We start from the raw sequence: 144,179 nt of genomic DNA, 5'->3' as shown, positions 1-144,179 counted from the left end.
TAAGTTATTAATGCAAATTATGGTAGGCCCCGCTTTTGGCGGTGACGTTACCCTCGACTAAGTAGTCTGAGTCAGCAGGGATACAGTCCTAAATAGCCGGGTTATAGTATTAATAGTAGTTAACTTATGAGGGGGTCAAAGAGTTTGGATCCCCGCCATCCAATACCTATGGGCATTGAAGGAGATCCTACTAAATTTGACCCAGGTCCCAAGCAGGACCTCTAAACGCTGAACAAGGGCAAGACCCTTACCAAACCGTTCCCTTAACCCCCGACCAGGTAGCCAACATACCTCCATATAGACCGTGGAGATATGAATGGTGAAAATCTTTTATTTTATATAGACAGTAAAATAATGTGGCTTAATTGATGTGATTTATATGTTGCATTTTACACACATCAAATACCCCCACACTTGAACTTTTGCTTGTCCTCAAGCAAAACTCTTTAAATGTGGCTTACACTCCCAAATGGAATAGGTAGAAGAGAATGTTTTTGGTTTGTCATAGAGTGTCGGGAATCTAAAGATCTTTGTAGGTTTTATTTTTATTTATTCACAATCCTATTCGTTATGATTTATTGAGAACGTCTCATAGGATAAATTACTTATTTGGGCATAACATGCCTTTTTTAAAATTTTATTTATATACAAGTTCACATACCTCACGGGATAAATCACTCAACACTCGGCCGTAGGTGTATTTTTAGTGAATCACTCGAGAGCGGCATGGAACTCACGCCTTCCATAGGCTTGCCAAGCAATCAATCCTCCTCCTTTTTAACTTTATAAATATCAAGAGGACTTTTTGGGTGAAGGGTTAGGCTTGGGTTAAAGGTGGGTGGTTGGGTTAGTGGTTAGTAAAAGGGCGAAAAGCGTAAAAAGCGTCGGTTTTCGAAAAAAAAAAAAAATTTTAGTGACTTTTTATTTTGAAGTATTTCTCCAAACAAGCTTTTGTTTGTATAGCTTTGTTTGTTTTTAACTTCATCATCACATATATATATATATATATATATATATATATATATATATATATATTAGTCACATAAAAGAACGAGCTTGCAAAAGACCGAGCTTTGTTACTAAAATAAGGGGTGAAAAATAAAAAGGTTTTTGGTGGGTAAAAAGGGATTTAGGGTAATGAAATTAAAGGTTTAGGCTCAAAGGGGTTAACTAGGGGGATTTTGGGTAGGTGGTAAAAAAATTGAAAAATAATGGTGTAGAAAGAAAAATGGTTAGTCCTAATGCCTCCATCATTTACTTACTTGGGTTTAAGTTGGTAAGGACCGGGAATGAATCGTCGTGGCAAGTTCTAGAGTTGTAAGAACCAAGCGGCTATTCACACAAGAAACGAAAAATGAGCATTTAGTCTAAAGATGTAAATTTGTATGCTCAATAAAGGCTCAAAACTCACTTTTGTGGGAATGGGTTTTTAATGTGATCAAGTATATATAATTAAATTTTAACTAGACTTATTATGCCGTTTCATAATTTTCTTATGTTGGTTCTTGTTATCATGACGCTTTCGGTTGTAAATTTTTTTAAAAATATAACCTTATTAATCTTGTGATTCCCAACTTAAACTTCAGACAAGTAAAAATGAAAGGATTTTTGAAAAAATTTGGGGCGTTTAGCGGTTCCAATAGAGTTTTGTGTAAGGCTTGTTGTTAGGACTTGCAAAATTTCAAAGTGTTAGCTTCCCCCCCCCCCCCCACACTTAAATTACACATTGTCCTCAATGTGTCCCAAAAATAAATTTTTAGGTTGATTGGATGTGTGGTGTGGTGTTAAAAAGCAAAGATTTATGTTACTGGCAGTCTGGACACGACCCCGTGGTGACCGGGCACGGCCCCGTGGTCAGGTGCCAGTAACAGAAATTAAAGAAATGAGACAGAAGCCTAGACACGGGGGCGTGTCTGGTGAACACGGCCCGTGTCCAGTTACCTGAACTGGGCGTTTTTCTGCAGGTGGCTCAGCACGGGGCCGTGTTGGTTGGGCACGGCCCGTGTTGAGCCTTCTGTGATGGAGATTTGTGTCGGGTTGCTTTGTTCTTTGTGCATGGGGCCATTTTTCTCATTCCCTTTTTCATCCATTACCACCATGAGTGTGTTTTATTCATCAATAACCATCAATCTTAGAAACCATCATATCATTGCAAACATAGAGAATTACATATAGTTAATCTAAATAACTAGGGGGATACATGAGGTTATCATAAAGGTTCTACTTATTTAGGAAAATTTCAGGAATAGCTTCCCGATGTAGTAAGACCCTTTAGCCGATGGCTCCTCGGTTATTGTTCAAAGCCACTCTTCTATCTCCCTTGGGAGGAAGAAAGCAGCTTCATTCTCTTCAGTGGCTTGAGGAGGAACATTCACCGGGACTCCTTGCACCACCCTTTGCCGAGGCCCTTGGTGCATGGCATACCATTCGGCCAGAATGATGACCCCGGGTACTACATTCCACGCTCTTTGGGTTATTACGGGAACCAAAGGCGGGGAGGCGAGAAGGTTTAACCTTTGGTGCAGGAGGTTCACTTCTTGCAGACAGCCTTCCAACCCCACCGTCAGATGATTAATATGGTCCACTAGCGCTTCTTCTACTCCCGTCATCTCGTCTATGGCTTCCCTTAAGGCGTAAACGTAGTTTACTAGGGAGTCTTCTGCTGTGGACGACCTTCTCCCATTTCGGTTATTTCTTGAAGATGATCCGCTAGTTCTGCTGGCCATTTTCTGTGGAAGAAACCGAAAATAACTGAATTTTTGCAAAACAGCACCTCGAACACGGCCCCGTGTTCACTGAGCACGGCCCGTGTTCAGTTGTCTACAGGATTTTTTGGCTAAGGATTCTTGGGTTTTAAATTATTTTCACATCTTTAACTGTGGTTTAAGCTTAGATAATTCAAAACAAAGTTATAAAATCAACTTTAAACAAGAATCCATAGCAAATAATCTTACAAACTTTTCATAGAAGGTTGGAATCATGGGGTTTCCAAGCTTCCATGGAGGAGATGTTTGAAAAATTTTGAAAGAAGGAGAAATAAACAAAAGTGGAAAGGACAAGATGGTCCTTGGGAACCTTCTTTTAGCACTTACCTAGGATGGTATATGTGAAGATCCCAGGAATCTCTGTCTAGTGAAGTGGTCAAAAATGAGCAGGATTCAGGCTGCATTTAAAGAAAACGACAGCACGCTGGACACGGCCCCGTGTCTGCTGGGCACGGCCCCGTGTGCAGAGAAAATCCTGACACATTTTGTCCGTATTCTGACAAAATCAGCAGAGAATCTTCTGGGTGGGCACGGGGTCGTGTTGACCGGACACGGCCCCGTGTTGTGAGGCTGTTTTATGGAGTTTTGTTGCTCCTAAGGATTTTATTTATATCGGGTGGTTCTTGATTTGTTGGAACAACCCCAAAGTACCTAAGATACCTTAATTGTCCTATACTAAGGCAAGAACGCCAGAGGTTATCGGTGAGGGTAATTCCTATTTTCATTCTAGGTGGACAAGTCCAACCCTTTTCCGGGCTCTCGTTAAAGAAGGTGTATGCCGAATCGCTCAGGTCTATGTATGCATCGAACGAAGTCGATGGAGAGTCCTTCACGGCACAATCGGCACAGGGACGACTATCGTCCAAGTCTTTTCTAGGTATGAAGGTATTTTCGGGAGCAACGAGGTTGTCGGAATGCGGTTCCAACATTTCCTCATGGTCATCGTCTTGGGGCGGATCAATAAAATCCTTCCTAAGTTCCTTTGACCAATTTAGAATTAGTTCTTCTAGTTGAAATAACTCGTCAAGGAGCATTTCCCCTAGAATATCTGGCTGGGCGCATTCGAGGGAGAGAGAGTGCTTATTTTTACTTTCGCCCCTCTTAAGGTTATAAGGAATCGGTGGGTCTATATAGTGGGGCCTATAATTTAGAAAATAACATTTTAATTCTTCATGTTCGCCTCCACATAATCGACACCACGTACCATAAGAGTTCCGAAAGTAAAAAGAATTACTATCACTCATGTTTGTGTCAGAAATTACCAACCGCCAGGATCTAACGGTTCTGTTTTCAGTAAGAGAATCTTGGGCACGGGGGCGTGTTGAGTGGACACGGCCCCGTGTTCAGCTTACTGTCTGACTTAAAACAGGATTGCCAGTTCCAATGATTGAGCACGGGGGCGTGTTCAGCGGGCACGGCCCGTGCTGAGCTCTGCAGAAGCTGAAAAACTAAGAAAAATCCTAAAAATTAAAAAGAAAAATAAAAATATGATTAGGCCGTTGATTCCTAACTTTCTTAAAATCCTTGGGTCCCCGACAGCGGCGCCAAAAACTTGATGTGTGTTGGTGTGTATATAATTTAGATATATAATTAAGCCCTTTTTACACCTTTAGCCAAGTTTTAAATTTATAAAACACGATATTCACTAACACTAAACACACATATGGGCAAGTGCACCCATCGTGGACGTAGTATAGTGTTGGTAAGATACCGAGGTCGTCCAAGGACACAAGAGCTTTTAATACTGGTTTATCCTCAACGTCTAATCAAATCAAAAAGTGAGAAAAATGTTTTTAAACTAAGAAAATAAAAACTAACTAAATGCTGAAAAATAAAATAAAATAAAAACAGATAGACAAGATGAATCACTTGGATCCGACTCGTGTATTAGTATAACCTTTGATTATTTTCGCACTTTTGCACTTGTTTAAGAGATTATCTTAGTTATTGTAGTAGGCCCCTCTTTTGAAGGCGACGTTACCCTCAACCTAGTAGTTTGAGTCAGCAAGGATACAATCCTAAAGGGTCGGATTATTGGAAGATAATGAATTAAGTTATTAATGCAAATTATGGTAGGCCCCGCTTTTGGCGGTGACGTTACCCTCGACTAAGTAGTCTGAGTCAGCAGGGATACAGTCCTAAATAGCCGGGTTATAGTATTAATAGTAGTTAACTTATGAGGGGGTCAGAGAGTTTGGATCCCCGCCATCCAATACCTATGGGCATTGAAGGAGATCCTACTAAATTTGACCCAGGTCCCAAGCAGGACCTCTAAACGCTGAACAAGGGCAAGACCCTTACCAAACCGTTCCCTTAACCCTCGACCAGGTAGCCAACATACCTCCATATAGACCGTGGAGATATGAATGGTGAAAATCTTTTATTTTATATAGACAGTAATATAATGCCAAGACACCACAGACAAACGATAAGGAAAGATCACCTTCAACATAAGCAACTAGTTATTAAAGTCATTAATACAAAACCAAATAAAAAGTGCAAAAGATTAAAAATAAAAAGTATTATACTAAACACTTGTCTTCACCAAGTGATGTAAGAGACTTAGGCAAACATGGCCTTGATTGTCAAGAACTCTTACGATCAATCTTGGATCCCGAGACGACTCACACACTCTATGATGGACAATGGATGATGGTGGTGGATGATGGTGTTATGGTGGTGGTGGGTGGTGGATGAAGTGTGAGAGAGGTGGTGTGCCAAGGGATGAGATGGAATGAAACTAAGCACCCCTATTTATAGGCTGAACAGAAGGCTGGGCACGGCCCCGTGTCCGCTGGACACGCCCCCGTGCCCGTCTGACAGTCTCTCTCCTCATTAATTGTAATTCGCAATTACAATTAATGCGCCTGCTGTACTTTCACCACGCCCCGTGCTCACTGGACACGGCCCCGTTGTGGGCAATGGAAGCTTCTACAAGTTTGTCTTTTATGCTGCTTCTTGGGCACGGCCCCGTGCTGGCTGAGCACGGGGCGTGTTCAGGCTTCTGTTTTCTCTTCTTTGCTTTGGAGGATGCCGTTGAGGGTCCGGGCAGTCTTCTTTTATTCCTTTCCTTGTATTTATGCTAGAATTAGTTGTCTTTTTGCTTCTTTTGTGAATTTGAGCTCATTTCATCCTGAAAATACAAAAGGAAGACAAAAACACTCTTTTTCCAACATTAGTACTTAAAAAGGGTTAGTTTTATGCCTTAATTGATGTGATTTATATGTTGCATTTTACACACATCAAAAATACATAGCACTAAGAAAATGGCGGAGCTTCCTTTGAAAATCTGCCTTAGCTTTTCAGCGGCTACCGTTGCTGCCTTAGCTTTTCAACGGCTACCCTTGCTTTATTGTTTGGGTCGGTCTTGAAACGGTTTGTAAACATGTGGGTGTGCGTATGCCAGGGAAGTTATAAAAATGTGTTTTCATGTCACACGTAACACGTGTTACGTTGTACATGGGTTTCATGTCACATGTAACACATGCATGTCCGAGAAGTTCAAACTATAACACGTGTTAGTTGTGTTGTGTTGTAACATAAACATGGTCATGATCCTTGAGTATCTGATCCACGTTTGACGAAACCAACGGTCCCGAGAATTGGATCTTATATCCCTTGTATCCATCACCGTCCTAATAAACAAAAAGATAAGATAACCTTTAAGTCGTTAACCAGACATAAATATTAACACATTCATAGCCAGAAAATCTTTTTTCTCAAATAACATCACAAAAACAGTTACTATGGTTTAGCTGTGAAACAGGAGTTCAGACTATAACACGTGTTACGTTGGTTGTGCTGTAAGACAAACTTGGCTTATCTGTGAAACAGGAGTTCAGACTATAACACGTGTTACGTTGGTTGTCCTGTAAGACAAACTTGGCTTTTCGTTTCTTAAAATAGATGTGCCGATTATTAGACGTCTAAAAATAAAAAATGACAACCATAGATCTATTCAGATCAAAAGCCCAAAACAAAGCAACCTAACCAACAAAAAACAGTTACTATTCAGATCAAAAAGCACCAAACAAGGCAACCAAACCAACAAAAAAACAGTTACTGTTCAGATCAAAATCCCCAAACCAACAAACACATTTTTTTAACACAAAAATAACTAATCCATGGATCAAAATCAAACGAGTTTGAAACCAAAACAAGTAATCCATGAATCAAAATCAAAATTTATAAACACCAGGAGAATGAAAACCAAACTAAAATCAATAGTATTGAAATTTATTACCTATAAACGTCATTTTTTTTGAAACAATAATCGATGGTATTGAAAAATAATTAATCTTTTGGCAACATTCTTAATTCTGGAAAAAATAAAACCAATTGTGAAGAACGAAAATCAAAGTAAATGACAATTAAAAATCAAAACCAACTTATTATTGACAGGATCATGATTCTTCGACAGTATCTTGGTTCTTCGATTTCTTTTAAGAATTTGACATGTAAAGTTGAATTAGGGGTGTAAAAAAGAAAAAAAAACTCAAACCCATAAAAAAAGGATGAAAAACCTTGATCATTCTTGTCCTCGTCAGTAGGGAACTCGTTGTGAATGACGTTCCCGTCAGTGGGGATCTTTAAATGGAGGTTTTGAAATGGTGGATCTTGAAACCGAAATGAAGTTCATGGAAATGGATCTTGGGTAGAACTTGAAACAGATATGGAGTTAATGGAACATGGAGATTTTGAAAGGGTGGATCTTGAAACACAGAGATGAAGTTAATGAAAAAATGGAGGTTTTGAATGGTGGATCTTGGGTTTTGAAAGTAGATTTGGATGTGATGGGTATTAATTATTGTCAAATCAAATAGGGGAAGATATCTAAGATAGATGTGAAAATACCATAATGCCCTCAAGGACAAAAAGAATATGATATTTACTATGGACACGTGGCAAAATCTAGACCATGTATTGGGTTTGCAAAGTTTTCTAAAATTCAAGGGTTTCTTATAAAGCATTGTCCTATATATATATATATATATATATATATATATATATATATATATATACATATATATATATATATAATTTTCAAATTTATTTTTGCTTATTTAGTAAAATTAATATATAATTAAGATAATGAGGTAAAAAGACTAATTTCCCCTCACAGGGGTTCATTTGGTTAAATTTAACCATGAAAATTAACCAAGTTAGATTTAAGACATAACGTGCAAGAGTTTACAAACATTGGGTATGTTTTTTGTACTTTTTTAAGAAAAAGGACATAGTTTGCTATCTGTTTTTAACATAAATGACGATTTTTGTAATTTACTCTAAACAATTTCATAATTAGTTAAAATCAAACTAAAAGAAACAATCACCAAAGATTAAGCAAGGTTATGTATATGTTCCGTTTTTTAAAAATTGTAACACTTAAAAAAATGCACAAGACCAGGACACCTAAAGTTAAGTTATTTTAGAAGAACACAACAAACTTTGAGTGTCTTTAGTGGTACACTTGAAAAACCTGGTTACTATTATAATCTATAAATAAGCAACTACATTTGGCTTGGATGGGTTGTACCATGTCCTTAGGGTGTGTTTCAAAAAAGAAAATTTTGTCCACCGACGTGTCACACTACCTCTCATACACCATCTCTGCTTAAACAATCTGGCCCGTAACTCTCACTAAACCAACGCCGCCGCTTGGAAAACCCCTCCAACAACGTCGCCAATCAAAGCCAAATCGGAGTTTTGGGAGACGAAGTGTAGATCAGGCTCCGTCGACAGAGAGACGGTGGTGTGTCACTCAACCACCGGTGAGGGCGAGCTTTCTAGCAGCGATTAGGTGTCTCGAAGTGGTTCACGACGGCGCTTAGGGTTCCGGCATCCTTGTCTCAATATTAAGGTGCGATTTGGGTTTTAATTAAGTGAAACTGTTGATGGTTTCTTTTTGTTGTTGTTTACCAATTGATTGTTGTTAGATTTGGGAAGTTATGAACAATTGAGAGTGAATCGGATCAACAACCCGTCTCTCTGCAAGTATAATCCTCACCCCTAGCTTGCACTTACACATGTTTTCATTGGTTATACATCTTGATTATTATCTTTGTACATGTTAATTGGGCATTCAGTTTGATTTTGTATTCAATTAACCCTAACATTAATGTTTTCGCTTCATTATGATTTTGTTCTTTTGTTGCGTGATTTGTAACTTTTTCTTTGTTGAATTGATTGGTTTCGTGTCGTCGGTTGTAGTTGTTAATCGGACTTTAAATTATGTTATTTTTTCCTGGAATTCAGGCCCCACTCATGTTTTGGTGGTAGTAAGAGGATTAGATGAATATGCTGATACGGGATAATTCGCTAGACATGCTCCAATTCAGGTACAAATGGTTGCTTTAATTTGTAATAAGTTATGTTGTTTGCTAATAATGCATTTACAGGATGTTCGACTTGTCCGAGACAAATTTACTCATGTTTCAAGGGGATTCTCCTTCATACATTTTCATTCTGTAAGTATATATACCGATAACTAGACACCCCTTCCCCCTTATTCAAGAAATGAACACCCTTTCGCAAACAATATTTTTTTTCTTTTTAAATTTCGTTTAAGAAATGAACACCCTTTAGAAATAGTACCTTTCTACCAACTTGACATTGAAGGCATTATTTGGTGAGGTGGAGGGCCTTTCAGTCAATTTCCTTTACCCTTTAGCCCTCTACCTTATAACGTCGTTCAACGGCTATTTTACAATACCTTTCAGTCAACTTAACATTGAAGGCATTTTTGGATAAGAAGCGGAAGGCCGCAGTAGTTGATCGTGATGTTTGGCAGTCGTTTGCGTTGATGCGGCACAACATAGATAGTGTACCACCCGTGCAGCCTGATGTCAATGGACCAGTTTTCGCCAAATGTGAAGTTCATCCTTGTAGTGACACTCGACCTGGTGAGCGACTTATTATTCCTTTCTTTATGCAATCAACTGATCAAAGGTTTTGAATTTGCATATCTTGTAATTATACCATCAGTTTATATTATGTGAGCTTCCTACCCCTAATCTCTTATTACCTTCTATATTTTACTTGAATTTTTTAGTGATGGCTTGTAGTTATCTCATTTATCATCAATACTGGTGGTGACTCAATCTTGGGTTTTTGTTGCTGCCTGTAACAACTCTCATTAAAATTTATAATTAGAATGATAATTAGTCAATAAGGAAACCCTAATTGAGACACCCAAGTAATTCCGCACTAACCCTAAAATTTTCAGAACAATCAGAATTAGGATCAGGGCCCCTAAAAACTCAGGGGGGTAAACCCTAATTGATAATTATCAATAAAATCCGTTTTCACAATTGAAATTCGAATTTTTGATGATTTATGCAAGCTAGTCCCGTTTCCAGCTAGTCTAGGTAAATAGACTGCACCCTTTACGGACCGTAAAGGAAAATGCCTTACGGACCGTAAGCATATGTGCTTCCCTTACGGACCGTAAGGGTTGAAGCATACGGTCCGTAAGCGGGGCTATTTTCTGGCTATAAATAGCCGACTTCGGGACTTGAAATTGGGAATTAAAACGTTGGCCAAAAGCCTTCTGTACGTCGTCTTACAGTTATTATAGTACAAATTAAACACACACTGCACTCGAATCGCTGCCGCAAAACAGGGTAATTACTCGATCACTATTACGATTCATTTTCCGAGATCAATATATCCAAAGAATGTTTAAGTGCCGCCCACGTTAGGGTTATACTTTGTCGTTCGTCGTTAAATCGATGAATGTTTAAGTATTGCACTTTGTCGTTCATTGTGAGAATTTGATCTCGTGAGTTATCGTGACTGCTGTATTGATCACTAACCCAGTTTTGTGTGCATTATTATTACTATTAGGTTAACGAGGCTAAATCATATTCTGTCCGTATTAAATCTGCAATGTGAGTCATTCTCTTTTTATCAACTGTTTTACCATACTCCAAATTATTTTCAGAATTATAATTACAGTGATTAAGTTGATGTAATCACCAAATTACAGCCAGTATGTGGGGTATTGTGCACATTACTACAGTTTAAATCATTTTAGGTGGGCGAACCTAATATTAATTGATTTACGTCATTCATTGGGGCAGCCAATGGTGATATGACCACTGTAACAGATCCGGTCGAGTGACAAATACTGTGGGTAGTTGGTTGATATCAGAAACATGCGTAAAAGATCTTAACACTGTGAATAATAATAAATGTGTCATTTTCAGTAAAATGAATGATTCACTTAGTATTTCCCCGCTGACAAAACCTTTTTCAAACCTGTTTCAGGTGATCTACTGAAATTCAGGAAAAGTGCCGAGAAGCACTTCAAGCTTACGATAGTGGCTCAATATAAAATAAAGAAATATGTTTTGAATAAAGATTGTCAGAAAAATCTTATTATTGTAAATTATCGGGGTTTTGTCCCGAATTGTGAATATAGAAGTTTCCCAAGAGTTTACTGGATGCTTTGCTGATGTGGACCAACCTGTAGAATTCCATGCTCCACCTTTGACAAAGCCAAAACGAAAGAAAAAGAAGAATTACGAGTGGGGACATCGTATCCGTAGGAAAAAGCCAGTCCCGAAACTTCCTAAAATAAACAATCCTTTAGAAATAGCAAAAGAAACTAGTAAACAGCCAGAAATGGAAACTGAAGTCGAGAAAGATTCTAGGCAAATGGAGATACAGTTTGAGGAATATTCTAAAGATATAGAAATGGAAGTAGGACAAGGTTTTAGACCAACTCAGATAGAAATCGGAGAGAGCTCCAATCAAAACCAAAACCAGGGAATAACTTTTCAGGATGAAATAGATTTTCTATTGGCAAACTGTGAAACTATTCAGCCTGTCAATACAAATGTTTTTCCTATCCTAATGAAAATCCACTCCCTATGAATTTTGCACCAGCAATCCCAGAACCAATAGTCCACGCTCAACCTATAGAAATGGAAGAATGGTGGACAAATGATTGGCAATTTCAAAATATTGTCAACGACCCTTATTCCTTCCTTCCGCAATTCGATCCAGAACCCCTACCTAATCCACCAATGAGCATTGAGAATATGGCTGAACTTCGCCATTTCGGTGAAGAGTTGATGGATACAGGGAATAGAATCAGGGAGATAGGGGGACAGATTGCTTGGAAGTATGATGAAAGGGAAATGCGTTTTTAGAACAACAAATGGTGAGGGATAGGAAGGTGGTAAAACTATAGTTGTGTAATAGTATAGTAAATAGTGAAATCAGTCTGTAACATAACTCCAAATAAAACTTTGTAAAATATCTGTGTGTAGTGATGCATACTATAACGGATATGAAATGAAATCGAGAAAACGATAGTTTTGACTTTATGTGCATTATGAATTATCTGATTGTTTATGTATGATTGCTAGTTATCAAATACTAATAAAAATTTATTATATATTATCAGATGGCTAATAGTGGTAATTTACCGGTAAATGAAGCTAATCAGTCAGAGCAACATCCAGGGGATCAATATATGACTAGACAAGATATTGAAAATATTGTTGCTCAAGGGATAGCTAATGCTATTCCAGCATTTGTTGCTGCTGTGAAAAATCCAGTCGAACCGCAACATATTATTCCTAGTAAACATACTATTGAGGATAACTTCAGTAATAGTATAAACGGGGGTAATAATCATGCTAATCATGATACCCAGCACACGCCGCTCCCTAAGAAACGAAAGGCTGCAGCACTTGGTTGCACTTTCAAGGAATTTCTTGCTTGTAAACCCACTGAATTTGCAGGCAACGAAGGGGCAACTGCATCGCTGCGTTGGTTCGAGAAAACCGAAGCAGTAATTGCAATAAGTAAGTGTGCCAAAGATGATCAGGTCATGTACGCATCGAATCTGTTTAAAGAAGGAGCACTCGAATGGTGGAACACGGTGTTACAAGCTAAAGGAAGAAATAGGGTTTATGCTATGACTTGGGAAGAATTCAAGAATCTGGTAGAAAGAAAATTTTGTCCTGAGTATGAAAAGGAACAAATGGCAAATAAGTTCCTAACTCATCGGATGTTAGGTGTGGATTGTCGTGGTTATACTTCCACATTCTTCGAATATGCTAGAGTGGTACCTAACCTGGCTTCGCCAGAACCGGTACTCATTTCTCGCTATATTTGGGGATTAATTAGCGAAATTCGAAATATCGTTAAGGCTGCGAGACCTCGCACTATTGACGATGCAGTAGAATTAGCTAACACCCTAACTGATGAACTGATACGCACAAGGGATGAAGATAGGAAAAAGGAACTAGCTCAGAAAATTACCCAAGGATTTAGGATGGGTAATAGTAGTAATTTCAAGAAAAGAGGAACAGGGCAATCTTCAACTGTGCCATTCTGCAAAATTTGCCGGAAGAACCATTTTGGAAAATGTAATAGAATTTGCAACTTTTGCAAGACAACAGGACATCGTGAAGAAAACTGTAGAAAAAGATCCATAATTTGTTACAATTGTGGAGAAGCCGGACATTTCAAAACAGAATGTCCTAAGTTAGCCAACCCAGTAGATAACAAACCCAAGGCAACCGAAGGAGCTACTAAGAAGAATGCCAGAGCATTCCAGCTAACTACTCAAGAAGCAGAGCTCATTCCGGATGTCATCGCCGGTACGTTTCTAGTTCACAACGTTTATGCAAAAGTATTATTTGACTCTGGTGCAAACCAAAGTTTTATAAATACCTCATTCTGTCAAGCTCTTAAGTTATCCTTAACTACCGTTAGGCAGATTTTTACAGTCGAAACCGCATATGGGAATGCAGTAAAAATCAATCAGGTTTTGCAAAAAGTAGAAATAGAACTCTCAGGTCATAAGTTTGTTGCAAACCTATTGCCTTTGAAATTAGCTGAGTTCGATGTTGTATTAGGAATGGATTGGTTAATAGCCAACCATGCTCAAATCATTTGTGATAGAAACTCTATAGAAATTCAATCACCTACTGGGAAAGTAATCATGATTACAGGAAATAACCCTCGAAAACCGCTGAAGTTCATATCAGTAATGAAAGTTGCTAATTATGAACGGAAACAAGGAATAGTATATATGATTTCAGTAATCATTTGTACTAAAGGAAAAGAACTTAAGGAAATTCCTGTAGTCTCAGAATACCCAGATGTATTTCCGGAAGATTTACCTGGGTTACCACCAGATAGGGAGGTAGAATTTAGAATTCATCTAATTCCAGGAACTACACCGATAGCCAAGGCACCCTATCGATTAGCTCCTACCGAAATGTTAGAATTAAAGAAGCATTTAGATGAATTACTAAGCAAAGGATTTATACAACCTAGTTCATCCCCTTAGGGTGCACCAGTGTTGTTTGTGAAAAAGAAAGATGGATCGATGAGAATGTGTATCGATTATAGAGAATTGAATAAGGTTACAATTAAGAATCGATACCCATTACTAGGATTGATGATCTTTTCGATCAATTACAAGGCGCTAAATATTTTTCTAAGATAGATTTGCGCTCTGGATATCATCAATTAAAGGTTCAAGAAGAAGACATACCTAAAACTGCTTTTAGAACTAGGTATGGACATTATGAGTTTACAGTCATGCCCTTTGGATTAACAAATGCACCTGCAGCATTTATGGACATGATGAACAGGATTTGTAAACCATATTTGGATACATTTGTAATTGTTTTCATAGACGATATACTTATTTATTCAAAAAGTCAGGTCGAACATTGTCAACACTTGCATGCACTCTTAACTTTGTTAAGAAAAGAAAAGTTGTATGCCAAATTCTCAAAGTGTGAATTTTGGCTACAAGAAGTGCAATTCTTAGGACACATGGTGAATCACGAAGGTATTCACGTAGATCCTGCTAAGATAGAAGCAATTACCAATTGGAAGGTTCCGCAAACTGCAATGGAAATTAGAAGTTTTATAGGTTTAGCCGGGTATTATAGACGGTTTATTAAGGATTTTTCCAAAATAGCTGTACCATTAACTAAGCTAACCTGTAAAGCCACTAAGTTTGAGTGGGGACCTAAATAAGAAGAAGCCTTCAGAATCTTAAAGCAGAAATTAACCAATGCTCCAATCTTAGCCTTACCAGAAGGAACAGAAGATTTTGAGGTATATTGTGATGCTTCAAAATTAGGATACGGATGTGTGTTGATGCAACGCAAAAAGGTAATTGCGTATGCTTCCAGACAATTGAAGAAGCACGAGGAAAACTATACGACTCATGATTTAGAATTAGGAGCTATAGTTTTTGCCCTTAAGATATGGAGACATTATCTGTATGGAAGTAAGTTTACTGTTTATACAGATCATAAGAGTTTAAGGTATATATTTGGGCAAAAAGAGTTAAACATGAGGCAAAGAAGATGGATGGAAATCCTGAGTGATTACGACTGTGATATTCAATATCACGAAGGAAAGGCAAACGTAGTCGCTGACGCCTTAAGTCGTAAGTATCATGAGAAGCAAAGGCTAGTCTGTGCCCTTAGAATAAATCTACAAGTAGATTTAATGGAACAATTAAAGGAAATTCAAGAAACGGCCATCAAGGACGATGCCGAAGGAATGAAAGGTTACCTAAAAGAATTGGAACAAGGAAATGATGGAATTTGGAAATTCCACAAAAGCAGAATTTGGGTACCTAAACAGGGAAATTTAAGATCAAAGATTTTAGACGAAGCTCATAAATCTAGGTATACTGTACATCCAGGAAACAATAAGATGTACCAAGATTTAAGAAAGAGTTTTTGGTGGATAGGAATGAAAAAGGATATAGCCGAATACGTATCTAAGTGTTTAACCTGTTCACAAGTTAAAGCCGAACATCAGAAACCCTCAGGTCTACTACAACAGTTAGAAATGCCTGTATGGAAATGGGAACTCATAACAATGGACTTTGTTACTAAGTTACCCAAAACCAGAAAAGGTAATGATGCCATTTGGGTAATCGTGGACCGATTAACCAAATCCGCTCATTTTCTACCAATAAAGGAAACCTTTAACATGGAAAGGTTAGCCAAGTTGTACGTAGATGAAATAGTATCCTTACATGGAGTTCCACTCTCCAATGTATCGGATAGAGATAGTCGTTTCACTTCCTGTTTCTGGACAAGTTTCCAAGAATCAATGGGAACCCGACTCAATTTAAGTACTGCATATCATCCACAAACAGAAGGACAAAGTGAAAGGACGATCCAAACTCTAGAAGACATGCTCCATTCGAAGCACTGTATGGACGCAAGTACATAACTCCCGTATGTTGGGCAGAAATAGGAGAAAGTCAATTATCAGGTCCAGAAATCGTGCAAGAAACCACTGACAAGATAACACAAATCAAGGAAAGACTAAAAATAGCTCGAGATCGCCAGAAGAGCTATGCAGACAATCGCCGCAAGCCACTCGAATTCCAGATAGGAGACAAAGTACTTTTGAAAGTATCTCCTTGGAAAGGAGTAGTACCATTTGGTAAGAAAGGAAAACTGAGTCCAAGATATGTTGGACCATTCCCAGTGATCCAACGAATCGGACCAGTTGCTTATCGCTTACAACTACCAGAAGAACTAGCTGGAGTACATGATGTATTTCATGTATCCAATCTTAAGAAATGTCTATCAGACGAATCCCTGGTAGTACCTCTTCAAGATGTGGAGGTAAATGAAAAACTGAAATTCATAGAGAAACCTTTACAAATAGAAGATAAGAAAATCAAGTTTCTCAAACACAAGTGACTAGTACTGGTGAAAGTCAAATGGAATTCAAAGAGAGGACCAGAATATACTTGGGAACTGGAGTCAGAAATGAAACGGAAATACCCTCATATATTTCAATAAATCTCGAGGACGAGATTTTTCTTAAGGTAGGGAGGATGTAACAACTCTCATTAAAATTTATAATTAGAATGATAATTAGTCAATAAGGAAACCCTAATTGAGACACCCAAGTAATTCCGCACTAACCCTAAAATTTTCAGAACAATCAGAATTAGGATCAGGGCCCCTAAAAATTCAGGGGGGGGGTAAACCCTAATTGATAATTATCAATAAAATCCGTTGTCACAATTGAAATTCGAATTTTTGATGATTCATGCAAGCTAGTCCCGTTTCCAGCTAGTCTAGGTAAATAGACTGCACCCTTTACGGACCGTAAAGGAAAATGCCTTACGGACCGTAAGCATATGTGCTTCCCTTACGGACCGTAAGGGTTGAAGCATACGGTCCGTAAGCGGGGCTATTTTCTGGCTATAAATAGCCGACTTCGGGACTTGAAATTGGGAATTAAAACGTTGGCCAAAAGCCTTCTGTACGTCATCTTACAGTTATTATAGTACAAATTAAACACACACTGCACTCGAATCGCTGCCGCAAAACAGGGTAATTACTCGATCGCTATTACGATTCATTTTCCGAGATCAATATATCCAAAGAATGTTTAAGTGCCGCCCACATTAGGGTTATACTTTGTCGTTCGTCGTTAAATCGATGAATGTTTAAGTATTGCACTTTGTCGTTCATTGTGAGAATTTGATCTCGTGAGTTATCGTGACTGCTGTATTGATCACTAACCCAGTTTTGTGTGCATTATTATTACTATTAGGTTAACGAGGCTAAATCATATTCTGTCCGTATTAAATCTGCAATGTGAGTCATTCTCTTTTTGTCAACTGTTTTACAATACTCCAAATTATTTTCAGAATTATAATTACAGTGATTAAGTTGATGTAATCAACAAATTACAGCCAGTATGTGGGGTATTGTGCACATTACTACAGTTTAAATCATTTTAGGTGGGCGAACCTAATATTAATTGATTTACGTCATTCATTGGGGCAGCCAGTGGTGATATGACCACTGTCACAGATCCGGTCGAGTGACAAATACTGTGGGTAGTTGGTTGATATCAGAAACATGCGTAAAAGATCTTAACAGTGTGAATAATAATAAATGTGTCATTTTCAGTAAAATGAATGATTCACTCAGTATTTCCCCGCTGACAAAACCTTTTTCAAACCTGTTTCAGGTGATCTACTGTAATTCAGGAAAAGTGCCGAGAAGCATTTCAAGCATACGATAGTGGCTCAATATAAAATAAAGAAATATGTTTTGAAATAAAGATTGTCAGAAAAATCTTATTATTGTAAATTATCGGGGTTTTGTCCCGAATTGTGAAATAAAATAATCGGGAAAAGTTTTTAGCTTTAAAACGATCCTGATGTTAAAATTCCGCTGCTAAACTCAATTAAATAAATATCACGGGATTTCTGTCCCGCGGCTCCTGAAACGGGTTAAACCGGGTCGGGGGCTGTGACACTGCCTCTTCTCAACAACCCTGACTTGATCCTTCAACATGCCTAAATCAGCCAAGAAGTCCGCCTCCAAGGTAACAACCTTATTTCCATTTTTCAATTAGTTAAGTTAATTAGTATATATAGGTTTATGTATCCGACTCAAATGTTGTGTTTCGATTTCGTTTCAGGTTGTTTCAACTCCTGCAGCTGTAGCACAACCGATCAAAAACCGTACCTTATTTTGTTTTCCTTGTATTGTATTACCTTTGTAGGTTCAATTCAATTCTCTGTATATATGTATGTATATGCATTTTTACACTTATTATGTATCGTTTATAGGTAAAAGAGATACAGAGTAGATTGTTCACAAGAAAGTAGTCAACCGTAAAAAAATAGAAGATAGTCAACGGTGGTGTGCCACGTGATGTTGAGAAAAATACCAAGGCCCAAAAGAAAAACACAAAACAAGAAAGCAGTTCAGAATCCAAGGAAGAATAAGAAGAGAAGGTATAAAGTTTTTACATGTATATATACTAATATTAGTTATTAAATGTGAATAAAACCTAAGTAACATTTCTACTCACAAAAGCATAACTTTACTTTACTCTACTGATGGATTTCATTTTTTTTAATATTTTAGAAATATGTCTCTATAACTTCATAGCATAAATACGCACCTATAAGACTCTCACATAAGTTCATAGAATTAATCGATGTATTTATGTTCATTTCGGAAATCATCCTTTTTTAAACAAGAACCATTCGTAATTTCATCAGCTGCTTTTCCATATCAGCCTCCTACAAAAGGCACTTTGGTGTTTTCCGGTTCGCCTTGCGCCTGGTCGCACTTTTTAAAGCCAAATTGTGTTTCAACAATGAAGTGTACTATAACAACCCTCCTGAAATTTTTCCGACACCCTAAAATATACTAAAATATCCCAATATGTCTTAAAATATACCTCGTATGTGAAAACCGAGCCCAAATACCTTTACTTTTATAAAAATTAATTAAAAACAAAATTTTATGGGCGCTCGCGGGCCGCGTAGCCTTTGGCTACTGCCTACGCGAGCCGCGACAGCTACAAGATCAGGTGACACCCGGTGCTGCCACGTGTCATCATCATGGCGGAGCTAGTGCGATGACTAGGCCAGGCTAGGGCCTACCCAGTCTACTACGCGGGCCGCGTATCCCGTGGTCTCACCTTACGCGGGCCGCGTGAAACCCGAAATCAACTCCTATATAATGGGAGCTCGGGCCTTCAGTTTCCGTCGCTCAATTCTTCGATCTCTCTCTCAATTTCTGCATAGATAACATAATTTCCGGGCATTATACCCCCCAAAATAACGAAGTTCTGCTCCGTTGTTAGTATCATAACCCCTGGATACGTATTAGATATGCTGCCTGATTGATCTAGGGTTCCGTAACGGTTGTCGTGGTTCTGCCCGACGTAGTCGTTGGAATGCCGTCTCGGGGAGGGTATTACTAATGTTAAAATGGGTTATTATACTAACGCGTGTGTATTTGTGTAACTTATAGATTACAACCAGGAAACCCTTACAGAAAACCTAAGACAGCAATGTGAGTAATCTCCTTTTTGTAAATCTTTTTACAAATTGTTTTACAAAACCTTTAATTATTTAAAATATAATTAGCAGTGATTGAGTCTTGTAATTCTTCAATTACTGTCGGTATGTTGGGGTTTTATATACAAAATGTGGAACACGTTACCATTGGACAAAGAGTTAGCCAATGAGTAATATGACCCACCAGTCAGGATTGACAGTACTGAATGAGTAATTGTGTAGATGTAAACATGTAATAGCTCTCAATACTGTTCATTAATAAAACTCTTCTTGATTAAACTGGGATTCACTCACCAGTATTTCCCACTGACAAAATGTTTTTAAACGCGTTTCAGGTAACAAAATGTGAAAGCCAACTAGAAGCCAGCTGGACAGCACTGAATGCTTGGAAAAGTGGCTATAAAAGTTACCTAAATAAAGAAGTTGTTTTATTTCAATAAAATGGGATTTATCATTATAAATCAGTTTGTAATGAAAACTTGGGTTTTATCCCAATATGTTTATTTATATAAAATACAGTGTTTTACTCTGATAAAACATTTCCTAACTACGGTCCTGATGAAATTTCCGTTGCCAAATTGATAAATACCGATACCACCGATACTGAGTTCTCGGCCGCCCGTTCCTGGGACAGATAGGGGGCGGGAGTTGCGACAGAAGGTGGTATCAGAGCTAAGCCACTGATTCAGCCACAGAAGTGTTCTGCTGACACCAAAAGTTATTCAAAGTGTTAGGAAATAAATTACGGAAATACGTGCATATTTGTATTTTATTGTTGTATGTTATTTGACTATTTGTTAGTTTACAGTATGAGCGACCAAGGACCATCCGACGTGTATCATCAGTTGTCTGGTTCACCTAGAAGCGAAGGCACATCTTCACAGCCTGCCCTCTCAGGGTATTCAGCTGATACTGAAGAAGGAATATTCGTGTTTAAGGCTCAGTCTGAAGAGCCATTCCCTCCTAAAAAGAGAGGATGGTTCAGTAGGGGAGCACATAAGCGTAGGAAACGAATGAAAAAGTTGCAACAACAGAGAGTCCTAGACGTCGCTAAAAGAGAAACCGATGCCCATGCCCATTCCCAGGATATGTTAAATAGGAGTTTAGCCAATTTCCATATCCTAGCAACCACAACAGCCGACCCTAACCTGGAGCAAATGATAGCACCCCAACCACTACCATTGTTCCCTAACCAGCCGATTGAAATAGAAAACAACCCCGAAAATCAAGTTGAAATGCATGATTTTAACCCAGAAGAGATACCTAGGGTTCCAGCACCCAATCCCTTAGACCCAAACTACGACCCGTGGTGGGACGACAATAGGGACTACGTGCAACGTTACCCGATACCAGAAGAGATGCCCATGTCGAATCTAGGAGCACACCCAGGTTTGGACCCTCTAGATCCCTGCTACGATAGTGATCAGTACATTAGAGAGATTCTAGAGAATCCATACCCGTACCAGGAACCCGCACCCCAGATTCCGAACCCAGTCCCAGAACCTGCACCCCGAATGAGTGCAGAAAATGTGCAAGAACTTAGGATATTCGGTGAGGAAATTTGAGAAAGTAGCGAGAGAATGAGATAGGTTGGAGAGCGACTCGTCTGGAAGTACGACGAGTGCAATATGGATTTCTGGATGAATCCATATCAGTGAAGGTGATAGAGGAGGAAATAATAATAATAATAATAATAATAATAATAATAATAATAATAATAATAATAATAGTAATAATAACATAATAATATATAATATGTGTGTATGAAAAATATATATATATATATATATATATATATGTATATACATCTAGATAATAACTACGGATGCCTACTACTAGTAGTGTAATTTCCATTTCAGTTGTATTATAATTTTAATTTCCAGTGTTGGCTTGTATTAGATGCATATTATATATATAAGAAAGAGTAAGTTGCAATGCTCGACGTTTTTTGATCAACCTGCATGTTATGTGATTGATTGTATTAAATATTATTTTGTGACATTAATAATTGGTAAATGTTAAAAATTCAGATGGACAACGAAGTGAACCAGGAAAACCAGAATGATAATAACCAGAACGACAATAACCCGAATAATGAGAATCCGAACAACAATAACAATGGAAACCAAGTGGATAATAGTGTCGTCCAACACATAGTGGCACAAGGAATCATAGATGCGATGTCATTTATTATCCAAACAGTTAGGGAAGCGGATAATAAAAGTAAACATAGCAGTAAGCGACCAACTGAACCAGAACACAGCATAAACAATGGACCCATACTTCAAGCGCCCATTCCCAAAAGAAGAAGGACCATGCCTTATGGTTGTTCTTACAAAGAATTCTTGTCCTGCAAACCAATGGAATTCTCGGGCAATGAAGGGGCCATTGCAACTCTGCGCTGGTTAGAAAAGACTGAGGTTGTTCTAAAAATAAGCAAATGTGCGGAAGAGGATAAGATAATGTTTGCTTTCAATCTGTTTAAAAACTCAGCCTTAGAATGGTGGAACACTATCCTTCAATCTAGAGGAAGTGATAGGGTTTATAATATAGAATGGGAGGAATTTAAGAATATGGTAGAAAGGAAATTCTGCCCTCCAATGAAAAAGAACAGATAGCAAATAAGTTCTTAAATCTTAGAATGACTGGAATCGATAGTAAGGGTTATACTACTACATTCTTTGAATATGCTAGAATAGTACCAACCCTTGCATCACCAGAACCAGTGTTAATCTCCCGTTACATCTGGGGATTAATTGGGGAAATTAGGCATGTAGTCAAGGCAGCTAGACCCCAAACCATCGAAGAAGCTGTAGAACTAGCAAACACCTTGACTGATGAATTAGTTCGTACGCGAGAAGAGGACCAAAGGAGGAACCTAGCTCAAAGGCTTACACAGGAATTTCGTTCTGGAAATTCCAACTGTGGGAAAAATGTAGGTTCTACCTCTACACCTTACTGCAAGTATTGCAAAAGGAAGCATTCTGGAAGATGCTCTATCTACTGTAACTTTTGCAAAATATCTGGGCACAAGGAAGAAGACTGCAGGAAGAAGCCTAACAACAGGATATGCTATAACTGCGTAGAACAAGGCCAGATCAAGCTAAACTGTCCAAAATTAGCTCCAGCTACAAAGAACAAGAATACTAAAAATGCTAGAGCATTTGTTCTGACTGCAGATGAAGCCAAGATGATTCCGGACGTGATAGCCGGTACGTTTTTAGTTAATGATGTTTTTGCTAAAGTAGATATTTGACTCTGGTGCAAACCAAAGTTTTATTAATACTTCATTTTGCAAACTTCTCAATCAACCATTAACTAAACTCTCACAAGAATGTCTAGTAGAAACAGCAAATGGGGAAACCATTAAGATTTCTGAAATCTTGCAGGAGCAAGAATAGAAATTTTAAATCAAAAGTTTATTGCAAACCTTTACCCCATGAATCTGGTAGGATTTGATATTATATTAGGAATGGATTAGTTAATAGCCAATAAAGCAAGTATTTTATGTGAACAAAAGTCAATTCAGGTAAACTCACCAAGGGGCGAAAAGATCACAATTAAAGGAGATAAACCGTCTAGATCCACGAAATTCACCTCTGTGATGAAAACAACAAGTTATTTAAGAAAAAGGATCTTTAGTGTATTTGATTTCCATAATCACTAACACTAAAGGAAAAGAACTGAAAGATATTCCAGTAGTATCTCAGTTTCCAGATGTGTTTCCAGAAGAATTACCAGGATTACCGCCAGACAGAGAAGTCGAATTCAGGATTGTTGGTGCATGTTTTGTGACAACAACTTAATAGTTTGTTTATTTAGTCTTTGGATATTGTGTATTGGGCTTAGCATATTGGTTAGGGAGTTATTTCTGTGCAATGGACTCAGAGAATGGCCTGGCCCAGACCAAAGCCCATGTGCAAAGCTTGTCCTATATAAACAAGGCTTGGCATTAGGGTTGAGGTTACACACATCTAGAGACATTGGAGACATTTGACACACTGTAGACATTGGAGACATTGAGAGAGAGTTAGAGAAATCTACAGAAAGTGGCTGAGAGATTTCGTGTGGGTCTTGAATTGATTGTAAACTTCATGTTGGATAATCAATAGAAGACCGGATTGAAAGTGCATCGTATTCTTGATTCTTGTTCTACTCGTTTTCTGTGAAATCTGATCTAGGGGATTCCACAGTCTAGGTTGGATCGATGATTCTGTTACGATCCGCACGGCTCACGGGACCTACAATTGGTATCAAAGCGTTGGCTCTTGATTGGCTTGGTTCAGAATCGTTTCTACAGAAAATCGGCGTTTTTGGACGTGTTTGGAGGCTGTTCTTGAGTTCTGCTGCAAATTTTGGATAAAATTCAAGCATTTCGGATCATTTCTGATCAAAAGGCTTGGATTTCGGACAATTTCTGATAAAACTCAAGGATTTCGGATCAATTTCGGATCAGAAATCAATCATTTCGGATTAACAGCTTGGATTTCGGACTAAACAGCATCAATTTCGGTTCCATTTCGGATAGAAAAGTTGCATTTCGGACCAATTAAGCTTGCATTTCGGATTATACATAAGGATTTCAGACCAGACAGTCTCATTTCGGATTAGAAGGAGTTGATTTCGGATCAAAAGGTCTTATTTCAGATCAACTTTGTCCATTTCGGATCTGAGGGTGTTGATTTCGGGCCAGACAACATCATTTCGGACAAAAAGGATTCATTTCGGACAAGGTGGAATTTTTCAAGGCTTGCGTAAGAAAAATTTCACTGTTTCGCGTTTAGAAAATTATCCGTAACTCATCTCAGTAAACCGTTTGAACCGTTGGAATCCTTGGATTTTTAGGACAAAAAAAAAACCTCTGGAAAATCCCGAAATAGGTTTTTGACATTATATATCATTGGAATCGTAATCTCGAGACGAATCTAACGGTATAATTTGGTAAAAGCAGATTTCCGAAAATATTTGTACGGTTTTATCAGGTCGCTTACGGTAAAAGCTTGAAAAGGACCAGTAGAGAAGTTAGATTTGGATTTTGACACAGGTTACCAAAATACATTTAAACTTTTACGCTGCGTGATGGCTAAGATGAATAATGGAAGTGAGGTTGTTAAAAACTGGCCTAAGCTTAAAAACGTCAAAGAATATGCTGACTGGAAAGAGCAGTTTGAGGCATTTATGAAAAGTGAAGATACGAGAATGTGGAGCTGTATGATAGATGGATATGTTGCTCCTACACGTCGTGTTGAAGGAAGAGTTAAGGTGATTTCTTATGAGAAGATGGATGAATCTGAGAGATGGGTGGTTGATGCCGAGAAGAGAGCTTTAGCAGTGATCATGAAATCCTTACCTGAGGGAATTAAGCATACCTTCAAGAACTATGGGAATTCTAGAGATCTGTGGGAAACTTTGGAAAAACGTTATGAGATCTCTTCAAAAGTAACTACTTGTGATCAAGCATTGATAGCTGAGCTTGCAGCTGTGAAGATTGGAGAGGAAGCTGCTGAGGAAGAAGAGAAGAAGGAAGCAGATGATGAGAATGCCGAAAAGAAACATGCAGAGGTATCAAAGAGCTTGAAGGATGTGAACGGACTTACATTAGAGGTGAAGGTATCATCAGAATCTGTAAGTCATTCATGTCTTAATTGCACTGAACTACAGGGTAAAGTTACCAAACTATCGGAGCAAAACAAAATTCTGTTAGCTGATTTGGAAAACCGAAAAGAGTTAAATGTTCTTTTGATTAAGAGAGAGTCAAATTGTTTAGATAAACTCAAATCAAATGAACAGGAAATTAGCAGTCTAACAAGCAAAGTCAATGAACTGTTGCAGGTCATTGATTTGGCTCGTGAAACTGTGAAAGAAAATATTAACGAGCTTTCAGAAAAGTGCACAGAATTGGCTGATGCACAAGCCAAAATTGTAGAACTTCAGGGGAAGTTACACAATTTTGAAAATTCTTCGTCAGTCAGAACTCAAATTCAAAAAGGTTTAAAAAGGAGTAATGATAAAACAGTGGTGGGGTATACTAAAGCTTCATCTTCTGGAAATCAAGATTACTCATTTTTACCAACTGAAGATGAGCTAGCTGATTTTGTAACCACTGCACAAGTAGTAGTGGATCCGATAGCTGTGGACTTACCTAATAGTCCAGTTTCTTTGAAAGAATCAGTTGGGTCTAACAGTACATCTCATAAAGTGGATGAGGATACTGAAAACAAAAAGACCAACACATTTAAAAAAGGATCAAATAAAAAGAAAACTTATAAGAAAAGATCATGTTTTAAATGTCACAACAAAGGGAAAGCGGGGATTGCGTCAAGGGGATCCTATGTCCCCCTATTTATTTACCATGGTCATGGAAGTTTTAACGCTGATTCTCAACAAAGCTGCTGAACTGGGTTCCTCGTTCAGGTTCCATAATAAATGTGAGAAGCAAATGATAATTAAGGTATGTTTTGCTGATGACCTTTTCTTATTTTCTAGAGGGGATGTTGGCTCGATTAAGGTTGTCATGCGTTCCTTGAAACAGTTTGGGGAAGCTTCTGGTTTAGTACCTAACAATGCAAAAAGTACCATTTTCTTTTGTAATGTTCCATTAACTACTAGGTCCAGAATTGCTGGGTTGGTGCCATTCCATGAAGGGAAACTTCCTATTAGATATTTGGGGGTTCCTTTGCTTGCTTCTCATCTCTTGGTTAAAGACTGCAAAGTTTTGGTGGAGCGAATGTCTAATCGTATTAATGACTGGAAAAATAGGTTTCTTTCATTTGCGGGAAGACTTCAGCTGGTTCTCTCGGTCCTCTCCTCTATTCATGTGTATTGGGCTTCCGTTTTCATATTACCAGTTAGCATCATTAAGGAGTTGGAAACCAAGATGAAACATTTTTTATGGGGCCAGGGCATGGGTTCGAAAGGTAGAGCCAAGGTGGCTTGGAGAGATGTATGTCTTCCAAAATTGGAAGGTGGTTTGGGCATAAGACGGATATCGGATGTAAATAAGTCGTTGATGGCCTACCACATCTATAGCATTGTCTCGGGGCAGGAACTCTTTATGGACAAACTGGATATCGTTGCATAGACTGCGTGACCGTAGTCTTTGGGACATTCCGGTCAAGCCAACTCTCTGTGGGGATGGAAAAAACTAATGAAGTGCAGGGATAAATTTCGCAATCATTTGTGGAGTAAGATTGGTAATGGCCGTAGCACTTTTCTGTGGTTTGATAAATGGACGAATGATTGCCCCCTTCGTCAGCTAGTTACTCCGCGACAAATGGCCAGGTATGGATTTACAGTTAAATCTAAAGTAACGGATGCGTGTATTAATGGCCAATGGGTTTGGCCGGAGGATTGGAGGAATGTGTTTCCGTCATTATTCCAACTTCAGCCTCTTATGTTGTCTGACATGCAAGATAGAGTTTTATGGATGAAGTCTGATGGGAAGCTGGTGCCGTTCTCATCAAAGGAAGTATGGAATGTTGTTCGGATACGTGATGAGCCAAAACCTTGGGCGAAAGTGGTGTGGTCGTCGTTCAATATTCCGAAACATTCTTTTATGTGTTGTCTTATCTTCAAGAATAAACTTTGGACTCAAGATCGGATTATGAGATGGAATCACACCGTTACGGGCTCTATGAATCTTATGTGCTGCTTGTTATGCTACTCGGGACTAGAGACGCATGATCATTTGTTCTTTGAATGCCCATACTCGAAATCGGTTTGGCATAAAGTTCGAAAGAAGGTAAACATGGAATCTGTTACAGAATCATGGGGGGATATCTCGAATTGGCTGATTTCTAGAGCTAAGTCGAAGTCAGCTATGTCGGTTGCTAGTAGATTAGTGGTTGCGGCTGCAGCTTATGCCATTTGGAGTGAATGTAACTCGAAATTCTTTAGTAACCGGTTGCGACCTCTAGAACAGGTGGTGGATCTCATTATCAGCACGGTCCGAGCAAAGTTAATCACTTTCAAGTACAAGCAAACGTCAAATGTCAAGAGCTTTTTGGAAGAGTGGAAGATGGATAAGGAAGATTTCTTGGATGAAGATTGAAGACAAATGTTTTATTTGTTTTTAATGTAACTGGTTGTTTATTTTGTTCTTTCTTGTTGAACTCTTTAGTTATGCCACTAAGAGAACTAGAGGGTATTGTCAACCTTCTACTTGTTTGTTTTTTATAAGTTATAAAATCACCGGGGTAACCCTTTACCCAAAAAAACAAAGGGCACGTGGCGAGTTGTTGTCCTTTGAAGAAAGGTAAACAAAAGGTTGATGAGGATAAGGATAGGAATCAAGTTAGGTCAAGCAACAGTGTAAAAACAAGTTGTCTGACAAAGAAACCTGAATCTCAATCTAAACCTTCAAGTTTGAAAAGATTTGATAGACCAAGAAATAAATCTCCACAATTTAGTCATTATAATGGTAAATCAAATCGGTTTCAAAGTCAAAATAGAAATTTTGGATATCAAAATCGATACCAAACTGCTGGTAATCGAAGTTTTCAACAATGAAATGGACATAGGGGTTTTAGTAACTCGAATGTTCAACAACATCCAAAATTCTTTCAAAATTCATGGTATAATAATGGGAGAAGAAGGTATCAAGATAATAATTTCCAAAGGTCAGAAAATCCGAGAGGTTATTGGAACTCTCGCAATCAAAGACCTACTGGAAATTATCAGTCTTGTTCAACAACGGGATCCAAGACACCAGTAAGGCGTGATGGATATTGGATAGAAGCTTCGTATGTGGATTTACATGGTCAACCCAAAACCGGTCAGGTTTGGGTTGTTAAGTCTAACTGAGTTGTTGAGTGATTGCAGGATGACCAAGAAGGACTGTTGATGTGTTCGACAGTGGTTATTCCTGTACAGCATCTGAGGTGAATAGTAGGTTAAAATTGGTAACTAACTATTTACTTCAGTGACTGATTGATGATTTATTGGTGAAAAATCTATTGTCAGATTTAAAGTGGGGAGTCTGTTCGTTTTTAAAATTTGTGTTTTTAAAACTTACTCCATAAAAACAAAAATTTAGGGGGAGAAATTCCTCTAAGCCTAAAAGAGTTTAGATAGTGCGTGAGTTTAGGGGGAGTAAGTTGTAAAATTTTAAAAATGAAAAACATAAAAAAAATTAGAAAATCAAAAATGAGTTCATGGTGTGAAAAAGAAGAAATGATAGTACATCAGCAAGCTAGACTGTCACACTCAAACTGAATTAAATTGCTTAAGTGTGATAGCAGCTTCATCATATGATCTACCAGTAGGCAAAAGCATGAAATAATCAACTTACCAATGTGATATAAATCTAAATGCACTGAGTATGAGTGGGAACAAATCAGTGGTGTATGGTTTAATGACCTTAATTCTTGCGTTGATAGATTGCCAAAATCTGAAGTTTTAGGTCTTTATTCTGTTATTTCATCTGGGGATATCAGGGTTGTCCTTCTGCTGCATCCAGATACATGCTGACCTAGGCACAACCAGGATATCTTAAAAGAGCTAAAAATGCCAATACCCTGAAAATGAAGAAGCTCTCATAGAGAGTCATTCAATAAGTGCAAAATGCATAATTCGTACCAAAAATGGTATTTATCTTAGCCCTCGATAAGATATTTTGGTCTCTCTGTTGTACGCAAGTACTGACCTGTTCACCAATTATCTATCTTTGAAAAAGAAAACGGATGAATTCAGTATACTCACCTACTACGATGAATCTTTGTGCATACCTTGATCGTGGGGGTACATCCTGAAGTGGGACACACTAATATTTCAGTATAATAAAATTACCTTAACGTATCACACGGTAATGGTACTTGAAATGTTCATGCATTTTGTTTAGGTGGACAAACATACTGGTAATCGTCTTGAACTGCTTTTCACGGAAATTTACATAAAGAATTAACTAATAGTGTGAAAACAGTTTGATTTTGCTAATATGATCTTCTTGCACATGATTCTCACAAAAAGAAATATTGTAAATATTTTTGAGTTTAGTTTAGTTAGTTTAGTGTGTGTTGAAAAATATCAAAAATACCAAAAATATTTCCTTTTAAAAGATCTCCCATTTTGAACTGACAGGTAGTTGTTTTTGCAATCTAAGATAAAATATTGGTTTATCTTTAAATGTGAAAAAGGCTAATGGTTTTTCGAGATACTTGCTTGTGTTTCTAAACAGATTGATGTAGTTATCAAAATGAAGTGCAAAATACAAGTAAAGTGCAGATTGAGAGTGAAGTGAAGAATGTGTGAAGATGCATGGTAGGATCCTTCTACTACATTGCAGAAAGAGAAAGAGATATGGAAGATTTGAAGATACTTGCTTAACCAAAGATTGCTAGTTCGCTGATCTACAATGAATGAAAGTTTTGGAGATTGGAAGCATCAGCTAAGGGGGAGTTTGTTGATGTCAGAAACTATGTAGCTGACGCTATCCAAAGACCAAAAGACTGCAAGATGTTTGAAGACAAGGTTACACTATGAAGCTATTGTCAAGGGGGAGTTTGTTGGTGCATGTTTTGTGACAATAGCTTAATAGTTTGTTTATTTAGTCTTTGGATATTTTGTATTGGGCTTAGCATATTGGTTAGGGAGTTATTTCTGTGTAATGGGCTCGGAGAATGGCCTGGCCCAGACCAAAGCCCATGTGCAAAGCTTGTCCTATATAAACAACGCTTGGCATTAGGGTTGAGGTTACACACATCTAGAGACATTGGAGACATTTGACACACTGTAGACATTGGAGACATTGAGAGAGAGTTAGAGAAATCTACAGAAAGTAGCTGAGAGATTTCGTGTGGGTCTTGAATTGATTGTAAACTTCGTGTTGGATAATCAATAGAAGACAGGATTGAAAGTGCATCGTGTTCTTGATTTTTGTTCTACTCGTTTTCAGTGAAATCTGATCTAGGGGATTCCGCACTCTAGGTTGGATCGACGATTCTGTTACGATCCGCACGGATTAGGGGACCTACAAGGATCCATCTGCTACCAGGAACGGCACCGATCGCCAAGGCATCTTACCGTTTGGCACCAGCAGAAATACAGGAACTGAAGAAACGATTAGACGAACTGTTGGAAAAAGGATTTATACAGCCAAGTTCATCACCATGGGGAGCACCGATTTTATTCGTTAAAAAGAAAGACGGATCGATGCGTATGTGCATTGATTACCGTGAATTGAACAAGGTCACAATTAAGAATCGGTATCCATTACCAAGAATCGATGATCTGTTCGACCAGTTGCAAGGAGCTCGATTTTTCTCGAAAATCGATTTAAGGTCAGGATATCATCAATTGAAGGTACAGGAAGAGGACATTCCTAAGACCGCATTCAAAACAAGGTATGGCCATTATGAATTTACTGTCATGCCATTTGGTTTAACCAATGCCCCAGCCGCATTTATGGACATGATGAACCGAATATGTAAGCCATATTTGGATAAATTCATAATTGTCTTTATAGATGATATTCTCATTTACTCTAAGGATAAGGAAGAACATGCAAAGCATTTGCACGCACTTTTAAGTTTATTAAGGAAGGAAAAGATTTATGCCAAATTTTCAAAGTGCGAGTTTTGGTTAGAGCAGGTACAGTTTCTTGGACATCTAGTCAATCATGAAGGAATTTATGTAGATCCCACCAAGATCGAGGCGATTACCAAATGGAAAACCCCTGAGTCACCAACCGAGGTTAGAAGTTTCTTAGGATTAGTCGGTTATTATAGAATATTCATTCGAGATTTTTCTAGAATAGTCATTCCCTTAACTAAGCTAACCTGTAAATCTGTTAAGTTTGAATGGGGACCGAAACAAGAAGAAACTTTTAGAATTCTTAAGACAAGATTAACCCATGCACCCATACTAGCGTTACCAGAAAGAATTGAAGACTTTGTAGTCTATTGTGACGCTTCTATATTAGGTTATGGATGTGTATTAATACAATGTCAAAAGGTTATAGCTTATGCATCTAGACAACTTAAGAATCATGAAGAGAATTATTCAACCCATGATTTGGAATTAGGAGCTATAATTTTTGCTCTTAAGATTTGGAGACATTACCTTTATGGTAGTAAGTTTACCATTTTCACCGATCATAAGAGTTTAAGGTATGTCTTCGGACAAAAAGAGTTAAATATAAGGCAAAGACGCTGGATGGAATTAGCGATTATGATTGTAATATCCAGTATCATGCAGGAAAAGCAAATGTAGTAGCTGATGCTTTAAGCCGAAAGTATCATGAAAAGCCAAAAAGAGTGCGTTCTCTTAAATTAAATCTACAAGTAGATTTAAATGATCAGATTAGAGAAGCACAAGGATCAGTTATCAAGGATGATACTGAAAAACTAAAAGGAATGATTAAGGAATTTAAACAAGGAACCGATGGAATTTGGAGATTCCATAAGAAAAGAATGTAGATACCTAAATTAGGAAACCTGCGTCATCGTATATTAGAAGAAGCCCATAAGTCTAAGTATACGATGCATCCTGGAAGTGATAAGATGTATCAGGATTTAAGAAAGAATTTTTGGTGGATAGGAATGAAAAAGGATATAGCAGCTTATGTTTCTAAGTTTCTAACTTGTTCACAAGTCAAAGCTGAACATCAGAAACCTTCAGGATTGCTGCAACAGTTAGAAATGTCTGTATGGAAATAGGAATTGATAACAATGGATTTTGTTACCAAATTACCCAAAACAAGAAAAGGTAATGATACAATCTGGGTGATTGTAGACAGGCTCACCAAGTCAGCTCATTTCCTACCAATGAAGGAAACTTTCAGTATGGAACAATTAGCCAAATTGTATGTAAATGAAATAGTTTCATTACATGGAATTCCTTTGTCAATTGTTTCTGATAGGGATAGTCGTTTAACTCTCATTTTTGGGAAAGTTTCCAAAAAGCAATGGGAACCAAGTTAAACCTAAGCACAGCTTATCATCCTCAAACCGACGGACAAAGCGAAAGGACAATTCAGATGATGGAGGACATGCTTAGAGCTTATGTAATTGATTTTGGAAGTAGTTGGGATGAGCACTTACCCTTAATAGAATTCTCTTATAATAACAATTATCACACAAGTATCAATGCTGCACCATTCGAAGCACTTTATGGACGAAAGTGCCGAACTCCAGTCTGTTGGGCAGAAATTGGGGAAAAGCAATTATCTGGACCTGAGATAGTACAAGAAACGATCAACAAGATTATTCAAGTCAAGGAACGACTAAAAGCAGCACGTGATCGACAAAAGAGCTACGCTGATAACAGACACAAACCGTTGGAATTTCAAGTAGGAGATAAAGTGTTATTAAAAGTCTCTTCTTGGAAAGGAGTGGTAAGATTCATCAAGAGAGGAAAGCTAAGCCCCAGGTATGTTGGACCTTTTGAAATTATTAGAAGGATAGGACCTGTAGCCTATCAGCTACAACTGCCAGAGGAAATGGCAGGAATACATGATGTATTTCATGTATCTAATCTCAAGAAATGCTTAGCTGATAAATCACTGGTAGTACCTCTCAAGGATATAAAGATAAATGAACAACTTAAATTTGTAGAAAGACCTCTACAAATTGAAGACAGAAAAGTCAGTAACCTCAAGCACAAGAGATTAGTTCTGGTCAAAGTGAAATGAGACTCCAAAAGAGGACCAGAGTATACATGGGAACTTGAATCAGAAATGCAAAGGAAATATCCACACCTATTCCAATAGATCTCGAGGATGAGCTCTAAAATAAGGTGGGGAGGATATAACAACCCTCCTGAAATTTTTTTGACACACTAAAATATATTAAAATATCCCAATAAGTCTTAAAATATACCCCGTATGTGAAAACCGAGCCCAAATACCTTTATTTTTATAAAAATTAATTAAAAACAAAATTTTATGGGCGCTCGCGAGCCGCGTAGCCTTTGGCTACTGCCTACGCGGGCCGCGACAGCTACAAGATCAGGTGACACCCGGTGCTGCCACGTGTCATCATCATGGCGGAGCTAGTGCGATGACTAGGCCAGGCTAGGGCCTACCCAGTCTACTACGCGGGCCGCGTATCCCGTGGTCTCACCTTACGCGGGCCGCGTGAAACCCGAAATCAACTCCTATATAATGGGAGCTCGGGCCTTCAGTTTCCGTCGCTCAATTCTTCGATCTCTCTCTCAATTTCTGCATAGATAACATAATTTCCGGGCATTATACCCCCCAAAATAACGAAGTTCTGCTCCGTTGTTAGTATCATAACCCCTGGATACGTATTAGATATGCTGCCTGATTGATCTAGGGTTCCGTAACGGTTGTCGTGGTTCTGCCTGACGTAGTCGTTGGAATGCCGTCTCGGGGAGGGTATTACTAATGTTAAAATGGGTTATTATACTAACGCGTGTGTATTTGTGTAACTTATAGATTACAACCAGGAAACCCTTACAGAAAACCTAAGACAGCAATGTGAGTAATCTCCTTTTTGTAAATCTTTTTACAAATTGTTTTACAAAACCTTTAATTATTTAAAATATAATTAGCAGTGATTGAGTCTTGTAATTCTTCAATTACTGCCGGTATGTTGGGGTTTTTTATACAAAATGTGGAACACGTTACCATTGGACAAAGAGTTAGCCAATGAGTAATATGACCCACCAGACAGGATTGACAGTACTAAATGAGTAATTGTGTAGATGTAAACATGTAATAGCTCTCAATACTGTTCATTGATAAAACTCTTCTTGGTTAATCTGGGATTCACTTACCAGTATTTCCCACTGACAAAATGTTTTTAAACGCGTTTCAGGTAACAAAATGTGAAAGCCAACTAGAAGTCAGCTGGACAGCACTGAATGCTTGGAAAAGTGGCTATAAAAGTTACCTAAATAAAGAAGATGTTTTATTTCAATAAAATGGGATTTATCATTATAAATCAGTTTGTAATGAAAACTTTGGTTTTATCCCAATATGTTTATTTATATAAAATACGGTGTTTTACTCTGATAAAATATTTCCTAACTACGGTCCTGATGAAATTTCCCCTGCCAAATTGATAAATACCGATACCACCGATACTGAGTTCGCGGCCGCCCGTTCCCGGGACAGATAGGGGGCGGGGGTTGCGACATGTACACACATGTGGATGGCTCAAATTTGGCATTCGTAATATGTAACAAAATATATTTCATAGACTCGAACCAAATGCATAACATCTCTTGAGCTTGCCTATTAAAAAAATGTCTAAAAACCCTTCAATATACGTGATTTTTTTAATTAAAAGTTAAGCTGATGCATGATTGACAGCCACAATATCCGGATTGTGTCAAATCTTTTCCAAAGCCACTGCTTGCATCAATGGTATAAGCAAGAAAGAAGGACGACCTGGAATTACGGAAAATATTTTTGTGCCTTTATTTTATGTACCATGTCTTTCATTGTCACTAACAAAGTAACAAATGAGGATTTTGTTCTTATGTGGTGTCAAATGTCCGTCACTTGTCTGCTAAGGAGCTGTTGCAAGTTGCAACAGCATGTTATGCATGCAAAGAGGGTTCGAGCGAGGTATGTGTATATGCTCACATAGTTGTTACTCTGTCTCTTAGATAGTCGAAAGTCAATAATATATGCTGTTATTTACAGATTAAAAATCATCGGCCTCAAAGAGTTGGAAGGTACAAAGACCGTCTTCCTCTACTCTTGCCCCAGTTTGCGGATCAACAGCCAAAAAAAAGACCCTGCATCTTGAAGCATCCGCATTTCAAAGAATAAACCTGCAAAAAGAAGCTAGCTTTTTATGATCTTGTCAGTTTAATAATTGGATCTTTTTATCTTTAATATTACTTTATAGTTATCTTTTAATCTCCTTTAGAACTTGGACAGCTAATTAGTTTTTAATATATATATATATATATATATATATATGTTATCGAATATGATTACAGTGACTATCCAAGTTTCCTTTTTGATTTGTTAAACTCACTGGAATTGGTGGTGGAAAACATTGGTTAAGAAATTCAAGAATCCTTTCAGAAAGGAATTCATGTAACAAACATGAATTCATATAACAAACCTTTCACTTTCATCTACTATGATAGAGATACGTAAGAACCCCGCCGCATTGCGGCGGGTACTAATACTAGTTGGATAAAATTTTCAATTCTACAGAGTCAATGATTCAGTTGAGAAAAGCTAGTTGGTCCGGATGGTTGATCAAAAAACAAGAACTAACTTTTTTTTTCTAAATCACTAAGAATGACAGAATCATACTTAGTGACTTGAACAATTTGTAAGAACAATATAAACAAGAAAAATTACTTTAAGCTCCAAAATACATTACTCTCAAACTGCAAAATGTTTACAAGTGAAACGAGCACACACACATTACAAATGAGAATTAAGTTATACTTCTAGAACTCACCAACTAACAATGTTGGTAGTGCACTAGCTAGAACTAATCTACACGATTCATTCTACTAAGATCAATACAAACCATTAACAAAATAAACAACTAACACAATCCTATTACATGACTAGCTAGCACAAATAAGACAAAAAGACTCTCTACAGTAATAGTGGCATTACTACAGACTGTTGTCAGTTGTGGAGCATGATCAGCGCACTACCTAAAGTTGTTGTCAACAACTACTAAGATCAATACAAACCATTGATCATAACAAAATAAATAACTAACACAGTCCTATTACATGACTAGCTAGCACAAATAAGACAAAAAGACTCTCTACAGTAATAGTGGCATTACTACAGACTGTTGTCAGTTGTAGAGCATGATCAGCGCACTACCTAAAGTTGTTGTCAACAACACTATAGAGAGTCAGTAGATCTATTATTCAACAGGACTCACAGAACTTGAGCATTAGAGTCTAAGGGGCGTTCCACTAGGGGGAGTAGTCCCTTCTCCATCCCAGTTAGTCCTTCTCTGACATGTCAACTCTCCTATGTACTCCTCATTTTGCACTCAAACATAAGGGTGCTCCACTCGTTGGAATAGTCCATTTCATTTTTTTTTTATTTTTTTATTTCTAAAATTTATGCATAATAATTACATATTACGTTTATTTACATTAAAAATTGCATCAATTTAAACCAACAAAAAATACGTTTATTTAATCTTGAAATTAAAAATTACATAATTAAGATAAAAAAACTAAAACTCAATCTACAAGTCGTCGTCGGTCGCCTCAAGATGGGGTAAATCTAGTCGTCCAAAATGCTCTACGGGATCATGTTTTAGTCTCCAATGCATATATGCATCCATCAACTCGTTAAAAGCAATAGTATCGTAAACGACCTCGATTGGAGGATTCCGAATGTGTACCAGTGTTATCGTATTTCCGTCGTCTTTTAAAATCATGTTATGTAAAATAATTTTTTTCACAGACTTAGCATGCATTGGTCGATTAAGTATACCCCATTTTGACTTTAAAACACCAAAAACCTGTTCCGCGTCTTTTCTTGTCATCTCGTGTTACCTCTTGAACTTCTCTCTGTTCCAAATGTGCGGATATGGAATATTTTCACAAACATACCAAGTAGGGTAGATTCCATTAGTAAGATAATATCCACGTTTGTATACGGGGTCGTTCACGTAAAACAAACATTTTGGCGCAGTTCCATTTTGCTGAGTATGACATAATGGAGATTGTTGGAGCACATTGATGTCATTTTGTGAACCTGGTGGACCACAAAAAAACATGCCAAATCCACAATCTTTAGAAGCCACCACTTCGAGCATAACTGTCAGGTATTGATGATTCGCCTCTCATATATTGGCCTCGCAACTCTATCGGACACCTTCTCCAAATGAAATGCGTACAATCAAGGCAACCTAACAACATCCCAGGAAGATGATGTTTCTCCTCATGAGCTTGGTACAAAAGTGCAACGTCGTGGCTTGTTGGTCTGCGTAAGAACTCGGGAGCGTATATATGACATACTTTTTCGCAGAAAAATTGAAGACATTCACGGGTTGTCCTTTTGGACATATTTAAATACTCGTCATTCTCATCTGGAGTGTTATCGGTCGCAAGCTTTTTAATCGGCAATGTAACTTTTTGCAACGGTGTAAAACTCTTCTTCATTCTCCCATCCATGTCCTCTTCAAACAACAGATTATTTGCTTCCACATCACTCACAATTGTATCATCATTGTATTTTGGCTCCTCGGCAAAATAATCTGCCATAAGGATTTCATGGCCTTTCTCCTGATCACGACGGACATATCTTTTTTTACTATATGTGCCCGTGTCTTCTAGTTCGGCTTGTTCAATGAGAATTTTGACAAAAAACTAAACTACTATTGCTTGAGAATATATCATCATCGCCATTGTCGGGAGGAATAAACAGCGGTATTTGATCCAACATTTTGACAAATTGTAGTATAAAATTTAAAATTTGTGAAGAAATGAGAAGAGAAATATAGAGAGTGGTTGTGAAAAATATAAAATGGAGTGAAGTGGGGTGCATTAGTTATGTATAAATAGGTATTTATTTAAAAGAATAAGTTGAAAGGTAATATTGTTGTTTTGGGGCCACCCAGACGGTCAAAAAAGAGAACAACGCATGCGGTGACTCCTCCCGGGGCTTTTGTGTTTACCACATGAAATGTGGAGTTGGCAGCGATGTTACCACGTGGTGAACGGTCACCGTCCCCGCCTTCCCCGCACTCCACCCCGTACACCCTTAGACAGCTTCAACACCTGTAAGCTTTTAGCAACATTAGGGAACTTTAGCAGTAACACAGTTCTGCACTTTGGTGAGCATTAGCCTTAATAATTTCCAACAGCTAGGTCCCATTTCTATACAATAGTAATAGTAATGAGTATTTCTATAGACAATGAATAAGGGTGTACAAAGATATAAATCAAACCATAATTAGCTTAGAGTGTTACACAAATAGATAATGTGTTGTAACTTGTAAGGCACTCATCTAAAATACGTAAACCTTAATCTACTTGACGAGGACAATCGTTCACCTAAACATGTACACCAAAAACAATTCATTAAGAAAAAGGTACAAATGAAACTCAATGTATGCATATAGTACAAATGAAATTAAATGGATGCCTATATTGATTTTAAATGATCATTTTTAGTTGGTTAAAGATGTCAAAGTTATAATAAATACAAATGATTGTGATTAAACTTGAATTTTTAAGTGGGTTCAGGCATTAATAATGGGTTAAAAGGTCCAAATTCATCTATGGGTGTTTTAATGGAATCAAATAGATAAAGTATGGGTGGTGAAGAAATCGGTTGAATCGACCAACAAGTGTTTTAATGGAATCAAATAGATAAAGTATGGGTGGTGAAGAAATCGGTTGAATCGACCAACAAGTTGACTGGTTAAGCATTGTGCTCAAAACAAGAACAAATGTGAGTACATACTAGTTTTGAACTAAAAGTTTACCTAAGGGGAATAAGAACTTGCAATTAGAAGGCCTAAAAACAAAGGTGAGTAGGGCTTGAAAGTTAATTCCCGACTTAATTGAGTTGCGATTGAGTTGGACCGATAATAATCCTCACAAGTCTGTGAGACTAAAAGATAATAAAAAACAAGTTAGGTATGGGAAATTATGTAATCTAATTATAAGGAATTATAGTCATAGTCTAACGAGTCTAGGTAAGCTATAAATATAAATCGTGTCAGGGTTTATCATTGTAATTCAAGTTTTTGAGCAAGTTTTCTTGAATAAACGAAGTTGGGAGTTATCCAATAGTTTTGTTATCGTTTTGTCTCTACATCGGTTAGTCTTTTAATTGGTATTAGAGCCTAATGGATACATGTGAGCTCTTATAACCTAATGAGGCTCGTGATAAGGGAACAAGCAGCGATCGAACAAATAAGGGATGTTTGTTGTTTTGTGCTTTCAAGTCGAAAACCTCAAAACCAAGGAGATCTGAAGGAATGGATCCCAAGTCTTCTCCATTATTGACTTATAGCAGGGTAGAAAGGCCCAAAGTCGATGACAAAAACTTCAGAAACTCGACATGTAGTAACGATTAAGGAGAACAATACGACATCATTACAATGGCCATTGTTGACCGCACAATGTCTCAATCTTATGAATCAGAAAAATGTTGGGGAATTTTTAGAAAACCGGACAATCAGAGAGGCGTGTAATCACTCTCAGATAAAATTATTTCGGTGGTTCTACCGAATAATTCAATCGGATACAACTCTGATTTCAAGAACTAGAACAAAAGTATGTTTTTTTTGGTGAATTCGTATGAACCAGAGAGAATGATCAAAAACTGATTTCGAATTTTAGGGATATTCTATAGATATTATTAATTTAGATTTTGAATTACATTGCCATAAAACTGTCTGTATTTTTTATCCAACAAATATGACGAATTTTAGCTTGACCCCAGCCAGGGGCTGCCGCCCCTTGGACCCTGCTCCCAGGGGCGATGCCCCCGGATCCCACCAAGGGGGCGTTGCCCCCTTGGAACCCCTTAGAATAGAATACGGGCTCCGCCCATATACTTTGAATTATAATAACTCAAACAAGCGTCCTGCACCTCCTAACTTGCTTGATGTGTATTATAATTCTCTTTGAATACCAAGTCAATCCCGATTACACTAAAATACCTACCAAAAATATAACTCTAAAATCGGTTACAAACTGGTGTGTGTCTGATTTGATTGTTGATTGAGACTTGATTTTGTATCAGAGCATTAAAGAGTTGATAAACCAAAATCAATCAAAAAACGCATGCTTTTTAGGTCATAACTCAATCCTGGAAACTTGCATTAGCTCGAAAGAAAACCACTTACAATGATCAACTCATAACTCGGGTATTTATAAGGCTAAACACTTATGACTCAAGCATCCTAATCTTACTCACTATTACCCCTATAACTCTCGGATAATAGCAATTCGAATTATAGATAATTAAAGTAGCTTGAATGGCCAAACCAACTTATTTGATTAAAACTCAACACTCCACCGACTTGTGGACATGTTAATCAACCCACCCCTAAACCAACTTGTTTAGAGGCAAAATTTAAGCCAAACATGATGAACGGGTAAGGGAAGCAAGGGTTGAACTAGAAGCGGAATTTGCATCTCTTATGATAAAGAAATTTGTTCTTCCAAAGCTTGTTATTAAAGCCGTCAGTCTCAAGATGATGTTTGAAGATAAGTTAATAAAAATTTGCTAGGATGTATACTACTAAGATGCATACCCATTGTAGTTTCGATAGAGCAACTTGTTGACTTGAAATCGATGACTCTACAAGAAGCAATTGATAGGCTAAAGACTTTTCATGATAGAATAAAAGGAGTGGTTAGGTGTCTAGAAAGTCAAAGTAACTTGTTGTTTCATCAATTTGAATCATACTCACAGTTCTAAAACATCATTGAAAGGTGTGATCGGGGATGTGGGTTTACATCTAAGCGTGGTCGTGCAAATTGTCGTGGTAGGGGTTGGAATTCGGGACAAGGCGGTGCAACAGGTGGTGGAGTGTAGGTCCGGCTAGGGGAGGATCTAGTCGCCTAATCCTTGTGTACAAACTAACCCGGTTGTGCGGAATCCAACAAAGATAGCAAACCGAGATCGAACACGACAAAGATATACATGAGATTCAATGATTAACACCAATGTATTAATACTTGAAAAACAGTTACAGCTCAATGTTTACAAATGCTCTCTGTAAACTCTCTCTCTCTAGTTCTCTCGTGTGTGTGTTCTGTGTGCTCTCTACTTAGTTCTGTCTTGTGACTGTCTATATATAGTCACAGAACACATCAGCATCGACAAAACCAAATGAGCATCAACGAAACAAGAGACAGACGACGAATCAGGATCATGGTCGACGAAACAAGTCTGTTTCGTCGACTTCCAAACCATTTCGTCGAAGTGGGCTTTGGCCCAAACAGTTGAAGCCCAAATGTGTTTCGCCGACTTTGTTTGAACCCAAGTGTTTGTTTCGCCGACTTTGTTTTCAGCCCAAGGACTAGTTCAATGTCCTTGATGTCTTGGCCCACCATTGTTGTTGTAGCACACGACGGAGGAATGTCGTGGCTCAATCCGAATCATGTCGAGCCGAATCGCGTCCACAAAGATGTATCAACAAACTCCCCCTTGGACGCTACTCGTGAAATTCGTCTTCCAAGTCTTCTATGTCGGAGGATCTTCAAAGTCTTCACGTGTTGAAAGCAGAAAGTGTATCAACAAACTCCCCTTGTCATGTAGGAAGTGTGTTGACAAACTCCCCCTTAACATAAGCTCCCCCTTGAGTTATGCTCGTGAATTACTTGATCTTCAATGCTTGTGATCCTTGTGGTGTTGATGATGGTCAGCGGCAACTCGATCATCTTTATCTTTTGAGTGCCTTTCACGTCGTGTCTTCATTCCAAAGCTTGTCATCGACCATGTTCTCCTTGCCTTTAGCATCTGCACATGTAAGAAATCTAAACGCGTAATGAGAACAACTGCTTGGAATATAGTTAACATAACAAACAACACACGTATGACCATATCTCAATCAACTACCGTCCGACAGTTTGAAAGTTTAACAAATTTGTCATTTTAGTTTTTAACTTTCAAAACTTGCAAATTTTGACCGTTTATGAAGATTTAGTCGATTTGGTTTTCAATCAGGTTTCTAGTAACGAAGACTCGAGATCCAACATCGTACAATCGAAAATAAGATAGAAATAAAATCTTTTTGGCTTTTAAAAAGTTTATATTAAAACACACCTAAAATCTTTTTGATATTTTTGAATATTTCAAATGTAAAGACAGAAAGCAGTAAATAAATATATACCAAGATGCAGAAACTGAAAGCATTAAATAAATATTTACAGACATTCTTTTTGTGAGTTTCGAGGGTAAGAGAATCATATCAGTGTACGGTCACGCCAAAACGCTCTTGTTGTTCAATTAGTTAACATTAAGATAAGCATCCTATAACAATTATCGGTATTGTTGTCCACATAAGCTCAACTTATCAGATGTAATCATGGCGAGGGGATACGTTAAGGTATGATTTATACTTACCGACCGGTGTTCATCCACATCACGACACATTCCCGTATCAAGGTATGCACGAGAGTTCATCTTACCGGTGAGTATACCGATTATCATCTGTTTGACTGTATATGATGTGAGATTCTCACTTATTTTGATTTGAAAACAAGCCCTTTGTGATAGAATCACTTATTGATGATGAACTTGATTTTCGATGCATGAGGGCACAGGAGAAAGTCCGTGAACAGGTCAGTACTTTCGTACAGCAGAGAGACGAACTTGACTCCCGGATAAATGTGATATTTTATCACTTATTTGTTTGGACATGTGATTGTTGATCACCTATTGAGGTTGTATGCAGTATGTACACGTATGTATAGTATCATGGAAGATCTAGACTTGCGTCCCTGTTATTTTTCGGTAAAAGATACAACCATGATACCCAGATGATAAGCAGCATAAAGACCGAATATCTCAGAACCTCGGCAATCTCTCAAACGAAATTTCGGTACTAAGACCATATGCTAATGAATGGTTCCCACCTGGTCTTCAGTCGATTTAAGTTTATATCACCCTGCACACTTTAAAATGATTGTGAGCCTACCGATACATCTTATATAGAGTTGCTTATCGTTTTTCAGTTTAGGTTTAAAGAGGTTTGGACAGACCACTGATGTACTATCATATTCTCTTTTGCTCGCCAGGAAACTCATTTTTGTTTTTCTATTGTTTTTGTGTTTTTGAAATTTTTCGATGTTTTTGGATTTTCAAATTTTGGATTTACTCCCCCTAAAATCAACAAACTAAGATAAATTTAAAAGACACAAAGATATGTACAAAAATGATTTTCCGATGTTGGTTTTACTCTTGCTTAACCTTAATGTCGTTTACCAATAATAAAAAGTCAAATCTTGATTTGTCAAATGCTTTGGTAAAAAGGTCGGCACGTTGGTCATTCGGTGTGGACCTTAACAACATCGATTAGCCTTTTATCAAAGCAATCACGTATGAAGTGATATTTGATTTCGATGTGTTTGGTCTTTGAATGCTGCACGGGATTTCTAGTGATCTGTAAGGCAGCAGAATTATCAACGTAAATAGGAGTAGTTAGGAATTCAAAACCGTAGTCGCGTAATTGTTGTTGGATCCACAGAACTTGGGAGCAACAACTTGAGGCAGCAATGTATTCAGCTTCGCATGTTGATGTAGCGACACAAGTCTGCTTCTTGCACTGCCATGTGACTAGGAGATTTCCTAAAAACTGACATCCAGCCGTTGTGGATTTGCCGTCGATTTTGCATCCGCCTAAATCAGAATTACTGAAAGCGATCAAATCAAAGTTATTATCCCTAGGGTACCATAGACCGGTGTCAGGGCAACCCTTCAAATAACGAAAAATCCTTTTTACAGCTGCAAGATGTGAGGCCTTCGGGTTGACTTGATATCTGGCAAGCAGGCACGTTGGGTACATTATATCCGGTCTTGATGTTGTGAGGTACATAAGAGATCCGATCATCGCGCGGTAGTATGAGGGGCTAACAGATTCACCCTTCAAGTTTGGAGTAATTCCTTGATTTTGCTGCAGTGGGGTACCGATGGGCGTTGCATCAGACATCTGGAACCAGCTCAAGATGTCACCAACATATTTAGTTTGATGGATGAATATCCCAGACTCAGTTTGTTGCACTTGTAGGCCCAAAAAGAAAGTCATTTCCCCCATAGCACTCATCTCGAATTTATCCTGCATAATACGCTCGAAATTCCTACACAAAACAATTAGTAGAACCAAATATAATATCATCAACGTATACCTGTACCAATAGAAGATCTCCATCTTGTTCTTTGATGAAAAGAGTACAATCGATAAGACCTCTGCGAAATCCATTCTCCAGCAGATAATTAGATAAGGTTGCATACCAAGCTCGTGGTGCTTGATGTAGACCATAGAGAGCTTTGTTGAGCAACCAAACCCGATCGGGATGGATAGGATCTTCAAAACCTGGAGGCTGTTCGACGTACACTTCTTCTTCAACCACACCATGTAAGAAAGCACTCTTGACGTCCATCTGATAAACCTTGAATCCTTTGAAGGACGCATAGGCTAGAAAGATCCGAATTGCTTCAGACGTGCAACAGGTGCATACACTTCGTTGTAGTCGATCCCTTCTATCTGGCGAAAACCTTGAACGACTAAACGTGCTTTGTTTCGGATAACTACTCCACGGTCATCCTTTTTGCATTTGAAAACCCAACGGGTACCAATCTTCTTGTAACCAGCAGGTTTCTCTACGAGTTTCCAGACACCAAGTTTCTGGAATTGTTGCAGTTCTTCCTGCATTGCTTCAACCCAAGAGTTATCTTTCAAAGCTTCTTTCCAAGTTCTTGGCTCTTCCTGTGAGACATAACACGCGAAAGACCAATCGTTTTGTTGACCAGATTCTCGAATAGCTGCATACAAGCCTGCATTGTTGTTGTTTCGCAACATATTTCTTGTTTGAACGCCACTCTGTACATTTCCGATGATGTTTTGTTGAGGATGGGTATTGTGAATCCTTGTTTCTAGATTATCTTAAACTGGAATATTTGTACCCAGATTGTTGAGATTGAGATCAACAACCAATTCAATGCCCGGAATTGACTAAGAGGATGATGTAGTAGCTTCAGCTGTTCTAGGGGCATCCACTGGAGGTGTACCCTCTGAAGTACCATAAACTGCTGTTGTTGGAGCTTCTTGATCTGCATCTAGAAATTCATCATCCTCTGAAGATTCGTTCAATTCTGTAGCATCGTGAAAATCCTCATTGTCGAGAGCATTATTGTTCACTGAAGATGATTCTTGACTGACAATAGTTGGACGAACCAACGGTGAATCTGTTGCGTTGTCACTCTCGAAAAACATCCTTGCCGCAACATTTTCTTCAACTGCTTCAACATTGATCGAATTGAAAAAGTCATCGTACTCAAACATCCATGGCTGACCAGGACATTTGACTGGCAATGTGTGTCTTTGTACTCTGAATTCAGACCATTCCTCGGCCCTTTTTGTCTCTAGATTCCAGACTCTTAAGTTCAGGGTGGCATACCCAAGAAAGTATCCCTCAATTGCTTTTGCCCCAAACTTTCCATTAGGATCGATTATAGTGCACGGAGCTCCAAACGGTTTAAGATATGACAAATCTGGTTTCCGTTTGTGAAGAAGCTCATAGCAGGTCTTGTTGTGCCTTTTGACTGTAAGGACTCGGTTCAACGTGTAACATGCAGAGGCCACAGCTTCACTTTAGAATGGAATGGGCAACTGTGACTCTACCAACATAGTCCTAGCAGTCTCAATCAATGTACGGTTCTTACGTTCAGCGACGCCATTCTGTTGAGGAGTATAAGCCGCACTAAATTCGTGAAGAATACCTTTTGAAGTGCAAAACTCCGCCATGGTATGATTTTTAAATTCAGTACCATTGTCGCTGCGTATTCGTCTAACCTTCAACTTATACAAATTCTCAATCTGAATGATCAAGTTTTTGATAATACCGAAAGTTTCACTCTTGTGTTCCATGAACGCCACCCAAGAAAATCTTGAATAATCATCCGTTATCACGAGGCAATATTGATCATTCCGAATGCTTTTATGCTTGACAGGACCGAACAAATCCATGTGCAAACCTTCTAGCGGAACAGCCACCGTGTTGATCTTCTTAGTCGGGTGTCGCTTCTTCGTTTGTTTTCCTTTCTGGCACGAAACACAGACGTCTTGAAGATGGAAGTTTTTAAGAGGAACACCATTCACCAATTCATTTGACACCAAATGATTCATTTTGCGTAAGTGAATGTGACCCATTCGTCTGTGCCAAGAGATTGAGTCTTTTTCTGTGGCTTTGGAAACGAAACAGGTTGCTTGTGCAGACGTTGTGATAGCTTGGCTCATATCAAGGACATACAAATCATTTATCCTTGGAGCTGATAAGAGAATCCATTCTTTTGGAATTTTGAAGCCGGGTTTCAGCACATAACATCCATTTGCATCAAAGTGTACTGAAAACTGCTTATCACAGATTTGTGAAACGCTGAGAAGATTGTGATCAAGTTGTTGCACAAAGTTGATCTTGTCAAAGCTAACAACCCCGTTGGATATCATTCCTTCACCAGTAATATATCCGCCTTTATCTCCAGCAAAAGCAACATAACCTCCTCTACTAGATTTGACGTCGTAGAGAAGCTTCATGTCGCCTGTCATGTGCCTGGATGCCCCACTATCAACAATCCAATGACTACTGATAGTTCCTCCTGGAGCACCCTGCACATGAACTCACTTGATTAGTTAGAGATGGGGACCCAAGCCATTGTGGTCTTGGGTCTTCCACTTTCATCAACAACAATAACTTCCACTTTTTGATGATTAGGAAATTGTGATGGTCCCCCTGAATTTGTGGTCATTTTAGGTTTCCATGTCTGTTGAGTTTTACCAGTTTGATCGTTTGAAAGTTTAACTTCGTGTTTGTGTGAAGTTTTTGAAAATTTTGAACTTTCTGGTTTAACTGAAACAGATTGTTTTTGAACCACATCAGTTTTAAGCGCTTTCTCAATCACCTTGACTTGTTGGTGTTTCTGTTTCTTTTCCCTTTCTCTTACAAGTCGGGGATCTTGTTTTGAAGAAACGGGTCGCTTTTGGTGATTTCGTTCACGGGGATCATCAACCTTTGCTTTCAACTTATGAAGATATGGACAATTTCGAATTATATGCCCAATTTCACCACATTCAAAACATGATCTTCGTTCAACAAACCCCGAAGCAACATGTGATTGTCTTGTCGATGATGAACTTTGTGATCCCGAGGTACTAGGTTTTGAACTATTTGGTTCATTTCTTTTCAACACTTTTGCTTGTTTAACAAAATCCAAGTTAGATTTGTTCTCAAAAGTTTCAATTTTGTCCGTTCCCTTTGATTTCACAAAGTTCACCTTCTTGTCCTTCTTTTGATTCGGTTTCCTTTGACCTTGAGTCGGTAATTTTCCTTTTGGTTTGATATGATTTTGCTGCTTTTTCACTGTTGGTAATTTATGATTGCCATATTGTTTTCGAACTTCGGCCTTTGGAATAGGAGGGCACTGTGTTACCACAACATGTGAACCCGACTTTCCCAAGAACTTACTTGTCGAGTTTTCAAAGACTTTACTGATTAAAGATTGATTAACATTCTTAATAGGAAAATCATTGTCAGAATAAATTTTATCATCACCAACAAGAGTGTACAGCAAATTCACACTCTCCGACTCTTTTGCAGACGAGGACTTGATTGCAACAGTCTTAGCGGGTTTTGCAGGAGGATCACATAGAATATGATTCTCAAGAGGCATGTCCTCTTCTTTGATTACCGCATCAAACTTTGCTGAGTCGGTATCATCGGATTCATCATCAGAAGAATCAGCATCCTCAATAATAACTGGAGGATCCTGATTTGGTTCAGCAGAAGACACACATGTATCAGCTGATACATCTGAATCTGATGATACTTCTTTCTTGTATCCAAGTCCTGTTGCAAATTCCTTAACGTGTAAAGGAACAGATGGTTCAAAGTAAGTTCTATCCTCCTCATCAGGCATGGCATCATAATTGTGTCTCACAGGTGGTGGACATTTCTTGTATCCAATGCATGTGACATCTCGTTTCTCTTTCTAAACGTCAATGATGTGAACCAACACATAGCTAGAGCTCAAATAACTGTCTAACTTAAGCTGGATCGCCTCACTTTCAGTTTTAACACAAGCCATCTCTTTTTGCATTATCTCAAGACGAGTGATATACAAATTTATGTCAGTTTGTTTTCTGGAAACCATTTTTGTCAGCTCGGTTTTATCTTTCTTTAATTTTTCAATCACCGATTTAAATTCCTTTTCATGGTTTTCATAAAACATGTTGGCTTCTGTGCACTTAGAAAGATCCACGGTCAACTTTTGGTTGTGGATGAATGTCACATCATACTTGTCTTGCAAAGCCTCGTGTTTGCTTTGCAACTCACACCACTTAGCATTCAACGAAACATGTTTGTCTTGCAAGTCAAACAAACTAGCTTTTAAAGCATCATGTTTGCCTTGCAACTTAGACATGTTTGCCTCCAGATCAGCACATTTAACACTTAGTCTAGCACAATTATCACAATTAACAGCAGTAGGTTCTGTGACAACTTGTAATTCAAACCTACTTGTGTAACGTTATGTGCTTATGTGAACCTTATTGATTTGATGAATGTTATGATTTATTTGTACTCGTATGTATACATATATGTAATCGGCCCAAATATACCCCTCTCACCCGAACGCACAAACTATCCGGGCCTCACCTTTGTACTCGGACCAAGGGACGACCCAATAGAGGACTCGGCCCACCCATCTCACGCATAACATTAAGGGGGTTGTAACCATTCTGCATTTTTACCAAAAACACACGTAAGTTTGCAAACCCTAGTGCTCTCATTCCCTCTCTTGAAGCCGGCGACAATCCCCTGTTCAACCGAGACCTTTCTCGTTCATCCTTCAATCCGGTTAGTGTCTTAGTACCGGTTTGTATTATATGTGATGTTGTGATATATGTATGATCTATGAGGTGACTTATGAATGTTATGAGATTGATTATGAATGAATGAAATCGGCTGTGAGTTGTATGCGTGCGTGAGATTATATGTTGAGATGATACATGGTTGATAGATTAATCCTACTATTCGACTTCCGGGTTGTTTGTGATTATTCGGAAATCGTTGGTTGATTATGTGAACCGAATGGTTGATCATTGTTCATGATCATGATTCGATTAGGGTTTATATGGTTTAGGTTGCATGATAGTCTATGTATTTGTTAATCACATGATCCGATCGTATGTTCCGCATGATATTGATTAATCGTTCTTGAATTGATGATGATTTCAATGATTTGAATGTGTTTGAATGTTGTATGATAATTGCTAATTGATCTGATTGGTGAAACTGCCAAAGATGTTTGCTGATATCACGGAAATCATAAACTACAACTAAGGAAATCAGTTACAACATGGATTGCGAGTCGAGAACTCACTGTCTCGACTCGAGACCTCAGCACCGACACAAAACAGCACAACCCGAGACCCGTATTGCAAGTCCTGTTGCGGCTCGAGACCTGACTCGAGACCGTGTAGTCTCGACTTAACCATGACCACTCGAGACCTCCTTGTTGTGACTCGAGACCTCGAAACCAGTACAACTCGAGACCAGCTACACATGCACACTATTGGACCTTTCACTGTTACGAGTCCAATTGATTTGGGCCGGATACTTGGACTCGTTTATGTGTCTGCTATTGGACTGCTATGATATACTTGTGCATGCCATGATCATATTTGATACAATACGTGTACAACATACGTGCTATATACGAACCTGACTTGTATAATAACCATGATAGGACGTGGTTGACCACCTACTAGCTTACCTGTACTTTCTGTGTATCTGCCGAGCAACCCAAGGTGAGTTCACACAGCCAAGGCATGGGGTTCCTAGGGTGGGAATGGGATTGAATGAATTATGCGTACATACTTAGTTATTAAACCTAAAGATATAGTCCTCGGGAGAGGAAGAGAAAGGATAAGATGTGGCTAGACTAGTATACCTACTTGAACTGATCTTCGCACACACGCAAGAGGTTGGCTGCGATATTATGACTGATCTTCGCACACACGCCAGGGGTTGGCTGCGATATTATGACTATCATTCGCACACATGCCTTAGAAAGGCTGCGAACTATACATACTAAACTTCGCACACATGCCAGGGTGGCCAGCGATACAAATATACATAGTCTAGAATACTTGAGAACTTTCCCTAATCTTCGCATACATGCCTAGAGGGCTGCGATACGAACTAATACGATACATGATTAAATGAACGAACGCAATGCTTACTATACCATTACTATTACTGAACTTACTTTCTGTGAACTCGCTCAACTAGTTGTTGACTCTCTGCTACATGCCTTGCAGGACCTTAGGTACTAATGGAGCTTGCACAAGGAGGAGCGGGTCGTTGTGGGCAAATGGATCGTGATTACTTATGTCATTTCAAACGTTAATACTTATGTTGGGTTTTCTACATTAATGCTTCCGCTACACTTACTTACATTGGTTTCGATAAACACCTTTCGTATTGATGGATAACTTTTACTATTTATTTATATGTTCAATATGATTGGTGGCTTGATCCTGGTCACGTCACGCCTCCAAGCGGTGGTACTCCGCGTGTGGGATTTTGGGGGTGTGACAGATTGGTATCAGAGCCATTGGTTATAGAGAACTCGGTTTTAATATGGGAAAACGTTTTTATTAAAACCAGACTATAACCAGAACAGTGCTCTCAACGATCCACAACGACGCTTCGCTCCACGTGCAAGACTCGACATCCTAGGTAATAAGGTTTATGTTTATTACCTGCTTGCTAGAACTATATAGAACTTTGCTCGTATTACGCTTAGATACACATGACTATATTACATGAGAATACCTACGTGCTTACGCTTTTCTGTCATCGCCCTATTCGCGAACCATTCTCACTTACGCTACTTTTACAATGAAGATCATGTCTGGACGAATTAACATGACTCAAGCCCAGCTAGAGGCTCTAGTTCAAGCTCAAGTTGCTGCGGCGCTTGCAGCCGCACAAGCAGGTAGTATACCCTGCAGTATAGACACACACTAGGATCTTTAGATCCTACACTCTTAAACTAGCCCTTGTATTTAAACTTTGTCCTATTCGTACACAATAGGTCAACCAGCGCAGCAGCCTGTCTGCACTTTTAAGAACTTCATGGACTGTCGTCCCAGCACATTTAGTGGCACGGAAGGAGCAGTGGGACTCCTCCACTGGTTTGAAAAGCTCGAGTCTGTATTCGAGATGTGTGAATGCCCTGAGGCTCGCAGGGTAAAATACGCCACTGGCACGCTAGAAGGAATAGCACTAACTTGGTGGAACGCCCAAGTTCAGATCTTAGGGTTGGCAGCTGCTAACGCCACACCCTGGAATGATTTCAAGGAACTCATCAAGAGGGAATACTGCACGCGTGATGACATCCACAAGTTGGAGAACGAGCTTTATCACTTGAAAATGACGGGGTCAGAGATTGAAGCCTATACGAAACGATCAAACGAACTGGCCATTCTGTGTCCAACTATGGTGGACCCTCCAGTGAAGCGCATTGAGTTGTATCTCAAGGGACTTGCGCCAGAGATCCAGAGCCATGTTACATCGGCAAACCTCGACAACATCCAAGACATCCAGCGTCTTGCTCATCGACTCACAGATCAGGCAGTAGAACAGAACAAGCTGCCCAAACGCGTTAGTGCAACTACTACTCCAGCTGCTACTCCTGCTACACTCAGCGACAACAAACGGAAATGGGATGGGGATTCCAGCAGGGGATCAGTTTCCGTTCAGTCTCAAGCACAGCAGCGCCGGACGAATGACTACCAGAATTCGAGTCAGCAATCATCTGGCAGTCAGGGGCAGGGTGGATACCGGGGAGTTCACCCACTATGTAACAAGTGTAACAGACACCACAGTGGAAGGTGTCGCAAGGAACGTTGTTAGAGATGTCTCAAGCTAGGGCACGAAGCCAAAGATTTCAGGAGCTCACGACCTGCGAACCAGAATCAGCAACTTCCGCCACTGGTTCCTCAAAACCCACAGCAGCAGCAACCACAGCATGGAAACCGGGGATGTTTCCAGTGTGGGGCAGAAGGTCATTACAAACGCAATTGTCCTCAGTTGAACCAGAACCAGAACCGCAACAACAACAATAACCAGGGCAACGGGCGAAACAACGGTGGGAACAACAACAACAGTGGCAACGAGGCAAGGGGTCGAGCTTTCGTGCTAGGACGAGGAGACGCAATGAACGATCCCAATGTGGTTATGGGTAAGTTTCTCCTCGACGATATTTATGTTACTGTTTTATTTGATTCGGGGGCGGATACAAGTTATATTTCTGTGAAAGCCAGTAAATTGTTAAAATGTACATCAACACCCCTAAACACCAAACACGTCGTAGAACTAGCTAATGGTAAGAGTTTAGAAGCCACGCAAATAGTCAGGGGTTGTAGTATTGTCTTAGCCGGTCAAGCTTTCTCCATCGACCTTATTCCCATAGTCTTGGGAAGTTTTGATATCGTTATTGGGATGGATTGGTTATCCCAGCATCAGGCTGAAATCTTATGCAGTGAGAAGATCATTCGCATTCCCTGTACTGGTCAAGAACCTCTCGAAGTCCAAGGCGACAAGAGTGGTGCTGTGGTTGGCATCATCTCTTTCTTGAAGGCTCAGAAATGTTTGCGGAAGGGTCACATCGCAATCTTGGCACTCGTCTCAGATGCATCAGTGAAGGAAAAGAAATTGGAGGACATTCCAGTCGTACGTGACTATCCTCAGGTGTTTCCTGAAGACTTACCTGGATTACCGCCTCACCGTCAGGTCGAATTTCAAATCGAGCTCGCTCCAGGAGCAACACCCATAGCTCGCGCACCATATCGTCTAGCTCCATCAGAATTGGAGGAACTGTCAAGGCAGCTACAAGAGCTCTTGGAAAAAGGCTTCATTCGTCCAAGCTCTTCGCCTTGGGGAGCTCCAGTATTGTTCGTGAGAAAGAAGGACGGTACCTTCAGGATGTGCATAGACTACCGGGAACTGAACAAGGTAACGGTGAAGAACCGTTATCCTCTTCCACGCATAGATGACTTATTCGACCAGTTGCAAGGGTCGTGTTATTACTCCAAGATAGACTTGAGGTCTGGTTATCATCAGCTGAGAGTCCGAGAGGAGGACGTCTCCAAGACAGCATTTAGAACTCGCTACGGTCACTACGAGTTTCTTGTCATGTCGTTCGGGTTAACGAACGCACCTGCCGTATTTATGGACCTTATGAACAGGGTGTGCAAACCCTATCTTGACAAGTTCGTCATTGTCTTCATCGACGACATTCTGATCTACTCCAAGAGTCAGGAGGAACATGAGCAGCATCTACGCCTTATTTTGGAACTCCTACGGAAGGAACAGCTGTACGCTAAGTTTTCGAAATGCGACTTCTGGCTTCGTGAAGTCCACTTCTTAGGCCACGTAGTGAACAAGGATGGGATCCATGTCGATCCATCCAAGGTAGACTCGATCAGAAACTGGCCTGCACCGCGTACGCCAACGGAAATACGCCAATTCTTGGGTTTGGCGGGTTACTACAGACGGTTTATTAAAGACTTTTCAAATATTGCTCAGCCGCTTACACTACTGACACAGAAGGGTGTCACCTACCGTTGGGGCAACACGCAGGAAACTGCTTTTCAGCACTTAAAGGATAGACTTTGCAGTGCACCTATCCTCTCATTGCCAGAGGGCACGGACGATGTGGTCTATTGTGATGCATCCATCCAGGGTCTTAGATGTGTATTGATGCAACGGGATAAGGTTATCGATTACGCTTCGCGTCAACTTAAGATTCATGAACGGAACTACACGACGCACGATTTAGAGCTGGGAGCTGTTGTTTTCGCGCTTAAGATATGGCGATACTACCTGTACGGTACCAGGTGCACGATTTACACCGATCACAGGAGTCTCGAGCATATCCTTAAGCAAAAGGATTTGAACATGCGTCAACGAAGATGGGTTGAACTTCTGAACGATTATGAATGCGCCATCAAGTACCATCCAGGCAAAGCCAATGTTGTGGCTGACGCTCTCAGTCGGAAAGACACTTTACCTCGGCGCGTGCGAGCGCTGCAGCTTACGATTCAGTCTAGCCTTCCTGCATAGATACGAGATGCTCAGGCAGAAGCATTGAAACCAGAAAACGTCAGGGCTAAAGCCCTACGCGGCTCACGACAGCGATTAGAACAGAAGGCAGACGGCGTCTACTATGTAACGGGGCGTATTTGGGTCCCACTCTATGGCGGTTTACGAGAGCTTGTGATGGACGAAGCCCACAAGTCTCGCTACTCGGTACATCCAGGGTCGGACAAAATGTACCACGACATCAGAACTACTTATTGGTGGCCTAGCATGAAGGCCCACATCGCTACTTACATTGGCAAGTGCTTGACCTGTGCGAGAGTCAAGGTTGAATACCAGAAACCAGCGGGCCTACTTCAGCAACCCACGATACCGCAATGGAAATGGGAAGAAATTTCCATGGATTTCGTTACAGGCCTACCCAGATCCCAGCGTGGGAATGATACCATATGGGTGATCGTGGATCGACTCACCAAGTCTGCACACTTCCTAGCTATAAAGGAAACGGATAAGTTCTCCACTCTCGCAGACGTCTATCTCAAGGAAGTTGTTTCGAGGCACGGGGTGCCCACCTCCATCATTTCGGATCGGGATGCACGATTCACATCGGAACTATGGCAAGCAATGCACAAATCTTTCGGCTCACGGTTAGATATGAGCACAGCTTATCACCCTCAGACGGATGGGCAGTCTGAGCGAACGATCCAAACTCTTGAAGACATGCTTCGGGCATGTGTTATTGATTTCGGCAACGGCTGGGAAAAACATCTCCCTTTGGTGGAGTTCTCGTACAATAACAGTTATCACACCAGCATACAAGCCGCTCCATTCGAGGCATTGTACGGACGTAAATGCCGGTCACCTCTCTGTTGGGCAGAGGTGGGGGATAGTCAGATCACGGGTCCAGAGATTGTAGTGGACGCCACGGAAAAGATTGCACAAATACGACAACGCATGGCGGCAGCACGCGACCGTCAGAAAGCTTACGCGGACAAGCGTAGAAAGCCATTGGAATTTCAGGTCGGGGACCGGGTTTTACTTAAAGTCTCACCCTGGAAGGGTGTGGTACGTTTTGGCAAACGGGGCAAACTAAATCCGCGGTATGTCGGACCGTTCGAAATCATTGAGAAAATAGGCAAGGTGGCCTACAAGCTAAACTTACCAGCTGAACTCGGCGCAGTTCACAATGTATTTCACGTGTCGAATCTGAAGAAGTGCCTGTCAGATGAGACCCTCATAATTCCTTTTAAGGAACTCACTATCGACGAGCGGTTGCAGTTCGTCGAGGAGCCAGTTGAAATCACGGACCGGGATGTTAAGGTCCTCAAAAACAAGAGAATCCCTCTTGTTCGAGTTCGTTGGAACTCCAAACGTGGCCCAGAGTACACCTGGGAACGCGAAGACAGGATGACAGAAAAGTACCCCCAGTTATTCGGAACCAATGCAACCACTACTGAGGCTGAAGCTACTACTTCGGAATTTCGGGACGAAATTCCAGATCAACGGGGGGAGGATGTGACACCCCAGGAAAACCAGTGAACGATACAACTGTACAACTTACCTAGCTTCCTCAGTGAGTGCATACCAAATTTCGGGACGAAATTTCTTTTAAGTTGGGGATAATGTGACAACTCGTAATTCAAACCTACTTGTGTAACGTTATGTGCTTATGTGAACCTTATTGATTTGATGAATGTTATGATTTATTTGTACTCGTATGTATACATATATGTAATCGGCCCAAATATACCCCTCTCACCCGAACGCACAAACTATCCGGGCCTCACCTTTGTACTCGGACCAAGGGACGACCCAATAGAGGACTCGGCCCACCCATCTCACGCATAACATTAAGGGGGTTGTAACCATTCTGCATTTTTACCAAAAACACACGCAAGTTTGCAAACCCTAGTGCTCTCATTCCCTCTCTTGAAGCCGGCGACAATCCCCTGTTCAACCGAGACCTTTCTCGTTCATCCTTTAATCCGGTTAGTGTCTTAGTACCGGTTTGTATTATATGTGATGTTGTGATATATGTATGATCTATGAGGTGACTTATGAATGTTATGAGATTGATTATGAATGAATGAAATCGGCTGTGAGTTGTATGCGTGCGTGAGATTATATGTTGAGATGATACATGGTTGATAGATTAATCCTACTATTCGACTTCCGGGTTGTTTGTGATTATTCGGAAATCGTTGGTTGATTATGTAAACCGAATGGTTGATCATTGTTCATGATCATGATTCGATTAGGGTTTATATGGTTTAGGTTGCATGATAGTCTATGTATTTGTTAATCACATGATCCGATCGTATGTTCCGCATGATATTGATTAATCGTTCTTGAATTGATGATGATTTCAATGATTTGAATGTGTTTGAATGCTGTATGATAATTGCTAATTGATCTGATTGGTGAAACTGCCAAAGATGTTTGCTGATATCACGGAAATCATAAACTACAACTAAGGAAATCAGTTACAACATGGATTGCGAGTCGAGAACTCACTGTCTCGACTCAAGACCTCAGCACCGACACAAAACAGCACAACCCGAGACCCGTATTGCGAGTCCTGTTGCGACTCGAGACCTGACTCGAGACCGTGTAGTCTCGACTTGACCATGACCACTCGAGACCTCCTTGTTGTGACTCGAGACCTCGAAACCAGTACAACTCGAGACCAGCTACACATGCACACTATTGGACCTTTCACTGTTACGAGTCCAATTGATTTGGGCCAGATACTTGGACTCGTTTATGTGTCTGCTATTGGACTGCTATGATATACTTGTGCATGCCATGATCATATTTGATACAATACGTGTACAACATACGTGCTATATACGAACCTGACTTGTATAATAACCATGATAGGACGTGGTTGACCACCTACTAGCTTACCTGTACTTTCTGTGTATCTGCCGAGCAACCCAAGGTGAGTTCACACAGCCAAGGCATGGGGTTCCCAGGGTGGGAATGGGATTGAATGAATTATGCGTACATACTTAGTTATTAAACCTAAAGATATAGTCCTCGGGAGAGGAAGAGAAAGGATAAGATGTGGCTAGACTAGTATACCTACTTGAACTGATCTTCGCACACACGCCAGAGGTTGGCTGCGATATTATGACTGATCTTCGCACACACGCCAGGGGTTGGCTACGATATTATGACTATCATTCGCACACATGCCTTAGAAAGGCTGCGAACTATACATACTAAACTTCGCACACATGCCAGGGTGGCCAGCGATACAAATATACATAGTCTAGAATACTTGAGAACTTTCCCTAATCTTCGCATACATGCCTAGAGGGCTGCGATACGAACTAATACGATACATGATTAAATGAACGAACGCAATGCTTACTATACCATTACTATTACTGAACTTACTTTCTGTGAACTCGCTCAACTAGTTGTTGACTCTCTGCTGCATGCCTTGCAGGACCTTAGGTACTAATGGAGCTTGCACAAGGAGGAGCGGGTCGTTGTGGGCAAATGGATCGTGATTACTTATGTCATTTCAAACGTTAATACTTATGTTGGGTTTTCTACATTAATGCTTCCGCTACACTTACTTACATTGGTTTCGATAAACACCTTTCGTATTGATGGATAACTTTTACTATTTATTTATATGTTCAGTATGATTGGTGGCTTGATCCTGGTCACGTCACGCCTCCAAGCGGTGGTACTCCGCGTGTGGGATTTTGGGGGTGTGACATCGACACATACCTGACTTGATGAACTGTCGACATTAGCCAAAAAGGCTGAATGGAGAGAAGAAGAAGAATATGCAGCTTGATCCACCAAAATAGATCTCCTATGAGTTCCTGCTGCAGCTTCCTCCAATAGCTCATCAATATCTGCATCGACTGACGCACTTGATGTTTCATCCAAATGATCATCGCCTGAACTCGAGGATTCTTCATCTGAACTTCTACTGTAGCCAGAACTATCTTCATCTTCAGAAGACTCACCACCATTGGCGGAAGATTCTCCACCACTGGCGTGATTTAAATCCTTGACAACCTCAGCAAAACAAGTTGTTCCATCCGGAGCATCATTACTCAACTGAATTGACCAATCACAACCTTCATCTACTTGAACCACAAGAGCCTGGTTGGCATTTGATGGTCCCGCTTGACTTGGGTTGTTGACAGGTATTAACGTACGATCATTGTTCCTGTTCTGATTCTGTTGGTTGCCTTGATTTCTGAACGGATTCTGGTTTCCATGTTGAGCTAGCTTTGTACATTCCCTTTTAAAATGACCCCATTCACCACAGTTGAAGCACTTGACAGCCTGCTTATCAAACCCATACTTGGTGTCTTTCTTGCTTTCCAAGCTGGTTCTGCCCGTTCTCTCCATAAAATCTTTTGCTCGCCTTACAGCACTTGTGAAAGCTCATTTGATGTCCATCAAATCCATCTCCTCCATCAAATCCATCTCCTCCTTATCAATCTGCTGATAGTCTTCTTGTGTCAGATTAATGTTCCCAATCTGACCTTCTACTAACCCACAATACGCGCTCACCAAGGTGTTTAGTAGCTCCATATGTTCCTTTGCTACTTCCACACTTACTTTCGAAAAGCTTGAAGTGTCGAGTCGTACTGTATTTGACTTTGATGGTTGACCAGCAGATGATGTGCTTCCATAACAAGCTTGTTGTTGTTGAACAGGAAGTGGATTCCCATATAGATCAGTTGCTACGGTAGATGGCCGATAGACTTGTTGTTGTGGAGCTGGCTGTAGAGGATTTCCATACAAGTCTGTTGTTGGAGCTGGCTTTACTGGGACTTGTATTGGATTCCCATATAAGTCTGTGCTTGTGACAAAAGCTGTTTGAAGTGGAGCATGAGAGACTGGTCTTGCAGAAAAGGTGCTGGAGGTTCCATAATACATCTCAGGATTCTGTGGTACTGGAACCTTCTTTGCCTTTAGAGTTTCTTCCTGATCTTTGTTCTTCAAGAGCTGCACAAAGTCATTGATGTTTGTTGTAGCCAACACTCCATTGTATTTCAGAATCTCCAAGAAACTATTCCATTGAGGTGGCAACGCATCTGCAAACTTTTTCACTACCTCTACTGGAGTTGTCACTACCCCAAAATTACCTAATTCAGTAAGCAAATGATAGAACCGACTTGTCATATCTCCCAAAGATTCCTTTTCCATACACGTGAAGCCATCAAATTCTTTCTTGAGTAAGTCGTGTCGCAATTGGCGTGTTGCTTCATTTCCTACCCCTCTTGTCTTCAATGCATCCCATAATTTCTTTGTCGTCTTGAAGCTGACAAATTGATGGTAAATATCCTTGCTTAATGCCTGAGTAAGAATGGCATATGCCTTCTTTTCCAAATCATATGTCTTTTTCTGATCTTCTGGAAGATCGGCAAATGTAGTAGCAGTTGAAGCGGCAACCTCTATAGCTTGATCGAAATATGTGGTGAAACGTAACCACAATTCTGTATTTTGCCCAAGGACGTATGTATAGAATCTATCAACCCATCCTGGATATTCATTTAAATGCATCAACTTTGGAGGCCAATTTAAACTTCCGGTTTCGCTCTCGCTTAAGAGAATGCTTTGAATACTTGGGGTTTGATTTGATACGAATGCCCATTGACCGGTAGGAATTGCATTAGCTTGCGAAGATACTGGTACGGGAGACTCGGCCCATGAAGGCGACAAACCCGTACTTCTATACTTTCCTTCATCTACAGACGGAGTACCCCACCAACTCGGATTCATTTTGGATGTCTAATGACGAATACCTGAACAATTCACTCACAACAGACAGTTAAATCACTTATGTAAACCTTCTGTTTAAATTTAACAATAATCCCGATGAAACAAAGTCCCACGAAACCACTTTTGATTCCCGACGAAACAGAAATTGCCTTGGTGTCGACGAAACAGGTAAAGCCCAATGGTGAAGCCCCAATTCACTTTCGACGAAACAGGCCCAATATAATAAAATTGATTTAAGAGGTGACGAAACGGGCCCAAGAACAAAATAAGGCCCAATGTATCGGCGAAACAGACTTAAGCCTATTTTTTGGGCTTTCTATCGACGAAACAGGCCAATTTAGTTTGAGGCCTAATATACCACGAATCAGGCCCAAACTTTGATTGACGAAACAAAAACCCAACCTTAGATTGACGAAACGGAAAATTAAACAATGTTGACGAAACCGGATATCGACGAAACTCAAGATTCTGTTTCGTCGAGGAGGTGTTTAACGAAAGGGATTTGTTTCGTCTGGTGTCTGATTCGTCGAAAAAGGTAACAGGGGTTGGTGAAAAGGTGGGTAAGACTTTCGGCTGAACCTTATCTCTTTACTGACATACATAGACAACTTTTTCAAGTATACATCATGCCCATATCCAACATACCAACCAAAGCATGGCTATACAATTTTTTAATTCATTTTGCAGTTCTCAATACACAAACACTTGACTATTTCTTTGACCAAGATCAAAAGGTTTAAAACTTGAAGAACATTTTGAAGATGAGCCCAGAAACTTTGAATTTTCCGGAAAACTTATGAGTTTTCCGGTGAACCGAAACTTTCCGAACACGAGTTTTTGCACAAAACTTCACTAAAAACCAATCTTTAACTTGTGAAACCGGAAAAAAAAGGTTTTTATATGAACTTCCAGCAAGATATGAAGATTTTGAAGCTTTAAACACAATTTTTCAGGAACAAAGATAAACTTCAAAAACCCGGAGAAACACCCGAAAACACCTCGGTTTTAACAAGGAGAAGAGCCAAGGCTCTGATACCACTTGTAGGTCCGGCTAGGGGAGGATCTAGTCGCCTAATCCTTGTGTACAAACTAACCCGGTTGTGCGGAATCCAACCGAGATAGCAAACCGAGATCGAACACGACAAAGATATACACGAGATTCAACGATTAACACCAATGTATTAATACTTGAAAAACAGTTACAGCTCAATGTTTACAAATGCTCTCTGTAAACTCTCTCTCTAGTTCTCTCGTGTGTGTGTTCTGTGTGCTCTCTACTTAGTTCTGTCTTGTGACTATCTATATATAGTCACAGAACACATCAGCATCGACGAAACCAAATGAGCATCGACGAAACAAGAGACAGACGACGAATCAGGATCATGGTCAACGAAACAAGTCTGTTTCGTCGACTTCCAAACCGTTTCGTCGAAGTGGGCTTTGGCCCAAATAGTTGAAGCCCAAATGTGTTTCGCCGACTTTGTTTGAGCCCAAGTGTTTGTTTCGCCCGACTTTGTTTTCAGCCCAAGGACTAGTTCAATGTCCTTGATGTCTTGGCCCACCATTGTTGTTGTAGCACACGACGGAGGAATGTCGTGGCTCAATCCGAATCATGTCGAGCCGAGTCGCGTCCACAAATATGTATCAACATGGAGGAAGACTGAGGAACATCAAAAATGTAAAGCGAAAGATTGGTCCCAACTCCAATGTGTCCGGTGTGATAAACTTGGGCGCTTTACTTCCCATCCAAAAAGGCGTTCAAAAGCAACCGCAACAAGCCACCTTTGCATAAGTTCACAAACCAAATCTAGCTTTGTTTAAGGCAAGTTGCACCTTCTAAACGAAGAAAACGACATACCGGAACGATTCGAGAAAAAAAAGCCTGATGAAAGGGGCGTTTGGTACTTAGAAGATTGATGACCATCGTTCAAGTCATGCAAAAACCTAATTAACCTAGATAACTATGGTAAGTCAGGTATCATATCCACGATGTGGTCAGTATTACACGAGTTGTTTAATTGTTTGTTTTAGAATTTAATATAAAACTAATTTGTGAATTCGTTTTAGAAAACTAAATTGATTGAATTAATGAAAAAGTTGTGAACGATTATGAGGGGAGAAGTATTCCTCCAGGTTTTGGATTCAAAGTGGATTCAATAAAACATGATTACATAGATTAGTTAGTTGCTTGTGATAAAACAAAAACAGTGTACTTTGATTGCAAAACAATAAAAAGTTATCACACGATTATCAATCGAAGATTACCAAACCAATCCATTATCTACTATATCCCAATTACTTGAACTCTTGGGAATTGAAAGAATCAAAACTAGGTTTCAAGTAAAATCAATCATTTACAATCAAACAAACAAACCAAAAAGCAAAAGGCATCGAATGCTTAGATTGTCAAATACAAATAAAACCTAACAAATATCATCCACTTATAAGAATCCTTCACCTGGAGGAAAACACAAAGAGATTAGTCGCTAATGTTCTTAATTTGCTCTACAGATTCTATGTAGGGTTGCTTGATGAATGATGGTAAAATGATTAGAACAAGTGGAATCTTCAAAAACCATGAACCAAATCACTCGAGGTCGCCTCCCACCTTGTCTCCACGAAAAAGAATGAAAAGGATCCAAAAAACCCAAAATTTTGCGAATTTTAATGAGATTTACGCCAGGCCAGCCGTAGCCTACGCCTAATGTGTGCTAATTTGATTGTGTCTGGGTCAGTCGTAGGCTACGCCAAGTTGGCTGTGCAATTTACTTCTTACGGCCGTAAGCTATGGCCTGGCCAGTAGCTTACAGCCCGGATGCTTCTAAAACTCCCTTTTTTCCTCTTTTTATTTCATTGCTTCATTTCTCCACTCCTTCTTTTCTTCTTAACACTCCCGAATAATCTTTTTAACCTATAAAGACACTCACAACTCGTAGTCACATAATTCCACACGAATAAACACATGACAAACGTAATAATCAACATTTCACCCTATTAAATGACATTCCAACACCCGTTCGTCAACGATGGTGCAAGTATTCACATTACAAGTAACCATGATTATTTTTCTGACCTAAAACTGATAGGGAAAGTAAGATTTGGAGACAATTCCCGGGTCGAGATGAGATTCTGGGAAAGGGTTCTGTCATTCCGGAGGTAAAGGGGGCGAGCAATGTATACTTCCAAAAGTATACTGAACCTGAAGAGTAATATTATCGGTCTAGATTAAGCAACGTAGACCGGTTGCAAGGTTTAACTGAAGACTGAAGTTACTAATCCCTTCACATCCTAAGTTAAAGGGTTGTTCGGTAAATAGTTAATAGATAGTTTGTATTGTAATAAGATTAGAAAGATAAGTTCAGGGACTGAAAGTGGCAAATTGAAAGTCTATAACCTACATCTGAAAGCATACGACGTATCTAGGAGACACATCGATTCAGAAGAGGCGCCAAACATCAGACATGTCGATTCTTCATGAGACGCAACTGTTCGAGACACAACCTTTCGATTAGTATAAATAGCCATTAGATTTCGATTGTAATCATTCATTCATGTATTCAGATATTCAGTTTATATTCAAGTTATTCAATTGTCTAGAGATCAAGATCCGTTTTCGGGCCAACAATTGGTATCAGAGCCAGGTTCTAGGCGTGGGAATCGCAAGGCATCGAAGGGAATTCGCGATCAGGTTTCAATTTCGTTTTTCAATTCGCAAAGTTCAATTCAGAATTTTTTTAAGGGTTTCGGTTCTAGGGTGATCGGTTGAACCGAAGGTTTGGTTAGGAATCTAGGGTTTGTTTGATTCCGGGGTTTAGTGCGAATTAGATTGTTTGATTGTTTGATTGTTACACGATTCGGGTAATCGTGGGTTTGAGATTTATTGAAACCAAGAAAGTAAAAGTTTAATAAAGGTGAAGATTGTTCGGCAAGAAGTCATGTCAGGAACACCCGGACAAAATCCGATAATGATACAGAAGGAAGGAAGTTCTCTTTCCCAGTTTCAGTGTCCAATTCTGAAACCAACAAACTATACGGTTTGGGCTATTCGTATCAAGACGATTCTTGAAGCGAATGGTTTATGGGAAACGATTGAACCGGCAGAAAATGCAACGGTAGACACTAAGAAAGATAAGTCTGCAATTGCATATTTATTTCAAGCAATACCAGAAGATGTTGTATTGCAAGTTGCAAGTTGTAAGACTGCAAAGGAAATTTGGGATAATCTAAAGGTTAGACACGTTGGTGTTGATCGGGTACAAAAGGCGCGTATGCACACGCTATTATCAGAATTTGAATTATTGCAAATGAAGGATGACGACACTATTGATTCATTTACCGCAAAGATTAATAGTATCGTTACCCGGGCAACTGAAGTAGGAACGACATTGAGTCAACCGACTCTAGTACGCAAACTCCTAAATGGCGTACCGGATAAGTTTACTCAAATCGTTGCCTCCATGGAACAATACTCCGATCTAGAAACTATGACGCTAGAAGAAGCGGTCGGAAGATTAAAAACGTATGAAGAAAGGTTAAAGTTGAAGAAAAAGGAAAGTCCCGTGAACAATCTAGAAGAACTCCTGTATGCGGGTCATGGACAACATGTTGGAAATCATGGACGAGGGAGATTTCATTCGTCACGTGGGCGAGGAAGAGGCAATTATCAACATAGAGGTGAAGGATACACCTCTTATGAGTCGAAAGAAACCGACAAATCACAAAGGGATGATAGCAAGCAAGAAACATCGGCTATGAGAAATAAGTCTAAAATCACTTGCTACAGATGTGAGAAACTTGGGCACTATGCCTATGAATGCCCAACCAAGAAAACCAAGAAAAATGAGACACTATTGGTCGAAATAGAAGAAGATGATGATGAACTGGCACTTCTGATGTGCCTAGACGCTGAAGAGAAATAGAAACGTGAAACTTGGTCGTGTGATACGATCAAGGGGAAGAACCGTGTGATGCGGAGATAACCTGTGAAAGGTATGATAAAACAGTCCAGTGAGTGGATCGGATCAAAGCGAAGAATCCGTGAGGGAAGCAATCAATAATGAAGAACTCGTTGTGAGAGACAACCGTGAAGAAGATAGATCAAGGAAAAGACATACGTGCGAAACATACAAATAATCATGTGACTGGATCAGAAGAAGAATTGTTGTGTGATACAACCGCAAGACAAGTCTGAGTGAGTTAGATTGTTTAAATCTATGCGAGATGGATTCCGATCATGTGATATGATGGTGGGAAGTTAATCAAGACCGGTGGAGTTCACGTTGAGACAACTACATAAGAAAAGGTTCGTGTGATACAAATCAAGTACGGTCAAGACAAGTGTGAAGCAAATATTCGTGTGAAGCGAGTTCGAATGAAACAAGGCTCGTGAGGAGCAAGGTTGGTGAATAAGAAGATTCATATGAACTGTTGGACACCGAGAAGATTCGAGAAGATAAAGCTACTCGGAGTTCAAGATCTACAACAACTCAAGGATGTTCGAGATTAGGGGGGTGAATGAAGTTACTAATCCCTTCACATCCTAAGTTAAAGGGTTGTTCGGTAAATAGTTAATAGATAGTTTGTATTGTAATAAGATTAGAAAGATAAGTTCGGGGACTGAAAGTGGCAAATTGAAAGTCTATAACCTACATCTGAAAGCATACGACGTATCTAGGAGACACATCGATTCAGAAGAGGCGCCAAACATCAGACATGTCGATTCTTCATGAGACGCAACTGTTCGAGACACAACCTTTCGATTAGTATAAATAGGCATTAGATTTCGATTGTAATCATTCATTCATGTATTCAGATATTCAGTTTATATTCAAGTTATTCAATTGTCTAGAGATCAAGATCCGTTTTCGGGCCAACAAAGACGACTTACTTGGAATCATATGATTGCTGAAACTTAATTGCTACAATCAAACAACATTGGAAGTGAAAACATATATCAAATCTCTAAACTATAACAATGACGATTTATACATAATGATTAAAGAACATGATCAACTTTTTAAAGTGAAAAAGGTGTTTCCGAACTCGATATACATGTACACTATAGATTATCGCCGCTATTGTCGCCAACCCGAACGATATCAAGATTAACTTCCAAAAATCCTAAGAACACAAAAAAAATGTATATATATGAAATCCAAAAAAAAAAAACTAGGAAGAGAAATCTCACAGTATTTCAATTATAAAACCTAACAATTAAACAAATTTCAACCATACATGGTGCAAGCGACAATAAAGACATGATAACAAGGCTAGGATATTTTACACATTTAAAAAAAGGTCTTGGGTTGACAACGAAAAATTTTATTAATGAGACTATCGGGTTGATTGAGGAATAATCCCCGAAGTTATTTTCTAAATTCTAATGTTTATAACATGACTTAGACCGTGTTTGGGATTGAGTTTCCAAATAACTTATTAACTTATTAGTTTTTTTCAAAAATCTAATAAGTTAAAAAAGTGTTTGTCATTGATAAGAGTCAATTATTAATTGACTTTTTGAGAAGGATTAAAAAGTTGTTTTTCAGAAGCCACAAAAACTTGGTTTTTTAAATGACTTTTGGTTTTTTGAATATAAATTTAACAATCTAACTCCATTCTTAAAAATAGCAACCAAACATGAAAACTTACTTTATCTTTTTTGGTCATTTTACTTTTACTAGTACAAAAGTTAATCCAAACATTTTTTTAAAAAACTCTTTTTGAAAAAGTCATAAGCCAATAAACACTTTTGACAAAAAAAAAAAAAAAAAAAAAAAAAAAAAAAAAAAAAAAAACACTTTAGATTAGATAACTAATAACATTATATCCAATAAAAAATAAGGCGTTATTTATATTAAAAGGGAAGGGAAAAAAGTGTTTGTAGATCAGCCTTACCCAACTTGTCATGTTTCAACCAGCACCATAAAATGACTGTTTCGACCCAAATACGTTATGACTTGTAACCCACTATAAACAAAGATCACCTGAGGGTTGGAGATAATCAGCCCCATGATGTATGTCATCAAGTCCCAGAAAGACTGAATCGAGTTTTGAACGCCACCAACAACAGCTCTATCAGATTCAGAAACTTGATCCTATTTCATAACTAAATCAGACATTAGAAAACAAGAATCTAGAGTCATTTCTACAGATTGTGGGCTTTGTTATGACCTGCATTTGTTGAATGACTGATAGATCAAACATCCATAGCCCCAAACGTGACGCTGCTACTCCCACCATCAACAAGTAAGCCGATGTTGTACTGTTTTGCACCCATATTGAGCCAACACAGACCAAGAGGCAGGTCCACTGCATACGAACAACATAAATCTTCAATAAACCAGACTACATGCACAAACTGTTTCGGGTCAAAATGGCCGGGTCAGGTTGACCATACAACAATTTGTCTCATTTTTTTATAAATAATCAATATATTGATCATATAACTTCTAATAACTTAATTTAGGTGGTTATGAACGCTTGATAATATCTTGGGTAACTGTTCATCTACTGAAATTGTCATACCTGTGACCAGATTGACCAAAGTCCAGTTCGAAGGGTTGAGATTCGAGTCTCCATTAAAGGGTACAAAAATGTGGCGGAAATACCAATTATCGCGCTTATTCCTCTGCCTGTTCCAATTATGTATGCTAGTATTCCGTCCCACTCCAATGTCGCAGTCATCAAAGTCCCAAAACTGTCAATAAAGTTATCAAACGGAGTTTCGTTTTTAACAGCAAATTTTATACACCTATCAACCTGCACACGTATGGATTTGAACCCACACCATGTTGGTTACAGGCCCCAAACACACTCAACACTTATGTATGTAATGGACAAAAGCTTGCTACTGTATGTTCGATTGAAATATGGGGTTCATATTATTGAATAAACTAAAGGCTTTATATAGCCATACAATCTATGAACGTGGGAATAAAAAAGGAATAAAATAAATATTCTATCCTAAATAATGGGTACATGAATTGACCAAATTCATAAAACCCAACGTGCACTTTTTCTCCTCCATGAAACTCGGTCAGCACACATAATTCGGTCAACCTGGATCATATCTTCAACTACTGATGTGCAACCAGCTTACCCGAGTTGCAACATGTGACCCGCGACTCGCGTCACCCGTAAACAATTAACCATTTTAACCGTGACCCGATAACGTGTCAACCCGTGACCCGTAAACGAACCCGATTAACCCAACATCCACTAAGTAGAACCGGAGAAATAAAGGTGACTAGTTCTTCAAAATGCAATCTAACAGTTACTTTTGAAAATTTATAACCACGATAAAAAGTGGTGCAAATTTGACCATTTACTATATGAATGGGCAAATTTAGTGTAAGGTTATCCCTAAAGAGTGAATTAATTGGCAAAGAGGTTAAAAGGTCATTAGATTGTTTTATTTAAAGGGATATTGGATTTTAATAATCCAAATTATGACTTGTTGGCCGATAATAATCCATACAACCAATGTGATCAATGGCAAAATAACTGCCAAAGACAATCTCACTCTAACAAAAAAAAAGTAACTATCTACGACTCTAATGAACAAATGACTGATTATATCTAAATCAGAATGTTGTACAATTTAGGGTAAATAAAGTTACTAGTCCGTTAGAGTGAGATTGTCCTTAACAATGAAAGTGAAGGTAAGAAGTGTCTCTGGGCATATTTGTTGCCCAGAATCTTCTTAACGAACAATGAATATCACAATGAACGAAATAAACACAAACTAACCTTTATTGAATGAATACAAATCTTGAATGTATTTACAAGTGAATTGAATGAGAGAGTGTGTAAGTTACAAATGAATCTAACTATCCCTATTTATAGTTTCCTACGGGTACGAGTGAATAGACGCGTCTCTTCGTGAAAAGTCATGTCTCTTGGATGTGTGGTTGAGATTGGATCTTGAAGAGGTGCGTTGATTCTCGTCCGCATGATCAACAGTCGCGTCCCTTGCTCCTTTCCTTGGTGTCGATTGGGAATGGGTGTGTGTGTAGAGACACACCTATTCGGTTATTGAGGGAAGTTTCAAACTTCCATCTTGCCAACTTTTGTCCTTCAACTTCATAACCGCCACTTAATAATAAATCTAAACTATCTATCTAACTATTAACTAATTACATAATAAACCCTAATACTTATAGGATGTGAAGAGATTATGATTTCATTCACCCCCCTAATCTCGAACATCCTTAAGTTGCACCTTGATCTTTCTCCATGTCTTGCTTGCCATCATGTGCTTGTTGAAGTAGATCATTGCAGTCTTCTTTGATTGCCATTAGGAGAGTTGGTTCATCGTCTTCCTGCACCAGATTTGTTTCTTCTTCTCTTTGGTTTGATTCAGGACAATCTAAGGCATAATGACCAAACTTTTGGCAATTGTAGCATTTAATCTTGCTTAAATCCTTCCCGAACTTCCTTTGGTTGCTTCTACTCTTATAAGCATCATGTGATGAGTCTTCATCATCTTCTTCTTCTTGTTGTTTGAACTTTCCATCACGCCACTTGCCTTGTGATGAACTGAACCTTCCTTGTCCATTGTTCCCAAAACGTCTTCCACGACCATAGTTCTTGTCGCGTCGCGTATACATAAGTTTCTCTTGATTATATACCGGGTTTTCATCCACCAAGCCGGTCCTTTCTTCATAGGCCTTCAATCTTCCAATTGTCTCGTCTAGCGTCGTTGTTTCTAAATCAGCGAATTGTTCAATGGTTGCAACAATTTGAACGAACCTTCTTGGTACAGAACTCAGAAGTTTTCGTACTAAAGTTGGTTGATCAAAAGTTGATCCAAGACCACTTGCCCTCGTGACAATGCTATTTAGTCTTGCAGTGAACGAATCGATAGTGTCTTCCTCCTTCATCTTTAACATCTCAAACTCTGTTTTGAGCGTTTGAAGACGTGCCTTTTGCACTCGATCTGCACCGACGTGTCTAGTCTTTAATGCATCCCAAATTTCTTTTGCACTTTTGCAACTTGCAACTTGTATTATCATATCTTCCGGTAGTGCTTGAAATAAATAAGCGGTCGCCATCATATCCTTCTTTTCATCCGCTTGCGTATTTTCTTTTGGTTCTATCATTTCCCATAATCCGTTTGCCCTCAAAATGGTTTTTATACGGATTGCCCATACCGTATAATTTGTAGACTTTAAAATAGGACACTGAAACTGGGAGAACGAACTACCCTCTCTAATTACTACCGCGTTTGACGGAGAGGCTCCTCCTGAATCCGCCATAATTTCTTTTCCAACAATTTTCACTTTCTAAACTTTGGTTTTCTCCTAAAACCGAAGTCTATGATTCCAAAAAAAAAAAAAAATTCACACTAACTTTCTAACGGAATCAAACCAATTTCTAAATCTTAAATAAATTCCAGAAAAATAGAACGTAGAACCTGGAATTTGCGAACCGACCGACTTCTCTTATCGTGATTCTCCGCACGGTTTCTGACTTTTCTTAACAACCCTCTTGGCTGCGTTTTTTTTCTTTCTGCTTGATTCGCGACTCTCTAAATACAAACCAAAAATCAGCCCCAAACCCGCTTGATTTGCGACTAAACTTCTCAAACGAACACCCTCTTGATGCTTTGATATCACAAAACTTCTCAGATTTTGTGTCTTTTACAAACTTCAAACAACCCAAACTTCTCAGATTTGCGATTGCTTCTTGAAACCGGAATACAAACTTCTCAGATTTGCTTCCGTCTTCTTAACCCGAATCGTGGCCTCTTGCCGTGATTTGAATTAAAAAAAAACTCAGAATCCAAACACCCTCAGTGATGATCAGATCAAAATCGAACACCCTCCTGATGACCGATTAACGAACGAACAACAATCGTACCCGCTTGATGCGATTGATGTTAAAACTTAACAAAGAACAACCCAATCAACGCCTCCTGCGTGATCAGAATTGTCAGGGAATTCAACCACCCGCCTGATGATTATCTTCCCGAAACAAATTTGAGCCCTAGGCTCTGATACCACTGTTGCCCAGAATCTTCTTAACGAACAATGAATATCACAATGAACGAAATAAACACAAACTAACCTTTATTGAATGAATACAAATCTTGAATGTATTTACAAGTGAATTGAATGAGAGAGTGTGTAAGTTACAAATGAATCTAACTATCCCTATTTATAGTTTCCTACGGGTACGAGTGAATAGACGCGTCTCTTCGTGAAAAGTCATGTCTCTTGGATGTGTGGTTGAGATTGGATCTTGAAGAGGTGCGTTGATTCTCGTCCGCATGATCAACAGTCGCGTCCCTTGCTCCTTTCCTTGGTGTCGATTGGGAATGGGTGTGTGTGTAGAGACACACCTATTCGGTTATTGAGGGAAGTTTCAAACTTCCATCTTGCCAACTTTTGTCCTTCAACTTCATAACCGCCACTTAATAATAAATCTAAACTATCTATCTAACTATTAACTAATTACATAATAAACCCTAATACTTATAGGATGTGAAGAGATTATGATTTCAATATTCCCATTACCGGTGAATGGGTCATAGTTTGTATTATTATTATTATTCAATTTATCAATACTCAATCCAGATCTCTGCAGCCCTCCACCTGTTTATTTAGTTGTTAATTAATTAACCAACATGCCTTTTTTAGTTAGTGAATATAAGTAAATCAAAACACATAAAAAGGCAAATTTGTCACCAACTTCTTATAAAACTCATATTTATGGCTACACTTAACTAAAAAGATAAATTTCTACTTTCTTATACATCTGAAAAAATAGGTGTACTTACTTATAAATATCTATGCTTTGTGGTCTAGTGGTATTGGTGATTTTTCCCCATAGATGTGGTGTGGGTTCAAATCCTTATAATTGTAAAATAACTTAAGAGTAAAAATGTTGTTTAAAAAATACTTATAAATATATACAGGAGAAATAAATATTGTATCACTTTTTTAATTTATCAAATTGCATAAAATAAGTAAAATATAAGACATGCATGTGATAGTTTTCTAGAAGAATTAATGACTTTGTTTTACAAAATAGTATAGTTTTAGTGTGTTAATGGCTCTAAGAGCATTCACAACACTGGTCAAAGTTCAAAATCTAAATCGTCACATTACCTGCCACATCATTACAAACATCAACTATTCCGAACCCACTTTTTCCTATAACACTAAACCATTCCAAACCTCCACAACAGACCTCAGTTTTACACTAAAAAAAAGAAAAAAAAAAGGCATGTGTGTATATGGTGTGGTCCCCACTAAACCAAACCGGACCAGTCCGCTACACTAAACCGTACCACCATAGTCAATCTCCTACAACGGGGGTGGTCTGGAATTGGTGGTTTGGTTTTGGACGTGATATTTGGACTCCACATTGTGGATGTGTAAGATTAAATATATTACGTATTAATATTTAATCTATAGCCATCTTAATCATTTACATTATAGAGATCAAAATATATTAGAACCTATTATTTAATTAGTTGGTAATTGTTGATGGACCATATTACCCTTAGTAACTAATTAGGTTTCCTCCTGGGTGCTTATATAAGGAGAGTTATGTGGAGGTTTAAGGGTTACTCAGTTACACAATTCACACACCCCATTAGTCATAACATCATCATGGAACCTCCTCTCCATAACCGATACCCTTTTCGGTTCTCTAAGTCCCCATCATCAGTCAGCACCCTAAGGAGGAACCAGATCAAGATGACAAGCATGTCGAAATCCATTACTGGATTCTCCTCTGCACTATCTGCTGTGACAGGTATGATTTATATTGTTTTCCTTCATGCTCAAACAGAACTGAACCAACATGTGGTATCAGAGCATATGTTGATTAGTCAGTTCTGTTTTCGTATCCATAATTCTGGGATTGAAACTTGGAAAACAGAATTTTTCTTTAAAAACCGTATGACCTTAACAGCCGGTTTCGAGTCATAAGAATCGACTCGAAATCATGATTTCGATGAAAAGATTAATTGTTTTGTTCACCGAATTAACTGGATTATAATTTTAGCCGAAATCTGTTTAGTAAAACTATTAAAATTCAGGTTTCGGGTTCCAGAATTTTATTTTTTATGATTAGGGTTCATCATGTTCATGTGAAAATTCGAAAATTCTGTTATGATTTGGAATGATTTAGGATTAATGGGTGTTTTTTCCATGTTTGATCTAATTTTATCTTTTAATTTTTATTCGAAACTGTTATTAGATAAACAGTTATTATTTTCGAAATATGTTGATAAAATTAGATCACTTTAAAACAGGAAATAATATCCCATAATCCCTTAGATTTCGAATTTTCAGTTATGTCATCACAATTAACAGCTGTAACAGGAAGTTTCGAGAACATGAGGTTGCTACTCGCAACCATGAGGTTGCTACTCGAGACCACGAGGTTGCTACTCGCAACCATGAGGTTGCTACTCGCAACCATGAGGTTGCTACTCGCAACCATGAGGTTGCTACTCGCAACCATAACGTCATTAGTCGAGACCATGAGGTTGCTACTCGCAACCATAACGTCATGACTCGCAACCATGAGGTTGCTACTCGCAACCATAACGTCGCTACTCGCAACCAGAATGTCATCACTCGCAACCATGAGGTTGCGACTCGCAACCATAACGTGAGTAGTCGAAACCGTAGTTGCGACTCGCAACCATAACGTGACTAGTCGAAACCGTAGTTGCGACTCGCAACCATAACGTCATTAGTCGAAATCGTGGTTGCGACTCGAAATCTCATTATTTTAAGCTGTTTAAATGTGAACTAAGGAAAAAAATTTTCGGGGCTCCGCCCCGAACCCCGGGCGGGGGCACGCTGTCCCCCGCACCCCCCAGCGAACTCACCGCGGAGTTCGATCCGCGCTAACGGGTGGTTTGCTATTAAATGATTGGTTTTTGTAATTATTTAGTTAATTAATGAGGATCAAATAATGTTTTACAAAACCAAAGTGGCTTTACTTGAATGAGCTTCTGATGCATCATTTCTGGCCAAAGCTGACTTGATGCATCTACTTATCATCCAAGTATTACGAAAGCTATGTTGTGTGTGCATCATAAGCATGAATGTCTTAATTTCTGGCCAAAGCTGATTTAATTCATTCATAGATGGCATACTCAACAAGTGCATAACTAAAGTGTTTGTCTCAATTTCTGGCCAAAGCTGATTTGTTACAACCACTTTGCACATATGCTTAAATGATTACACTTCTGGCCAAAGCTGTTTTGTCTTCGTTTAAGTAGAACTTTAAGTAGTCTATTATTTTGATGTTAGTAATAGACATATCACAACCTCTTCACATAATGATCCTTATATTAATGATCCTCAATTAATTTTGTGATCATTTTGTCTGCCTTATTCTTAGTACCCATATTTTTACTCACTATAATTTTCTTCTATAAATCTATATCTCATCCACCCTAATTCCTAAACCTAAAATGTTTTGCTTTATTTAAAGTTTCTATAAGAATTAGCTCTTAAATTAAATCCTTGATTATCTCTTAAGACACGATAACCTTATTGCTCTCTTCTGATAAGGCACTACGGAAGAAAAATAGAGCATGATGATTAGGATAAATCGAACATGATGTCTCTTATGATAATCAAGACCTCTCTAATATAATTGCTATCACTAAAGTTATTCCAGATTAATTTTTTCCTAAGACTAATCTATAATTGTGGAATAATTACAAGAACTCCTAAGGTGCATGTCTTCATTTAACTAATTATAAATTATATGGTTAAGTGGTATATGTGAATATATTATAATGTACAATACCATGACCCGTAAAGTTAAGGGCTTACGCATGGAAATAAGTACATTTTCCAGTACATTACATACTAAGTTTTCATTTGCACAATTTGATGCATTATAAATCAGCTATAACACTCAAAAGTACCAAAGTATAACGAGTGTGTTGATAAGCAACATATGTACATCGAAATAAATGTTTGAAACTGGAAAATAAGATGTTATTCACCTTAAAACCACTAAAACCTTAAGAGAGGATTGTTCTAAAGTCCATAGACAAATTACAAGTGCTAATCCCAACGTTAAGGTTCTTCAAGGGAAAATCTCACTGCATAATTATGTCATTAGACTAGGCATAAGCAACGAGACTATCCATTATTCTAAAGAACAGTTGGATAAATTAATTAGATAGTAACTTACTAATGATATTTAAGTCTGATAATTTTAATATTCCAATTAACACATGATTAGTTGACTCTAGTTCCATACGTTTCCTTACCAGAACTCGACAAATAACTAACATGGGAGTTAGTGACAAAATTAAATGTTAAGACTATAAGAACCATAATGAACAGTCTTCCAACAACGCCTTTCGATACCTTATATATTCTGATTAATCAGAATATAGTATCATAATTAAGCAATGTTATGAAGGTTGTGAGATTTGCATAGTCAACATAAAGTCACACTTATCTTAAATTCTCATCTTATTTGTTCTAAATATCTGGATAGAAACATTACTGTGATGAAACTAGATGATACCTTACTTTTTCACAACCTTTGTCATCATGCTAACGAGAATTTGACAAAAGGAAAATGAGACTTATAAATTTCATCCATTAGAACCAAAATTCATGAGAAATCATGACATGGTTAATGAGGATGATTATTCATCTAATCTCATTTTAAGTGATTTTAACTCATGACGTTACAGCCCTAAATATTACTTGGCTTAAGGAATAAGTATGGGTCCATCATAAGTCATTCATTGACATTCGTGGAACTTATTCCAAATGGAATATTCAGACATAATTTATTTATCATTTGAAAGACTATCAACTTGTATCTAAATTTTGTCGCATATGGCCTACGGTCTTAGAAGAACTCTATTCATATATGTAGTTAATCAGATTTCTATTAAATATGTCCTTAAAGTTTCTTATGATATCTGGACATTAAAGAAATCAAATAAAGTCTAACGTATATGTGATAGGTTCCCACGTCACGTAGCTTATTGAAACTTCTCTTGTAGCATTCTAGAGATATTAAAGATCAGTGGGAGCATTAAGTGTCTCAATAATAACTTGCAATAGTCGCAAGAGGTGGGGAAGAGTGTCATTAAATTCACACCTCTTGTACAAGACATCGCTCCATCACGACACTGTTCAATCACACCTTATCTCTTTAAATCTAATGCTACTCTTACAAAAGTTTCATTGTTGCTTAATTGTGGGCGCACTTAGATTTCTTACCTAAACTAACATAATCCTCAACAAGAGAAACTACAACGACTAACGTCATTAATTTGTTTTCTCTATTAGAATTTGTTGGTCGTTAAGTATTGACCCTAAGCATGCTGAGTTCCTAAAGATTTCTAAGTTCGGTGGGAGCAGTCAAAGTCCTTATCATGATTTGCGAGGAATACAAGAGGCGGGGGGAAGAGTGTCATTAAATTTCACTCCGAATTTAACTCCAATTACACCTCTTGTACACTATACTGCACCAACTCTTACAAACTTAGAATGAAAATGATAGCAACCTAACCAAGAGCTAATCCATAAAATTGAAACTTCTAATGAACCCAATAATCAACTCAGGAGGTCATCTAGGTTTAAAAGCCTACTAACTTTGATGATTACATAACCTCCCTAATTGAAGTTGAAATGGATTTTGGAAATGTTTACTGATCCTATCTCTTCAAATTAAGCCATTAGTGTAAATCAATCATATGAATGGAATAAAACAGTTTTCTAGTAAAACTGATTTTATGTGTTCGTGTAACGTTTGGGATTTGATTGAATTACCTAAGAGTGTTCATAACTAAATCAAATCCTAAAGCGTTAAGACACTAAGAAGCATGATTGATTGTCAAAGGTTATACTCAGGAAGAGATAAATTATTAAAGAATCTTTATTACATATCTAACAAAAGAGTTCTTTGAGGATCATCACTGTTCTAGTAGCTTATAATAGTTTTAAGCTACATTAGATGAACATTAAAACGATTTTCCCTAATAAATGGCTGACACATTTACATGTTCATTAGATAACAACCTAAAGTTTCAAACTGAGGGTTAAAGAACACTTTATTTGTAAGCCAATAATATCCATGTATGGGTTAATGCAAACATCATAATGAGATGAAAAGCTAACGTAATTATTTTCATCAAGAATCAAGTGGATTAATGTACCTACCTCAAGATGAGTGGGAGCAACTAAAAATAAACTTGTCTATATAGATGACATTCTTTGACAAGCATATGTTACATAAGTCAAAGCATTGTTAACACAAACTTTGATATAATAAAACTCAGAGATATCTCTTACGTGATTGATATCATAACATACTGAGATAGACCCAATGGGATAGTAGTTTCGTTCCATAAGTTTAATGGGTCCTTACATATGTAACAATCAATATTGCTCTCCTTTAGAGGATAATAGGATAAATGAGATTATTTATTTACGCTTCATTAATTAGAAGCCTTATGTAAGTTTAAGTCTATACTCGTTTAGATATTACTCATATTGCAACACACTAGATATGTCTAGATTAATGTGTAGCATCTAATGGAGTATTACAATATCTTTAAAAGAAACGAGAGACTACAATTTAAAGAAGAAGTGAGAATTAAAACCGGTTTATTACTCTAACTTTGAGATATTCAAAGATTATAAAATGCAGTTTCGGGTATATCTTTATGTCAGCAGACAAAACCTATTTCATGGAGGAGTCATAATGCACTGATATTAACAACCTAAGTTATAACGACATAACATGGTCACTAAATGTTGTTGGAAATTTAATCAGTGGACTCATAAGTTTATTAACTCCATATAATGTTTTGAAGAATTAGTGTGATAAAGTCAGCCACCATAACTCCTTGAACAGTAACAGTTTAAGAGGTGCTGCATTAAGTTTCGATACGCAATTAATTATTCGTTTATTAACGAATTGAGGAAACTAAGTTTTGTATCGAATACATTCATGATATGCTTAAGGATCCTATAACTGAAGGGCTATTACCCATAAGTCTTATTAAGAGAGCTCATAGACGGGTATTAATTAATAGTCGTGCGCAATTGCATATCGTACTATGAATGACTAAGTATTAGTTAATTTTCCTCAAGTTTGATTTTGTATGTCTGTTAGAATATGTTCAACCGGTATAATGGCATATAGACAAATAAAAGTTACAAATCAAACAAAGGGCTTACGCGTATTTTGATCATGATGATTAGGTTTTAAATTAAGGCTATAGTATGATTAATGGGGGTCCTGAGTCGCATAATGATTCAACGGCTGTATTTTTCTGCTATAGTACTTGTTTAAGGCTAAAATGAGTGTTAACTCCTGATCAGGCTTATCTAATACTCATAGTAAATGATTACTCGGCTAAGTGGGAGAATGTAAGATTAAATATATTACGTATTAATATTTAATCTATAGCCATCTTAATCATTTACATTATAGAGATCAAAATATATTAGAACCTATTATTTAATTAGTTGGTAATTGTTGATGGACCATATTACCCTTAGTAACTAATTAGGTTTCCTCCTGGGTGCTTATATAAGGAGAGTTATGTGGAGGTTTAAGGGTTACTCAGTTACACAATTCACACACCCCATTAGTCATAACATCATCATGGAACCTCCTCTCCATAACCGATACCCTTTTCGGTTCTCTAAGTCCCCATCATCAGTCAGCACCCTAAGGAGGAACCAGATCAAGATGACAAGCATGTCGAAATCCATTACTGGATTCTCCTCTGCACTATCTGCTGTGACAGGTATGATTTATATTGTTTTCCTTCATGCTCAAACAGAACTGAACCAACAGGATGCTCTAAAACTGCGTCTAACTAAAAGAAAAATCATATATTCAATTAAATTTTTGTCTCTCATTGTAACAAACTAACAAAACCAGAAAAGATCAAGAACCACACCTACCTGAGGACTGTAAAATAGAGTAAAGCAAGGGATAGTCCTGGTAGAACCACGTCTTGTTGAAGGTACACTCGCCAAGCATGAATAAACGGACTGTCATATACCCCTTTAAAAGTACCCGAAGAAACGTCTTCAGAAGTGTCGTGATGGCCACTAGTTTGTTCCAGACAAGTAGAAGGGGCTTGTTTTAGATGATTTGGCGTGGTTAGTTTTAGTCCACGTTTTCGGTTGCTCTCTGAAAGAGCTGGAATCCCTTTATATACAGAGTTTAGGAGCCAGTACTGCAAGAAAGCTGAGAGTATGTTCCAGATTGCTAAACTGACAGCCGATGCAACCATTGACACGAAACTGATGATGAATCCTGTGACAACAGGTGCGAATAAGTTGCTTATTAGATCGATTCTCCGGATTGTGGAATTCAACTTTGTTAGTAAGTTTGAAGAATTCCCTTCTGATATTACCACCACCCTGTCAAGATTTAAAATATGTCAATCTAGTTTCCTTTAAGAGTAAACTTCCGTTTTGCTCCCTTCGGTTTGGTTGTTTTAACGGTTTTGCCCCAGTCCTTTAAAAATAGCCATTTACTCCCTAATCTATGAAGCTTATCTCTATTTCACTCCCCGCCCCTAACGTCATCCAAAATGTTTGTTAAAAATAAGGGCAATTTGGTAATTTTACATATAAAGAGAAGGGTGTTTTAATAACTTTACAAAAAGAATTTAATTGGATAGCGTTAGGGGCGGGGAGTGAAATAGAGATAAATTGTTAGACATACAAGAATACATATATGTTCAGCATTATATGTATACAAAATAGATAAGCTAGATATAGTTATTTGTTATTTTTTTTATTTATAACATAGGGCGGTTACAAAACATTTATAAAACCCTATGTATGTACGTATATATACATTTGTATCACCACATCTGTAATTTATCAATTCATTATATGAACAATATCGTTTAGGCCATCTGCAGAATTTCGTTTACGTATTCAAAAGATTTCCAACAAAGTGGTATCAGAGCCACAACATTCGATCCAAGAAATCTATTCACGTTATCTGTTTTAATTCATCGTCGAATTCAAGATCATGAATCAAACGCAAGGAATACAAACACAAATCCCCAAACTGAATGGACAGAATTATTATCATTGGCACATTCAAATGAAAGTATTGCTTGAATCACAGGAATTGTGGACGGTTGTCGATGAAGGGTATCAAGAACTGGGACCGAATCCGTCGGAAGAAAGATCCGCTGCATACCGGGAGTCAATTAAAAAGGACAAACGGGCCCTGCATATCATATTTCAATCAGTAATCGACACAGTATTTGAAAGGATTTCACAGGCAAAGTCGGCAAAAGAGGCATGGATTATTCTTCATAAATCATACAGGGGAGAAACACGCGTAAAAACTGTAAGACTTCAATCCCTCCGTTGTGAATTTGATTCGTTAAACATGAAAGATGGAGAATCTGTTGAGGAATACTTCAACAGAACGATCCATTTAGTAAACCAATTGCGGATGAATGAAGAAAAATTAGATGAACAGAGGGTTGTAGAAAAAATCTTACGTAGTTTGACTAGGAATTATGAATCGGTTGTTATAACCATCGAAGAAACAAAAAAAATCTTGCAGAAGTATCCACCGAAGAACTAATGGGGATACTTCAATCACATGAATTAAGATTGAAAAGATACGAAGACAATCCCGTAGAACATGCGTTTCAAGTAACGAATGTAAGCCAAGATAGATCTAGACAATCATTTAAGAACGATTCCACAGGAAGGGGACGAAACAAATATAAGGGCAAGAATTTCAATATGAATTCAATAAGATGTTTCAATTGTCATAAACTTGGACATACAGCCAAGTTTTGCCAACAAAAGGACGAACGCGAAAGAGCGGATAATGCATTAATTCATACAGAAGATGATGTCGATGAACAAGATGACACTATGTTCATGATTTTTAACATGGAGGAGACAGTCAAAAGTGACTGTTGGTATCTTGACAGTGGCTGCAGTAACCGCATGAGTGGTAACCGAGAACTCTTTTCTCACCTTGATGAATCTTTAAAAAAGGAGGTGAGAACATGAGATGATAAACGGTTGGAAGTATTAGGCAGCGGAAATATCTCTATTACGATTAGAGGAAGAGAAAGGAAGATACCAGATGTATTTTATGTAAAGGGGCTGAAACATAACCTGTTAAGCGTAGGGCAACTCATAGGGAAAGGATATGAAGTTGCGTTTAAGGGAGATAGATGCATTATCAAAGATTCAAATGGTGAATTTCTTGGTATTGTTAAGATGACCAACAATAAGATGTTCCCATTACATCCTGAAAGCGATCTGACATATGCCATGAATATGACTACCAGTGATTCTTCACGTCTATGGCACAGACGCTATGGGCATGTGAACATGGATACTTTGATTGACATGAAAAACAAGGATTTAGTAATTGGACTACCAAAGATAAAGAAGGATGACAGTATATGCGAAGGTTGCATATCTGGAAAACATGCCAGGAAACCATTTCACAAAAAAATGGTCTGGCAAGCTACTGAACCATTACAATTAGTTCATTCCGATATATGTGGTCCAATGAGAACAGAATCCATCGGTGGATGTAGATATTTCATCACATTTATCGATGATTACACCAGAAAAACATGGGTGTATTTTCTCAAATTTAAATCCGAGGCACTATATCACTTCAAGAATTTTAGAGTTTTGAATGAGAAGCAGTCAAATCATGTAATCAAAACATTAAGGACGGATCGCGGAGGAGAATATTGTAGCAAATCATTTCAGGAATATCTGAGACTTAATGGGATTCGACATCAGCTTACTAACAGTTATACTCCTCAACAAAATGGAGTAGCTGAACGAAAGAATAGGACTTTAATGGAATTAAGTAGAAGCATGATGAACATTAAGCAATTACCTAACTGTTACTGGGCAGAAGCGGTAGCATGCACTACTTACATCTTAAATCGAACAATTACGAAGACCAGACCGAACATCACTCCTTACGAAGCCTGGAATGGACAGAAACCAAATGTAGAACATTTGAGAGTATTTGGTTGTCTAGCTTATGCTCTTGTACCCAAACAACACAGGGACAAGTTATCCAACAAAACAATAAAAACTATATTTGTTGGATATAGTGAAGCTAGCAAGGGTTATAAGCTATATAACCCCCAAACTAACAAGATCATCATTAGTCGTGATGTGATCTTTGATGAAAATAAGAGATGGGTCTTCGAAGGTGAAGGTTCAAATGCACCGCTTATCATTACTGATGGAGAGGAGATACAAATTCAACATGATGAAGAGAATAACCAAGAACAGGAAATTGATAACCACACAACAGATAACGTAAACGGAGAACCAAATCAAGAAACTCCCAATAACGATCAACAAGTTTGCAGTGGCTCGGGGACGTATGAAGCACAACAACAAAGTGCTGATCAAGATCAACAAAACAGTGGTGACACTTCATCTACAGATTCAGAAAACGAAGTCATTAAAACCAAAAGCATTAGGAATGTATATCGCAATACAAGAAAACTAACGAATGCAGAGGTATTACAGAAGTACAACCAAAATCAAGTGGTGAATTTTGTTCTCTATGCAAGTACAGATCCGACAAGTTATGAAGAAGCAAGTAAAGATGCAAAATGGATAGCAGCAATGGACAGGGAAATGGACTCCATTAATAAAAATCACACTTGGGTACTAGTAGATCCACCAAAACATCAGAAGCCAATAGGGGTAAAGTGGATTTATAAAACTAAATATGATGAAAAAGGGAATGTAGACAAATACAAAGCCAGATTAGTAGTAAAAGGATACAGGCAGAAATATGGAATAGATTATCAGGAGGTGTTTGCACCCGTAATAAGATTCGAGACAGTTCGAATAGTGCTAGCTCTAGCTGCTCATTATGGTTGGTATCTTCATCAAATGGATGTTAAGACAGCTTTCCTAAATGGAAAACTGAATGAACAAGTCTACATAGAACAACCTCAAGGTTACATTAAACAAGGAGAAGAACAAAAGGTATGTCATCTTCAGCGAGCTCTCTATGGTTTAAAACAAGCACCAAGAGCATGGTACAGTCGTATAGACTCATACTTCTTACAACATAATTTTAAGAAAAGTGCATATGAGCATACTTTATATATAAAAGACACTAACAAAGGGAAGTTAGTGATATGCTTATATGTCGACGATTTAATTATTGCAAGTAATTCCATGCATTTAATTACGAAATTCAAAGAGTCAATGAATAAGGAGTTTGAAATGACTGATATGGGAAGATTACATTACTTCTTGGGCATGGAAGTACTTTATGAAGAAGGAAATATCATACTGTCCCAAAGGAAGTATATGAAAAACTTATTAGATAAATATAAAATGACACAATGCAATACGGTATCTACACCTATGGAGTATGGGTTGAAATTATCAAAAGATGACCCAGAAGAGTTTGTAGACGAAGGTGTGTATCGAAGCCTAGTAGGAAGTCTGATGTATCTTACCAACACAAGACCGGACATCATGTTTGCAGTCAGCAAAATTAGCAGATTTATGGAAAACCCGAGGAAGAATCACTGGGAAGCAGCTAAACGAATACTTAGATATATCAAAGGAACTCAAAATCAAGGAATTACATATTCCAAATGAGGAAAGAAAGTTCTGGTAGGTTTTAGTGATAGTGACTATGCAGGAGATATGGATGATAGCAAGAGCACATCCGGATATATATTTCATTTAGGTTCAGGTCCCATCTCATGGCAGTCAAAGAAACAAAAGGTAGTGGCTTTATCATCAACAGAGGCAGAATACATGGCCTTATCATTAGCTGGCTGTCAGGCTTTATGGATCAAGGGAATCTTAGATGATCTGCAAGAAAATAACGTTTCCTCAATTCCTTTATACTGTGATAATAAATCTACGATATGTTTAGCAAGGGATCCGGTTTATCATGGAAAGAGCAAACATATAAGAGTTAAGTATCACTTTATCAGAGATCTAGTAAAGAAAGGAGAACTAAATGTCATTTTTTGTGCAACGAAGGATCAGATAGCTGATATTATGACAAAAGCATTACAACCAAAAGACTTCATTAGACTTAAGGAGCTTCTTCGCATGTCACCTGAAGTAATCTAGCTTACGGGAGGGTGTTAGACATACAAGAATACATATATGTTCAGCATTATATGTATACAAAATAGATAAGCTAGATATAGTTATTTGTTATTTTTTTTATTTATAACATAGGGCGGTTACAAAACATTTATAAAACCCTATGTATGTACGTATATATAAATTTGTATCACCACATCTGTAATTTATCAATTCATTATATGAACAATATCGTTTAGGCCATCTGCAGAATTTCGTTTACGTATTCAAAAGATTTCCAACATAAATGTCATAGATCATGGAGTAAAATGGCTATTTTTAAAGGATTGGGGCAAAACCGTTAAAACGACCAAACCACATGGAGCAAAACGGAAGTTTACTCTTTCTTTAGTCATACTTTGGGCAAAAAACACTACTGTGGTTTTGAGATCATGAACAAAATCTAACAAGCTGACTTATATCACTATTTGGATAACAGGTAAGTCAATAAATTTCGCTAGTTATCGTCTAAACTATTAGATTTTTCTAGGACGATTTGCAACGGACGTTTTGACCTCAAAAGTCAAATAAAAAATACAGCTGTTGTATAATTCTAGATAAGGGTAGTGATCAAAGACTTTTTTTTCTAAAAGTTTAACAAATAATTATGCTAATCCAAGATATTCAAATGACAAGATTGACCTCAAAAGTCAAACTAGCTTTCATGAATTATGCTCTAGAGGTAAAACAAGAAATGTGATCAGAGTAGAGTACTGACATATTGATTATTTAATCATCAAACTTATTAGATCTTCACAGAACTTAATCTGTTAATGTTTCAACAGGCGGTTTTGACCTCAAAAGTCAAACTAAATATGTAGAATCTTGCTCTAGAGCTATTAATAATAAACAGTTACTTAACTACTTCTAGACTAGTGGTGTTTGAACATGTATAACATTCATTGAAGCCGAAGGTCACAAAGAGTAAAATATACCATTCTCTTTCAATTAGGATGGTTCCTGCAAGAGTCGAAAGAACCGCAACAGCTCCGGAGAGATTGGTTAACACAACAAGCAAAGAAAATGTAGGGATGTTGGTGACACGCAAATCTGGAGAGATTAGAAGTCCAACCACCGTGACTCCCGCAATGATAAATGAGAGATTTTGTGTTAAGAGCCAAAACCGTAAAACCTGTCAAGTTATAAAAAAATGAAGAACATGTATAGTTGCGGATTCAGAAATTCTATAACAATTTATTGGAAGTTTTTAAAGGGTTAGAACCAGGGTCGGCCCAACTAGAGCGAAAGCAAGGGGCTTTGGAGTTTGGTCATCCACTTCCCTAAGGACCCTAAATTCGGAAAAGAAATTATATGTATACACGCAAATGATACATGAATCATAGGATCAAAAGCGAAGAACATTTTCTCTTTATCAAGAAGGGCACCAATTTTAATATCTGCTTTGGTCCCCAAAAAGGCTTAAGCCACCAGCCCTGGTTAAAATGAAACTCAAGTGCATGATGGGTACCATTCAAGATTAGCTATTACAACTTTGACTTGACAAGGAGAGTGATGCAGCGTGTGAAACGAAAAAAATGAAGATTACACGTTGATTCTACGAATACCCGTGTAGCTCTTCCCCAACCCCCAAATTGTAACCCCAAAGGCCACGGAATTTGAAGTGAAAAAACAGTTTTCTCAAAATTCAATTCTGATCTTCTCATTAGCTTTAGCAACTTATAAATAAAGACTGAAATTCGAAACGGGCCTAAAAAAGATAACGGGCCAAACACACGGCCTAAAACAAAAAGCCCAAAATAGTTCAAAAAACATAAAAATGCAAATAAGTAATAGAAATAAGCGTTTTTTTGGCCTGGTCGCACGTCCCAAACGGACCCTCGTAGCCCAAGTTAGGGCCATTTTAGTGAAGGCCCTTTTCTTACGCGGTCTTGGGCCTCCAAGTACAAAATAGCCCGTTCCTCCACACTTGGGCCCACATCATTCCCCCTGGATACACAAAATTCGCCCTCGAATTACTAACAGTTTCATCATCAGAAGACTCTCCATAATAAGGCAACAGATGCTTCACGTTAAACACATCAGCACAACGAATGTGACTAGGCAGTTTTAGACGATATGCATTTGGATTGATCTTCTCCACGATTTCAACTGGGCCAATCTTCTTCGCTGATAACTTGTTGTATTCCCCAACTGTAAAACGATCTTTAGTCAAAACAGCCCAAACAAAGTCACCTTCCTCGAACTCAACATGCCTACGCTTCTGATCAGCAGCTTGCTTATACTTCAGATTAGCTCGGGTCAAATGATCATACACAGCATTATGAACTTCATGTAGACCCTCTACAAAATCCTGAACTTTCTTTGGAACAGATCCAGAAACAGGAAGGGACATCAAATCAAGTGGTCCCCGAGGCTGAGATGAATACACTATCTGAAATGGGCTATATCCAGGGCTACGATTGACAGCATGATTATGAGCAAACTCAGCTTGGCACAACTTTTGATCCCATGCCTTCACATGATCACCAACCAAACACCTCAACAAATTCCCAAGTGACCGATTAACAACTTCAGTTTGCCCATCAGTTTGTGGGTGATAAGCAATACTGAAGTTAAGTTGAGTATTCACCATCTTCCACAAGCTACGCCAAAAATGACTCAGAAATCGGGTATCCCAATCAAACACGATAGAAGAAGGTAGCCCATGCAAACGGTACACATCACGAAAGAATAGTTGGGCTACATTGACAGCATCAGTCGTCTTCTTGCAGGGAATAAAATGTACCATCTTAGAAAACCGATCCACCACAACAAATATGGAATCATTACCTCTCTGAGTACGAGGTAACCCCAACACGAAATCCATACTAATATCAACCCATGGCTGTGAAGGAATTGGCAAAGGCATATAGAGACCCGCATTGGTAGCCGTGCCCTTGGAAACCTGACAAACACGGCACCTCTTCACATAACGATCCACCTCTTTTCTCATAGTTGGCCAATAATAAGAAGCTTGAACCAATTGTAAAGTACGATCACGACCAACATGCCCTTCACCATGTAACTCCTTAATAATCTTTAAGCGAAGACTAGAATCGGGAATACATAGCTGATTCCCCTTGAACAGAAAACCATCATGCAAAAGAAAGTCTGACTTTTGCCCAGTTTCCACATCCTGCAAAATAACTGAGAAATAAGGGTCAATGGCTAACTGCTCACGAATGACCTCCAAACCCGGCACATCAACCCTCATAGATACAAGCAGATTACTCCTCCTGCTTAAGGCATCAGCAACCCTATTTGAAACACCAGTCTTGTGTTTGACCACAAACGTAAACTTCTCAAGAAAGGCCAACCATCGCCCATGCTTGTGAGATACCTTATCTTGAGTACGAATATGCCTTAGGGAATCATGATCAGTGAATAAAACAAACTCCTTTTGAAATAAGTAATAACGCCAATGCTTTACAGCTTGGACCACTGCATAAAACTCTAGGTCATAAGTACTGTACCTCAACTTAGGCCCAGTTAACTTCTCACTAAAATAAGCAACAGGTCGACCACCCTGACTAAGAACCCCACCAATCCCAACCTTTGAGGCATCAGTATGAAGTTCAAAAACTTGAGAAAAATTAGGCAATACCAGAATTGGTGCTGTAGTGAGCTTCTCTTTCACAACTTGAAAAGCCAACTCTGCCTCATCCGTCCATACAAACGTCTTCCCCTTCATACAATCTGTCACTGGGGCCATAATAGAACTGAAGTGTGGAATAAACCTTCTGTAAAAAGAAGCAAGCCCATGGAAACTACGAACTTCAGTAATGGTTGTAGGAGTTGGCCAATTCTGAACAGCCGCCACTTTGGATTCATCAACCTGTATCCCATCACCAGAAATAACATACCCCAAGAATAACACTTTAGGGGTCATGAACACACACTTCTTGGTGGCTGCATAAAAACGATCCCTGCGAAGTAAGGCCAAAACCTGCCTCACATGCACAACATGGTCGCTGAAAGAAGCACTATAAATGAGGATGTCATCAAAATACACAACCACGAACTTCCCAATAAAAGGCCTAAGCAACTGATTCATCACACGCATAAAAGTACTAGGTGCGTTTGATAAACCAAATGGCATCACCAACCACTCATACAATCCTTCACGAGTCTTGAAGGCAGTCTTCCACTCGTCACCCGGTCTAAGACGAATCTGGTAATAACCACTCTTCAAATCTAACTTCGTAAAAATACTAGCACCACTAAGTTGATCAAGCAAATCATCAAGTCGAGGAATAGGAAATCTGTACCTCACAGTAATCTTGTTGATTGCTCGACTATCAACACACATACGCCAAGTGCCATCTTTTTTTGGAGTCAATAAAGCCGGAACAGCACAAGGGCTCATACTTTCACGAACGTGACCCTTAGAAATCAACTCCTCCACCTGTCTTCGCAACTCTTCATGCTCAGCAGGGCTCATCCTGTAATGTGGTCTGTTGGGTAACTGGGACCCAGGCTCCAAATCAATATGATGTTGGATGTCACGCAAAGGTGGTAATCCATCAGGCAACTCAACAGGAAAAACATCAGAAAATTCCTCAAGCAAAGGAACCATAGCATCAGGAATTTCGACTTCCTCGGGCATTGCCTTCCCTATCAAAACAAAAACACTGTCCGTATCCTCCAACTCATCTTGAAACTGACTGATGGTCAACAAAGTACCCGACTGTTTTGCGGCTAACTGCTTAGGCTTGCTAGGAACAAGAGTGATCTTCACACCACCAAACAGAAAACTATAAGTATTGGACCGCCCGTTATGTTCTATATTACGCTCGTACTCCCAAGGTCTGCCCAACAATAAGTGACACGCGTCCATAGGGACCACATCACACACGACATCATCCTTGTACGTGGACCCAATGGAAATTGAAACGAGTGCCCTTTTAGATACCGTCACTTCACCTCCCTTTTTCAGCCATTGAAGCTTGTACGGTTTCGGGTGACTCTCTGTCTTCAAGGCCAACTTTTGAACTGCCTCTTCAGAAATCAGATTGTCACAACTCCCCGAATCGATGACAAACGTGCAAACCTTCCCCAAAATGGTACATGTTGAGTGGAAGATGTTGTGTTTCAGACAGTCATCCCCATCTGCCTTTGGTGTATAGCAAGAACGCCTAACCACCAAGTTCACCCCAACATCACCGGTCACAACCTCCTCTTCATATTCAGTTTCTTCATCGTACACTGGGTTATTCTCATACTCTTCATACTGATCGTCCTCAGACTCAGCAAACAAGTGTCTCTTACCGGCCTTCTTACACTCAGCTTGACGATGGCCCGTCTCACCACAATTGAAACATCTCGGACCACTACTACTAGCCCCCTTAGAAGTAGGCCCGGTATTGCTACCCCCCGGCTTCTGCTGACTAGGCCCGCCACGAGGTGCCCCACTGCCTGACCCAACGTTTCCCCCAGCAGGGGTAAATGAACCGCCCACCCGACGGTTTTGCTTCTCAAAGGCCAACGCCCGTTGGTGTGCCTCAGGAATGGTTAACGGATCAAAAAGATTCACGGCCTCCATGATCTGAACCCTTAGACCCCCAATATACCGAGAAACAAGTTGCTCCTCCGGTTCTTGAATATCATTCCTCGCAATCAACTGGTAAAACTCCGTTGTATAATCATCAACCGATTTAGCCCCCTGTTTCAAATTCTGCAGACGCTGGTACATCAACCTTTGAAAATTATGAGGCAAAAAATTGGACCGCAAGCATTTTTTCATCTTGGCCCACGTCACGATCCTTGACTTCCCGAGTCTATTCCGTGTTAATTTCAATTGTTGCCACCACGCAGAGGCCCTACCACGTAACCTGGTAGCGATCAAGGCCACCCGCTTGTTTTCAGGCACCTCCTTGTACTCGAACACCTCCTCTACGGTAGCCAACCAATCGATGAACCCCTCCGGATTCAAACTAGACCCATCAAATTCCGGAATATCAACTCTTATCCCAGAATCCCAACGCCTGTTACCCCCTCCACGTTCACCCCTTGGTTGCCCCTCCCGTTCATCTTCGGAAGTCGAATCATCACCAAATGGGTTACTAAGTTCAGAACCATATCCGTCATTGGGTCTCTGCCTCCTACGATTGATCAAGTCGGCCATCCGGTCAGTCAACTGATCGACCACTTGATCCAACCGCTCATCCACTCTCGCCATAAGTCGCTGCTCCAACTCTCGTTCATACACTTCATCGAGAGGCCTGTTGTTGTTTCTCCTCGGAGGCATTTTGAGCCAGGAATTCGGCTCTGATACCAACTGATGCAGCGTGTGAAACGAAAAAAATGAAGATTACACGTTGATTCTACGAATACCCATGTAGCTCTTCCCCAACCCCCAAATTGTAACCCCAAAGGCCACGGAATTTGAAGTGAAAAAACAGTTTTCTCAAAATTCAATTCTGATCTTCTCATTAGCTTTAGCAACATATAAATAAAGACTGAAATTCGAAACGGGCCTAAAAAAGATAACGGGCCAAACACACGGCCTAAAACAAAAAGCCCAAAATAGTTCAAAAAACATAAAAATGCAAATAAGTAATAGAAATAAGCGTTTTTTTGGCCCGGACGATGACCCAAACCGCCGTAGGCGTTTGCAGCAAGATGGAGCTCGTTCTCGCCTTCGAATCGCCTGGTCGCACGTCCCAAACGGACCCCCGTAGCCCAAGTTAGGGTCATTTTAGTGAAGGCCCTTTTCTTACGCGGTCTTGGGCCTCCAAGTACAAAATAGCCCGTTCCTCCACACTTGGGCCCACATCAGAGAGATAAAATGGTTAATGAATAATAATTGAACCTTTTTTAACCGGCGAACACACACACACCCCCTAAAATCTACTATTAAAATTCACTTGTTGCCCACTCTATGGAACGCGAACCAGCATCACTTTAGTGGGGATAAACACCTAGTGCCACTAAACCAAAAGGCCATCATCAGGAATAATTTAGCCACCAAGCATTGTAAAATTAACTAAACTGCATTGTGGTATAAGTTCTTCTTACACTTACTTTGTTTTAGTTATAAAAACACTACATTATATGGTTTTAGAATTCTTATAAATATTCGACTTATTCTGCAAAACAAATTATGTAATTTGGATAAGATCTATCACGATGAAGAAATAAAAAAAAACGTGTTAGTTGGAAAAATTGCAAGCTTTTTTAATATGTTTAAGAGACATAATAGAGATAGATGATACACATACGAACGAAAATCCAGCACACAAACAAATAATATTGTACCTTCGGATATGTGGAGTTATCGATCCATTGGCCTACAAGGGGACCAAATAATGTGGTTGATGTGGACTCGACCACCCCATAGGCTGCAGCCATAAGCAAAGAATCCGGCCAAATGTTTATCATATACAACCCAACTGAAAACTCCCATGTCCTATTTTAATAATTAAAAGTTTGTTATACAATCAATCAACATAACAAGACATTTGTATGTTACAGTTGTATATGAACTTAAATTGAAGAAGTATTATTTAAATCAAGTATTTGAAATCAAAATATTATAGTTTTCTAAACCATAGATAATGGATGTATGCATGAATATCCTCTTTTGTCACATGTGATCCATGTAGATGTTATGAGTTTTAAAAAAAAAAATAAGATGTTATGTCCATGTCATATATATGACATGGCATGAGGCAAACTTTCTTCGTTAGAGTGGTTAATGTTTGGTGAAATGAATGTTAGAAGTGTTATAGGTAACATTGTCAGTATTGATTATTATCGACTGATTGATCATGATTTAGTTTGTTAAAATCTAATGCACCAGAATATATATAACAATGTTCACATATCCTAATTAAAATGGTACAAATGACAGTTGATTTAAATACACAATCAAGGATATTCCTTTAAAGCTTAATGATTCTACCAAAGAGCTTGTAATCTAGCAATATCAAGGTGTACGTGTACATAATTGTGTTCCTCCCTAGGTGATTTAGAAGCAGGGTCAAACAACGTGTAAGTTAGTCGTTCTAAAAAAGTTTATTGTTTTTATACACCGACTATATGATTCACCTAAATACCTACGACGTGGGGCAAGCCCACTTAGTAGAGACTTATGTCTCTTAATGGGAGGTCTTGAGTTCAATCCCAAACAAGGAGTAGTTTATTATAAATTTGGTGTAAATTAAGAGTAAGTATTACCATTAAAAAAAATATCTACAACGGGTTTGGACCACTTGGTCTATAAAAGTTTAATAATACTTCTTTTCTTAAATAAACATATTTAATGCAGTGTCGGCCTAACGTTATTGGAGGCCCTAAACGAATTACAAAGTTGGGGCCCTTGTGAGACTTGAACCCTAAAAAAATATCAACAAGCAATAGCAAAGCACAAAATCAAGTCGTAAAATAGCGAATATCAAATCGCAACATTGTTTTTTATGGTTACTTAATCGCAGATTGCACGATCGGCGGCAATCGATTACCCATATTTTCTCCCCCAATTGTCATTCACGTCGCTTGCAATTAGCAATGTCTAGACATTTTACTTGTTTGAGTCATTATATCTTTACCCGTGTATTTGTTCATTTAGGCTAAATACATTTGTAATATAGGAAAAAAGTTTTGGAGGCCCTTTTTTTTAACGTCCAACATAAGAATCGCCGGTACTCCGTACGCGGCAGCCCAACCTGCACGCACGGAGCCCTAGCCCACCATGCCACCAGTTCCGGGGAAAACCCGACCCTGCACCCGTCCGAGGCCACGACAATGCAGAGCCGGTAAAACCCGGATGGATCGAGAATCGAACTCGAGACCATTCGATTAGGAGTATTTCCTTCATTTCTATGACCACTTTTGGAGGCCCCTTTGCCTAAAATGCTAAATCTATGGGTGTGGCCCTGATTTAATGCATTAATTTGTATACTTATACTTAAAAGGAAACTCCACCTACAACGGGTTTGGGCCACTTGGTCTAGAAAAAGTTTAATGATTCTTGTTTTCTAAAAATAAACATATTTAATGCATTAATTTGTATACTTACTTAAAAGGGAACTCCCAAGCAGTAGAAATACTTATAAAGCTTCAGTTAAGATAAGTCCTAAAAAGATATTATGAGGGATTTCAAGATTTTCATATATGATGAGAGAGAGAGAGAGAGAGGGAGGGAGGGAGGGAGGGAGAGAGAGAGTGTGCACCTGGCACCCCATCTGGCTAAGAAGTGGCCCAAATACAGATTAAGGAGAACAGATGTAGGGATATCATCTTGATGATGAGGAAGGAGGTGCTCATCCTCCATTTTCACAGAGTACACCTCCTCCATTTCTCTCTCATTATGCATGCCTGTGTATCTCTCTCTTTCACATTCACATCCATCCAAAGGTTTGCATTGATATTTATTCGTAGATAGATCGAGAGGATGTAAATTACTTTTATACCCCTTCAGATATAGCTATCATAAAACGTGACAATATTGTAGTAACAACTTGTGATCATGTCATGTAACGTCACTAAGTATTATTTTTAAGTTGATTCATCTATTAAAATTATGTGTTATGTACCGTATTGTGATATTAATACCAGTTTCATAGTTATGTATTATTTTTTGAAGTAAACAATAATTTCAATGTATAATACAATAGTTTTGATATAATGAAAACTAGATTAGAACCCCGTGTATTACACGGGCCGAATAAATGTGAATTTATATACTAAATAATAAAATAATATATCTTTAAAAACTTTGTTTATTACATGGATTGAATACATATAATTTTATATACTAAAAAACAAAAAGTTATATCTTTAAAAACCCCTTGTATTATTGTACAGGTTGAATAAATATAATTTTATACATCAAATAATGAAAAAAAAATACTAAATAATAAATTATTTATATATTTAAAAAAACCCCGTGTATTGTACGGGTTGAATAAATCTAATTTTATATATCAAATAATAAAAAAAAGTTATATTTTTAAAAACTAATGTATTACACAGGTTGTATAAATGTAATTTTGTGTAGTAATTTATAAAAAAAAAAGTTATATCTTTAAAAAATCCCGTGTATTACACGGGTTGAACTTATATATCAAATAAAAAAAATATATTTTTAAATACCTCATGTATTACATGGGTTGGATAAATGTAATTTTGTATAGTAAATGATAAAAAAGGTTGTATCTTAAAAAACCACGTGTGTTACATGGGTTGAACAAATGTAATTTTATATAGTAAATAATAAAAACTTATATCTTTAAAAAACCTGGTGTAATACACAAGTTGAGTTTTGATTAATTTCAGATTTTGATTTCCTGCATTTTCTCTCCTATTAAATAATAATAATTTTTCTCTCCTTAAAATTACATCTTAAGTCATATTCTTATTTTTATAAAACATATTTAAAAAATATATAATATTTTATTTAAAATAAATATATTTAAAACATTTACTGATTATAAAGAGTTAAATATATTTAAAACATATTACTGATTATAAAGAGTCATAGACAATTTAAATATGTTACCTAAATTTGGATGTAAAAGTATAAACGTAAATATTAAAATAAAATCTCTCTACGATATAATAAAACTACAATGTAACCTATTCCTATATAAGGAAATCTATTATAAAAATAATAATTTAACATTAATAGTATATTTTCTAAATAAGTTTTTAATCTATACTATATCTCTATGTATATCTCATAATTATATTCTATACTATATCTCTACGTATATCTCATAATTATATATATTAAATAGTATATCTCTACGTATATCTCATAAATAACTATTTAATTTTAAATAATTATTTTATTTTAATAGGTTAAAAAAATAGATGGCTCCAATGAGTGACATGTGTCCCTAAAGTGGTTTCTTTTATTATATAGTATAGATTTTATAGTTTTACGTTTCTTTTTAAAATTTGATACAGTTTTCAATTCTTATGCGTATTGACTATCGAGTAAATTGACCAACTATTTCTTTTCGTATGAGGTAAGTAAGTGTTGAAAATATTATAACTTTTCATATCAATGAATTATGGCATGGTTGTAAAAATCCTTAGGCGATTTTAAATTGGTCAATTAGAGAGTTGCGAGTACTCGGCCTAGACGAAGAGTAATCAGGGAGTACTCGGACATGTTAAATTATAAAGAAATTCCTTTTCAGAAAATTATATATATATGTCAAATATCATAAGTTTATTAATTATGTATAACAAAATATGTGAATATTAATATATATATATATATATATATATATAAATACATGTTAATATTTCATAAATTGATTTTAACTCATTAAATGATACTTATTCTTTAATATGATATAGATAAGAATTATGTTTTTGTTATTTAAATGATGTTTTTTTAAGTCAAATACCTCCCGCTTGCGGTATGCGCATATAATGTATATATGTGTGGGCACTCGGCAACAAAAGTGAAAGTGCACTAATTTTAACGTTATTTTACTAATTTCGTGAAAATAACGTTAAAAGATGGAGATGGTTAATCATGCATCATGTGGTGGCGTCGATAGTCGAAAGACAAGGGGGTACATGTACTAATCGGCCTTTGTCTCGCTGAGTGTTATCTGTCTTATGTCCAAGGTTTGATGCAAAACTACTATCGAGTTGGGGGTCTCACTGGATGCGGGTTCTCTATTCCTATGGAGTAGATGTAAGGTTGTCTACATCTTACCCTCCTCAGACCCTACTTTAGCTTTGTTATTTGTAAAATTTACTAAGTATGATGATGATGATGATGATGTTTTTTAAGTCAAACTCAGCCCAAGTTAACCAACTAGATTCTATTATAGCCGAGGTTGCCCGCATTTCATCAATTCTAAATAATTATTCGGAGTTGAAGAAAATTACTCGACAACATACCTTGTTACGATTATTGTTATTTGTGATGTTTGTTTTTGCTTTTATGAGCTCTGAATTAAATGAAATGGGCTATTCATTTGGGCATCAATGATTGATTCGGTGTTGGGCTAAGAAGCTGGGCTGGTTTTTAGGCTTGGAGCTGAGGTCGTGGGTTTGGAGTTGTTATAAAAATACTTTTCACATCGCTCCTTTCTCTCTCACGAGTAGGCAATTAGGGTTTTCTCTTTCGGTTCAACAGATTCATCTGCTTGTTTTGTGTGAGTAAATTAGTGTTCGTCTTTGGATTGGTGGTTGTAGTGTAAAACTCAGATATTTTGGTGCTTGATGATAATCGGTTTGCATATCTTGTTGAGTTTGAGTTGGTTGATCTCAGTTGAAATCCATGTTTTGTGACAGTAAGAATAGATAAATTTCTTCGTTGTGATTTAAAACTGAAATTAACTTGTTACTCATAAGTTAGTGATCTAGTGGTAGCCCTCAACCCCCCCCCCCCCCTCCCCAAAAAAAAATAATAATAATAATTAATAAATAAATAAATAAAAGTTGTTTGATAAATGGATTTAATCAAATCTTTACAAGTGTAAGATTATGTGGTATTTAATACTATGTAATATATTTACATATACAAATATGTAATAACAATTTTTTCATGTTAAAAATTAACATATTTTAAGCAAGGCTAAATACACGGTTAACCACCCACAACCGACCCGTTATAACCATCAAAACCGATTAACCATAACCGATCGGTTATGGTTATGGTTATCTATTAACCGACATAGCGGTTATGGTTATGGTTTTAGGCCAAAACCGACCCAAGCCAACCCATGCAAACCCCTACTAATGATGGTGGGGTTACATAACAACCACATCAACAAACTAATTTAATACCCGTCCGGTGGACGGGTACTTTAATATTTTATTTAGTTAAATTATTAATCAAACGTAACAAAGAGGTTTCCCCAAAATAAACTTACAACCCTGAATTAAGGGAAGAGCAAAATACATCCAACTTATGGAGATCATTAATGCAGTAGCGAATCCAGTAGTTTGCTTGAGAGGGTGCAGAAATTTGGCCGGATATAAGTCCCATTAAAAAGGTTTGGGTGTAAACAATTCATATTTATTTACATTTATTTACGTAATGATTTGCATCTTTTTCTAGATATGAGAAAAACCATACTTGTAAAAAACCACCTCTATAGTATGTACCATAATTAAACAGGAAAAAAAGAAAAAGAAAAAGAAACTAAATAAAAAATTTGAAAGAAAAAAACACTTGTATTTTAACTGAATAATTCAATAACTAAATATTTAAAATTCAAAGAAGAGTACAAGGTTTTACTTGTAATTCTACCAACAGGATTAATATGAACGTTTTTCTAATATCCTGAAAATATATTTCTGTTTTCCCAGCTTTTCTTCATCAATTTGTCTTTCACTTTTATCTGTCTTCTTCAAAGCTTCCATTGCTGCAAACCCATTAGCCGCTTTCATAATTCTCTAAAATAAGAATGAACAAACATCAAGAAAATAAATAAAGGGAGGATGCTGAGAAATAGGAAAATGGCATAACCTTTCATAAAAAATAACTGGCTTTTTAATTTTTACTCTTATAAGCTTAAAGTGAGGGGTTGGTGCCACCCCTGGCATGGCTATGAATCCGCCCCTGGTTAAATACCAAAATGTCTAAAACCTTCAAATGTCAAAATATATATCTCATTATCAACAACAATGCCTCAAACAAACATCATAACAAACAAAAACCATAATATATAATTATTATTTATTAATTCATTTATAACCAAACCTCTGCATCATTATCAATTGACATATTTTCTTCTATAGAACACTAAAACTCAGTGACATTTGTTAGCAGGTCTGTGAGGCATTACATCAAACAACATATATCCAATTAGCGTACACTAAAAAATAGACCTTTCAGTCATAACCAATCATGTCTAATTTACAACATTTACCAGGAAATACAAATATAAACTCGTGTCATGAATAATGGATATGGTGGTTACCTTAATAGCCAGGCGAGACAGCATTAGAAAGACATACTCTGTTGCTGATGCATTCTACATATGCACAAATTGTCTGCAAGTGTACATGTTATTAGTGGAAAAATGCCAATTGGAAAACATATAAGAATCATTAAACAAAGATAATTTTAACAATTGCTCCACTTGAACATATGTAGCATTTTATCAAACACCTAAAAGACATCATCAAATACAAAAATTAACAGATAAACGTATCTTTTCATAATTTTGTGGATCTTGAATAAAAAAAACAGAACAAACAGACCAGTAGTACTTGATAGAGCTAAATTTTGAGATTAAATACCTAACCACAATGAATGATCTCCATTAGCGAACATAGAATTTCAGAAATTAAGCCACTGTGATTTGATGTCATGGAGTTGCTTGTTGATTCTTCTTACATAGCAAATCGTTTTCTTCAACTATTCACGAAATTGAGGTGATCATGATCATATATGTATACACTATTAGCAAAAACGGGATACGATAGGACCGAATCTTCAAGCTCTGGCTAACAATGATGACCAAACTCAAATTCCGCCAGCAGCAATTCAACTTTTCAGAGATATAGTTGTATGTAGGGGTTGCGATTTAGATTTGTGGCAGCGAGAGGTGGGATCTTGATTATATACAGGAGATAGAACAACGCAAATATAACCACCCCAAAGTGCTAGAGCGTACAAGAGAGAGTGTTAAAAGTAAATAACTGGCTGCAAACCTCTCTCACAACTGCTGCTTGTAGAAAGAATCCTCAACCGATTAACACCACTACCCAGGTTTGTAGGAGATCATGGGCAACAAAAAGTGGAGGTAACTACCGGCTGCAAAAAACCGACCATAACCTCTAGGAACCGCCACAAGTGCGGTTATTTTTGCTAGTTTAAACGGCTAAGATTTAATCTCAGCATGATCCAACGGTGGATATTGACTTGGATGGTGGTTAGACTTTATGGGTTCCATAGATATATATATAGGCTAAGATTTAATCTCAGCATGATCCAACGGTGGATATTGACTTGGATGGTGGTTAGACTTAATGGGTTCCATAGATATATATATATATATATATATATATATATATATATATAACCAGATTTTTTTTGGTACATTAGCAAAGAAAACTAATTGAGTTAAAGTCAATTCAATCAAATAAGTTTTTTTAGTACAGATTCAAATTGATAAAAGTAATGTAACGCCCGGCTCTTTTGTACTTTCCATTTATAGAAAGTTTTGTTCGTATTTCTATTTTTGGAAACCTTGTATTCTTGTAATCGTTCCTTTCATTGTAATCATTATCAAACCGAGACTTGGGTCATTAATGAAGCTTGTATTTTATTACATTTATGTTATACACACTCTATGTATGCTCGTATGTTCGATTTGGTGAATCAATCGATGTTTAATCGTTATTCTTGGAAACTATGTGCGAAACTTGTAATTAATCTAAACTTATGCATTTAACGTGTTTTGAACGAGAACGATACTTGGTTATGACATTTATACGCTTAAACATACTTTGGTTTTGATTATCATGCTTAACTACACCTTATACTATGCTTTTGTATCAAAACAAGTCCCTAAACTCTCAAGATTGTACCTAAGAGGATCAAATACAAACTTCAGGGACTAAAGTGTAACAAAACGAAAGTTGGAAGACCCCTACCCGCCGCGTGACGCGAGGGTCCTAGACGTCACGCGACGCCCTTGTTTCGGCAGAAGGTGTGTTTCTTGAGCTGTTGTGCACGAAATCCAACTCTCCAACCTCACCCAATCACCTTTAATCCACCTCTAATCACCTCCAATCATCTTCTAACTCCTCCATTATAAATACCCACCTTCTCCAACCCATTTGACACTTTCACAACTCTCTAATCTTCACAAATTCACTCTCAATCTGCAGTAAATCTGAGTTTTGGACAGATTCTTGTAACTTCACTAAAGTGAGTGTAACTTGCTTATTTCTTAACCAAATCACTTGGTTCTTCTTCCTATTGCTTTGTTATGTCCTTGGGTTTGAATCCTTGGTTTTTCCTTGGAAGAATCATGCTTGGATTTGCCCTGAAATGGACTAAAACTTTCTGTTTTGTTTACTATTAATCAACAACATGTTATTTCTTATCCAACTTGTGTCTAACACATCTCACACCAATGTCCTAATGCTTACAACCTCTCTTATGGTTGGTTAAGCTTAAAAACATGGTTGAGACACTTAAATCAGAGGTTAAAACCTCACAAACTTTCTGTTATAATTAGGGTTTTTACCCACAAGTAGTGTTCAAGTGTGAAACTTGATGTATGTGTGATGGTTGGTTTAGCCTAGGCTATCCTTCATAAGAATCCACTCATTACTTGATGTTTTCTATAGATTAGTTGTTGTTATTACCTTAATACTTGTATGTTCATGACCCTCCTTGTTGTTTATAACAACAAGTGTAGTGGTGAACAATAGAGGTGCCTAAATGGAAGCTTGTTCTTCCTACCTCATGTATGAACTCTATGTCACAAAGAGGTACCTAAATGGAGACATTAATCTCCTACCTCATGCTTGAATCTTAAAACTTGTAATCTATACTATCTAAGTTAACCTATATGTATATGCCTAAGTAACTAAACTTGATGATAACTTAATAGTTACTTGTTAAGAATATGTTACATCATCTATGACCATGCCCTTGTTACGACTCTAATGGATCCTTGAATCCATGAAATCATACCAACTCTTTTGAGTTTCAATAGTGTCAAGAACAAGAGTTATGTGTACAAGATGATTATTTTCACCTATGTTACTTTCTATATATTTTAAAAAAAACTCCGAATCTATAATCTTCCGTTATACGCCAAACTCACACACCTACGTTTCCTTGTGTAGAAGGACAAGGTGCTCCGAACTAATTCATCTACAAACTTGCTCTCGGAATTTCAAGTCACCACTTGTAAACCGTGAGTATACTCGTACTTTTCCCCTTTTTACTTTTACCACTTTTGGGGTGTGACAAGTAAAGATTCAAATTGATAAAAAAATGAGTTCAAAAGTCAATTTGAAGGTTCATTAGTTTCATTTTTTACTTTTATTGTCATTCTTTCTGGTTTATCTGATTTTATAAATTTGAAACAAAAAATCAATTTGATCAATTAATTTAAAATATGTCAATTTTGGATTCCCCCAACTAGAAAAGGCACAGTGGAGAAAAATAATGTGAAAATTGGGACTATCCTAACGAATTTCTTAAGGTGGAATTAATGTCGGTCAATTAGTCAAAGTTAGGATTATTAAAATCCAATTCCGAGAGACTAGTGTTGCTTGAGACCGAGTCTATTTATAAAAGCGACCTGAGAGCATGTGTTGTATATAATAGCATAATACTACTTGAAACCTAACCAAGTTTTATACACAAGTGTAGTTCAATTTACAACTTAAATATTACATTACAATTTGAACATTTGGGAAGGAAAAAAAAAAACATCCTTCACCCTTTTATTGCCAGGTTAAAAAATATGGGAGATTCTAAAGGCAGAAACCCTCTAACAGATAATATAAAAGAAAACGAAATGATAAACCGGACTTCGATCAGTTCATCAAAATTCACAAAACCTAGAAAATCACACACTGTTCATCGTCGTAAACCAAAACCAAAAAACCTGTCGATTGTACAGAAAGATTTAAAAAGAACACAGCTTTGAGAACACGAAAAAATGCATCAAAAAACCCCGCCCAATTTCGTACAAATGATTTATATGATGAACAAATCCAAGATCCCTGCAAAAGAAACTGAAGCAACATGAGTAGAGTATACCATCATGAATAAATCTGCATATATTTTCATATCATGTCTCATATTCTTAGTTTTTTTTCATTTTGTGGGTCCTGTTTTCCGTTTTCTTTTTTTTTTTTTTTTTTTTTTTTTGAACTTACAGTAACATAATCTCTTTTCATATCATATAAATAAGACCCATAAAACCAAATTTTTATACGGCAAAATGAAGCAACTTCAAACAGACACAAAGCAAATGAAACAATTACCACCATAGAGATCCAACTTTGACTTTGAAATGGCAAGAACATAATAATACATAATACTATAAAGGTTTTTTACACCTAAAAGATTCTTATTCTCAACAATACATTCATATATAAGATTTCAAATATGTTTTTTCTTCTGGAATTTAAAACAGTCACGTATGAAGCAAAACGTCATCAATTTTCCACTCAGAAGTCAAACATTGACTTTTATTCGACATCATACCTTCATTAGGATTTCTTTCCACTTCTTGTTCATAATCAGTTATCACATATACCATATTAATGATTAATGATTTAGGGGTAAACCGATTTGGTTGCATCTCTTTGTTAGTCATTTAAAGGCACCAAGTGATCATATTGCTAGCTAAATTAAGATGAAAACGAACAGAAAGAGACATGTATAAATTATAACCATAAAGCAGCTTCATGTTACTTGCTAATGATACAACTTCATTTACTATATGATGATGCTAAAAGTCACAATAATCATTTATAAAGATGCATCCAAACACGCCTAAATGTATCTTATTTTTTCGATAACAATAATAGGTATATGTTCTGCTATTTCTTTTATCCTTATTATATAAGATTACATAACTTGCATCATTGAGACAACAGGTGATCAAGGGACCAAAAAATGTGTTACAACATTATATTGTTATATTCCAGTGCATCTCTTAAAAAGTTAAAATATAAATTTGTTATGAAAGTGTAGTCTTTTCTGCCGTGCGTCTTCAAGAGTGTATAGTGTACTTGACTACTTGTTACAATCTTGTTTACGCCTTAACAAACAAAAGTTTATTAATTCGACATGAGAAGTTGTCCTCAACTCGTCATATAAGTGGTAACCTCGGTTTAAAAAAGTGTGTAACGCTCGAGGCGTATTGTATCCATCTCGTCTGTTTTACATATCAACCTTTGGTTGTTTTTACATATAAGCCTCCTACAAACCCTAAAATTGACCATATTTGACCCAGAATTAATCATGCATCATGTGGTGACGTTGATAGCCGAAAGACATAGGGGTACATGCACCAATCAGTCTCTGTCCCGATTGTTTGAGTGTTATGTGTCTTAGGTCCAAGGCTTGATACAAAACTACAATCGAGTCGGGGGTCTCACTGGAAGCAGCCTCTCTATTCTTACGGGGTAGAGGTAAGGCTGTCTACATCTACCCTCCTCAGACCCTACCTTAGCTTTGCTATTGGTGGGATTTACTGAGTATGATGATGATGATGATGATGACGACGACCCAAAATTACATGAGGCGCCACCTCATGCCATTTCCTGATCGACTCGTGCGCCTTTTAAAACCAAGGTGTCAACTATAAAGGTCCTAAAGAACAATTCTAATAAACAAATAGGAAAGAAGTGATGGTATGCAAATAGCAAAGCAAATTAGCGTAAAAGAAGCCACAAAATATATATAATGAAGAAGCTATTTAACTAAAGTGGGATGTGTTACCTTCTCATCCTATCAAGAATCATCCAACAACTCTTCTGAATCAGAATCACTTGCGTTATAACCTGGTTAATGAGTTAGAGATTAATTAGTGACAAGAACAATACCAGGCACATAGAAACACAGTAAAGGGTGTTTGGATGTGTATTTTGAAACTGATTATTGCTATGTGATAACCAATTTCTAATGTGTGAATAAACAGATTCTTTTCACCTAAATATACCTATACACCTATTCTTTTAACCTAAATTTTACTCTGTCGTGCAAAACGTCCCTCGTAAATTCACCAAAATGTCATTTTTAGTCATTTTATCTAATATCTAATAATTTCTTAAAGAGTTAACTTCCATTTTGCTCCCTGTGATTTGGTCATTTTAACGGTTTTGCCCCAACAGTTTAAAAATAGCCATTTTCCTCCCTGATTTTTCTAACTTATCGTCATTTTGCTCCCCCGCCTCTAACTCCATCCACAAAATCCATTAACTAGAAGGGTATTTTGGTAATTTTATAGATAAAAGCAAGGGCATGTAAGTCTTTTCACCTAATTAAACCTATAACTTGTTTATTTACATGTATATAAGTAATTCTTTTTTGATCCCCCATCTTTCCAACCACTCTTTCTACCGGCCACCACCATCCGCCACCACCATCCGCCACCACGACTACCGCGACTTTTAACTAAACGTTTTAATTGAATTAGAGCCAGGGAGTAAACTACCGAAAAACCCCTATTTTTAATTGAACGTTTTAACTGAGTTAGAGCCAGGGAGCAAACTGGCGACAAACTCAAAAGATCAGGGAGGAAAATTGCTATTTTTAAACTATTGGAGCAAAACCATTAAAATGACCAAACCACAGGAAGCAAAACGAAAGTTAACTCTTTCTTAAATAAGCAGAATCTGTCAAACATTCAAATATCTGATCATTACAACTTCAAACAACAAGCGCACATATAAACCCTATCTTCTACAGCTCGCTTTACCATAGCTAATTATCTGATGTTGGTTATTCAATATCACATAATCACTTTCACATCCGCACATACACAAAAAAATGTATATATACAGAAAGAGAGAGAGAGATGACCTGGACGTTTATTGCTAACTTTCCAAACTGAAGATCGGACTCTTGCAGCTCTTGTCATCCAAATTTTTGCCTGCCACACAAAGTTATAAATTAACACAAGACAAAGTGGTGACAAGACACCGCAAATAATGTTTGAATATGAAGTTGTGATAATCGTCGCAAAATGCATATATCCAAATGCCGCCAATGATCCAATATTATTCTGTTCCCTGAATCTTCAGTTACTCAACAGATTTCTTAACTAACAATTATCCCTCAAAGAATGGTATCACTCAAGAAAACATCAACAGTCTCACCAAGAAAGCATACCATGTTACCAACATAATAACATCATACAAACAAGGGGTAAATAGGTAAATTAACCAAAAGAAAAGATCCAAAAAAATCACTTCTACAGTTTCATCTTTAAATCTTTAATCATCCCAAAAGGTCAAAATACCAAAATTAATTTAAAAAAATTACAGATAACCCCAAAATCCCAATCAATGATATTCCCCTACAATTGACATTCAAATTGAAATCAAAGTCAAAACCAATCTATAAAAGTCAAAAAAAAATCAAACCTTTTGATGATCTTTTGGAATCCCATAACCATTAAAGTACATCTGAGCAACCAAAACCTGCATAGACAGATCCCCTGCTTTGGCCTCTTTAAGGGTATCTTGAAACCATCTTCTTGAACAATCAGAGACCACATCAGACAGCCTCAGACTGTGGGTATGCTTCTCACCACTACTACTACTACCGCAACCGCTGTTATTGCCGTTTTCCATCTGTTTTTACAACTTTGACCCACAAAGTTAACAGATTTTTTCAAGATTTGATGTGGGTGTTTCAAAAGATTACAGATTTCACAAGATTTGATGTGGGTTTGTTTAAAGATGGAATTTTTGTTTCAACAATTGGGGGAAATAGTTGAGTTGGGTTGTGGCTTGTGGCGGACGTTGAGAAGTTGGCACTCGTAGAATGCAGCAACACACACAAATTAATTATTGAAAATAATTTTTATTTTTTGTTTTAATGTGAATAAATATAATGGGGAATTACACGGAATTTGTTGAAGGGTTTGAAAGGAGAAAGTCATTTGTGGAGAACTAGAGGCCAAGGGGCGGCTGTCAACATTAAAGAATTCAAAAGAAGCCAAAACCACACCACTTACAACAACTGGCAGAATGGGCTTCCTGCACTAATCTCCTAATCCTTTACACTATCTCGCTTGGGCCAGGCCCGGATCTATGGATGTGGAAAACAGGTTCTTCACGGGAGATATTCACTATGCGACTTTTACGGGCAGAATTGGATCATATAAACGTCATACCGGAAACAAAGGTGCTCAACTGGCTGCATTGGATTCCAAAAAAAGTGAACCGTTTCCTATGGTGCGTCGTACTGGACCGAATTCCGACTAAAGAAGCATTGCGGGTTAGAAGAATTTCCCTCCCCCCAGCCGCTTGTATCTTCTTCAACGAAGCTTTAGAAATCGTAGACTACCTCCTAGTCACTTGTGACTTTGCTCAACGAGTTTGGACCCTAATTCTCCAGTGGATAAACATCTATCTGCCTTCGTAGACTACCTCCTAGTCACTTGTGACTTTGCTCAACGGGTTTGGACTCTAATTCTCCAGTTTGCTCCACCTTGAGTGTCATACTACTCTTCGAGCAAATCTCATCCCACAAGACTCACAAGGCCTTGAAAAGAGCAATATGGGCGGTTGTGGCTGCAACATGCTGGAATATATGGCGCACGAGAAACGACTTTATCTTTGTAACGCTTCGCTTTTTGAAACCTTCCTTATTTAGGAAGATTATTTATATTCCTATTTTTGGAAACTTATATCCGTATCGTATTCAGTATTTCGCTTCCAACTTCGTAATTCGCAACATCGATCGTAATAAAAACTTGATCATTTTATGAAAAATTCATCCCTTGATTATGCATATTCGTTTTATATTAAAGATACCTCTTGTTTTATATACATGCATCTCACGCGCAAATACATACTTGTTTTATTAACAATCAGTCGTAAATACGTGATTTTATTCATTTTATACATGCAAATACTTAATTATATATTCACAATACTTGAGTTATATTTTTATACTTAATTCATGCTTAATTACATGTTAAATATATAAGAAATACATTAAAAATAACCAACAATACAAGTGCAAGGACTAAAAATGAAAATTTTCATCTCCCCAACCACTTTCTTTAATGTCCTAACTCCCAACCACATTCATTTAAACCTCAACCACTTAACCCTCTTATAAATATCAACCCTAACACCTTCCAAACACTTGCACCACCTCCAAATTAGTTCCAAACTCTCTTAAATCTCCAAGATTTTCTGTTGGTGCATATGTCTGTCGACTTCGTCTTGTATCGAGTCTTGTATTAGGTTGGTTAGATCAGGGCATGTAGTACGAGAAATATGAGAAATATGTGGGTTAGACCATTTCGCACGAAATGGGAAATGTCCATTTCGCACGAAATGGCAAGGCCATTTCGTGTGAGCTGTTTCGTGCGAAATGGTTGCGCCTATAAATACGTGACTTGTGATTTCATTTGTAACGATTCGATCCGGTAGCAAAGCTCTGCCGAAGTGTCTCCAACATTGTAAAACGATCTGATATCAATACAGAGACAATTTAAAGTGATTTCTTGTGCAATCCAGCTGAAATAACAGCGATACATTTGTTTCCGCCTTTTGTATTGGTCGAGATCTCTTCTGATCGACTCGCTTGGGTCTGCAAAACGATCCTACAAGTGGTATCAGAGCTCAGGAGGAAGAGGTCTTACCATTTCAGCTGCAAATTCTGATTTCTACACCTTCTTTTCAAAATTAAACAAGTTTTCACGGTTAAAATGGCTTGATTTTCTCATATTATACGCAAAAAAATGTTTTAACAAACCCTTGAAAGAATCAAACCTTAATTCGAAGTAAAACATGATATAGATATCATTTCGCACGAAATAGATATCATTTCGTTTTGTGAAAAACTGTCCGTTCGTGTGACGTCAGCGTCATTTCGCACGAAATAGATATCATTTTGTTTGACAGTGCTTCTCATTTTGCATGAATTGAGAATAGTTGATTCATTTCGTATGAAATACACCTTCATTTCGCACGAAATCAGTTTTCCATCTCGCACGAAATCAGATTTCCATTTCGCACGGAATCAGCGTTTCATTTCGCACAAAGGTTGATTTCGCTTGAAATTGTACATCAGATCGTCATTCCGCATGAATTGAACATTCATTTCGCATCAAGTGTCATTTCGTGTGAAATCTCATTCCATTTCGTACGAATTGGAATAAGTTGAACCATTCCGTTTGAACAAGGTCCATTCCGTATAATCCCATGGAATGAGATTCCAATTCGTACAAAAATGAAAAGTTGATGGTTAGTCTTTTGCAGCAAGCTAAAAAGGATGAAATCTTGATCTTACTTCAACACAGTGGTAGTGCACAATCAATATGGAAAGAACTGAAATTGAAATTTGTTGGGAGTAAAGAGATGATCAAGAACAAAATGTCACTCATGAAGAAAGAATTTGATTTATTTCGTGGATTAAGAAATGAAAGCACCAAGCAGATTATAGAAAGATACTGCAATCTGGTAAAAAATATGAAAAGATTGAGCATCAATAAAGAAAAGGATGAATTGATTGAAAAGTTGGCTGATGCGTTGCCACATGATGTTTGGGGCACATATCTTATGATGTTGAGAAATAAACCTGATTTTGACAATTTATCGCTGAGTGGTTTTATCGAACAACTCGAAGCTCAAGATATGGAACAAAGAAAGATAGCAAGAATGAAGAACTATGATGGTGAACAGGATATTAGTCTGTATTACAAAGGTGGTGTTAGTGATAAGACCAACATTGCACCAAAGATTGAAACATCTTTCAATGCAAAGAGTTCTTCTGAAAGTTCATCTCAAGGATCAAGTAGCAAAACTGGATTTTCTTCATATCCATAATTTGATCCACATTTTTCTGCAACAAAGAGTGGCAAAGTTCTGCAATGCAACATTGCTCTAAATCTTGAAAATGATCAAAATTATTCTGAAGAAGTAGCCAAAAGTCACATGTCTTTGTTGGTGACTGTGTTAGAATCTTATGGGAGTTTAGTTGCAGAAAGGATCGGAAATCCGATGTTGACAAAAGAGGATTACGATCAGGTTGATGCTGAAGAGATGGAGTTGATGGATATAAAGTGGTGTTTGGCAAGCGTGTTGAGAAGAGCTGAAAAGTTTAAGCAAATTACGGGAAGAGATGATTTTTGTGATGCAAATGTTTCTACTTTAGGATTTGATAAATTTAAAGTTACTTGTTTTCGTTGCAGGGAAAAAGGGCATTTCAAGCGAGAATGCACAAATCGTGAAGCAAGTGGAGCTCAAAATCCATTTAACAACAATGATTACTATCAAAAAGCAATTTATCATCAAGTTGCTCAACAACCGTATCAACAACAAGAATCACAAACTGCACATGCTAAGAAGGCGATAGAAGAGTCATCAAAGAGAGCTTGTATGGTGAATCAAGATGATGGAAAATCGTCAAAAGGATTTAGTTGGGATAAATATATTTCAGCTGATAGTAAAGCATGTCTGGTAGATCAAGATGATGAAAGATTGCCAGAAGGTTTTAGCTGGGATAATTACTGTCCAGATAAAGAATTCTTGGCTAAAGCTTTTGTTGCTCAAGTTGTTGAAAATGATGAAGATGATTATTGGGCAAAAAGTATGAAAAAGCATTTAAAGTATCTAGCCGAGAGAGATGTGAGAGAGATGCTGAAAATGCTCGAATGGCAAAGGAAAAAGAGGCTAAACAACAAGATGATAGTGATAATGATTATTATGCAGAAAAGATGAGAGAGCATTTAAAATTTCTAGCTGAGAGAGATACAGAAAGAAGGAAAGGTAAGAATGATGATGAAGAAGTCCGAGTGATAAAAGTTAAAGAAGTGTCAGTCTTCAAAGTTGATGAGGAAGTTGTTGCAGGAAAGACACCTGAAATCTGTGAAAAATGTGAGACTATAAAAAAACAAAACAACGAGTTGATTCACAACATGAACAGGTTGAAAGAATCGTATGATGTTCTGAACAAAGCCATGAATCAATACAATGAATCAAGTAGTGAACAAGCAACTGCTTTGAAGACACTTCAAGGAGCGTTCATGTCGAAGCAGTCAGGCATCAATCATTACATTGATAAATGTGCTGAACTTGAACAAAAGTTGGAAACCCAGAGAATAGAGACTGAAAGAGTTGAGAGATTATTGAGAAGTTACTCATGTGCTTCTTATGTTATTGACAGGATTTACCCCACCGTTGAAGGCATGAAGGCATTTGAAGAAGTCAAATCTGAAGTGAAGAATTCTGAAACAAAAGAGGATACTGAAGTGAAAAATTCTGGTAAGAAACAAAGTGTCAGTTACAACAAGTGTCCACTGTAACACCCCAAAAACGGGTTTAGTAATCAAACCACGCTAATACTAACAGACGGCTAAGGAACCGTTAGTGGTAAAAATTAAGCCAGAAAATATTAGGATTATTATATAATTATATCCAATATTTAATAAAAAGAGAAAAGAATGCGTTTGGGAAATAAAGTTTATAGAAGGCCCAAGTTAACGGGACTTAAACTAAACTTAGTCATAGATTCCCAAAACCCACTAATTCAATTAGGAATGTTTAACCTAGTTAATAAGTGGGAAATAGTGTTAGAAATAATGTAGGTTGTGCCCTACTTAATTAACTAACCAAATTAGAGGGGCCAATAATGTTAAAAATCGAAAGTTGATTTTTATTAAACAAATAAAAACTAAACCAAACACCCCATTTTGGGGGTCTGGTCGATCAGAGCAAGCAGGGGGCGACCCCCACAACTTCAAAACCCTAGAACTTCAGAAATCTTGCAAATTGAAGGTTCAATCCAAGTTCAAATCAAATTCTAAACATAGATTCCTGATCCTCATCACAAGGGGATTACAAGGTATGTAAAATTTTGAGAAATCTTTCAACTTGAAATTCTCATGAATTGGGAATAATCTGAGATTCTAGTTGCATGTGTATGTTATGATGATTTAGGAACTACTATAGAGTTTAGGGACAAACCCTAGACAAACACAAGCTGAAATCATGTGAATTTTTAGTGAAAACTATGATCACCATTGTAGGTGATTAGTGAATTATGTGAAATTTGATGAACACTAGGAAATAGATTGTTGATCTAGTGTAAATTGACAATTTTGAAGTGATTTCAGAAATTATAGAAGTCAACCACTTTGTAAGATGGTTGATTTATGTGAAATTTTGGCTAAGAGATAAGCTAGAGACTTGATAAATACACATGTAAAATTCTGCCCTTAAAGTGTTTGTTGAAATGCCTCAAAGAAGGCACGAAACTAGAATTTTTGTAGTTAAAACACCTAATTGTGATGTTTTGGCTATTATGCAAAATACGATTAAAAAGAGTTCTACATGTGATAATTGTGGTTAGAACTTTGGTTAAAACGGTGGTCTAAAGATAACGCCTACCGGGTAATTAAAGAATGCTAGAACTAGTTGATGAACTCGAATATGCAAATTAGTATACTAATGGGCATTTGACTTTTAAAAAGTCAAACTGACCTATACTACGATAAATGCTAATTTTTAATGTGAAATGTGTAAGGTGGAATAATCGTATTAAATTATGATTAAACTAACCACCTTGAAAACGATGATGATAGTTTGACACGTAACAAGCTAGGTGGAAGCTTGATGAGGGAGCGGGTCAAACGAATCAAGAAGGAAAGGAAAAACGTAGTTCGGATGCGAGGTAAGTATAACTTACGCCCCTTTTTACATTATTTGCGAAGTTACTAATTTCAGGTATTAATATGAATGCTACTAAATGGTTGGTACATGATATTTCGACATGATTCAATGAGAGTCGGAATGATGGAAAATGGTATGAAATCATGACTATAATAAAAGGAATAAAATGGTAAATTAGTCATGTAATGACAAATAAATAAAAACAGTTTGAGTGAAACAAGTTCAAAGGAAAACCTGAAAAGGTTTAAGGGGATGAAATGGTAATTAAATACCATCTCATACGGACAAAGAGTCGGTTAGACTAAATGGGTCAAATGGTGTTGTTAACACCATTTGACAATCACTTGTTGAGTTTTGTAATCACAGGAAATAACATAAGCTTGCATCGCTTTAACTAAAAAAATTTAAAGCAAAAGTTATGTAAATGGGTCAATACATTGACCCAAGCCAGGTATGTACAATTAAGCTTTTAGTTAAACATACAATTTGGTCAAATATTTAGCGAAAGTCCTTCGTCGTATAGTGAGGGACTAAAGTTGACCAAAATACCTTGAAGGGTATATTGGGCAAACGACCCATAGGGGTTGTTTAGAAACTTACATTAAGATTATGGGATCATTAGACATGAATAAAGGTCATAGGAATGCACATCCGCGGGTCAAATGCTCAAAAGTGGTCAATTGCGTAAAATGATCAACCGATGGGTAAGATAGGGAAAAAGGGGTTCGTTATGATATATCCACCACAAAATAGTTGTGGTGGAATAATTGTAGTTAATTCGATATGGAATTTTTTAGCGACAAAAGAAAAGGTACAAGTTCTAGACAAAAATGAGTAAATACCCTTAATGGGTCAAAATGGAAGTTTTAGCGAAACGGGTTAAGAATGTGTAATGACCCGTGAATTGAACCTTGTATAATAGGAAATAATTATAATAATATGTTTTATAGAAGAAACAAGGGCCATAACCATGTTTGATGATGAAACCACGAACGGGTCAAAAGTCGGTAAAAAGAGTAATAAGCCGAAGAGTTAAAGTCTGAAATTTTTGTTAATCTGGATGTTGGATTTTAACTCCATAGGATGGGGAATCAAATTACAATCACGTAGGAAGAAACGGTAAGTCAAACGGACAAACGGATTTAAAGATACGGAAGTTTCCGTGTCGAAAACGGCGAAATGGAAGAATCTGATGCAGAGTCCACCGTAACTTACGGTGGTACCGTAAGTTACGGTGGGGACTGAGAATGTTATGGCAGATAGCTCCTGCCTTACGGTGGAGTGTTTTCAAATCAGGGCTACCGTAAATTACGGTGTCCACCGTAATTTACGGTGAACCCTGATCAAAAATGTATTTTGAACAGTTTTGTTTCCCGGACTCGTTTAGATACGTATTAAATCCCGTATGACTAAAACATTTCATGTTTTTATGAAATGTAGGTACTTTTTGGATGCCGGAAGACGATCAAGCTCAATGAAGAACTGAACACGATAAAGACACATGCTTCCGCACATTGCCTCGTTGTAAATTTTTAACGACGAACCCGATCACGTTATGTAGAATAACTTATGATTTGTAAAAGTTTTAATAAACCCGTATTTCCGATGTATATGTAATCTTAATTACATGATTGTTTTCGTAAAATATACGTTAAACCATGGATTATAAGAACGGGTGTTAAAAGTTGGTATCAGAGCCTTGGTTTAAGAGATTCGAGTATGGTGGGGAGGAACCATGCTTGGACTTAAACCTTATGCTCTTGACAAAGAATAGTGTTCGGTTCGAAGCTTGATCGCAAATCCGGTAAGTACAAGTATGTTAATAGTTTAGCATGCTAAAGTGTTGTAAACAACACATAGGGCTATCGTGTGATACACGTTACCCCAATTAAAATGATTGATATAGTTGACGAAAATACGCGCGTTGACGCGTATAGTAGAAAAAGCCTTGTATTATAATACGGGCGATTATTGAAGTTGACGTTGCTAACTTTGTGAATGTTTTAATTGAAGGACACTCGCGTTTGAAGACGACGAGAGTCAAACGAATTGTGGATATAATGATGGAACGATCTGAAGTATGACGAGAGGAGCATGCTCGCCGAGGACTAAATCGCGTAACGACCGCGAACAAGGTTAATGGCAAGGAACGCCCGTTGGGGCAAACATTACCAGGTGCACATTTTAAATAATCACACAAATAGTAAAATGCAACAAATAAGTAGAAATTGAAAGTTGCATATGTAGATTAAAAACTTGGAAAAAAAAAACCAGAATAGAAAATGTATTCGGGATATTGTCTCCAAGAGAAACAAATAGAGGCGTTACTTACATAGGGCGTGATGTGAAAACTATAAAAAGGTCATGTGTGTCATGTGTTAATCGCTTACTCTGGCCAAGTAAGTAGTGGCATATGATACCATGAACTTCTTATGGCGGACACGTTTACATCCGATGTAGTAAGGACGGTGTGAATGGGGGCTAACTTAAAAGTACCCAAATGAATCAGATAAGCAAAATGTTTGATGATAATGTAAACGCACAACCGAGTGACAGAAGCGTATTACATCAGGATAATGAGCCCGAATGAAGGGACAAACAAGCATGTAAAATGATTTAGACAAGTATTGGGAGGGAGTGTACTTACACTCGAACCCAGAAAACACAAGCATGTAAAATGATTTAGACAAGTATTGGGAGGGAGTGTACTTACACTCGAACCCAGAAAACACAAGCATGTAAGATGATTTAGACAAGTATTGGGAGGGAGTGTACTTACACTCGAACCCAGAAAACACAAGCATGTAAGATGATTTAGACAAGTATTGGGAGGGAGTGTACTTACACTCGAACCCAGATAACACAAGCATGTAAAATGATTTAGGCAAGTATTGGGAGGGAGTGTACTTACACTCGAACCCAGAAAATGCAAGCATGAAAAGTGATTTAGACGAGTATTGGGAGGGAGTGTACTTACACTCGAACCCAGAAAACGCAAACATGAAAAATGATTTAGACAAGCATTGGGAGGGAGTGTACTTACACTCGAACCCGGAAAATGCGAATATGTCCCTAAACGAGTCGTTTTTGTAAAACGTCAAACTTAAAGACAAAGTCGGAATATAAAAAAAAAACGAAGCGAGGTCTTAATGCATACCGGGAGGGTTGCAATAATAACAACTTCGGTAAAACACCCGGTGGATGGGTAAGAATTAAACACATGCGTAAATCAAGAGACGTGAACGCGGGTTGAAAAATCAAAGTAACTTGGATTACGAGTTATGACTATAAAATCTCGTATATAGAAATTGTGAGTAAATATGTTCAACTATTCGAAGTCGAATGGGTTGAATAAAGAATAAAGTTGATTGTTTATAAGTGATGGATTTCACATTAATAGGTCAAACATGTTGAATACAATATAACGCCGAATGGCACAAATGAGCACTAGCCAGATAAAGGTAGTGTTAAATGCAAGAGAATAATGAGCCCGGTAATGGGATATAACCAAATAAGAATAAATTATGGACTGTCAATATCCTGGTATGGATAATTGACAAAAGTTAAAGAGAAGATCCTAAAACTAAAACTTCGGTTTTAGTAAGAAATAATGTTTTTACAAACATAAATTCTGATAGGAATTTAAATAGTAAGCATGAAAGATACAAGTCTTGACACGGATAGGCGCAAGACGATATATTCGAAAAGTGATATTTTCGAAAATGAGATTTTGATATAAATTAAACATGATGTAACGCAATCACGGTCAAGAAATGTAATGTGAAGTAGAATGATTTAGACGAGTATTGGGAGGGAGTGTACTTACACTCGAACCCAGAAAACGCAAACATGAAAAATGATTTAGACAAGCATTGGGAGGGAGTGTACTTACACTCGAACCCGGAAAATGCGAATATGTCCCTAAACGAGTCGTTTTTGTAAAACGTCAAACTTAAAGACAAAGTCGGAATATAAAAAAAAAACGAAGCGAGGTCTTAATGCATACCGGGAGGGTTGCAATAATAACAACTTCGGTAAAACACCCGGTGGATGGGTAAGAATTAAACACATGCGTAAATCAAGAGACGTGAACGCGGGTTGAAAAATCAAAGTAACTTGGATTACGAGTTATGACTATAAAATCTCGTATATAGAAATTGTGAGTAAATATGTTCAACTATTCGAAGTCGAATGGGTTGAATAAAGAATAAAGTTGATTGTTTATAAGTGATGGATTTCACATTAATAGGTCAAACATGTTGAATACAATATAACGCCGAATGGCACAAATGAGCACTAGCCAGATAAAGGTAGTGTTAAATGCAAGAGAATAATGAGCCCGATAATGGGATATAACCAAATAAGAATAAATTATGGACTGTCAATGTCCTGGTATGGATAATTGACAAAAGTTAAAGAGAAGATCCTAAAACTAAAACTTCGGTTTTAGTAAGAAATAATGTTTCTACAAACATAAATTCTGATAGGAATTTAAATAGTAAGCATGAAAGATACAAGTCTTGACACGGATAGGCGCAAGACGATATATTCGAAAAGTGATATTTTCGAAAATGAGATTTTGATATAAATTAAACATGATGTAACGCAATCACGGTCAAGAAATGTAATGTGAAGTAGAATCACATTATAACCAAGCAAACGGTAAAAAGTAACTGGACTAATAAGTCTAGTAAGCGAGACCGGTTAAGGTCATTTAAGTAATTTGGTTGCTTGTAAGCGGTGGATTCGGTATAACTGAACCGAATAAATGAATTTGAAAACAAAAGAAATTGTTGCTAAAAGTGAAAGATTTCACTAAAGACCTTTAAACGGTTCAAAGTATCGGATTCATAAGGAATTCGATAGTATATGAAAGCGACGGATATCGCTAAGTTAACTAAACTAGTGGAAATAATGAGATTACGTTATTTCGAAGTTACACTATGTCGTATGAGATATGTAGACAATTAGTAACCAAAAAGATGTTACCAAACTTTTCGGGTAATACTAACGATTGATTAAAAAGTATAAGTAATTTCTCGGGTAGAATGCTGTAATGCCCATAAATTTAAAATCATTATTCTAGAAATAAAAAGAATAATAGTAATTATAAACCACTAGAAAACCCAAATTAAGATCCCCAGGTGATTCTGCACAAACCCTGAAAGTTTCAGAACAATCAGAATTAGGATCAGGGCCCCTAAAAACTCAGAGGGGTATTTCCTACCTGACGATTATCCTAATTATTCGTTGTCAACATAGAATTTTAAGAAGTTGTCGACTCAGCTAGGCTACCGGGACACATGGCAACCCTATGCTAAAAAGCAACCCGTCGCGCCACGCGACAGAACTAGGTTTCCCTGTCGCGACACGCGAAGGGGACGATTTTCCAGCTATAAATAGAGGGCTTTGGGACTTAGATTTTGGCATTTGAACGACGAGAAAACTCTCTCTGTAGGCTGAGATATCGTCTAAACAGTCCAACAACACACACAGATCTTGAATTGCTGCCGCAATCATGGTAATAACTCGATCGCTATTACGATTCAACGTCCGATCGATTATAACTATCCAACGATTGTCCGAGTGCTGCTCAAATTGAGCTTGTACTTTGATTATTCGTCGTGATTTCAACCTGAATATTTGAGTGCTGTTCGAATTCGGACTATGCTCTGTTATTCGTTGTGAATCCGATTGAATTGTTAAGTATTGCACTTGTTAATCATTGTGAGGGTTTAATCTCGTGAATTGACGTAAATGCTGTATTAAGTTACTAACCTAGTTTGTGTGCATGTTATTTAAATTAGGTTAAAAGATTAATCAGTATCTAAACTCTGCCCGTATAAATCTAAAATATTGGCACAAGGTAGCTTCACTTTGGAGTTATTAAGGTACGGATCCTTACCCCACTCTTTATTGCTTCATATTCAAATTGTTATAAAACCACTAAATTACTATATCTGTTAAAAACTCCTTACGTCTTTGATTATCGATTCATTTGACAGTCCCTTCGGTTCCTATCCTAATCATTTGATTTAGCTTTCATGTCATGCGATAGTATTATGTTATACTCATTATCGCATGTTCCAATATATGTTCCGTTTTGTTATGAAAATAAGTTTTATAAGTTATGTGAATAAGACCATTTGTACTCTGATACCCTGAGTATCGCTTCTCGTGGAGTGTCCCACGAGCATGTTGTTGTGGCATCAACATCATGTGCTCCATCCGTGACGGAGAGATCAGTTCACGACGTCTCTTAAGTACAAGTGTCGTACATAAGGCTATTAGGAGGCGTATGGATCGATCCTAGGATTTAAGTATAAGGAGGTGGATAACGGGTATGCCAATTCGCCATCTCATGTGATAATTATGCAGGAGTAGCTACCTGTGTATTGTCACGTTTTAAGTTTGCTCATGGGTACATCCGTAAGATATGATTATGAAATTATGTTCTTGCATCATATCATTTTCACATAAAGTTCCATCCAGATAAGATTTCATATAAAGCATTATTTGTTATTTGAGCCTAAAATTCCGTACTGAGCATTCGGCTCATTCCGTAAACTTTTTTGTATATACAGGTCCACAGGTTACTTTGGGAGGGGAAAAGAGAGAAGAATAAAGCCTAGGAATAAATCTGAAGATGTTAGTTAATTAAGATGAATGTCTCCGCTTGTATATTAATCTTAATTTTAATAGTCATGTGGTTGTATCCTTATCAAATAAAGGGAATTATGACTTTTGTTTATGTTACCGTTATTGTGACACGTCAGCCCTTCCGGGTTGGGGTGTTACAAATGCATTGAGTTTAAACTCAATGAATTATGTAAGAAAAGGTTTCGAGGACGAAACCTCCTTAAGGGGGGTAGACTTGTAACACCCCAAAAACGGGTTTGGTAATCAAACCACGCTAAAACTAACAGACGGCTAAGGAACCGTTAGTGGTAAAAATTAAGCCAGAAAATATTAGGATTATTATATAATTATATCCAATATTTAATAAAAAGAGAAAAGAATGTGTTTGGGAAATAAAGTTTATAGAAGGCCCAAGTTAACGGGACTTAAACTAAACTTAGTCATGGATTTCCAAAACCCACTAATTCAATTAGGAATGTTTAACCTAGTTAATAAGTGGGAAATAGTGTTAGAAATAATGTAGGTTGTGCCCTACTTAATTAACTAACCAAATTAGAGGGGCCAATAATGTTAAAAATAAAAACTTGATTTTTATTAAACAAATAAAAACTAAACCAAACACCCCATTTTGGGGGTCTGGTCGATCAGAGCAAGCAGGGGGCGACCCCCACTCCTTCAAAACCCTAGAACTTCATAAATCTTGCAAATTGAAGCTTCAATCCAAGTTCAAATCGAATTCTAAACATAGATTCCTGATCCTCATCACAAGGGGATTACAAGGTATGTAAAATTTTGAGAAATCTTTCAACTTGAAATTCTCATGAATTGGGAATAATCTGAGATTCTAGTTGCATGTGTATGTTATGATGATTTAGGAACTACTATAGAGTTTAGGGACAAACCCTAGACAAACACAAGCTGAAATCATGTGAATTTTTAGTGAAAACTATGATCACCATTGTAGGTGATTAGTGAATTATGTGAAATTTGATGAACACTAGGAAATAGATTGTTGATCTAGTGTAAATTGACAATTTTGAAGTGATTTCAGAAATTATAGAAGTCAACCACTTTGTAAGATGGTTGATTTATGTGAAATTTTGGCTAAGAGATAAGCTAGAGACTTGATAAATACACATGTAAAATTCTGCCCTTAAAGTGTTTGTTGAAATGCCTCAATGAAGGCACGAAACTAGAATTTTTGTAGTTAAAACACCTAATTGTGATGTTTTGGCTATTATGCAAAATATGATTAAAAAGAGTTCTACATGTGATAATTGTGGTTAGAACTTTGGTTAAAACGGTGGTCTAAAGATAACGCCTACCGGGTAATTAAAGAATGCTAGAACTAGTTGATGAACTCGAATATGCAAATTAGTATACTAATGGGCATTTGACTTTTAAAAAGTCAAACTGACCTATACTACGATAAATGCTAATTTTTAATGTGAAATGTGTAAGGTGGAATAATCGTATTAAATTATGATTAAACTAACCGCCTTGAAAACGATGATGATAGTTTGACGCGTAACAAGCTAGGTGGAAGCTTGATGAGGGAGCGGGTCAAACGAATCAAGAAGGAAAGGAAAAGCGTACTTCGGATGCGAGGTAAGTATAACTTACGCCCCTTTTTACATTATTTGCGAAGTTACTAATTTCAGGTATTAATATGAATGCTACTAAATGGTTGATACATGATATTTCGACATGATTCAATGAGAGTCGGAATGATGGAAAATGGTATGAAATCATGACTATAGTAAAAGGAATAAAATGGTAAATTAGTCATGTAATGACAAATAAATAAAAACAGTTTGAATGAAACAAGTTCAAAGGAAAACCTGAAAAGGTTTAAGGGGATGAAATGGTAATTAAATACCATCTCATACGGACAAAGAGTCGGTTAGACTAAATGGGTCAAATGGTGTTGTTAACACCATTTGACAATAACATTTGACAATCACTTGTTGAGTTTTGTAATCACAGGAAATAACATAAGCTTGCATCGCTTTAACTAAAAAGATTTAAAGCAAAAGTTATGTAAATGGGTCAATACTTTGACCCGAGCCAGGTATGTACAATTAAGCTTTTAGTTAAACATATAATTTGGTCAAATATTTAGCGAAAGTCCTTCGTCGTATAGTGAGGGACTAAAGTTGACCAAAATACCTTGAAGGGTATATTGGGCAAACGACCCATAGGGGTTGTTTAGAAACTTACATTAAGATTATGGGATCATTAGACATGAATAAAGGTCATAGGAATGCACATCCGCGGGTCAAATGCTCAAAAGTGGTCAATTGCGTAAAATGATCAACCGATGGGTAAGATAGGGAAAAAGGGGTTCGTTATGATATATCCACCACAAAATAGTTGTGGTGGAATAATTGTAGTTAATTCGATATGGAATTTTGTAGCGACAAAAGAAAAGGTACAAGTTCTAGACAAAAATGAGTAAATACCCTTAATGGGTCAAAATGGAAGTTTTAGCGAAACGGGTTAAGAATGTGTAATGACCCGTGAATTGAACCTTGTATAATAGGAAATAATTATAATAATATGTTTTATAGAAGAAACAAGGGCCATAACCATGTTTGATGATGAAACCACGAACGGGTCAAAAGTCGGTAAAAAGAGTAATAAGCCGAAGAGTTAAAGTCTGAAATTTTTGTTAATCCGGATGTTGGATTTTAACTCCATAGGATGGGGAATCAAATTACAATCACGTAGGAAGAAACGGTAAGTCAAACGGACAAACGGATTTAAAGATACGGAAGTTTCCGTGTCGAAAACGGCGAAATGGAAGAATCTGATGCAGAGTCCACCGTAACTTACGGTGGTACCGTAAGTTACGGTGGGGACTGAGAATGTTACGGCGGATAGCTCCTGCCTTACGGTGGAGTGTTTTCAAATCAGGGCTACCGTAAATTACGGTGTCCACCGTAATTTACGGTGGACCCTGATCAAAAATGTATTTTGAACAGTTTTGTTTCCCAGACTCGTTTAGATACGTATTAAATCCCGTATGACTAAAACATTTCATGTTTTTATGAAATGTAGGTACTTTTTGGATGCCGGAAAACGATCAAGCTCAATGAAGAACTGAACACGATAAAGACACATGCTTCCGCACATTGCCTCGTTGTAAATTTTTAACGACGAACCCGATCACGTTATGTAGAATAACTTATGATTTGTAAAAGTTTTAATAAACTCGTATTTCCGATGTATATGTAATCTTAATTACATGATTGTTTTCGTAAAATATACGTTAAACCATGGATTATAAGAACGGGTGTTACATCCACCCCCGCTTGAAAATGGATATTCTCGACGAAATCCAAATTCAGAAAGAGTCAAAAAGGCAACCAATTTACAGTGGGAATCTGAGCTTTCAGATAAATTACCATAAAACATTGATGTCACTTTCACATCATCCGACACTGTTCACGAGTCCGAGTTAATAAAGAAAGTGGTCGATCAGGTGTTGGATAAAGATGAAACGGAGGAGTCAAAGTCGGAGTCAAAATCAAAGCCAAAGTCTGAGTCTGACACGTCAAGTCCAAAAGTCAAACAGGGCAAAAGAGTTTATAATAAAGAATTTCTGTTATCAAAATCTAATTTGAATGACGAACCAATTAAAGTGGTATATACTTTGAATGATTCTGACAAATTATATTCTGATAAAGAATTTCCAATAAGAGGTGTTAAAACTTACATGATTAAAAAGGTTTTCAAACTAACAGAAATTAATATTTCTGAAATAAAAAATGTAAATCTTTCTGAAAAACCTTAAACTTACACCTCAAGAATTCAACAAGGACTAAACAAGAAAAAGGATTACAGTTCTAGTTCAGGTTATCAAAAGAAACCAAACCATAACGGTAATTTTAAAAAGAAAGGTTTAGGCTTTATTCTACCAGAAAATCATAAAAATGAAAAATCTTATGAACCAAAAACTATATTTGTTTCAGGAACATCGTCTGAAGAAGAAAAAGAGCACTTGTTCAGAAAGCAATCAAACAAAGAATTCCTTGCTAAGAAGCAAGAAGGATTGAAGAAGGATGTTGCTCAGAAGAAAGAGACGAGAATCTGTTTTCAATGCAACATAGTTGGTCATATTGTCAGGAATTGTCCAAAGGCAATCCAAGCAAAACAGGGAGTCTCTGAAAAACTCAAAGGAAAAATGGTTGAAAATGAACTACCAACCAAACAATTTAAAGTTTTCAAAAATTCAAAGTTTAAGGTTGGTGAATGTTCAACGAGTGTTCACAAAAGAAAAGCAAAGCTTAACAACAAAAAATGGGTTGTTAAGAAATCTGATGATATTTCTAGCAATGATTCTGATTCATCAAAATCAGAGGAGCTATCTTATGGCGTTGAATCTGACTCGTCAAAGTCAGTGGAGCCACAAATTGTGAGAAAAGAAGAAAATTCAGTGCCGCCTTTGGATGATGCAAATTTTCCACCATTGCGGGCTGAAAATTTGAAATTAAAAATTGGAAAGGTTGAGATTTCAAATCAATCCTTTTCTGAAAAGAAAGAATTTGATATTGGAAAGGCTTTTAACCCCACAGTTCAAAATATTTTTTGAAAAATGATTGACGGGAAGGTCAAAGGGGTTAAAGAATTTTAAGAGAAGAAAACAAAGAAACCTGAGGAAGATGGTTCATCCCAGATTAGTAACTGGGATAGAACTTATCATGACTAAAAATCTGGACTTGCCGGAGCTCCCAAGTTGGTAATCGTGGAGCAGGCATCATTCTTGAAAATGTTTGTTTGATAGATTTACAAGTGGTATTGTTGATAAGTTCCTACAAGTGAACCTACAAGTGGTTAATCAAGGTCATTAAGTTGAACTTGATCTAACCCTCATACAAGTGGTTAAAAGAACAATGTGATGAAAACCCCAATCTTACAAGTCGTTTCAACAAAACTAATTTTCTGGAAAAACCATTTTGATTAAAACAAACTTAAGTGTTTTGAAATCATAATGGGAAAGTAGTTTGTTATCAGGGGGAGTTCTGATTGTTTATGCCAAGTGGATGGCGATTTGAAGCAATTCACAACAGTTGTCACTTTATTTGTATAGTTTGTTTTCAAATTTTCCTTGAAAATCAAAATTTGAAACATAATTTTGATTTTAGGGGGAGTAAAAATTTTAGAAATTTCGAAAATTTGAAAAATTCAAAAACATGATAAATTTCAGAAAATCCAAAAACATTAAAAAAATAAAAAAAAGAGTTTTGTTGTGAAAAAGAGGAAATGATAGTACATCGGTGGACTATCACAGTACGCTAAAGAATTGGAAAGTCAAATGTAATAAATGATCTCACTGATGATATGCCAGTAGGTTTTTACTCATTCAGTAGATTATTTTCGAGATATAAACCTAAATATCGAATAGCTTACTTATCTCGTGGGGAACATCTCTCGGATATATGGGTAACCCCTAAAATCTTGTTTGAAGGGCTTTCTATTTCTGACATACTAGGTCTTTATGCGTGATGATATCTGGGGTATTATACCAGGACTTCTGATTTTGCAAGAGCAATAGCCTAGTCCTCGTATAATACTTTACATTGCTTTAATCGTAAAGCTCACCCTCAGCATAAAAAATGATGAAACATTGAAAAATGTTAAATCATGTGTTGTTGAAGAAAAGATCCCCAAACGGGACTCACCTAAAGTCGAGCCATCATCTCTTTGTCTGAATGGAAGTTCTAACCTGAGCTCTCATGGTTTCGCATTACCCGTTTACAGATATCATTATTGTACATTCACCTGTAAGACTGAATATAGGAGTCTGGATACGGGAGTATATTCAAGAGGTGGTACACGCGAATAAGTTCAAGTGTTTAAAATACTAATCTCGTATCTCGAAACAGTTGAACTTTATGTGAAAATTTAAGTGGATCAGTATACTGACAATCTACGTGAATTGTTTAGTACTTAAAATGTTTAAAGCTTAACGGTGTTAGTGAGTTGTCTCATAAACTGATATGATCCTCTTACACGATCTCACAAAAATATTATTTCTTTTCTAATTTTCATTAAAAACAAAAATCCAAAAAGATTTTTAGTGTGTTTTAGAATAAAATTTTGAAAAATGAAAAAAAAATTCGACAACTGTTGCTGAAAAGCTGATTTTCAAACTTCCAAGTGCTAAACATGATGAACAGGTTGGGAGAGTTTATTTCAGAAAGAAAGAGATGTTATTCTTACAAGTGGTCATCAGAGTTTAAATCATTTTGAACGATACCTGCATGTGATTTCTAAATTTGTAAAATTTTAAATTTGTGAAATTTATTATGAGGTAGAGAATGTGCAGGAATGAAGTTTGAAATGAGCCAGGTCCTGATTCCTGTGGTTACGAAGAGCCAGGAGATGTTTCAGAACCTGAGAAAGCCGGAGCAGAGTGTGAATCAGGTTACGATCCTAGAACGAGAATTCCAGACTGCGATCCCAGTTTATTGAAAGGGAGAGTCTGAAGACAATCAAGAGGAAGAAGTTAGAGCTAGTGTTTGATCCTGGAACTATGTTGACAACGAGTTGCTAATGCTGAAGAACTTAAGGAATCAAGAGACCTGATCAAGAGAATTAGATAGCTCAAAAGCCAGGTTGCGATTCTGATCTTGTGAAGGGAAAAAAGAAAGAGAAGAGAAAGATAGAGATTGATTGAGGATGCTTACAATGGAGAATCTTTGGAAAGTGCGAGAAGACTGATAAAGACTAAAGATTTCGAAGACTCGATACTGAAGACTTCGTCAACATCCAAGGGGGAGTCTGTTGGTGCATATGTCTGTCGACTTCGTCTTGTATCGAGTCTTGTATTAGGTTGGTTAGATCAGGGCACGTAGTACGAGAAATATGAGAAATATGTGGGTTAGACCATTTCGCACGAAATGGGAAATGTCCATTTCGCACGAAATGGCAAGGCCATTTCGTGTGAGCTGTTTCGTGCGAAATGGCTGCGCCTATAAATACGTGACTTGTGATTTCATTTGTAACGATTCGATTCTGGTAGCGAAGCTCTGCCGAAGTGTCTCCAGCATTGTAAAACGATCTGATATCAATACAGAGACAATTTAAAGTGATTTCTTGTGCAATCCAGCTGAAATAACACCGATACATCTGTTTCCGCCTTTTGTATTGGTCGAGATCTCTTCTGATCGACTCGTTTGGGTCTGCAAAACGATCCTACATTTTCAACTTTGGGCAAAAAGTTCAAGAACCAAAATTGGTAACTTCGGTGTTCCAACAACTCAAGACTCGTCAAACTTGCTAAGTGGAAATTTCTTCACAAACCGTGAGTATACTTGACCCTTTTTTACGCTTTAATGCACTTTTGGGTGTAACATGTTTCAACTATCAAATTCACAATACACACAATCAAACATATTTAATCACTCAATCCGCCAAACATGCTATTTGTTATGCTTAGGTTGTTTATGCTAGAATACCTTCATGAACTTTATTTGCCATTAACTTAGCTAGCCCACCTTAACAATTATAGCGCTATAGAAGTAGCACACCACCCGACGGGGTATTGTTAAGTTAACATGCTTTACGGTCTCGATCACTTCGGTGTTGATGGATGCACATTCTACATTACGGTCTCGTTCACTTCGGTGACGAGGGATGCACATTATTCTCGTGGACACTTGGGTTTGGCCTATAGTTATGCATGCTAGCTACAACTTTGTATATGAATTGCCATGTTGGATTTGAGGCAACCATTTATACCTATATGCTAGTATTCCAAAACTTGTATACTCGCCAATACTTTCGTATTGAACTATACTTTCAAACAATGTAATTGATTCTTTTAGCAATGAATTGAAATTTATTATTTAAATACTTGTCACAATTTAGTGTTATGAGTAATGAGCAATCTATTTCGTCTCACCCTGATGTTTTCGCCATCGGTTGGAGTGTGACAGATTGGTATCAGAGCCATAACTATCGGAAATTAGGAAAAATGTCATGCTTTTGACCTAGTCTATAGTTAAGCACCATACTCGACCATACTTGATTTATGTGCTAAATTCTTGAATGCCTTTTATGTCACAGCCCCAGACCCCACCCTGGGAGCGGGAGCCGTGAACCAGTCAGATGGTATCGGCGTTTATTAAATACGCAGCGGAAAATTTTTCATCAGCATTGTAGTTAGGAAATAATTTCAGAGTTTGTAAAACACCACACTTTTAATATTAAACAAATGGGCTAAAACCCATATTCCATTCAATTGTTTTTATAGGGATAAACCCAAATAAATAAAACATAAATTTCTTCTTTTATTCAGGTATTTATAGCCACTTTATTTAAGCCTTTAGTACTCCATAGCTGGCTTCTATTATCTTTATAGCAAACTACCTGAAACGTGTTTTGAAAACATTTTATCAGTAATAAATACTGGTGAGTTCATTCCATTTTTAAATAAAAAATATATTTGTTTATATTTACCTAAAAACTCAATCAGTATTTGTCACATGGTGGCAGTTCTGATGTGACGGTGGTCATATCACTCATTGGCTAACTTTCGTCCAATAGTGCAATTTATCAAGTAATAAATATATAGTATATCTTACTATTATTCAAAGGTATCTGTCACTAGGCGATTCCCGTGACGTGGTCAAATCACTGTTGATCATTCTTTCAACTAGTGACTGGGGTCATATCACTGTTGATCATTCTCTCAACTAGTGAGTCTGGTCATATCACTGTTGATCATTCTCTCAACTAGTGATTCAAGTTATATCACTGTTGATCATTCTCTCAACTAATGACTCTGAACTTAGTAGTGTCCCATGACATTACTTTGTCAAATATATTTTCTATGGCATAAAACCAATTAACCCAGAAAATGAAATATATCATTTTCTTTCAAATTAATAGCTATAACTTTATCAAATATAATATATTAATTAAATAATTGTGATACAATTATTTAATATATTAACGTGACTAAGATTAAAATATAATCTTAGTATATTAGAATATATTATATTTGACATATTTTATTATGGTATACATTTATTGACTAAACATTATTTTTATAATGCTAATAGTAATTTAGGTTTATTAAATATATTTTCTTTAATATATATTTTAATAATAATTAATGAAGCTTTATTTTATATACACACCATTTAGATTTATCTCAATCATACCTTAAATTTATTTATGATTTAATGTAAAAAATATTAGTTATAGGCTATGGCTACTGGGGCACAATTCCCTGTGCTTGTGGTCATGCTACTATTGGCTAACTATTTTGCCAATAGTAATGAGGGTCAAGTAATGCATAAAACCTCTCATACCGGCAGTTATTACAGAATACAAAAATTTAATCACTGTAAGTATAATTGATAAACATTTAGGATTTTGAAAAGCACTTTTAAATATAGCTGTATCATAAAAAGGTGATAAAAAAGAAGAATGACTCACGAACTGTGAGAAAAAGAGAATGAACTCACTTTGTAACTTTAGGGTTCAACTAGAAAGCCTCCTGGTATAATCTTGGGTATAACTCCTGAGCTATGTAATAAAATATATAATGCACTCGTGTTAAATATAGTAACCCAATTCAACTTTATCCCTACGTCATGAGACAGAACCCCAACAAACTTAGTCGGGCAGAGCCTTGACATGCGTTACGGGGCCCTAGATCAATCGGACAAGGTATCAGTGATCAGGGGTTAAAACATTTAAAACGGGCAGGGCTTTATTTTTATTATAGTTGAAAATAAAAATAGAAATATAGAAATTTTTTAGGGGTAAATTACACTTTTCGTCCTTTATGTTTATATCGAATTGCAATGGATGACCTTTAACTTTAATAATTACAGTCACAGTCCTTTTTTTGTTAAAAACATTACATCCTAGGTCCTTTAGCAGTAACCTGGTTTATTTTACATGTTAAGTCTAGTCATGTGCATCGCACATGAGGGTATTTCAGTAATTTTACCCCATTTATTTGTAAATAAATAGAATTCAAGAAAATTTAATATATTAAATCATAAAATTTCAGCCCCATCTCTCACCTTCTGAACTCTCTCTCTCTCTCTAACAAACACCATCACAACCATGGCTACCACCACCGCCATCGGAATATTGGAGGCTCTGCAAATAAGAAAAAGCTAATCTGACAAAAGAAAGTAGGCAATTTTCCAAAAAAAGAGCACCAAGTAACAACAAATTTGCCACTTGAAATATTTTTTGACACCCCCTTTTCTGCTTCCTAGTTTGCATCACATCAATTTTTGGATCAGATCTGCCGGTATCGATGGGCAGTACACCTGAAGAAGAGAATTCGGAGGCCGATTTGAACAAAACAGAGTTCGAGGAGGAGAAGGTGAAATACAAAGGAATACGGAAGCGGAGGTCAGGAAAGTTCGTTGCGGAGATCGGAGATCCGAAAAAACGCGGTAACGTTCGGCTGGGTACCTTTCTTTCTCCGATTGAAGTTGCAAAAGCTTATGATAAAGCGGCTTTTAAAATGCGTGGGACCAAAGCCAACCTTAATTTTCCTCTTGACTTTGGCATTTCACCGGAGGACTCAACTAAAACTAAGAATGGCATCGTTGGCCGGAAAAGAACCAAAGATGTTAGTGAGGCGGAGGCAAAAGATGACGGATGGCTCAGATTTGCAGAGGAGGGTAAATATGGTGGTGGTGCTGGGTTTGTTTATACAGAGAGAGGTGTAAAAGAGAGAAGATAGGTATTTATATTTGTTCTTATAAGATTTTAAGGTTATTATATTTTATTTATACTATAACAAATTAAGTAAAAAGACTAAATTGTCCTTTAGTTAATAAACTTAACTAAAAAACTTAACCTTGTTATTGTTAAAGGACGAAAACTGTAATTAATTTTCCAAATAAAGGACTGTGACTGTAATTATTAAAGTTAAAGGGTATCCGTTGCAACTCGTTACAAACATAAAGGACGAAAAGTGTAATTTACCCTTTTTTTAGAGAGAGAGAGATCGCGACTAGGGCTGTAAACAAACCAAACGTTCAGCGAACAGTTCGTGAACTATTCGGCGGGAAGTTCGTTTATGTTCGTTTGTTTAATAAACGAACGAACATGAACAAGAAATTTCGCTCGATTGGTTAAATGAACGAACATGAACAAAGGTCTCGTTCGTTCGATTGTGTTCGTGAACGTTCGTTAATGTGTTCGTGAAGTGTTCGTGAACATTCGTTCATTTGCGTCCGTTTATATTCGTATGGTTTGTTTTTTAATTAAAGATTTTTGTACTTTTATTTAATTTATTACCCTAACAATTAAGCTAGGAAACCCTCTTTCACCTTTTTATGCACTATTTTCCCTTTCGTTTCTCATTATTTATATCGGCGAATACGATGACCTCTGTTCCACAACAAGGGATTCAAGTTCCAGTGCTACTCTCTGGGCCATCTACCTTTATCCTTCGTCACATTCACCAAATTTATTTTTATTCGTTTGTGTTTGTGAACCATTCACGAACACGCTCATTTCCTTAATGAACGAACACGAACATAAAATCTCGTTCGGTAAGTGTTCATGAACCGTTCGTGAACACATTTATTTCCTTAATGAACGAACACGAACAAGGCTTTGTTCGTGTTCGTTCGGTTTGTTTACAGCCCTAATCACGACAGATGGAAACAGAGATTAAGCAATTGTGAAAGTTTCAACATCTCCTATTTACACTTAAACTGAGGCTTGCTCCTCAAGTTTAAAAGATTCCTTTTCATTTTGAATACACACGTAGACGTAGACGTGTACATGCAATTCATTCAAATGTAAGTTTAGTTATTATTATTATTTTATTATTTATATATTATAATTAATTTAGCTGTTTCACTTATTTGGCTCTTATAACTTCTAAAACATGACGTTTTACAAAACAATGAATATGTCATTAGAACGAGAATAATCTTATCTACATTTTGAACCAAGTTTCATTAAAAACGGAGTAGGTTCAAATACAATGTATTTTTATAATTTAATTATTAAACGGTTCCTAGGCCCGTCTAGGTACTTCATATTTCTAATAGTCAACTTACCCGTAGCCTACCCGTTTAATAATATAAGGGGCTGTTTGGTAGCCTCTGAATAGTCATTAAGAGGTTACCTCTTAATGGAACCATTAAGAATTTTACCAATGAAAAGGTAGAAGAATGTGACATGTGATGATTTACCATTCAGAGGTTACCTCTTAACCATTCATACTTGAGGTTACCTCTTATTCATTCAGAGGTTTTAAACCATTGAGAGGTAGCATCTGAATGGTCATTAAGAGGCTACCAAACAGCCCCTAAGTTTTTTATATACTTTATTTTAATATAGAAAATAGAAATGTCACACATATACAAGCAAATTAATTAGTATTACATTCCAACCAATTATATATATATAAAATAGTTTTTAAAACTATATGGGTCGAATAATTATATTAAAAATAAAACTAGTTACTAATGGTTAATAAATTTAATCAAACCTATAATTCTTATATGAAGAAAAATGGAAAGGTTACATCCTCCCCACCTTGTTTTAAATCTCGTCCTCGAGATTTGGGCTACGATGTCTCTTTTAGAGTTATAGTTATGTCACGTCTTAGTCAATAAGAACAGTATTATGGTAAATGACACAGAATCAAGACATGTTCAAATGGATAAGAGTTTTACAATAAATAAGACTCAATGGTTCAATTGAATTAGTTCAAGAAATCGATGTCAAATGAATGAGATGAAATGATATAATTTCCAAGGTGACTAGGTTCAAGCCAAAAGAGAGTCATGATCAATAGATGTCTAAATCGACTGTTTATAAGTTGTAAGTGACTTTTAGAATCAATAGAATTCATTGTCAAAGGAAACTTACTTTAGTTGTCAATTAAGGAAGACTCGTAATCAACAAGCTCAAATGAAATAGAAGCACGAAAATAATTTGTCAACTATCAAACCATGACATGAGAAAAATCAACGTATTGACACTATTGAATTGCAAGGATACACCGAAATACAACAGAGTTTAGTGTATCATTGTCTTAATACATAATTGCATTAAGACTACTGTAAGGACCCTCAAAAATGTCCCTAAACAACCCATAAATGAAAACTCGGACCCTAAAAACCCTACTGCGCATGAAAAACCAAGAAAACAAGAAAAATAAGTTTTAGGCGGGCCACGTAAAGGTTGAGCATAGCCTTACGCGGGCCGCGTCAACTAGGAAATTGACCAGATAAGTGTTTAGGGTTCTAGGCGGGCCGCGTAAGCCATAAAGGGAAACTCACGCGGGTCGCGTCAACTCATATTTAACCGGATAAGTGTTCCGGGACAACGTGTTGACTACCTGGTGACCCTACTAGTGACCAACCAGACCTACGCCTAGACTAGGCGGCCTCGCGGGCCGCGTAAGACTTATGTATGGGTTTACGCGGGCCGCGTAAAACCCAAATTCAGGCTATAAATAGCCTGTGCATGGGGCTTTCATTCTATGTCGACGAAAACTTTCAAAAACGAAGTTATACTGCTCAAAACTATAAATTTCATATAGTGAGGTGCTGCCACGATATCGGGTATTAACTCGATCGCTGCTACGATTCAATATCTGATCGATTGAAACTATCCAATGGATGTTTAAGTGCTGCCCGCATTAGGGTTATACTTTGTCATTCGTCGTAAATTCGTTGGATGTTTAGAATGGCACTTTGTCATTCGTTGTGAGGGTTGTATCTCGTGAGTTATCGTAAATGTTGTATTAGTTACTAATCTAGTTCATGTGCATTGTTATTTAAACTAGGTTATCTGGCTTATCAGTAGGCAAAACTCTGCCCGTATAAACTTGCAATGTGAGTCATTCTCTTTTTACCAAACTTGCTTTCAAAATCATGTTTGTTTTCAAAGTTATAATTACAGGGATTAAGTTTTTGTAATCTCCAATTACTGCCGGTATGTGGGGTATTGTATACATTACTTGTTTCCCGCCACCATTGGACGACGAGTTAGCCAATGGGTGATCTGACCATAGTCACAGATACAGTCGAGTGACAAATACCGATTTGGGGTAATTGGTTGATAGAAGCATTGTAATCTCCCTTAATATTGTGGATTATAACAATGTGTCGTTTTGTGCAACTTGAATGACTCGCCAGTATTTCTTGCTGATAAAACCTTTTTAAAACATGTTTCAGGTGATCTGCTGTGAATTAAGGAAAAGTGTTGTGGAGCACTAACAAGCTTGAAGTAGTGGCTTAGTAAAATAAATAAACATGTTTTGTAAACCAGGGGTTTCTCGGTGAAATTCCCTTATTGTAAATTATGGGTTTTATCCCGAATTGTGAAATAAAATAAATCGGGCATTTCAAGTTTTTTTAAACAATCCTGTTAAAACTTCCGTTGTAATAATAAATACCACGGATTTCTGTCCCGCGGCTCCTGGACCGGGTCAAACCGGGTCGGGGGCCGTGACAACTATTTCCAATGATGAGTTAAACGAAAGACATACGTAGTTTTGCATGATTTGTATGATTATTATTAGTCCAAGATACAAGTTTATACCGACGCCACAAGGTGTCGTAATGATTAAAATAGTTCAATAATTACGGTGACCGAACAAATTCCCCGTGTTTGTAATCAACTGAAAGTTTTAATGAAGTAAATTTGGATATTAATTTCAAATAAATCTTATAGGATTTTCAATTGATGATGAAAGACCAAATGAATATCATAGAATTTTTTATCAATGATGAAAGAATCTTTAGAGGTACACCATAATATAATACGAATTTGTGTACTCTTATCTTAACACATAATTGTATTAAGACTGTTTTAAGATAATGAACCAACATAAATTATCCGTACATCAGGTGTGAAAATGAGATTAGCTCAAGTTTCAAATTAAAGAAAACGCCACCACAAGGTGACCTAACAAGTAAATGATTTAATGAAGTGAAGACCTAACAAGTCTATTATGGTTATGAATAGATGAATTACTTGACAGGATGAATTTATATAATAACTTTGATTTATACTAGGGTCAGATAATAACTTAACTTAGATATTACATATCAGCGATTACGTCTGGAATCATTTCTACTTCTTGTGTAGTAAGTACGAATGCTCGCGCGTTCTTCTTAGCTCTGTCTGTTGTTTTTGCCTTGTTGTCGAGTACTTTAGTCAGTTTTGGGCAGTATGGTTTGATGTGTCCTATCTCTCCGCAATTGTAACAAATATTAGTTTTCCTTCTACACTCTTCCTCTATATGCCCGGTCATCTTGCAGAAGTCACAGTAGGGTGTTTTCCTAAAACCACATTTTCCTGAATGCTTTTTGTTACCGTTTCTGCAGGTAGGTTGCTCCAATGATGGTTCATGTAATACCTCGTAAAATCATGTCCAATATAATATCGACACGTGTCATCGACTTTAAACGAATAACAAATTGATTACGAGGGACTAAAGTTGACAAATAAAGAAAGTATGTGTGTAGAAGGATTCAAAGTGTCAACATTTGATAATTATACCTTTCAACAACCATACACGATGTTTATACCTTAAACGAATGAATCATGAATCGTATGAAGCCGTTTATGGAAGAACGTGAAAGTTTACAAACCGCAAGGGTTAAATGTGTCAACATGTTTAATTTATACCTCTGAGTGACCTTTTATCAAACCCTAAGCTTTGTAACGATTAATTATGCTCCCAAGAATAAGTGATTAAAATTTCACAAGGTTTCGATATCGTATGAGGAAAATACGCTAACATTCGTAAATAAGGGGTTAAAAGTATCAACGTTGAAATTCAGGACTTTTTGGATGATCGTATAACTAACCGGGAGCTTAACGAAGTTTATTTATGACTTAGAGTCCTTAAAAGTCAAGTTTGGGGGTTAAAAGTGCAATAAATGAAAGTTAAAACATGTTTTAAAGGACCAAGGACCAAAGTTGCAATTAAATGAAACTTGCTGACCGGATCTGGCCCTCATACCGGCCGCGTAAGGCCTTGGCCAATCCTTACGCGGGCCGCCTGAAACCTGTAGATGCAGAAAAAGTTGGCAGATGCCTGTTTCAGCAGGTTACACCGCCTTAAAGGCCTGGTTTTCGAATTCATGAGCTGCACCAGTGGTTTTTCATGCATAGGGGACACCTAGGATGATCAAGGAACACTTGTAGACTTGTGTGGAGTAATCTTGTTGCATCTAAATCACTATATGAGGACCTTATGTTGCAACCATGAACTTGCTCATTCACAAAATCATTCAAAGCTTACTCTCTGGAGCTCTCTGGACTTCAAGCAAGCTTCCATCAGCTCTTAATTCGTGCTAAGGACCATTGTGGGTGTTCTTAGCCTCTCTAGTTCATGTTTTATTAGTCTAATGACTAAAAGTCAAAGCCGTCGTAATTAAGCTTTGACTTAGTGATTAATCACTAGTGGTCCAGTCATTTTTCGAATTGAAAGTGGCTATGAGTTGGTAATTATGTGGGTAATAAACCCTTAAAAGGGCATCCTCTGATTTCTACTCTAACTAGGTCAATTGTCGGGTCAAACTTAATTATAAAAAGTCAACAAAAAGCTATTTTGCAAATAAACTCATAATTAACAATGTAGAAGCTATGAAACCTATTTTAACACTTATATAACTTGGTAATTAATGTAAGAACATGTCTAAGTATGTTAAATCCGACAATTTTGAGTTTAGGCTCGGTTCGGAACCGAAAGTCGCAAAAATAGACTTTTGCTTTGACTTTCAGTTCTGACCCGATTTAGTTTAGTTTAGACATGCCTTAAAGTTCCATTAGGACCAGGTTATAGGTTAGTATAACCCTCTGAGGTTATACAACTTGGTTACTAATTAATCCGATTCATTTGCATGTTTTCGTTAATTGCTTAAATGTTGACCATTATGCCCTTTTGACCTTAAAACGAGATTTTTGAAAATATGAGAGGACAAAAACCTTTGTTACTGATTTATAAACATGTTCTAAAAATTTGACATCAGTTTGAGGTCTAAATTAGGAGTTATGCTCAATATCGTAATTTGAAAGCTTTTTTATTAATTAAACGACATTATTAGCATAAAGCCTATCTAAACCCAAATTTTGACACCAAAATTTTTACCCATTGATGTAATATAATATTTTTGGGATTTTTGAAGATTTTTATTTATTTTTAAGCTGATCATAACATAGGGTTCTAGCTTTGATTCGGTAATTGTCGGTTATACACTTTTTGCTAATAAAATGAGTTTTACATAACATTTTGATACCAAACTTTTTGCTACTGATTTTATATAATAAATAAAATATTTTGAACCTTGTAAACTGATCACAAACTTAGATTTCCTATTATAACCCAAAAATCGCTCAAAACCGACTTTTACGCGTTTAAGACGCATAGTATGGGTTAAAACTATTTTTGGCATACAAGACTTGATACCTACTGATGTTTTAAGTAAATTTTTATAATTTAACAGTAAGCAAAAGTTTTGAACTCAGGTTTCCAAATTTGACCTTTAAAGCTTATGTGAAATTACCAAAATGCCCCTACGGTGCATAGTTTGGTTATAAATGATAAATTTCACATAGATGCAATACCCTACTGATATGACCTGCAAAAATAATTATTTTTACTGATCATTTAAGACCAAAACCTCAGATTTATATTTAACCTCTTTTATAACCTTTAAAATGACCAAAATATCCCTACGGGCTTAATTTGAGTTTAAATTCGTTTTGGGCATAATGGAAGGTATTCTACTGATATCACAACATATTTAAGGCATATTAACTTAGGAAACCTGTTCATGACTCTTTTGGTTACCCGTTATGCATTTTTCGCGTTCGGTACGGTTTATGTGACTAGTTTGCATAAATTGACCGAAACGCGTCAAACCTTATCATTTTTATCTCAAAATCCAGAATGTGTTTTGTTTACCCATATTATACAAGTCTTCAAACTTGTCGGGTCTAAATCACATTCAAATCTGGTCTTCGCTTAATCTTGCGTTTTGAACCGTATATCTTCCTTTAAAACTAACCGGTCTAAGTTTAGACTTAATTAAGACCCGTTAGGAATCTAATAGGTTATTAAAACCTTCGTTCCAGATTTAGGAGCCCAGTAAAAGATATCTGCAATTGCCAATTGTATACGGCTGGGATAAATTGTATAATTTGCTCAGGTAAATACTTTTAACTTATTTTCCGTTATACGGGCTTGGGATACGGTATTATAATAATACCGCTTGGTCGGGTGTGTAAATGTTTAATCGGATTGTGATTAATATATTTGCATAACCTGTTTTAATCTGTTTTGTTTGGTATATGGCCTTTAGGGGGGTTAATGACCATGTCCTGGATATCCTCGGCTCATTCATTGAAATGGCCACGACTTAAGCACGGGGTGTAGGCATACACCTGACAGTTGCGTATGTAATAATGGTAATCCACAATAAGGAGTTCTCCTTGTGGGCATTATACCTGTGGTGTGTCAGCTAATCTTGTCCGGCTCTTCTAACCGGCCCTGACGGACGGCAAACATATAAATCTGTATACAAGATTATTTTTAAAATAATTGTCCCAAGTTATAAAAGATTATTTGCGCCTTGTGCATTTAAATCAATTTTATTAAATGTTTTTAAAAGAGTCGGTTAATTGTATTTACCAGTGTAAACTGACATATTTTCCAAAAAGGCTAAAGTGCAGGTACTAGGCGGAATAGGCTGGCTACTCCTGAGTGAATAAATAAGAGTCTTGCAAGCTTTGTCACTTAAAATCTGTTGAACAATTATCTTCTTTGTCTTGATCCGCCTTTGGATCCTTTTTACATTCTGTTTGTAATACTCATGTTACTTTTCATTCGGTTTGTAATATTTTTACTTTAGACTTCCGTTGTGCATTAAACTGTGATAAATTGACTATGATGATATCAACTACGTCATGATACTCCCCACCTGGCCCACCGGTAATACGTGGAAATATCGGGGTCTGATAGTTCAGTTCCTTTCTTCTGGTAGAATTCTTGGGAAATTTTCTGGGCTAACTCTTTCTTCTTGTTTCCTTCTCTTGTGCGGATTAGTCCATCTATCAAGATGTTAGCTAGTTCAACTGTTTCTTCAATAGTCTGTGATCTAGCGGCCTTGACCATATCTCGGATTTCACTAACTAATCCCAAAATATAACGAGAAATTAGTACGGGTTCTGGCGAAGCCAGAGTTGGTACCATTCTTGCGTATTCTAAGAACGTCGTCGTATATTCATGACAATTCACATCTATCATTTTATGATTTAGGAACTCGTTAGCCGTTCGTTCCTTTTCATAAGGGGGACAAAATTTCCTTTTTGCCATTTCCTTGAATTTTTCCCAGTTCATGTCATAAGCCAGGTCACTTCCTTTTGCTTGAAGAATTGTATTCAACCATTCTAAGGCTTCTTCCTTAAAGAGGTTGGGAGCATACATCACCTTATCTTCTTCGGCACATTTGCTGATTTTAAGAACAGCTTCCATCTTTTCCAACCATCGCAAAGCAGTCGTGGTGCCTTCACTGCCTGCGAACTCAGTTGGTTTACAAGCTAGAAATTCTTTGTAGATACACCCGAGAGTCATCACCTTCATTTTCTTGGGAAATGGGGTTTTGATAATATCATCATTGCCTCCATTGATACTATGGCTAAAAATGTCGTCACGAGTATGCTTGCTACTCACAGCTTTGGTGTGTTCTACGGAGTTTTTAACAGCTTTAATTATTAAAGGTATAGTATTAGGTATTCCTTGGGCTATTATATTTTCTATAGCATTTTTATCCAAATAATTTTCATTATTAGCATGAACTTCTGGATTACGTGATACTTCATTAGACATCTGAATTGCAAACATTTTCAATTATTAATATCACAGAATAATTAAAACAAAACAATACTTCCAGGAATCATATACATATATATACGTATATTTAAATCAACAAAAATAATACATAGGTTACTTTGTATTAATTTCTAAACTTTACTGTTTAAGTTTAGGTATTAAAAGAATACCTAAATAGCTTAAACAAGTGCCTTTGATACCACCTTCTGTCACAGCCCCTGACCCCACCCTGGGAGCGGGAGCCGTGAACCAGTCAGATGGTATCGGTGTTTATTAAATACGCAGCAAAAAAAATTTCATCAGGATCGTAGTTAGCAAATAATTTCAGAGTTTGTAAAACACCACACTTTTAATATTAACAAATGGGCTAAAACCCATATTCCATTCAATTGTTTTTATAGGGATAAACCCAAATAAATAAAACATGAATTTCTTCTTTTATTCAGGTATTTATAGCCACTTTATTTAAGCTTTCAGTGTTCCATAGCTGACTTCTATTATCTTTATAGCAAACTACCTGAAAGGTGTTTTGAAAACATTTTATCAGTAATAAATACTGGCGAGTTCATTCCATTTTTATAAAAATATATTGTTATACTTTACAGCATTAAAGGTTTTTATATTTGTTTATATTTACCCAAAACTCAATCAGTATTTATAACACGGTGGTAGTTCCGATGTGACGGTGGTCATATCACTCATTGGTTAACTTTCGTCCAATAGTGCAGTTTATCAAGTAATAAATATATAGTATATCTTACTATTATTCAAAGGTATCTGTCACTAGGTGATTCCCATGACGTGGTCAAATCACTGTTGATCATTCTTTCAACTAATGACTGGGGTCGTATCACCGTTGATCATTCTCTCAACTAGTGACTCTGGTCATATCACTGTTGATCATTCTCTCAATTAGTGACTTTGGTCATATTTCTGGTCATATCACTGTTGATCATTCTCTTAACTAGTGATTCTAGTTATATCACTGTTGATCATTCTCCTAACTAGTGACTCTGAACTTAGTAGTGTCCCATGACATTACTTTGTCAAATATATTCTCTATGGCATAAAACCAATTAGCCCAAAAAATGAAATATATCGTTTTCTGTCAAATTAATAGCTATAACTTTATCAAATATAATATATTAGTTAAATAATTGTGATACAATTATTTAATATATTAACGTGACTAAGATTAAAATATAATCTTAGTATATTAGAATATATTATATTTGACATATTTTATTATGTATACATTTATTGACTAAACATTATTCTTATAATGTTAATAATAATTTAGGATTATTAAATATATTTTCTTTAATATATATTTTAATAATAATTAATAAAGCTTTATTTTATATACACACCATTTAGATTTATCCCAATCATACCTTAAATTTATTAATGATTTAATGTAAAAATAATATTAGTTATAGGCTATGGCTACTGGGGAACAATTCCCCCGTGCTTATGGTCATGCTACTATTGACTAACTTTTTGGCCAATAGTAACGAGGATCAAGTAATGTATAAAACCTCCCATACCGGCAGTTTTTACAGAATACAAAAATTTAATCACTGTAAGTATAACTGATAAATATTTAGGATTTTGGAAAGCATTTTTACATATAACTGTATCACAAAAAGGTGATAGAAAGGAGAATTACTCACAAACTGTGAGAAAAACAGAATGAACTCACTTTGTAACTTTAGGGTTCAACTAGAAAGGTTCCTAGTATAATCTTGGGTATAACTCCTGAGCTATTTAATAAAATATATAATGCACTCGTGTCAAGTATAATAACCCAATTAATTTTATCCCTACGTCACGAGACAGAACCCCAACGAACTTAGTCGGTTAGAGCCTTGACATGCGTTACGGGGCCCTAGATCAACCGGACAGGGTATCAGTGATCAGGGGTTAAAACACTTAAAACGGGGCAGTGCTTTATTTTTATTATAGTTGAAAATAAAAATAAAAATAGAAATATAGAATTTTTTTTAGAGAGAGAGATTGCGACAGATGGAAACAGAGATGAAGCAATTGTGAAAGTTTCAATCTCTCCTATTTATACTTAAAGTGAGGCATGCTCCTCAAGTTTAAAAGATTCCTTTTCATTTTTTAATACACACGTAGACATAGACGTGTACATACAATTCATTCAAATGTAAGTTTATTTTTTATTATTATTTTATTATTTATATATTATAATTAATTTAGCTGCTTCATTTATTTGGCGCTTATAACTTCTAAAATATGACGTTTTACAAAACAAAGAATATGTCATTAGAACGAGAATAATCTTATCTGCATTTTGAACCAAGTTTAATAAAAAAACGGAGTAGGTTCAAATATAATGTATTTTTATAATTTAATTATTAAACGGTTCCTTGGCCCGTCTAGGTACTTCATATTTCTAACAGTCAACTTACCCGTAGCCTACCCGTTAATAATATAAGTTTTTATATATGTTATTTTAATATAGAAATTAGAAATATCACACATATACATGCAAATTAATTAGTATAACATTCCAACCAATTATATATATAAAATAGTTTTTAAAACTATATGGGTCGAATAATTATATTAAAAATAAAACTAGTTACTAATGGTAAATAAATTTAAACAAACCTATAATTCTTATATGAAAAAATGGAAAGGTTACATTTTAGGTGCTCATATTTGTTTTACCATTTCAAAACATACGCCTTTCCTAAGGCCATTTTACACGATTATGTTAAACTCGAAAACACTTGTATTATACAAACGAGACGACTTCACCAAAATAGGCTTGAAACCCACAATTTGGTGAACGACTCTCAATCCACTTATTCTTTTTACAACAAAATTCGCCATCAAGTTAGGAGTGAAATCCTCACCTTGATGGAGAATTTCCATTTCAAATCTAGTGGACCCTCGTCAACAAGTCGGAATTAACTTTCTTGACCCGACGAGTACTAACCACACTTAAGGGATGACGTTGTCAAGTTAGGGGTGAAACCCGCACCTTGTCAACTAGTGTAGGATCGATTGCTAACCCGAACGAGTCGTTCAGAGGTTGTCTCTTGCAATTCAGATGCGGAATAATAAGAAAAGCAAGTAGATATAGCTAGTACTTCTTCCTAACTGCTTGTTTTACTGATTTGAAACGATTTACAGCTCAATCTTCACACCGGCAGAGCTTCGGCGTGGAATACAAGGAATGACTACTGAGGATCGCTCAAGCACATCTATATATAGTAGTTTGGGTCCGCTCATGTGGACATGTGACACATGAGCGGTCCAGACTTGACCATATAAGCGACCCAGATGCCATATAAGCGATCCAGGCATCTCAAGACCCTATAAGCGATCCTACCTCCTAAAACCTATATATACTCTTGTTTTCTCGTATAACATGCCCTATGCTATACAATACAATGCAAGACCTGATCCTAGACACCTAGACAGAATCAACAGATGTAGTGCACCAACAGACTCCCCCTCAGATGTTGATGGAGTCGACTATCGAGCACCGTCTTCACATCTTTAATCTTGATCAGTCTTTGGGCTTTCTTTTTCTCTCTATTTTCAGACTCCCCTTCTCGATTTACTAACATTCTTTTGTTCTTCAGTAATATCTTCAGGATCAATGCCTGGCTATAAAACTCTCTAATTCTCTTGATCAGATCTCTTGATTCCTTAAGTTCATCAGCATCAACAGTTGACATGATCTTTAGAATCATAATCTGATCTTCATAAGCTTTCAGAATCTATCAATCTGACTCTAACCGAAATTTTCAAAATTGATTTCCAGGATCGAAACTTGGCTACCTGCACAATCTCAACCTAGAAATAAATTTCTTTCACTAACATTTCAAACAACTATGCACTAACACATGACACCCCTCATATTTATATCAAAACATTCGTATAATAATAACAACTCAGATTCTCTCAAATCATTATGATGAACCACTTGAAGAAGGTTAGATTTAATAAAATAGTTAGAATTTGTCACACCCCCAAAATCCACCCGCGGATGACACCCGCTTTGAGGGCGTGACTGACCAGGATCCAGCCACCAATCATACTGAATGATTAAACTGATAATAAAAAGTAATACTTACTAACCATAAGATTAGCAAATATCAAGTTCAGAGTTTAAGGTTTCAAGTTCAAACCGTACTAAGTAGCGGAAGCATAAATAAATAGTTTTAAACAACGTTCATAAGGTAAGTCATGATAAATGCCCAACACACGGGCAGATGACCACTACCCATCCCAAGCAGCTGCTCCAGTCACTGGCCACCTGCAAAGCATGCAGTAAGGGGTCAACAATAATGCTGAGTGAGTTCACTAGTTGTCCAGTTTGAATTACCAAAAAAAAAAACTCGTTTCACCAGTTAATTTATCCGTTTATACATGCCATGGGGAGCTACCCCAAAAGTTAGCGACTAAACTGTTTTTCCAATACCGAACACTAGGTAACCGTTTGCGTTTCCGCAGGATGCCCCGATGTCAATGTTCTATCATCATTGACGGATGCCTGAGTACATTAGTTCACGACCGATCCCATACCATGGCACGGTGTGAGGCTGGTAAGACCTAAATAGCGCTATCAACTAATAACCCGTTCGCCTGGCACCGGCGACTAATCGGTATTATGTAGTAGGGACTTGAGTGATAGAGTTGCGTTTAGTGCCGTTGGTTGCATTCCGTATAAACAGTAATTAACTAAAAAGGTTTCCCAATACAAGGGAAGATAAAGTACGTTTGTTCCCAGTAACTAGGGAAGGAATGTATACGGTATCCCCTTTACAAGGGGATAGGGTTGTTTTAGTCTCGTGTCCCAAACCACCGGGACGCATGCTTTTAAGTTGTGAACTCACCTTGGGTTGCTCGGTATGATACGTTACTTGGTTAAGTATGTTGGTCACCACGTCCTAGCATGGTTACCAAGTATGGGTCAAGTTGGGTACAAGTGAACACGTATAAAACACACTTAACATAAATGCAAACAACTACAGTAGCAGGTATACATGCAGCCCAATCAACAGAAAGTCCAACATACAAACAGTGGGGTTATTGGGCCTAAACAGTAATAGATACACAAGCAGTCCAGTTAGCAGATAATCCAACAAGTTCTTTGGCCCAATAACAGCCCAGTCGAGACAAGGGTGACTCGCAACCAAGGTTGCGACTCGCAACCGAGGTCTCGGTTCGTCATGCTTTGGTTGCGACTCGCAATCAGAGATTCCGACTCGCAACCAGCGGTTCCGACAAAGCAGTTGTGGTTACGACTCGCAATCGGATCGATACGCGTTGATTACGACTCGCAACCGGGAGGTCTCGACAAATCCTGCTGTGGTTTCGAGTAGCAACCAAAGGTTGCGACTCGCAACCGTGATTACGTGCACAGAAAACAGTTTCTAGAACCTGCAAAACAGTACTAGCCAATAGGATTTCATTTTCATGAGAATTATGTACTATACCCACTAAACATGTTTGTTTGTCTACAATGTGCACAAAACAGATCAAAAACCATAACATTTGAATGTTCATAACATCTTCATACATGTTCTTCATTTATTCAAACAATGTTCAAACAATATTCATCATCTATAACCCAAAATCATGCCTAAAGTCCCCGACCCGAGCCCTTAATATCAATCGGACAATAAACAAAGAAGATCATTCAACCTAAACAATATAACATATCCTCTTATTAGTAACATGAATCACATGAATCACATAGCTAGCACTTAGTCCGAAACATATAACCGATCTAACCAACCATCATAACAACCTATTTTGTCTAGCAAGAACAACAACAACAACACTAATCAAGCATCATTTAGTAACAAGCAAATATAAACAACATCATCATCATCACTAACCGGTTCTAGAGTGACACAAAGGTGTTCAAGTTGGTGATGGATTGGAGCCTTCGAGTGATGATTCCAAGCTAATCCAAAGGGTGCTCTTGTTGGTCGGATCCGAGAAGGAGAAGGAAAGGAGAGGAAGGTGATTCTTTGAGGGTTTTAGGGTTTTAGTGAGAGAGATGAGAGGAGAGTGTGAGAGTGTAGTGAGATGAGTGTTGTAAAAATGGTTAAGGGAGGGGTGGGTTGGTTTATATA

General features: G+C 37.3%; 4 protein-coding genes across 6 annotated transcripts; 2 read left to right on the top strand and 2 right to left on the bottom strand.

The window, feature by feature from the left end:
* Positions 1 to 26,887: 26,887 nt before the first annotated feature.
* LOC110881085 lies at positions 26,888 to 27,664 on the top strand. The gene has a single exon (XM_022129455.1). The coding sequence runs from the start codon at positions 26,888 to 26,890 to the stop codon at positions 27,662 to 27,664; it is 777 nt and encodes a 258-aa protein (XP_021985147.1).
* A 38,403-nt stretch (positions 27,665 to 66,067) lies between these two features.
* On the bottom strand, positions 66,068 to 93,804 carry LOC110884531 (solute carrier family 40 member 2). 2 transcript variants are annotated; one of them, XM_022132252.2, is made up of 9 exons: positions 93,422 to 93,804; positions 93,268 to 93,324; positions 91,506 to 91,656; positions 85,184 to 85,380; positions 79,053 to 79,517; positions 67,651 to 67,822; positions 67,297 to 67,434; positions 67,110 to 67,220; positions 66,068 to 66,246 (listed from the first exon to the last, which is right to left on the bottom strand). In XM_022132252.2, exons 3-9 carry the CDS (start codon positions 91,626 to 91,628, stop codon positions 66,109 to 66,111), a joined length of 1,344 nt encoding a protein of 447 aa, XP_021987944.1. In that variant the 5' UTR covers positions 91,629 to 91,656; positions 93,268 to 93,324; positions 93,422 to 93,804; the 3' UTR covers positions 66,068 to 66,108. The 2 variants fall into 2 exon arrangements, with proteins under 2 accessions (XP_021987944.1, XP_021987943.1); XM_022132251.2 differs by lacking the exon at positions 93,268 to 93,324 and having other exon boundaries at positions 93,422 to 93,803.
* Positions 93,805 to 101,612: 7,808 nt separating this feature from the next.
* Positions 101,613 to 105,814, bottom strand: LOC110884533. Of its 2 annotated transcripts, none has more exons than XM_022132255.2 (4): positions 105,294 to 105,814; positions 104,731 to 104,800; positions 103,648 to 103,709; positions 101,613 to 101,930 (listed from the first exon to the last, which is right to left on the bottom strand). In XM_022132255.2, the coding sequence occupies exons 1-3, from the start codon at positions 105,501 to 105,503 to the stop codon at positions 103,660 to 103,662; spliced, it is 330 nt and encodes a 109-aa protein (XP_021987947.1). In that variant the 5' UTR covers positions 105,504 to 105,814; the 3' UTR covers positions 101,613 to 101,930; positions 103,648 to 103,659. The 2 variants fall into 2 exon arrangements, with proteins under 2 accessions (XP_021987947.1, XP_021987946.1); XM_022132254.2 differs by having other exon boundaries at positions 101,613 to 101,918; positions 105,294 to 105,812.
* Positions 105,815 to 128,487: 22,673 nt separating this feature from the next.
* On the top strand, positions 128,488 to 128,922 carry LOC110881087 (ethylene-responsive transcription factor 5). Its single transcript, XM_022129456.1, has one exon. The coding sequence runs from the start codon at positions 128,488 to 128,490 to the stop codon at positions 128,920 to 128,922; it is 435 nt and encodes a 144-aa protein (XP_021985148.1).
* The last annotated feature ends 15,257 nt before the right edge of the window (positions 128,923 to 144,179 follow it).

The sequence above is a fragment of the Helianthus annuus genome, chromosome 10 (genome assembly GCF_002127325.2).
Source record: "Helianthus annuus cultivar XRQ/B chromosome 10, HanXRQr2.0-SUNRISE, whole genome shotgun sequence".
In the NCBI taxonomy this organism is placed as follows: Eukaryota; Viridiplantae; Streptophyta; class Magnoliopsida; order Asterales; family Asteraceae; genus Helianthus; species Helianthus annuus.
This window is presented reverse-complemented; position numbering and strand designations above follow the sequence as displayed.

Excerpts from the sequence above, each read along its gene's own strand:
- LOC110884533 (XM_022132255.2), bottom strand. The coding sequence starts at position 105,503 with ATGGAAAACGGCAATAACAGCGGTTGCGGTAGTAGTAGTAGTGGTGAG. Across the intron at positions 104,801-105,293 it reads TTCCAAAAGATCATCAAAAG|GCAAAAATTTGGATGACAAG; the intron begins GTTTGATTTTTT and ends TTTGTGTGGCAG. Across the intron at positions 103,710-104,730 it reads AGTTAGCAATAAACGTCCAG|GTTATAACGCAAGTGATTCT; the intron begins GTCATCTCTCTC and ends CTCATTAACCAG.
- LOC110881085 (XM_022129455.1), top strand. The coding sequence starts at position 26,888 with ATGGCCAGGTATGGATTTACAGTTAAATCTAAAGTAACGGATGCGTGT.
- LOC110884531 (XM_022132251.2), bottom strand. The coding sequence starts at position 93,564 with ATGCATAATGAGAGAGAAATGGAGGAGGTGTACTCTGTGAAAATGGAG. Across the intron at positions 79,518-85,183 it reads ATCCTAATTGAAAGAGAATG|GGTGGTGGTAATATCAGAAG; the intron begins GTATATTTTACT and ends AAATCTTGACAG. Across the intron at positions 66,247-67,109 it reads TGATTATCTCCAACCCTCAG|GATTTTTGGAAGTTAATCTT; the intron begins GTGATCTTTGTT and ends TTGTGTTCTTAG.
- LOC110881087 (XM_022129456.1), top strand. The coding sequence starts at position 128,488 with ATGGGCAGTACACCTGAAGAAGAGAATTCGGAGGCCGATTTGAACAAA.